The sequence below is a fragment of the Ammodytes marinus genome, assembly GCF_949987685.1.
Source record: "Ammodytes marinus genome assembly, chromosome: 13".
Classification (NCBI taxonomy): Eukaryota; Metazoa; Chordata; class Actinopteri; order Uranoscopiformes; family Ammodytidae; genus Ammodytes; species Ammodytes marinus.
The window spans coordinates 9,076,651-9,220,829 of record NC_137217.1 but is presented as its reverse complement, the minus strand read 5'-3'; the positions used below and the strand labels follow the sequence as shown (position 1 = coordinate 9,220,829).

Below are 144,179 nucleotides of genomic sequence, written 5' to 3'. Positions count from 1 at the left end.
TCCCTTTGTCTTCCCCTTTCTCTCTCTCTCTCTCTCTCTCTCTCTCTCTCTCTCTCACACACACACACAAAAACACTTTATCTCCTTATACATTTGATGAATGGCGTTGTCCTCTCTGTTGTCAATGGCTGACGTACGCCGGCAGGTTGCCATAGAAATCAATAGACAGCTTGCCTAGATTAGCCAGAGTAACAGGGCCAGCAACCAAAGCCTATGCATTACTTTGAAACTGCAGCCTGTCATAAAAAAGGAACTGATTCCAGTGATAGGAAATGGCTTTAGCTCTTAACAGGAATGAATGATATTAGGGGAATGCTACATTAAGTTATGATTTATTGCAGGTTTCAAATGTTCTTTCTTTCTTGAGTCCAGATGTTGACTCCTCAGTGAGCAGCCCTTTGTGCCTTTAGATTGTTATTACAAACCAACTCACAATTTTCATTGTACCAAACACCCCTTTTTGATGCCCCTGAAGGCTGCCGTTTTTATTTCAATTATAAGCACTCAATGTACAGTATTAGCTTCCTGTTATTGTTGCTGTGCACAACACCGGTGTCATGCACCCATCATCCATAGACTGTTGTTTTAATGTTGTGATGTCCTGTTGTCTTGGTGTCTTACTGTTGTGATGTTGTTGTTGTGGTGTCTTAATGTTGTGATTTTATTGTCGTATTGTGTTATGTTTTACTGTTGTGAAATTGTGTGTTACTGTTTTTATACTTAGGTTATCCTTTTTGACAGAGATGTATTACTCTGTTTCCTGTCCAGGGACTACAGATGAAAATTAGCTTATAGCTAACTCTGGCACTGCTTATGTGCTGTGCATTGTCCCTGTTAAATAAACAAATAAATAAATAAATAAATAAATGAGGCTACACCTTTAATTTTAAACAAAAGTCGATCCACTTTACATTACTACCCATGAAGATTATAACAAGGTACGGAAAACTAAGGCCTGTGTAGACATGAAAGGTGACTATAACATTTTTATGGTGTCAGCTCTGTTTCACAGCAGCTACAATGGATTGACCTACTTCCATGGTGACAAACAAGCATGATAACATGCGTCAAAGCTTCGTACACCTCTCTTTAAGCATACTACTCTTCTCCACTGTGTATACACATATGTTCAGTATGATCCAAGCCTTTTACTTAGTAAAGCTGAACTAGTGACAAAAATAAAGAAGAAGATGTAGATTGCAAATAGTGTTACAATTTGGGCACTTGTGCACAAAATGTGTGAATCTTGATTGTTGTTCAATAAAGTGCACTACATTCACTCCCATACGGTAAGGGCTAATAACTCTACACAGGTTTATACACACTTTATATATTGACATATTTATATCCAGAGTCACCGCCACCGCACTGTCATCCCGGTAGCCAAAGTATGCAGGAAATCTTTGATGCAACATTATTTGTTTCACTGTGCACGAACACATCATCTCCAGTAAGAGCCTAGTTAAAGAAAGGAACTGACTGGAAGAAAGCTGAAAGTGTTTCTCACCATCTGGCTTCCCCTCCCTCGCCATCATCTGCTCACCAGGTCGGATACTACCATGTTCAGTACATACTCAAACCCTCCTGATCTATTAACATTTATTCTTTAACGAAAGTGGTCGGAGATTGCTGGGATGAGACAAAACAACTAAGCTATAATTACTTGCCTAATAAACAAGACTTAAGATTGTAGGCTTGCGAAGCCACTTAATACTATTCAGACTTGTCAGCGGCTGATTCATCTGACACACCGGGAGAATGCCTCTTCCTGAGGTCTGTTGTTTGTTGGTCTTACCATATGGCTGATAATGGTGAGAGAAAAAACGCAACACTGTAATCGGCTGAAACATTGTATTTGTTGTGGCAAAAGAACATCCTCCAACGTCCAGAGCAGTTATTGGTGGAGACAGTTCAAAGTCCCTGTGCTCACTGACAAACTTGCCCTTGCTTTTTTTACAGTTTCCCCCAGAAAACATGGGAACCAGATGAGTGGCTATACGCTGATGCCATTTAATCCCAGAATTCATGGTTGTGGAATCCATGCCCACTGGTTCACCTTTGCTCACTGCTATTTATAAAAAAACACAGATATACAGTTTATGTTCAATGCATTCTTAAGGCATTAAGACATTCTTGTGAGGTTCCTTTAGTGTCCTCTAATCAGAACCACATCTCATTTACGTTCCCAATACCTTTCCTTTCAGCAAATGCAAGCCGTAGTTGAGCTGGATCATGGTCTCCACAGCTCATTGGGTGTTAATTTTATGTCCCGGGATTATTGATGAGACCTGGCAGCGTCCGACCCACCGAGACACAAACAGTTCGTTCCATTTGGATTCACCCAAATCAAACAGCTATAAACAAGACCCCGGCTCTCCTACCATTCCAGCATCCCAAAGCATAACAAGATGCTGAGTCTACAGAAACACTTCCCAGATGTGTTGTCATGAAGTGGCTACATGCTACGAACGCTATGCTGCCCTTACGCTGAGGAGCAAGGAGCAAAACAACCTGTATGTAATACTCATTGGCTTCTGATGTCCCTGTTTCGAATGTCTCATGTAGGAACCAAAAAATAATAACACACTCATCATGGCATTTGTTGGGTTCCACTGCTGTGAGTGTATGCATGCACGGACAGCCAGAATGCACCCCGAACACATGCTAAATGACTTACGCCTTCACAAATGCTTTCCATGTGATCACAGTTTTCACTTTGGCAACACTTTCTAATTTGCCAGTATTTGTGTTTGTACAAGTTGTGGGGGCAATAGTGCATGTATTCCTTCGAAGCCAACTTTGACTTCTCAGAGCTAGACGACAAACACTGGTGTCAAACACTAATGGATGGAAGGTCTTTTTTTCTCAGTCTTTACAAACAGAATCCAGGAACCTAGCAAGAGCACTTGGAGTCATACTGGTTTCAATGGGCAATCTCTGCAAACACCTTTCAACATACAGTATCTCTAAAGGCGCAGACAATGACAGAATGTACCGTACATCATGTAACACTGTCCCAGGTAGGGAATGTTCAGACCGCCCTTCCTCTCATGGCCACTTGCCCATGCTCAACAGGGGTCTTGGACGTCATGAGGTATCTTTCTAAACCTTGAGGGGCTTTTAATACATTGGTCTCACTGTTGTGCGCCGGTTGTGCTGGAAGGAACCAAATCCATTGAGACAAATGAATACTTCGACACACTGAGAAGTCAGGACAGCTGTTGAGACGCTGCTTTGAATGTCAGACCTGCCAAAAAAACAACACAATCCCTTCTACAAGAGGAATGAGAGAGTGAGTAGGCATGTTGCTATAAAGAGCTGTAATGAAACATGATTAGCTGACCACTACTCATTATCTACCAAAGCCCAGTGGTTGATGGAAACCACCATGTTAATTTCCCCTGCTGAAGCATTGGTTGAAGCTACATGACTCACTGTTTAGGACAGTGATTCTCAACCTTTTCTTTCTTAGTTTATTGCCACATCCCTGTTCTAAAAAACACAACCATTATGCATTTAAAATGCATTTTAAGTTAGACCACCAAAAGTGGATGTTGTTAGAAATGTTTTTCCCCACCCAATTGAACTGTTTAGGTTGTTTTTGTCAAGTTTGCAAGCTGCTACCACTCGGAGTGGCAGGAGCTGGACCTTTCAAATATTTATCCATTATTTATAGTCTATTGTTTTAACCATCCTTCCAGGAAGCCACAGCCACATGAGAGAATGAAAGCACATTAATGGAGAATAACTGTTTCCCCAGAACACACTTGATTTGTTGCTAAAAGTCAATAAATCTAACAAAATTTGTAACAAACTATTTAAAATGTTAACTTCCAGCTAACCATTTACATAAAAAAATCTAATTATTTTGGCTATCAACTACTTTGTTGGTATACTTAGTTCAAATGTTGATCCTCTCTTTGCTAAACTATTGTAAACTTTGTGTGTTTTGACCAAAGTACAACCTTAGTCAAGTTAACTTATCTAGAATAATAACGAAGGTGGATAATGGCAAGACTGGGAGTTGGTATGTTGGCAAGTGGCACTGGCAACATGTGTCTTTAAGGGGTTTACAACTGACTACAGTCTAATGTTGCAAGGAACTTGTTGGTCAGCATTCAATATTTAATATCCTATTTTTGTGCTGTGCTTGCAGAAGTAAGACGTGGGGTACAAGTACACCTGGTTGTGGATCACTGGAGGGAAATCTCTCACTATGTTTCAAATTATTTTAAAGGGCTCCACGACAAAAATGTGGCCATAACCGAAAGCATATTCTACTTAGCATTGACCCAGCACAGCATGTCATCCTTTGAAGCGCAGCTGTGAAATGAGTATTTTAAAAAGTGAGGAGGAGGGAAACTCGCCTTGAGCCAAAAGTTCCATTTTGGGGCTCCACCATTACCGTTCAGGAAACGTCTACTGCCATGGCCTACAGCAGTATGTTTACCCTATGGTCGCTTAAACACGCTGAGTGAAATATTGTCCTCCTCATGTGGACTAAGAGAAACAGTTGGGTCTCTGTATTTAGGTGTGGGGTAACAGATTGCTCCCTGTGTACCCGATCATCAAACATTCCCATAAAAGCAGAATCTGGGGAATGCTCAATGAAACACAGAAAGCACGTTTCCACGTTTTTGTTTGAGCTTGCCTGCCGTGGTTTACTGTATATGTGAGTGTGTGAGAGCATACATTTGTGTGTGTGTGTGTGTGTGTGTGTGAGTGTGTGTGTGTGTGTGTGTGTGTGTGTGTGTGTGTGTGTGTGTGTGTGTGTGTGTGTGTGTGTGTGTGTGTGTGTGTGTGTGTGTGTGTGGACACTAATACTTACCTTTGCTGAGTGTAAATGTTTCAGAGGCATCTTGTGAAGCAGGCTAAAAGCATCTTTGACATAATTACACAGTCTGTCAAAGCTGAAGAGGAGGTTTCCTATGAAATGGGGACTGGCAGGTCGGTGAGAAGAGTGGAAACCAGACTTCCAAAAATGGGAAATTGTTGACTAAACACCTGTGACTTTGTCTATGTGTGTGTGCGTGTGTGTGTGTGTGTGTGTGTGTGTGTGTGTGTGTGTGTGTGTGTGTGTGTGTGTGTGTGTGTGTGTGTGTGTGTGTGTGTGTGTGTCTGAGTGTGTGCTGGCACGTTTGCATGCATTGGGAAGCAGGTAGTGGTTCATCCCAATTTGGTAAGTTGATGACCTGATGTACTTTGTAACAAACTTAGAAGTCCATATAAAGGCAAATTTAAATTTGAATGTCCAGCTAAATGTTAGCTGTGACTGGCCTCTCTGTCTGTCTGTGCTGTGCTCTCTGTGTTATGAAATGTTTGCAATTAGGAACATATTTACTGTAGACAACTATTCACCTGCCACACAGTTCACAACTCAACACGTCTGCTTTTGAGCATGTACAATAATAATTTTTTCATAATGGTTTTTACCAACAGAAGTACTGTGAAAGATAATTGTACATAATATTTGAACACTTGGTTTAAGGTTTCCTTGACCATGAGATCCATTATTGATGAGAAAGAGAAATAAAGGAGAAAGCAAACAATCCATTCTCCAGTGTCGCACTATGGCTTAATGCTCCTTGAGAGGAAACTGACAATTGTGCGTTCTCTGTACCGGAACCAACCGGACATACCGCCTGTCATGAGGCCATCCAAATCCAGGGAGATACATTGCTCAGCATTTTGATTCAGTGACTACAGTGAGCTATGTGCCAAAAAAGGGAAGTGCTTCCACTGAGCACCAGGCAGGATGACAAAACAGTGGATGACAACAGTGTGAAGAAGAAACCTGAAGGGATCCAGCCCTATAATTAAACAAACGGAGGAGGTTGGACACAATGTATTAGATGCTTTGCACCTATACCCTTACAATATGAGAACACAGAGGTGGCACATGATGCTATTCATGAAGGAGCTGGGTAAAGAGTTTGTCATGTCAAATATCACCTCCAAAAAGCATATTACAGAGACAATGGGAAGAAGTGGGATACAAAAATTCAAGAGAATACATCAATAGGAAGACCAAGTGAAAACCAACAGGTGCATGATCTGCCTAGCTGCCAACGGCAAAAAGGTTGGCAGCTGGAGTTCCCAGTGCACCAGGCCTGTGTGCAGGGAGAACAAACATGAAATTGTGTCTTGTGACATTTGACAATTTGCGCAGGACCCAGGTGACTTTATTTCATCAGTTTTACAATTTTCACATTCAGTTTCCAGTTCACCACACTACACTAAAGCTCAATATCATTGAAATGCATATGGTATGTGTGAGAAAGTGACAAATAAACATATTTCAAATATTAAATGTCCAAATCACTGTTAAAATAAAGTTAAAAAAGTTATTAGAGTATGTCTTTCTTTTAAAAAAAAATCATACTCGCATACAGTACATAGGTCAATGACCAGTGTGTAATTTTTTTATACTCATACAAAAAAAATTCATTGATTTATGGTAATCAATTAACAAGATGGAAAATAAAATGACAAAATACATTATTTTCAAAGATATGGCAAATAACTCACATACATGCATGTCATAACATTGTGCTTTAGAAGGGGTTTGCATAGCTTTGCATCAAAGGGTTAAGTCCACATTGAAGTTACCTACACGATAAATACTAATAACATTTATTAATTTCCAGAATTTCCAGCTAATATTATATGTCCAATACTTAATAACTTATGAACAAATACCCAAAATGTGCAAATGACATTCCCGCCAGGCTCACCCATACTCTGTTATTAGTATTAATTTGGTGACGTTAGCATCAAGCCCCAACCTCAGCGATTTTTACCAGCATCCAATAAGGAAGTGACCACAACTGTAGTAACCAGGAAGTGCCACTGGGGGCTGGGAGCAGAAGACAGCCATCTCTCATTGACTCCAATGTTAAACATGCCGTTTTCACAGCATTATTAAATCTATTTACAGCCTGGGCCACAAAACCATTTTAGTCTGTATGTTTAGGTCATATCTCCATGACAACACTGAGGAGGGTGAATATTTTTGGCCCACGCTAGTTTTTATTCTTTTGGAGGTTAAAATGTATTGGCGCAATCTCTTGAGTGACAGCTCTCCGCCCGTTGTCCCTCACTTTGCCTCGGAGGTATGCGTCAGCTATCTCCCTCCCCCTCACAAAATGGCGATGCGCACAAACCAGGATTATTGGATGCCGTGTGAATAACTGAGGTCAGCCCGGATGCTACATCCATATTATTTACAATCTATGGTTAGCATGCTTAGAGCCTACACGCTAAGCTAAGATGGTTAGCATGGCTCCTTCTTAACATCACCATGTCACCATCATCACTGTCAGCATCTTGAAGTTAACATATAGCTAAAAGCATTGCTGTGTCTGAGGGCAATCAAGTGCAGTAGCTGTGTTCACACCTGCCCACATAACCTCACCAAGGGGGTTAACGCTCAGGAATTCCATCCAGCAAAACTAAAAGAAAGGCAGGTGTGAAAGCGCCCTTAGTCTTTGTAACATCTTGGAAAAAATATTTGAAGTAACTGTTCTAACTATAACACGCTATCCTTTGCATTCAATTTGATTCATTGAGCCATTAATATATCAAATACATTGTTTTATTATTTGTATTTTGCTGATGGATGCAGCTCCTGTTTTGCACTATTTATATTACTTTCCTTTTATTGTTTGTCAAACGTTGAAGTCATATCACCTTCGGCTATTATTAAATTCATTTCATAAATTCACACCTGCTGGTGGGCCGCCTTAGGGGACAGGCAAGCAAATACATTTTCATCCCAAATGCTACTCTATGTACCTTGGCAACAGTCCATGAGTTGTTGCCCTGCGTTCCTGGTTAATGAAATGTCTGTTAAGCGCAGACTCTGGCATGATCTTGTAGTTCAATGGGACATATCACTGAAACTGTCAGGGTTAAGAGGTATGGTATGTCAGAATCACTTTTGTAATGACGAAATGGGAAAATGTATGCATCATTTTCAAGACATTGACAAGTCTTGTATGCACTTGAAATGTTTTTCACAGTTCCTTTCCGAGACCTGACATGACCTGCTCTGTGAAGAAGTGACGACTTTCAAGAACGTTTGACCATCCTGTCAGCGAAACATGAGAATCTTTCAGAACCAGCTGGGATCTGCTGGCTCTCTGTTCAACTATGTCATAAATCTTCCTTCATCCAACGCCAAACTGAGGGGCAACTGAATGATCCTTTCTATTAGTGAAATCGCAACCACATTGTTGTGACGTTTAACAAATTTGCGGTTTTATGCTTTCATGCTGGCGTGTTCTTGCTTTGGGTTTGAGGATATTGGAAACAGCATCGATGTTCAATCTCAACCACAGCGTCATGAGCCATGCCTTGGCACCCGCCGCAACAGATTGATTCATTTAAGGTCATGGGACATGTCATATTAGAGTGATCACTCGATGTTCATAGACTCTTGGCTTTGTCTTGCTTTGTTTTCATCTAATTTCTTTCCTTTTCAATTGCCCGTCCTTGTGTCTTTGTGTTTCAGAGCCGATTAGTAATCTTAGATTAGTAGTTAACTAATGATGAGATTGGGGTAGGAGAGATTAGTTGACCCACTATTGCCTTTCAATTATACATTTAAACCTTGGGACTAGTCCTTAATCCTCCCTGTTCATATACGGTGGTAAACATGTTAATATGGATTGTGAAAGAAGATGTGTAGAGTTTCCGCTGTCCTTACAGGGAGCTCATTCTACCATTGTGGAGCTTGGACAGCAATGAGGATTTTGTCAAGTTGTAGGGGAGAACGGGGTAATTTGTCACACGGGTAGGTTGTCACAATCATTATATCTCGGAACCAGAAGGCGCTGTCTGTGAAATTTTGGTATGTAAATATCCAGAATTGGGATCAGAGGTCACCTACATAGTCTTCCTTGGAGTTAGACTGCTGAATTTGAGGAGAAACGACTGTTTGTTTTTCATGTCAAATTGTAAATATTTAGCTCCTCAGTATTTTTCTTCTAGGCTTTTACACAATGGGTTTATAACAAAACACTTGTTACCCATACAAAGTGTGAAGGGTAAACTATAGTTTAGATTGTGGTTAGCAAGCTAATTAGTTTTCAGATGGTTGTTGGCCTTGATGCTAGCAAGAAATTCAAGTTGGGGTTGGTCGTCACATTTTTTGGGGGGTTGGTTGTCACATGTTATCCAAAGGCTGCAGCCAGAAAAGGAACCCAATAACGAAATAAATTGTCAAGCTGTATCCTCACTGACACCCCAGAGAAGGAAAGAATAGAGCAGGAAAAGGCAGCTAGCATGCAAAAGAAAAAAGGGCAACCAAATCAAAACAAACCCAGTGCATCCCAAACTAGACCAGCTGCCAAGGCTACAGTAAGTTATGTAGGCCTATTTGTCAACTTGACAATGCAATTAAACTATCAAATGTAGTTTTACTTTCTTGCCTTCTTTTTAATATTATTCCCATTAAGATAACATTGTGACAAACAACCCCATAGTGTTTGACAACCGACCCCTTGATGGGGTTGGTTGTCACAGTGTGTGACAACCAACCCCATCAACAGCAGGACTTAGAAAAACTTGTCCATGCATTTATTTTTAGTAGACTTGACTACTGTAATAGTGTCTTTGCAGGCCTTCCTAAAAAATCAATCAGACAGCTTCAGCTAATTCAAAACGCTGCTGCTCGAGTCCTCACTAGGACCGAAAAAGTGGATCACATTACCCCAGTTCTGAGGTCTTTACACTGGCTTCCTCTCACTCTAAGAATTGATTTTAAAATATTGATGTTGGTCTATAAAGCCCTAAATGGTTTAGGCCCCAAATACATCGCTGACCTGCTGATCCCATACAAACCAGTCAGAGCTCTCAGATCGTCTGACACTGGGCTACTGACAGTCCCCAGAGTAAGGACTAGACAGGGAGAGTCAGCCTTCAGTTTTAGTGCACCCAAGCTCTGGAATAAACTTACAGGGGACTTGAGGTCCGCTTCAACACTCGGCTCTTTTAAATCAGGTCTGAAGACTTTACTGTTTCCGTTTTAACCTGTAATTTTAAATTTTTATTTGTTTTTATTATTTTTAAATGTTTTTATTATTTTTAAATGTTTTAATTATTTTATGTTTTATTTATATTCATGTTTCTCATTCGCTTTTTTAATGTGTGCTCTATTCTTGATGTATTTTGTTTTTGCATCTGTAAAGCACCTTGAATGGCCTTGAGTCCGAAATGTGCTTTAGAAATAAACTTGCCTTGCCTTGCCTTGCCTTGTAAGGGTGTCTTTGATGATTAATTTCTTCTTTATTACAATAAGATAGAAAAAGTGAGGGGTACACATTTCAAGCCAACACCTTAAGCTTCCATTTAATGTAGGAATGATTATTGAAAGATGTTTAGGTGATGAGCAATTCTCACTGGAGTAAAAAGTGTGCCTACTTACCCCGTTCTCCCCTAGCTGGTAGAGAGAGAGAGAGCCGTTCGATGTGGCTAACTGTTGCCAGTACAGGATTCGGATTGATGTGGGTATTTCACCATCTCAACCAATCATTATGTGTTTGCCACTCCACTGAGCAAAAGCAGTAATATTGATGGCAGTTCTAGCTCTTTAAACATTCCCTTTTTCTTTATTAACTATGGACTATTTCTGTTAACCTGAATGATTATTGCAATGGGAATGTGGAAGCTTTTTCATCAGGTGAGAGGAGGACGTAGTAAACAATGGAGCAACGTTTGGCATTTAGATGGAGAGGTGAGAAGACTGTAATTATCCAGATACAGCTGCCTGACATCTCACAGACGCACACACATACCATACCAACAGCTCAATCATCCGACATATTGCATATTCACAAGAATGTGTCACGGAATACAAATCTGGATGTAATTGCAGATTAATTCAACAAATATACGGCTGCAATGAGTAACACTGTCCTCGTAAAGACTCAAATGGTGAATGACAAACAAATATTTTTTTTAAATCTTTAATAGCTGTATGTCCGACAATTGAGCTGTCAGAATAAACGGCCGTCAGAATTATGGGCAGTCCCCCACATGCCAAGATAAAATAAGATGAATAACTTTTGTTATATACATCTAGATACAATGAATGCAGTCTTATACAACAGCATTGAAATAAATCTTACTCTCATACGTTATAATGTTGAGTTTTTATGGAAACAGTTATAGAGAGGTCAATGAGGTCAACTTCACTGAAGGGTTTCTAATATTTAGTTTTCCCTCATGGGCATACATTGGGCAATATATTTGAAGCACCTGTATTACCCTGTTTCTAAGTTGTGTATCTGGTTGACAGTTGCTTCCCATTATTTCTCAATAGGCCTTTTCATTTTGGCACGTCACCATAGGGACAGCACAGGTGTCAATAATAAAAATTGATTGTGATCCGTTTGGCTGCTTTGGTTTCAGGCTCCTGGTATCGCACACACTGGCTCGATGTCACACTGTCATAGTTTACTGGGACACTTGAATGGAACTGTGCGCTCGTTAAAGTTATTAGTAACACCTGTGCTTTTCCCACTGTGGCTGTTACAGGTTTCTGCAGTTTTCAACAAGTTAAATGAAAAAAAGTTTTTAATACCATTATGACTTATAATGGTATTAAGACTTATTTCAGAGATCATAAAAAAAAGATCATGAAAGAATTATTTGCTAAGTAAATGAATGTGTCCACATTTAGCATGAGTTTGATGGTTCTCTTCTGGTGTGTAGTTTTGCAACAGCATGATCAGTGCAATTTTCCCCAAAATACATTAAAAAGAGAGAGATTTGCATGCACCTTTTTAAATGCCTTGATGATAATCTCACTTGTCTCAACAGTATTAATTGCTCTTAAAGAAGCTCAAGCCCAATCCAAGATCGTAACAGCACATTTTTTCTTTTCAGAGGACAGATAGTCCTTTTGCCAAGAAATCATGAGCTCATCCCATAAAATAAGTAAGATTGATGGAGCGTTTGATTTGCCAAATGGAAGCCTGTGGACTTTCTGTCCTGATAAGAGTGGTCTTTTCAAGGATGATAATGCCTCCAGCAAAGGGCAGGAGGGTTCACTGACTGTTCTGGGGTGTACTGACACTTTGTCTATGGCACATTTTGGACTGGTGTGTTAGAGGGCATTCAATCAGATTGGAAACAGCCCTGTGTTTAAAACAATGTAAATTGCATTGGGGATGGTGTGCTGCTCCAGGTACCAGCGAGATAATGGAATACACACCTGGGGAGGAGAGTTTGAGTATATAAAGGTTCAAGACTTACCAGATGCCCAAACCCTGCATGGTCAATACTCTCTCTGAGACAGGATTTTATGAGTCTGGGTGATCAATCATTTTATCTTTCGCCGCAACAATCTGCAGGTTAAGTGTTATGCTGCATTCATGGAGCAACGCTATCTACCAGGAATGTGAATGTGCACGTGTTCGATCGGCCGATGCAATATGTTGTTGATGAATTCTTCCACCTGCCCTTATTTAAACTTATACCAGAGTGAATGGGATCATCTTCACCCCATACAGAAACCCTTTCTGCATTTTAAACGGCTGTCAGATGATGATATATGAGATACATTCCTCACCTCCTTAAGTTTGCTCACCAGATTTCAGTTTTCCAGTCCTCCTGCCCAACAGGTATCCACTAGAACCTGCAGGACTCTTCATCTGACTTGGATGATTCAGCGTCAGTATGATATTTCCGAAGGATGATTACAAATACAGGGTTTTACTTTTCTGACTGGTCACTGTGCAATTGTGAGAGATGGATCTCAATTGGGGGAATTTGAAAGAATTGTGCAAACCACTTGAAATGACAAAAAAATGATTCCCTGAATGTTTGGGATAAATACTATATGGCTTGTGAAATCTTATATGCCTTGAAACAATTAACAGGGTGCAGGGCTGGCTGACTAAGAACAAAGATCCGCATCTCGGATCAAAACAGCATCGGGTTGTGGTCTTAAGCCTTGAGTCAAACAATATGTGAGATCCATATGGTAAAAAAAAAATTCTGGTCTGCTTTTACTTTAATGGTGAGTGTGAAACATTTAACACGCAGGAAAAACCCATGCTGTGCGTATCTCTGTCGTGCCGTGACTTTATGCGGCCTGCTGTCGGTGAATGGTGGCAACGAACAGCCCTGTATACTGTTGGTAACAAAGTAATTCTGCTAGTCCTTTTTCATGGCGCCCTGCTATTTGTCTGTCTCCGTTGTTGTTGGGCTCTGTCCATGCTCTCTATTGTAAACTGCTGCTGCTTTTTACTGCCGCTCCTCTGAGCTTGATTATCTCTTTGGAGACTGGAGCGGATAGATGAGCTATTTTATTGTCATATTGTGAGCGGTGTGGCTGCTGTCGATTCCTCACGGCTCTGGCTTCAATGGAGGGGACACACACCGGTCAGCATCTAACCAGAACGAGCTGTTTTCCATCGCCTCTCTGCTCAGGTCCAGCACATCATTATTTTTTTGGGACGCAGGCCTTGTGTCACATGTGTATCACACTCTGAATGCTTCATGTCCACCAAAGCTGCTGGTTCGCTGGTGTACCTTTTTTCCACTGCTCTCATAACACAAAAGGTTAGGTGTGAATGATTAAATATTGGAAGAGTCTTTGATCACTGCCATCAAAAGAATATTAAAGCGGCAACGAGTAACTTTTAAATATCTTTTAAACAGCCTCATGTTTCCTCTCATAATCATAAATTACCTTTTACAGCAAACAAGTCCATCAGTGCAAAGAAAGACGTTTTTATATAGTTTTTATTACTGCATTTGATCTGGTCGTACACCCAGTCCGATTTTCGGTTCACGCGTGCATGCTCTATGGTCACATATCCGTATTGGTCGCAGATTTCAGTGTGGCGCAGGAACGTGATTTGAGAAGCCCACTCCAGGTGAGGGAAGGGGATAGGGAGACCAGATCCCAATTCACCAGATGTGGGACAAAGACTACGTTTGTGCGGGACAATGCGGGACAAAGTGCCGTTTTTTTAGCAAAATAAACTCGTGTCACCACCGGTAATGCCAGAGACACGGCTTTCTATATTAAAAAAAACACTATCTTTAGATCAGCGCGCAGCAGTTAAGTTAGCTACTGTTAAACAAATAGAGCATTAAGGCTGCGGCTTCACATTAAAAGCATTTCACTGGCTTCACATTAGCATTTCACTTGACAAACGTGAGTTGGCTTTTATTTTGAAGTAACAGAAAGACAAACGCTGAAGCACTGCAGGCAGCACCTTCACAGAGCCACTGAGCCCAGCAGCCCGATACACACACACAGACAACCACACACACAGACAAACGGAGACTGCTGTCTCCTCACAGCTATCGGATAAATGCCAGATTATAAAACACGCATTTAAAAAGGGGGGCTCACTTTCAATAACAATGCTTCTAACTTCTAGGGTGACCAGATCGCATTTCCATTACTTTTCACACGTCCCGCAAATTGAGACGTTGTCCCGCGGGAGCCTTGTTTGAGACAGTTATTTGTCGTCATAATGACTAACGGGGCTGAACCATCAAAGAAAAAAAAGAAAATGCAATGTAGAAAAGCTAAAAGGGAGAGTGATAGGCGCGCGGGAGGGCGTTGCCAAGCAACCTATACACAATTTCACGCAGCCAAACTGGACTGCAGTGTTTACTCCTAAATGAATGAGCGGTAGCCTACTAAAACAAAGTTTACTTTGCCTCACCAGCATCATCAGATGACCATTATTCATCTGAAATAGTCATTATTTACAACAACATAAACACATTACCTCATCGTGATCCATAACTAACTGCCGTCTCTCGTTCATTCGCTTTGTGTGGGGACACATACTCGTTCAGCTCCGTGAGAGGTGACAATGGATCAACTCATTGCAATCAGGTGTAGTTGATGCTGTGTCAACCACTCTCACCGAGCCGAAAAGAGTCCGGTGCCCTCACACTTTCAACACACGGACACGGCACGCACTATATTGCTTCCTGATTATTTGAATCTTGCACCCCCTGCACGAGCTTCACGACAGCTGGCGTCGTAAAAATACTACCGCTTTTGTTCAAAGGTGTCGCCAACGTGCCGACTTACTCGTTGTACCTTTAAGCTACAGTGCGTAACTTCTGCCGCCCTCGTGAAGAATTGTATGTAATTAAAACAACACTGTTGGCGCATCTACATGAGATAGGCCTTCGGTGATTGCGCATGGATTTTATACATAGTTTCTGCTGCACGTCCAGGTTTGTAAACGCTGCCATCCCAAGAAATACAGAAAGAGTTTTGTGGAGCTGATAGGTGTAATCCCCTTTCTGTCTACTCATTTGGCCATCGCTTGAATGTAACCGACGCCGTCATTCATTTATATGACAAAGTTAGGTCTGACAGGCCTGTGTCATCCGACATCAGACTGAGGTTGAATAGACAGAACTCAATATCATCACACTGTGGGAGCATCATTATTTGATCCACATGGAGGATCAACATCAAAGAGGAGGGGATAACCTATAAAAACACAGTTTTACCTTTTAAGGCACACGGACAGCACATTGGCTTGACGCTTTTCTCTCCAGAACAGGGTGAAGTGGTTACAACAACAGAGAGACATAAGGAATAGAGAACTGTTTGAGGCAGCTCTGGGTATGAGATCCATATGTGCAAAACAAAGATCTCATGTAAGCATATGGATCATGTGTAGACGATGCAATGGAACATTTAGTTTCCTCTGTCTTAAAATATGCTTACATAATGTGCTCATCAAAGCATAATTTCAGAATCATGCTGTTTTCATGGTAAATGGGGAAGAAATCACGATTAATTAATCATAGGAAATAGACACAAATAGCCAAGACACGACACTCCTAATTAAAATATGTTTTCCTCTTCAGTTTATGACTGAAATGAATGGATGACCAAAAGGTTAGAGGATCCATTTTGCCCAGGCACATGTTTTCAACATCAAAATCACTTCATCTTAGTCATTACATGAATAATGAATAATCCCCCATCCTGCCTTTCAACACGACATCATCTGATTATGTCTCAATCTAGAGATGTCACAGGGGGCTAAGTGTACCCGCTTCTCCTGGGACTCCCATTGTCACACAATGGATGACGTTGAAGTCTTCAGTCAACAAGCTGGGCCCTGGCGGAGACACAAGACGTCACTCGGAAAGCCCAGGGTCAGGGGACGGGCATTAATAAGTGCAGGCTTGTATCGGAGACATGTGAGCTGGGGCCCGACACCGTCAGCCAAAGATCAGCCCTCATGACGTCTGCTTATGGGTATGAATCACAGCACAGTGGCATATCGTACGCTAGAAAGGCAGGACTCCATAGGGTCTGAAATGCTCTTGAACCGTGAGAGCAGAGGAGAACAGATACGTCATCTGAATGTGTTCTTTTTAGGATTTGTGGGTAAATAAAGCTGCATTAAGCAACTGTGTTTGGACAGGAGATTGAAAAGATATAATGCTGGGGGAGTCTAGCTTTGTCCCATTGTGTTCAATATCTGCTGAGAGCCTATTTGGCCTGACTTAATTCCCTCAGACAGCATTTAACTCCAGGCTGTATACCAACCATTAAAAAACTGGTTTGATTTCCTTCAAACTATAATATAATAATAATATAATATATATATTTTTATCAATATACAATATACTTTATTGATTTACACTGACTGTATATCTTCACACATATACCCAAGTCCATTCATTTCAGTGAGGTCTGTTTTGACAGATATATTAAAGTGTAATGTGAGAATTATTGAATTGGCTTAAAAAACCGTTCATTCATAATTTGTTGGCCACTTGGGGGCTTTGGAAAAACCGTAAACACACCATTGACATGTGGTGAGACAAAGCAGTATTGGCACTTTATTTAGATTTGTGATTCTGAACCTCCCGATGACTATAAATCCAATATTCGCTCCCCTTTCAGCTGGGTTTTGGTCTCTGCCAACTCCTGAGAAATGTATCTGACTCTATATTTGATGCTTCACTGTGTTCATCATGAAGCTGCCAACATCGTCTGTTTGTTGTTTGGTCCTGACGGGGGCGTAGCAATGTTCCCACGGCTCAATGGGATAATATGGAACATAACTCAACCCAGTGGTATGAATCAATCAGGTAAAGTTAGCATGAATCAATTATGAATATCGAGTGTTTTTTATTTTTTCCACAAAACCGTATTCTACCTTCTGTTCCAATGGAATATGACATTTCTAAAAGTCCCATATGGTGTCATAAAAATCTGGATAACATTGGAATGTCCCCGTGCTGACCATGCAGGGGTTATTAGAGATTTCTTTGGAAACCAGTTTCATTAGGCCTGTAAAAGTAAGCCTAAACAAAGTTGTGGAACATTAAACCAAAACAATGAGCTGAAAGACAGTAGAAAGCTCTGCAGAGCTGCAGTGAACCACATACTGTTATTGTATAATACTCAATGGGTTGTAGTTTGAGAACGGTCTTGTAGTCCCTTTTTGAAGGTCTTAGTGAATAGAGAGATCTTAATCTGGGACTTGTGCTGGTCTGTTCCTGGTTTTGACTAAGTCTCGCCATGCCATGTTCTTAGACTTGGTCTCACCCCCTCAAAGTCTTTGTCTGTCTCAATATCCTATGGTCATGACTTGGTCTCAGTTAAGGCGGTCTTGCCTACAACACTGGTAAATGTAATAGATATCTTAACCCTTCTTTCCACTGGTTTGGAACAGAGCAGTAACCCTAGATCTGGCTTGCGTTTCTAGTGCCGACAGTACCCTTACTTAAATAAATTGATCAAATTAAAAGAGAAAATACATTTAGAATATCAAATTTTAAACTGATGACTTTGACCTTTCTAGCTATGTTTTTTGGTGCCTGGTTGAGGACAATATTACAGTTTACATTAAAATCAAGTCGGGTACAAAACCATGGACAATTATAAACATTTAGTTCATCATCTCATGGGACTGTATTTGTCTTGAAATCCCATTAGAAGTTTGGAATACATTTGCGGCAACACAAATTGTCGTTGCCTTACAATACTGTCCATTTGTAAAGTCTGCAGTGCAACATTTTGGTCAGAATCCATGGAAAAACATCGATTTTAATTAGGGGTTACATCAGCATGGAGTGGATGTCGTTTTCCTTCACATGGGAACCCAATTTATGGTTGAATCCTGAGGTTGAAATCACAGAGAAAGTGGAGGCGCAGCCGTCAGTCGGCTTTCAGACGGGACGGCGTGGATGGAACGAGGAACACACAGGGAGGTATACTGGATTTGGGGTTTTGCCATAGCGTTGTCTTGGGCTGCTGCCTGCATACTTTATCATACCACGAGGGCGAGCAGTCTAAGGTCCATTTTGAACACTGTGTGTGGGAAAAAGCAGTTGGCAGGTTCAGTTCGAGGCAGGTTATTACGGTGAAACGAGGGTTCGCCTTTTGCTTTGGACCTGCATGCATCGTAACACAAGTATAATATACAGAGGATGTAGCACATAGTTGTTGCGTATATAGCACTATGCAAAACAGGAAAAGGAGCAATATAAAGTTTAACATGATATAATCTTAGGGAACTTGGGAATGGGGTGAAATGATAGGGTGCCGGGAAGACGACACCAAGGCCTCTCGTGAGATAGTGCCTTGTATTTCCCACTCATCCAAACACCATGAAAAACTGATGAGCCAAAGAAAGACCCACAGATGTGTCTTTACTACATCTATGGAGGAAACGAATATGCCAAACTTCTTGGGGCGTGGTAAACTGTGCGTAGGTCAGTGTCCACACCAGTGAATCTGTATTTCTGACTGACCAGAGTAAATATTTCACTTGGCAAAAACGAAAATTAAGGATAAAAGGAGGATGAAAAAAGAAAACAACGGCTGTGTAATTACATCAGTACCATATCATCCCGGTACTGCTGAGGTTACATAAGGACATGTACCGTACTGTACAAGCACTAGTAAAGCATGGTGCTATTCAAGGTCTTCTTACGGGAAGCACACGATAATTTCATAGGGATGAGCGAATCTACAAGGCCCACAGGCAAAAACAGTGTGGTAGTAATGGCTGGTGTTTATCTCCGAACATCTGGTTATTAACAACCAGGGTGCACAGCGCAAGATCCAGTCAAATAAAAGCAAAAAGAAATACTGCCTTCATATCTTTCTTCCATTGATCTCGGGATGAACCGCTTCCAGTGGGACATGAGAGTAGGAGGCCATGTTTTTTCTAGTGAGAAATAGGAAGGTGTGACATGCTTCAACTTCAATCACCTCCTGTTATTCTGAGTCAGTCTCCTAACAAACATACGTTCGGGGTTTCGAAAAGTGGTTAAATTTGAAAAACATGGTCGTCACAATTCATTTTAGTCATACAAGACTGATTTAACCCCAGGGATTTTGGAACACGAATGCAGTGATGCTAATTTGATAATAATGAATCACGATGTAATCTGGGGCCATTTGGGGCCAGAGCGAGAGCGTTTATAAGTCAGGGATTTGGCATCTGTGCCTTTTAAATGTTCCTCTGTTGCTGTCTTTAATTTGTGACCTCACAGGTTAATCATCTCTCCAAGTTTTGATGCTGAATTGTTTTGTTTTTTCTGCAGGGGTTTATCTTCAGCTGATACTGTGCACTCCAGCTGGAAGGATTAGTGCACACATCCTGAGTTCTGACATTACTTGGAAGCTGAATTTTCCCCTCCCTTCTGTAATGAACAATGTATTTTAGAATATCGGGTTCCAATGTTACAACAAAATATAACAATCACACTGGACACGTTGTGAGTGCGTGTGGTCCCATGTATACAGCATGTGAATGTCAAAAGTGTGTCCGGACATAAATATAAGCAGGTAACATACTCTTACAACTTACAAGCAACTGAGAGATAAGCGTCAATCTGTAAAAAAAAAACTTGCATTCAGAGCATTAGGTGTATTCTCCTTTGACCAAAACAGCTTTTTCATTGACATGCCTTCAAAGGATAAGAAGAAGTTAGAGGATGTCTGAAGACAAGTGAAGGACAGAGGAGAGAGTGCTGGACAGACAAAGCACTGGGTTAGAAATGCAGTGTTGCTCAGCTGTATTTAGACTTCTGTCAAACAGGGTTCGAGGAGATGAGACACAGCCTTCGGTGCAAGTAACCCTGGTGAAAGGGTGGATAAACACACAGAGTTTATGCTCGGCAGGTCTGGTCATGTGGTCACAGTTCTTAGGTTGGTTAATTCTTCTTCCCTTGAAGGTCAGCCATGTTGCCAACTGGTTGGTCCCTTTTGTAGTCATCTTTCAGGCCTTGTGTCTTTAGCGTGTGGTAAGGTTGAGTCATGTATTTGCAGCCTACAAGATACACACTGCTGCTCACAAGAAAGAGCTAGAGCTGAGGAGAGTTTGGTGAAGTTGGCCCTGAGATGGATGCCCCAGCTCCCATCCCTCCAGGTGTTAAAAGGGAAGAGCACATAGCACATTGCAAACAGGGGAAGCAAACACAAGATGAGATGTCATGGATTGACCGCTGACTCCGACCAATGGCTGCAGAGAAGGAGGATACCTCAGCTGGGCACCCAACTGTGTTGAAAGGTGTGAGGGCATAAACATAGCCTGGGGGCTACCTTTGTTCCCCAGTGGGAAGAGACTATGGAGTTTGACAAACATGCTGTGTTTCTGAACGAGTCATGAATACATTTCTTAAGTACTAGTATAAATAAAACCTCCAAAAATGACTACACATCGTCTGTTTATGTCTGTCTATTTCTCATGTACAACCATCTTTAACGGCACTCATCTCAACACAGTTTTTTCTTCAATGCTCTGAACTAAAAATGTCAACTTCTAAAAAACTTACATCAACTAATCCTTCCATAACCTTTCTTAGAAGTAATGCTATTACAGAAAGATGTGTTCATATGTTCTTAATGATCTGTTTTTAAATACTTTTTGTTAAAAACATCCAGAAATTGTATCCCAAATCTGTTCTGTAAAAACCTTGGACACTAATAATGTGTTGTCAGAATTGGATAAATATGTTATCCAATATACAGCAGCTTCATCCAACATCTCATTTCATGGTTATTAAAGATTAGCAAATCCGTAATTAGTTCGATATTTCCAAATACGCATTTGTATTCAAACATTTCTGAAAAATATTGAAATAGAAAAAAATTATTGTTTTAATGTAAGTAACAGCTGGCAAAGTTCCATAGTGATACACCTGCAAAAGCAATACTACAGGTTAGAAAAAAAATGTAATCCACATTTTTATTTACAATAATTTACAGTCCTCCTAAAAGGATGATTGAATTGGCCCTCCAAATATGTGATTGATGTGTGTAGGTGACTATCTGTGAAAAACGCCTATTGACCAGCCTCACAACTAAAATTTTGCAGATGACAATAAAAAAAGGTCAGGGAGGTAGCTCTGCGAGACAATTCCAACTCAAACAGCCTAGTTATGATGTTCAATGTGAGCCAATCCTCGCGTTGCTGCCAAACTTTTCAAATTGTTCCTTTCCCTGAAGCAATCGATCACTATCATCAGAAACAGCTGTCCATCAGAGGGATATTGTTCTGTGTCTTAAGGCAGGACAATGTCACAATGGAGTCCAATGTCCAATGTCTCCCTTCCCGTTGGGCACACTATGTCAGATCTAATCATGTTATTACAGTCCTGCTTTCAATTAGCCTCTCCTGATAGAAATAACCTCATTAATGGCTGCATTGTATCGTGGTAATCACTGGAACAGGGCCTTTATTAATGATATAAGTTCCACCTTTGCTTTTCCTGCTTTGTGAGTATTGGATTGTTTTTTTGGAATGACAATTAATACCAGCTTGGTAGAGTAGTATACACTTAAACATATAATGTTAATATTAGTATAAGCTAGACAGACTTTTGACTCAGGAGAGAAGCAGGTGATGCTCATCAAGAGTGTCTTTTTTTTGCTTCCAAAAGAAAGTCTTTCAGAAAACCAGAGGAGTGATTAGTAACTAGTCCTGGAAGCTAATTCCTGAGAACCAGTTGATTATTGTGGTGGAAAAATACCAATGCTGAGTGTTTAGGAGAGCAAATTAACGGTCTGTGTTTATATTTATTGGTGATACGTGTACAGTTGATTATGCACCAGATAATGAAACACACATTCAAGTCTGCACCCTGAGGATTCAATGGAACATTTCAAACCTGCACGCATTTCCATGGGGTTCAAGGACAGAGGACCCAACAAAATGGATATTTATTTATTTGAAAATGTCACAAATCACTACTTCAAAGAAAATTCTTCCGACACATATGTGAAGGTAAACTGACTTGAATCAATACGTTTATATTTTCTCAGTTGTTCCTCTGAAGTAACTCTTGGACCATGGCTGAGGCCTTGTTTGTATTGTTGTCTTGAACAACGAAAAGTCCAAGCCACACTTCAACCCGAGCACAGAATTAAAATAATGTGATCCGGACGATCTCATCTCAGTCCAGCCAACCTTTGTCAACACGAGCGGATGCGGGAAAACTGATCACTTGAAATTGGTGATGTCATGACACAACGAATCTAAATGTTTGAGAGTTAATGATTACAAATGAGCTTCATTTGACTGTGGTGTGATTGTGTGCCCATTCCCCCATCTGATCAGGATTCTCTCTCGGCAGGGAATTGTTTGCCGATGTGGCGATGGGGCTTGGCTCTCTTGCTTCAACATTTTTGTTTGGTGGAAACGATAACAGCAGCGCACATGTGACATTGTGAAGGGTGTCATAGGCACATTACAACCATACTGCATTTCAAATTGTCAGGCTACAGTAAACCAAACAGGGACAAATAATTGCTTGAGTTTATTTGTGATTTTCTCATATTAATCTGATGCCATATTGCATTTGAAGGTTCCTGTTACAATGCATTTATATCATATGTATTTGTTAGGTTACAGGGATACTCCAGATAAAAAAGTAAATAATACAAAACAAATGGTAAGACTTTTTAAAATTTGCGTTCATAAATTATCATCTGCTTTTATTTTCATCCTTTCAGCACCATAGATCTTTGGACTGGGAAACTTTGCTTTTCCTGATTCAGCCAGTTCCTCATATCCCACGTAGGATCCCAAGCAAGCTGTTCTCATTCACATGGTATTAATACCAATCAGTTCAAATGGCATGCATTACCATAGACAGTGAATTTAACCTTCAGTGAAACATCCCAAGGCTTCACCGAAATACCACAAATAATTCCCACAGGAGCTAGTGGTACAGACATACCTGTGTGTAAAGTATGTGTTGTATTCCTGTCTTCACTTAGGGCCAGTGCTAAAGCATGTTAAGATGGTAAATATCAAAAATGCTATTTACCATCTTGAGAAATGAGGTTGAGGTTTTGCTAGTCTGGAAGGAAGGAAGCCCCGCAAAACCTGGGCTGCTGCTGGCTGTCGGTGAACACGGTCACACATCCTGCCCTGATCCTAAACGAAGTGACTAAGTTGAAACATAGCTTCTGCAGTGTTTTAAATCCATGAAGGCCATGCCTACGTTCTACATTAAATTACATACAATTTAAATTACATAAAATGTTATCAGAATCTGCATCACTCGACACTGTAGCCATTGTCCTTTGGTTGGTTTCTAAATGGACTAATCGCCAGTGGATGCTGGCGCAGCACTCTGTTTATTGTGTGGTGTTTTTCCTCTTCATTGAGGTAATCTTCGGGCTACACTGTGTCCCGCTGCTATGATGTCACCATAGTTTACTTAGCTGCATTGTGTGTACATTCTGCTCATACCAGTCATCTAAATGTCAGGTAATCTCCAAAGTCAGTATATGTCTGTACCAAATTTCATGATGATTTCTCATGGGTTAGTCCCATGCACAGAAGTACATAACACGCAATAAACTCCCTGAACATCAGGCAAACAGACCAACATTTCCATCCCTCGGGCCTGCTTAAAGTTTAGAATTATGCACAAAAACTTTCCAAGCCAGTTTTCTTCCATTTCCACTTCTAATTAGCAACAGACAGCTCCATTTACTGTATAATACAATAATGTCTTTTATACCTGATGATCTAGCAAAAATACAATTGAAGGAATCCCACTGCATAGGGTAATAATAACATTACAGTTTGGAATGAAGGAATTTCTGTCTGTTTGTCTGTGTGTGTGTGTGTGTGTGTGTATGTGTGTGTGTGTGTGTGTGTGTGTGTGTGTGTGTGTGTGTGTGTGTGTGTGTGTGTGTGTGTGTGTGTGTGTGTGTGTTTGCGTGTTTATAACACAGGGTTCATTGCCATTTCCCTAAATATTTGCCTTGGGTGTAGGGCTGGTCAGAGGCTGGGTGTTGGGGTCGTGGTGAGAGAGGGTGTGTCCGTAGCAAGTCAGTGCCTTTGAAAGGAGATCAGAGAAAAATTCTGGCCTAATTACCAGCATGTTTACACCACACATCTGGGCCCCTCAGACGTCTGCTGAGTGACTGGGATAATGCAGGAATATATGGGAGCGGGTCAACGCGGCCAAATTCATTCCGTCCGGGTTCAAAACACACGTTGACCAGGAGCTTAATTTTCACAATATAGCAACAGTTATATTTTGTAAAGATAAGTTACTCAAGTTAACTGTTTACTTTTTTTTAAAGATGTTTATCGAGGGAATGCAAAATATTTTGTCTTAAAAACTTTCCATTTTGGGGATGGAAGATGAATGGACCAAACAATGACAGACAACATTCCTTTTCAGATGCTGGTTTGGGAAGCTTGAACATTTTAACCTCTGATACAGCATAGTATCAGTGTTGAACCACCTAAAGGTCTTCAAAGTTTCACTTAGGGCCTGGAATCCGAGACCCAACCTGGGACTTGATTCTGGTCAGGTACAAATAATATTCAGTCACATTAAGTACGGTGGGTCCAACAGAGTCTATGTCTGTTACTTAAGTGGATCTGTATTTACCCATGATTTTGATGCCAGTTTTGGTGTTCTGCCATTACATTTTCCTATGCCCCATTTTTTTATTCATATTCTTAGAATAATGCTTTTTTCTTAATTGAGTCATGTGTCGTATGTTAAACCAAAGCTGCTGGAAACTCATGTGAATTGTGATGTTGTGCAGCTACAACACATTTGGATGCTATTCTGACACTTTTTTTTCAGGGTGAAATCTAAGCTCTTGCTTGGTGTACATGTATCATTTACTACACAGCTGCCATAGAGTTTTCTCAAAAATTTGAATTTATGTGAATTAATTCCACAAATTATAGTGCACTAGAAGTGAAGTCGCCCACTGCTTACTCATTTGTGAAACCGCAGACAAGTGAATGTGTGGAGGTTTTGATTCAAGTTTCACTTTTTAAAGTAGTCTCAGCAGGGAGCCAAGGGAAATGTTTGCTGGCCGCACCCACACTTCCTGCACAAAACTGCCCCCATTGAGAACACAAACCCAGAGCAGCTATCAGTATTAAGACTCAACTTCCTCGTATCAACACTGCCACAGGGAGATTAAAATAGTTTGTTCCCAAAATGTCTAATATTACGTCTTAAATCACCCATGGTTCCCGCGATTAGAGGGAACAAACACGTGTCTTAATTAAAAGTGGCCACAATATTCATCATTTAAGCTATGATTCATTATTATTTATGCAACAAATGTGCCAAAAACATTTTTTTTAACTAAATCCTTAGCAGACATAGTGCTACAGCTATTCATACTGTGTGGAGCCCAGCAGTACAATACTCAACTCCCTGTCACTGAAGAAAATAAAGTAGTTTTTAACCTCTGCAACGAGTGTGTTGTTATACAGTATCTCAATATGAACTGGACTGTCAGATTGAATAGACCTGCACTGAGGCAGGGCTGTGTAAAGAGCCTGCCGGCTGCAGGCCGCCATTGTTTCCTCCATTGTTCTCCCTGGTGACTTAAATTAAAGAGAGTCTCCAAAGCCACACAGCTCTAAATATGTATTTCTGCTGCGCTAATTAGAGACTGTCTGTCAAGAGGGCACCGAGCCCAGGACGAGGAATGGCTAAATATACCAAAACAAAAACAAAGCTTCCAAACGGAAAATTATAAACATTTAGACAGAAAGTCATGGAAGAAATGGCAAATATAAGTGTTTTGTTTTATTGACAGGGTTAGCATGGCAGTGACAGGAGTTGGGGGTTTTGGTCACAAGCTTTGAGAATGTGTCCAGGGAGCTGTTCTTCATTTAAAAAGTGGGAAAGGTCATTCCTCTTGTTTTACAATGGCTCAATATACTGTAGATGGCCAGTTTCAGATGTTAGCAAAACTGCAAAGATGTGACCTGGCTCCAGTTCACACGTAAACATTTAATGTCACTGCTTAAATATTTCACCCTTAATGAGTATAATCTTAAAGCAGAATTGATCAATTGACACTTGGGGGGACAGCAGGGACACAACATAACATACCATGACCTCACTATACCGTATGTTGTCTATTTACACAGCCAGCAGACACCAAGCAACATTAGCATTAGTTGCCATTTGATGAATGTACGTCCAAAATTGAATTTTTTATTAAAAACAGCTGCCTGCTAACAGCTGGAAATGATGGTTAATAGGAGCAGTGAGAGTGAACCATAACAGTTTGGTTGCGGGTTCTGAAACCAAAAAAATAAACGAGCTGAAAATGCTCTGTACTGGAAGGAACTGTAGGGTTGGATGACATTCATGTGAGTTCGTCACTATGAGCAACACCATTAACATTACACATAGTCATTTGATCCATTGTTAATACACAAGTATTGATTAGTGCAGCTTTAAAGGCTTACAAATCTAAATAGTCTAAATGAAATTAAAGTTTTCATGTGTCATGAGATATTGCACGAGTAAGTCGAAGTCGTAAAGTGCACCCCTGCAAAACCAGTGCCGGGTTTACATTCAGGTGACCTGCCTCTGAGGAAAGTTGGCTCTGCGTGATGGAGACATTCTTAGTTGTAAGCATGCCAAGGTGCGTCTGGAGTCGAGAATTTTGTCCAACAAAAAAAATCTGAAACTGAATTTTTATCAATTAACAAATGAGTCAAGTGAAACCGTGAGCCGTGGGATAGCTTCAAATGTACAACTAAAATATCTCTGCAAACATTTGGATGTCTTCTCACCCAGCCAACATAAAGGACATGCAGGTTTTGTGCCAACGGACACAGAACTCTGTCTGTGGGTAGCAGCAGAAGGCTAATAATATCATTTAGTCCTCCAGTCCCGAGCGGTGTCACAGGTCTTTCGATTCGCATCACTTCCGCTGTCATTCCACCGGTCCCCTCCCCCCCCCCCCCCACCCACTCACCCTGTGCCTCACTCTCAGCCCAGATAGAAGTTGCTCTGATTGGGCTTCCAGGAGGGTGAAATGTTTTACTGTTTGCACATTTCCCCCCTCGCTGACCTCGAGTGACTCCTCTCTCCCCCTCCCTGCAAAATAACGTTCCTTGAGATCCTTCAGCACCGGCGCTTAACGGCACGTCTGACACGTGTGGGAACCCAGGCTGGATTAAGGGCTCTGTGTCTACAAGTGTTTCTGAAAAAGGGAGAGCACGTCAAGAGGGGTTTTGAAGAATGGAAGCCTCGCCACAAGCCCTGACTGGCAGCATGTTCAAACTGGAAATATGTGACCAACAATACATTGGAAAGCACAACAGCTGATTTATGAGCTTGACTCGTCGTGGTGTGTTTTGACATGAAGCTGTGTTAATGTGTTGGTAGTGCAAACTACTGATTGACTGTAAAAGCAATGCATTGTAATCATGTTGAATACATACTCTGTAAAGTGATGAGTGCGGGCCATTGTTTAAATCTGTCAAAATGTTAATCACCAACACTGTGAGAGGACTGTGGAGCTACTGCAGCTGCACATGAATAATAGTAGATAATATAATTGCATGTTTGAATCCAGATGTGAACTGGACTTTCCCACTCCGCATTTTCCCGTCCTTGTAATGTCTGAACTGAGTAACTACACAATCCAAAATGAGTCAAGTTTCCCCAAGGAAGCTCATTATCTCCAGCAATACTCCAAGAAAAAAGAAGAAGATGGAAAATGTATATTTTTTCATCTGCAAAATAAATATTGGACAAGCATCTGAAATCAAAACAATATTTTGTGGAGATTGACACCGGCCGTATACACTTGTCCATCTCGAGTTGGCGTGATTCTTTCCACAGATGGATATCAAAGTGCTGGATGGAGATGAAGAGTGTGGGATCCAGTTGATCAAGCACATCATCCACGCTATTCTACCTATCTTGAACCTTGCTCCGACCAGCTGCTAAGCTAAACTGCAGAGTTGGCAGCGGCTGATCACACACACAGCAGATATGATACAGAATGGGACTGCATGCACCCAGAAGATACAATACTTAAAAACCTGGCCATGCTTCATTCACAGATTCTACTTAACCCCCGACAGAAACCGTAGACCTCAGCATAAACCAGCTCTAAGAGTCGTATCACTAGAACGGACCTCACATACCGACACTCCATCATTTCACTGAGTCCAGCTCATCAATCACCCAAAGCTGTGTGAATCGTCTGCACTGTATATTCTGGTGGAACCATCGGATGTCTAATAAAAACAGTGGGATTAGCCATAAATAAAGACAAGTAAGAGGAAAACCTATGGTTCCAGTATCGGATTTGAAGCAACTATGTGAACAATCTCTGGCTCCACCTACTGGTAGTGCCTTAAAGCAATAATACGTAACTTCTGTCGTCCCTTATGAGGAATTCTGAGGAAGTACAACAACACTGTCAGCGCATCTACATGAGGTAAGCCTTTGGTGATTGTGCACGGATTTGCTACCTTCTGCTGTACGTCCAGGTTTTCTCTTAGCAGTAGAATCAACAACTGAAACATTTCTTGGGCTCCTGCGCCAGTGTCGGGGGGGATGACACCAGTTTGTAAACACTGCCATAATGAAAAATACAGTGAGTTTTGTGGAGCTGATAGTCTCAAGCATAGGGGTTCAAGCCATTGCCAAACTCATTTAACAATGGCTTGAAACAAAGTTCATTTATATGAAAAGGTGAATCACATAGGCTCTGGAATGGATGTCTTGAAAGTAACAGACTGTACCAATGTGTCAAAAAGCTTTTGTGAGTAAAAAGCATTGTAAACAGTTTCAAACATACCGGTGATTTGATCAAATGAGTAGTAGGGTAAACAGCCAGATTCAAATTCCACATGCATCATTGTGGTAAAGATACTTTTTACTGGAAGCCTGTAAATCCAGTTTTATTACCCTGATCAGAATCCTTTCCAATCCCTTATCAGATCTATTAAGGTTAAGTTCTTTAACGTTTGTAAATAACCGTAACTCATCGATTCCGTTTGGATCTCTAATAACTTTAATGACCAAGGCTTTAGAATCCGTTTCGAATTTCATCAGACGAACAGATGGATAGCAGGGAACACTGTTGAGAAAGGAAATCAGATTAAGAAACTTTAAGGAGCATTGCATGAAATGGTGACTTTCAAAGAGCAAGCAGTCAAAGACGCTCTGCACGTGTTCCTTTTCTAAGTTCAGCACACAAAAAGTCTCCTGGCAAGTCATCCATCAGCATTTTGCAATGATCTGTCCCAAAGAACCCCATTCAAAAATAGAACCAAATGGGTTTTGTATTGCAACCAATGATGACATAATCTCACCAATAACTATGATGTTTCTTTTCACCAAAAGCCTTTTGGGATCTTCAAAAGTCAACTGTGAGCTGCTGTAGCTCTGCAAACATCATGTTGCCTTCACAGTCTGGCCTGGACAGATGGTACGCATTTGTGTCGTATCAGCTTTCACAGACAATAACGTACTGCCTAAACCCAGCCAGAGAACAAAGGTCCTGCCCTTGATTTTGTGGGGAGCAAAGTGTCATCCCTGACTTATAGAGAGAGACTCCCTGTTCACAGTGGATGGGTGGTCAGTGTGTGAGCACGACATGCAACGTTCCTTCAGTTACTAGCTGGAAATGATTTTCTTGCCAGTGCCACACAACCTTACGTCAGATGAGACTGAACTGCCCTCTTTGTCTAACAGGATGTCATTTGTGTACACAACACCCTGTCAGGCAAACAGCCAGGCAAAATTACCTCGCTTGGATCAAGAGCGTTTTTGTCTCTCTCCCCGCCCTCTCTTCGCCTTAGCAACCATTTGTCTGCCCCAACAGTCCGAAATTACAACCAACCATGGCCTGATTTCTTTTTCAAAAGAAACAAATGCTGATTTTGAAGAAAGCAAAATTCTAAACATCCATCTCATTGGGCGTGTGAGAGAAAGGTGTGACAGTCAGACAGGAAGCAGATGTACACGTGTTTTGTGTTTAAGTGCTGTTGTGAGTGCTCTGTTTGGGCTTGAAGAGGGGGGGAGGGGAGGAGGGGAGGGGGGGGGGAACCACAGCCTGGAAACCCAGACAGTATATGCTGTGCAGTGAACTCTAATGTACAGTGCATACTTTATGCGAGCACATGTGTGTGCACGAACTCAGGTAAATGTTTGATGGGGTAATGAAGCATCGGATAAAATAGAACAAAAACAGCCGCTGTTCTCCATCCGCCCCTTGTGATTCCAGTCGGCAAAACACTGGGAGTCTGGCTGTTTTTTTTAAAGGCAAAGACACATCATATAGGCCAAGGAGTTTATAGGCAGTGCATTGAAGGTATGCCAGAATATTCAGCATAACATTATCATTGGATGGTCGGAGAGGTTTCAAATCCGCCCTTGAGGGTAGGATTTGGATGGGTGACACGGCGTAACCCTCTGTTCAATTATACACAATGCGAATAATTTATAATCATAAGAAAGAAAGAATGAAATATGAGAAAGCTGAAATCATATGCCGTTTAAGTCCAACAAAGGCTCCGTATCAAATACCACATTACAATGTTTAACTCAGTAATCCTGTTTAGACCTGAACAGCCACAAATCTCTTTGGGAGCACTCTACTCTCCTTCAATATACTGCACTCCATGTTTCTATATGACCAACAACCTGCCAAAGTCCAACTATTAGTGAAACTAATACTAAGATGTTCAAACTATTCTACATAGCTTTAAACAAGTTAAGTACATTGAGTTAATTAAAAACATCTCAACAGGAAGTGGCATCACTAGGGTTGCAAAGGGGTGGACAGTTTCCGGTAAATTTCCGGAAAGTTTCCGGAAAGTTTCCACGGGAACTTTCGCTCTGGAATTTTGGGAATATTCAAAATTTTAAATTATAGGAATTAACTAAATGGCGGTAATTTAAATGATTATTTTTTCATATCCCAACATAAATCTAAACATTTAAACACTATGTTTGGTCATAGGCAGGCATCCATGCAAAATAATACAATTAAAGGTGCTGTAAGCGGAATGGTTCTTTTAGCTAACTTCCTGTCAGTTACTGCAGTTAGCAGTCCCCTCGCTCGTCCCTACGTCACCACATTAATGCACTGCGGTCTTCAAGCAGCAAGTTATCTAGCATCATCTCAGATCCATAAAACATGATAAAAACCATCAAAACAGACATTGGGAAGGATTTTTACCTGCTCCGCCATTGTAGGCGCATACACATTCACCCATCTGTTGCTCTGGCGTGCACCGGCAGTAAGACCATGGAGTGTATATACAATATATGAGTGAGACCAGTGTCGGTTTGTAGCGTTCTCTCTTCTGATTGGATACACATTTCGGGATACTACAATAAGTTTACATGTTTTACATGCAAAGCAGCTGACTGAGAGATCGACCTTATGAAACGCGCACATTATGTAAGTGATCACTGTATGAATAAAGTGCGATTTTACACTTATATTAACATAAATAAACCGCTTACTTCACCTTTAAAAAACATTACATTTGAACAGATTTATTTGTAAGAAGAACTTTATCAAGTTTTGATTATTTTATGAACAATCAATAATTTCACTGAACAACAAAAAGATGAATGTTGAGTAAAATATTACTCATCTGTCTGACCCCACCCATTCAATAAATAAAGTAAAATGCCCCCCATGTGATGGAGGAATGCACAGTGCATGTAGGGGGCGTGGCCTCAGCCTGTACCCATGCAGTAGGATGTGTGCTATGTGCAACTTGCCAAGTGTTCTTGCATAAAATCTGGTTGTTTTAGTCAAGATTATGCTAAAATAGACTAGACCAGGTTTACAGAGGCTTAAACTGTGATTTTAAATATAGTTGGGGAAAATATATTTAAAATCACAGTTTAAGCCTCTGTAAACCTGGTCTAGTAAAAAGTAATATATGATGTCAAGTTTGGTATCTCAATAAAAAATCAGATTTGAAATTAAATGTTCATAATATATAAAAACAGCTTTTTACTGGTTTACTGTTACAGAACGTTTGCCTGGACTGAAATAACATAGTTAGGAGAATTTAGTGCATTTGGGTTGCTTTGAATTGAGTAAATGCCTGTTTATTCCCGTTAATTCCCATGGAAAGTTTCCAACTTTGAAAATTCCCAGAATTTTGCAACCCTAGGCATCACAAAGTGTAGCTATATTGAGAAATTACTTTTCTAAAGAAAAAGCGATACATAACAATTTAGCTGTTAATCCATTGTAAATATTTGCATAGTGGAAACATATTTGTGTAATTTATGCACTTTAAAATGAGTTGGAAATATGCAATTATGCTAAGTTAAAAATGTTTAGCAAAACGTTATTGGCACATTTTGTAATTGGAGTAGAAGTTTATGTTGTGTTATTTCAATGAAACTGCATCAAAGCCATTGATCAGCGAGCATAGTCCCCATCGCTGTTTCACTTCTAACTAAAATGGGTTGTGTTATACATAATGTAACTTTTGTCAATTGGCTCATTGTGCACAGTTCATTGTTATAATACTAGGAAAACATTTACTCTATACTATATGTAAGAACTAGTTTGTATGTTGTTACACTTTCCCTGCAACTTATATGCCAACCAGGGGTGACTTTTGATTTGAAATGACCGACAGAGCCAATGGGAGCAGTCATTACCGGAGGTATGGTAAACACCACAAATATGTTCATTTTAATCTCAACTGTCTAAAGCTTTGGGTGTGACATGGTATACTGCTCATTTCCTATTAGCAATAAACCCAGTTGTGTTTTCCTTATCAGTGAAAATGAACACGTTTTTTTCCGGAATGAGTTCCTAATTCAATTACTGAAACATTGTAACAAGAGGGCAAAGACAGTAACTCTGAGCGATGCTGAACTGAAATGAACTGCCTCAGCATCATACTAGCATTTTTTTCTGTCCACCACACATCATTTGCTTTACCATCATCATCATTTTCCACTTAAGCCATAGACAAACTATCCCAGGCTGTACCTTTTATAATGAACTATGAAAAAGAACAAAATACTATCATATAATGTGTAATGGTGCTGTGAAAACATGCCCCAGCGACCATTGAAATGCAAAATCGGGCCACATGACAGGCTAAGCGGTTCTATAATCTTCAGTAATCTCTGGTTGTACGGTTCGACATGCACCAGAGCCCCCCCGTAGCTTCACGTCCTGACCTCCCACCCCTGTTTCTTTTTGGTGTTTCATGTAAATATAGTGTGTAATGACACACTGTCAGAGCACAGATGCTATTATGGCCATCCTACCAAGCAGAGGTCATCTTTGCCACCCCGCCCAAAAAGAGGGGCCGCCACACCACCGTGGTTTAAAGCCAGGCCCTGCTATTCACCCAGACCAAAATGACAGACGTGATTTTATCTTTACATTTTGGACCAGGGTTTGTGGAGGAGAGTGCTGAGAATCCTCACAAGGATTTAGGAGATACTCACTGATTAGTGGAATTATTTCAGGTTTTTCTTTTTACACCAGGGAAACTATGCCACTCTTGGCTTTCTTTCGCCTGCAGCCGCTGCCCAAACATAAGGGTATGTGTCACACTGGCCAGGTGAGAGGGAGTTCAACAGATATCTTTCCATGCGATCATGAGAAACGAGCAGGGAACATTCGCTGTTGAGGCACGTATCTGCTACATTCCAGCTTTGAGACGCACCAAGAAGACATTAACAAATGCCTCCCTTTCAAATATCAGACGGTGATAGGCCGTGTGTATGTGCTGGAGAGAAGGGTCTGGTCATCGTTACTTTGAAATACAACAGCATGGTTGTATCAGAACCATTCCGAATGTGTTCGTTTTCACAAGCAACAATTCAAAATACATGTCGCTGACTGGTTTAACTTTACTTTAGCTGCAGTGTTTTACTTTGATCTACGAAACATAAACCCACCAGTGATGCAGTTTTATTCTACTGCAAACAACATTTCCATTTCTTTCACATATTGTTTACCAATTGAAAGCAGTGGCTCCATCTACAAAAAAAGGGCAAGTTGCGTGGACTCATCCCGGGCACACATCCTGATCTCTACACAATATCAAAATAACACAAAGAATGTACAAACTGTGTAATGTTCGTGATTTTATATCAACATTTTCCAGATGGCTGTGTTACATGAAAAGCATGGGACTATCTGGTGTCCACATTTAAATTCAAGTCATGCTGTCAAAACATTTGCACTATAACCCTTACTTTTAAATAGCCCCGTTTTTACCACAGGGAAAAACATTGCTGCTTTAATTTATTAGCCCCACTTTGAAGTCGTTCTCAACTTTCCCTTAAAGTCCACTGATAGGTTAGGTTCAGCACCTGAGAAACACATAAAGAAGCCAAGACCTTATGGCATGGGGCCACCTGGTCTATAGCTGGTCCGTTTTCTGCCTCCACTGTAAACGTTTCATTAGCAGGCTGCTTATTTTCCCCCCCGTAAGGCTTAAAATTGCGTGAGGAGTATATTACCATTATGGCAGCATACTGTGTACAGTGAGGTTAAGGGAGCTGTCACAACAACATCAACAACAACAAGCATGCTTGTTTGTGGATTGTTAACTGAACACATGGGGACAACATGGCACATGGAGAAAGTATGCAATATACCACAGTAAGGGATAAAGAAGTGAATCTAGGTTTTTGGGTTTTGCCAAAGTAGCATTTTCCACATGTTTGTTTCCTCATATGCAGCCAGTGTGTGGTTTAGAGAGTGCTGCAGACCCCCAGAAGAAGACTGGTTTGAGTGCAGAGCCGTAACATGCTCTTCCATAACATCAACAGGCATAGAAGAAAGGATTCACATTGGAGTGCACTGAAGTGTCTGTAAGTACCTGAAGGTTTTTGTGTATGGATATCAAGAGCTAATTTTAAGCAATTTAAGGGGAAATCCACATGGAAACATTATATTTAAGTTGTTTTGAACATTGTACATCCCAATCCCGTTGGTCAGTTTGCGGTTTCAATAAGCACTAGTCAATATTTTATATAAAACAATTGTTTACATTTTGCAGTTCCCCCACATGGAGGGTTTTAGCATGTGGCCTGTAACTTTACTGTTTTTTCTTCACACTCATTGCCACCATTTACAGCATAAAAACAATCCCATAAACCCATTGCACGCTATACCTGCCCAGCAGCAAATGACAAGCAGACAAGCTGGTGAATGTAGCTAAACATTGAGAAGCTTAAAAGCCAAATATGTCTCCCAAGCATTGGTATAAAGTGAAACCAAACTAAAGGGAGGACAGGTATTGGAATAACTTTGCCAGGAAAAACCTTCTTAAGTGATCATACCGTTTAACTTTTGTGTCTACATCTTGTTTTGCTTTCCCAGGCGTAGTGCACATAGTACATTTGTTTTGCTTAAAGCAATATTTTTCTCATTAATGCTGAATAAAATTACTTCATGTGAAATGAATCCCAGCTCCACACAGCTGTTAGCCTCTTTCAGCTAATTGTTTTGAGCTTTTCTCAATAACCATCTGCATGGTTTTAAAGATGGTCAACTTTGTCCACAAAATTACCAGAAGCCTTAATTTCTTCTAACTTCTGTACATCACCGAAACTGTATTGGGCAAAATTATAAATTTTTCTGACCAAATTCTGGATTTTCCATACCAAGCGGTTCACTAATGTATGGCTGGTTTTAAATGGCTGTTCAAATTTGCCTGATGAATTTTGGCATTTCTGATCACCCTCAGACCTAAACATTAGTTTGGACACATAGTGTAATTCGACAAGATTTGCCAAGACATGTGCTGAGCAGTCATAGACTGCAGAAAAAGTTTTATTTTTCTTTCTTTTGGAGTCAAGGATCTAAAACTCTTATTCCATGTGAACATTTACATTTTACTAATTCTCTCACACAGTGACACACTCAGCAGTGCCTAGACGTTATCATGGCTTACACCTCTATACTCTTGATTTCCTCAACACACTTGGGTCTTTCTTTCACACACACCGAGCTGTCTGAATGGCAGAGCAGTCGAGGACACCTAATGGAGGCATGGGCAGAAGTCCAGCTTCTGACAGACAGTCTTCATTGTCGTTTAGGTAAGACTTCACCTATGATTCATTTCTCAGAAATGTGTAGTAGGGTTCCTACAGTGACCCAGATTGATTCCATGACTCTCCCCATCAAAATGTTAGCTGGTAAGAGATTAAAAGAAGTTTAACAAGGAGAGACCATTTTTTTCCTTCATGGAATCACAAATAAAATGGAAAGGTCTTAAAACTTTACAACAGGACAGAAGTTTGCACAGTGGCCATGATGTAACGTCCTATGTCTTTTCCACTTTAAAAAAAGTAGTTGCTATGCGTTACTGTGACTGAAAGATCCTTCATCTTCTTTTTGTGTGCCAATAAATGTGTTCAACAGGTTGTAAATGATATACCGCCATTGTTAAATCCCCAAACTTCATCACAGGATTTATCATAAGTGCAGACTTTGCCAGTCTGGTACACATTTCTCTCCTTCCCATGAGGGTAGTAGTAAGCCCATATGACAGGTACCTTGTTTTCGTTTTGCTGCAGTAATGACGATGTAAAAGCCCAACAAGTTCAAAGCAATGAATATAACCAAACCAAATGTTTCACAATGTTTTTGGATTACTTTATTTTCCTTAAAAACCAGAGATCTGTTATAGTAGTACAATACGACAGTTTATGTCAAACTAAATAAAGATTAGAGCACAGTGGAACACGATTAATTAAAGGTAACGGCACAAAAAAGGCAAACGATCACAAATTTATCAAACAAAATCCCAAAGAATGATGTGCTTTATGTTGATGCCAAAGCAGAGATTCAACCATTTTCTATTGGATCAAGTTATTTTCCCTGCTCCAGAGGTACTGTAACAGTCTTTTAGCTGGAATACACAGAGGGACACGGAGCCCATCTGGATGCTGCTTCTTGATTGGATGGTTCAACAAAGTGTCTTTTCCTGGCTGCTCTCCACTGATTGGATGAATTAATAGGAAAAAGGAGGTGGAGTGTGGAGTTTAGGGCGACCAGACGTTGGCTCTGAAAGAAGAGAAAAAAGGTTCAGTGAGTTACAGGGAATACCTTGGCAATCCACAGAGGATGGCAGATGAGCAGGAAAAGTAGATCTGGAGTGAGGATGACAGGTTTTATTGTATTATGTTTTATTTACTTATTAATCAAAGCCAACAGTTGAATGCCTGCCACCGTGAATTAAACCGTCGATTTAAAAAGATTACGAAAGAGTCTGTCAATGCCGACTGTCCCCTCTCAAACAATTATCCAACTCTTCTGCCACTGATGAGAGATAATAACAAACCTTCTGCATGAGACAGCAGTAGGATTACACCACTAAAGGGGTCATAGCCTTGACATGCCCGTCAACACTTGGCACTGAAATCAGTCTTGGGCGGTCTGATTACAAATAGGCACTAGGCAGCTTGAAGTACAGGTGAGAATAGACCCAAAAACAGATGCTTTGTGAATCCTATGAACACCCAAACTTCATATAGGAATGCTTTAGAATCAGCATGTCCACATATCTATCTATAAAGCAAAAAACGTCTGTCTGTGTGTGTGTCTGTGGCTCGCATATCTCTCTGAGTTTTAGTCAGATCGGCATGAGCTTCCGGATATTGCTTGCGCACAGCACAAAGGTGTGCATCCTTCATTGTGAAGTTTTAAAGGTGCCAACACAGTGCACAGCGCGGCGCGGCGGGTTGGCCGCGCGAATCGCAGGTTCCGCGTCACGTGAACATTTTGGCTCATTTGTGTCCGCCGCCGGCCGCCGCCCGATGACTCATTGAATGTGCACGCCCAGTTTCTTCCCGCTATTTACATCTCTCTCATCATCGTCGTCATCCTCACTGATTTGTTTTTGTTGGGAGCGTCTCTGAAGTATTCTGCCTTCATCATCTCTGCCATCGGCCCTTGTATTGGTCTCACTGCACCTCTCACACATTTCTCCCCGCCACCTGCCACCCAAGCTTCGTAAACACACCCACATGCGCCCACACACACATACACACACAACCCGCCCACACACACACGCACATATGTATCCATGGCCGTGCATATACACACTCACGCCGGCATATCAACATGTAGAGAAAACCCAAACAGATTTTCAGATGTTTAGGGAAATGTTTGCAAGTGTCAGTTGTCGTATTTAGTTTGCATTGTCTCTGCATATTCACTCATCTGCAGTACATCTTCCCTGGCTTTCTGTCCTTCTCTCTTCTATAATCTGAGTCTATTCCTTGCTCCTTTTACTAAAAGGTGTCTCATTAAACTGCTGTCATACATTTTATCGATGTGTTGGAACTTTCTCCCTCTCTCTCTCTCTCTCTCTCTCTCTGTCTTTTCCTTCTTTTTTCCCTTCATCCCTCCTTTCCCGACTGCACCGCCAGCCAGGTTTCACGTGTCTTGTAGCTCAGCAGACTCACCCGAGTGACGTCGGGAGGAGCTCAACGCTGATTGGCTATCGCGGCGCGGCCGGCGGCGAAAAGTTCAATATTTTCAACTTCTGCGGCGGCCGCGCCGCCCCATTCGCGCCGCCCCTGGCCGCGCGAACCGCTCGCCGCCGGCCGCCGATTCGCGCGCACACACACACACACACACACACACACACACACACACACACACACACACACACACACACACACACACACACACACACACACACACACACACACACACACACACACACACACACACACACACACACACACACACACACACACACACACACACACACACACACACACACACACACACACACACACACACACACACAGCTGACTGCTACCGACACGTTGACGTTAATTGACAGCACGGTCTCGGATGCTTCCACAAAATGTTTTATTGTTTTTATATTACACGCACCCCACCCCCCCTCTTCTTTAGGCTTCAACACTGAATTAATTAACACATTTTGTGTTTCATTTCACTTAACAAAACACATGGAATTAGTTTGTGGTTATCTTTACACAATACACTAAGGAATGTTGCCCTACTCTATAGCCAACTTCTACAAAGTAAGTTACTGATAATAACCTTCAACTGTGTACAATTAGCCATCAATGATAGCAGCCAAATGTACTGTCTAATATCTTTCTTTGTTTACCTGCTTCCTACGGGCACTGCACTAGTGTAGAGTAAACAATGACAAATCCTTAGGTACACTGATTGTTTTATATGGTTGAGTGATTGAATAATTTGGTCTATAGAATGTCAAACAACTTGTGCGATTTTTCCTAAACCCAAATTGAGATTTTACGGATTGCATGCATGTATTTTTAAAGGTGAAGTAAGCGATTTATTTATGTTAATATAAGTGTTAAATCGCTCTTTATTCATACAGTGATCACTTATATAGTGTGCGCGTATCATAAAGCCGATCTCTCAGTCACTTGCTCTGCATGTAATTGGCAAATAAACTTTTCGGGATCCCACTACTGATAACCAACCAGAAGAGAGAACTCTACAAACCGGCACCCGTCTCACTGCCGGTGCACGTGCAGAGCGACAGATGGGTGAATGTGTATGCACCTTCAATGGCGGAGCAGGTACAAATCCTTCCCAATGTCTGTTTTGATGGTTTTTATCATGTTTTATCGCACTTATGGATCTGAGATGATGCTAGATAACTCGCTGCTTGAAGACCGCAGTGCATTAATGTGGTGACGTAGGGACGAGCGAGGGGACTGCTAACTGCAGTCAGTGACAGGAAGTTAGCTAAACTGACCATTCCGCTCACTTCACCTTTAAACAACACAAGGGATTTCAGTGTTGTTTCAGTCTGCATACAAAGTATTACTGCAGTGAAGTCTTCCTTTTAGCCACATCTTTAGCTATACTGTCATGTGAAAATACGGCTGAATCATTCCTCAGATAAAATCCAACGTGAGCTGGGATATAAAGTACAATCCCACTTGGTTACTAGAGCTGGATTCCAGATGTACATGATACTATGCTAGTGTAATGCCTGTAATATGTATAGCCTGTGATGTCTGGTTTGAATAAACTATGTCTGGAGGAGGATTAAACACTAGAATGCAAAACCCAATTACACTTTGTCTCTAATGACGGTGTGTTACTGATGGCAGCTCATCGTCTTTATAACTACACAAGTACTGGAATGAAATATAGCAGATTGTAGGGCAATTGCTGACAGGCCTGTGCCTTAATATACACTAAGTGTTTGAAAATGACATAATGTCTCTTTGTAGATTTTCCTCAGATCTTTCTTACCTGAGTGGGGTTCAGTAGTTGATCATCTTCTTGATTGCATCAAAGCACTTCCATTTGTCTGGGATGTAGAAGGGTTCAAAGATGTGGGGGAAGGGGGTGTCGTAACCACAGACCCTAAAGATGGGAGCCTCCAGGTTAAGGAAGCACTCCTCCTGCAAGGGGAAAGAAAAAAGAAATACTCTTAACAGTCCTTAAGGGTTAACTGCTGTCAGCACTCAACCATAATTCATTCAGGCAGGAAAGCCAAGCTAGCGTGTTCAGACTGCCACCGCTCTAAAGTGTTTGATACATTAGTTAACATAGTGACGGGGTGAATAGGCTTCATATAGGCTTATGCATGTCGCAAGTATGTTCAGGCAAGACAAGGATCTTGTTTTACCCTTCTCAATGTTGGCCATATTGCCAACCTATCATAAAGGGTATATATATTATTGGGGAAAACAACAAAGATAAAATGTATCTAATCGAACAAGTTGACAACTTCATTACATTTTTATAGCCAAATTTGATCAAAGTGTCACAAGCTAAAAGGTTCACTCTGGCTCAACAGAACAGACCAGGGCTCAGGCAATTTGGCCAAAGTGGAAAAACAAGCCATGACTCGTGTCTCTATATTGGCTTTTGACCTCTTCCCGTGGAGACAAAGCTTAATGAAGTTGGCCAAAACACTGCAAATGGGACAAACCCCCTGATGAGTTAAATGAACACACTTGGACGTGTGCACACAGATTTGCAGAAACAGACCTAAAGTACCCTCTTTCTGAATCATCTGACCAGCAAACAACTCAAGCCACCAAAACAAAAGAATTCTAGTCGCCTCAGAGGAAGTTGCACAGCACCCTCTTATTGTCCCGCCTGTTTGTGCATGCACAGTTTGTCTCCGACAGGGACACCGAACGCATTTTGACCCGCTTCTCGTGACACTGACAGCATCCCGATCCATGTAATCCCTTATTACAAACCCACCACTTGGCTGCTAGGAGCAGTGTGGCGTTTGGCAGTGGAAGACGTGTATGTTTCACACTATGTTTTTCATTTCAGACATCTGGCAGAGTCCAGGGGATGTCAGACTTGATGAGGGGCCTTTTGTGCTTTGGTACTTTTACAGCCTGTAAAAATACAAAACAACCAGAGAAAGAGAGAGAGAGAGAGAGAGAGAGAGAGAGAGAGAGAGAGAGAGAGAGAGAGAGAGAGAGAGAAAATGGGGGGCGCTGCAATTGAGAGAGAGAGAATTGCAATTCTCTCTCTCTCAATTGCAGCAGAAGCTTGCTTTTTGTGTTCCTGTGGAGAGTTGACAGTGAAGCTTTCCTGCATGGTGGACAAGTCTTGGGTTTTATCACTGAATCCAAAGGATCGCCAAGTAGAAAGACAAATCCAGAATGATCAAGTTTGGATGCAAGAAACAATGAATGACACAGGAACAAGAATAAGAGTCTTCAGCCATGCCACTAGCTCTGTGAAGTTGCATTTAGGCGCAGCCATGCCTTGAGCTGAATACTAAAACATCTGCATGCTAGCAGAACCACAATGGCAACACTAAAATGCTCAGTAGGTACATCATATTTATGTATATCCAGGGATGCTAAAATTAACTAATACACAAACACAAATTAAAGGTATTGCTGATTGAAATGTCATTAACTTATTTCATTCACTGGATAAAATATTAATGAAACCAACCGATGATGATAGCACTAGATGAAAAGTTATGAGTCACTAAAGTTATTCAAATTCATACTTAGGGAAACTGAATGCCTTTAACACATTTCATGGTAATCCAGCAAACCATTTTGGACATTTCACTCAAAAATTTAAATGACAACCTCATGGCAAAGAACATTATATATCAGAGGATCACCAAAGTAAGTAGCATTTATCATTTGGAATCATGAATGTCTGAACAACAATTCATCAAGTAAATATTGTTATATTACACAATAATATTACTACACAGTTGGACCTCCTGGTAGAACTAAATGAAAAGTCAACAGATTGTCCAGTCTGGACCACAGGGGGGGGAGGGGGAGAGATCAACGTTCATTGCTATCCTATCCCTAGAGCCACATCTTCAGGATGGCTAAAATATTGAGTATATTTCTTTGATTGAGATTCTAGTAGAATTTGTGGCATGGTAGGATGATCTTTGCACCGATAGTAGATCCCCAAAAATATGTCATAAATAAGTCAAGTCATCTGTTAGATTTTCAAATATATTCAAGCAGGTAAGAGAAGGAGTTTCTCATTTTGATCCAAGTTAAACTCGAAAACAAGGGCGAGCTCTATCTAATGTAGTGGTCTACTGCACCTAGATAATCAACTATGATTAGCTTTAACAACTGTACCCTGAATACATAGTTCAACAAACCCTCCTGACTGCTCAGTTTCCTCCTTCCTTGTGGAGTTCAGAACAACCTTAAACACAGACTGTGGCAGATCTTGTCAACAGCCACTGTACTACTGGTGAAGTGAAAGGCTTATCTCGTCAAATTCAGATTTTTCTTTTCCTTTATCATTCTATAAATGTGATGACAAAAGCCCAAAAGCATGAAGTGCATTCAGCTGTGTGAGTCAGCTGTGGAAAAAAAAGTCTATGCAAGTTGAGTTAAAAAGCCGTCGATTTTGGAAATCCTCATTCTTTGAAAATGTGTGGCTTTCAGTGAATAGGGGTCCTACAGTACGCTGTAGACTACAGGCATATTTGTTTCTTCTCTCACATGGCATTATGCAGGGTAAACCATAAATATGTCATGGTTTCTATAAGCATTAGCTCATCGATAGGTTCAGTCAGAAACAGTTCCGTCTTGTTTTAAGATCATTTAAACATTGCTTCTGGTGTTTCCTTGGGTGAAGTTCGGTCTCATCCGCTGAAAACATACACACTTGGGAATGTTGAATTTGAACAGGACTGTACTTGAATAGACTGGGCCTGGGGCAGTGCTGGATGTGGATTTAAGTCTGTTTGAATATACAGGCAGTTGGAGGGCCAGCACAATATTACACCACTAACAGACCCTTTTCTTCTCAGGCCTGGATCAAATGCATACTCATAGCATTTCCATAAGTTTGCTTTAGTAAACGCTTGACTTAAGAGCTTCTTTTTTTATTTCCATAATAAGACTACAGGATATTTTTTTTTATTCTAATGTTTTGATGAAAGTGACGTGACTTTCCTTTGTCCATCGAGATCACAACCTCAAGATCTATTCTCTGCCCAACTACAGACAAGCAGTCAGACAGTACCAGGGAGTTTGCCCTTTTGTCCAGATCACATCTGTAATCTCCTCTAAATACATTTACTGGAAGTGGGAGAAAAGTACAGTAGTCTGAGTGCCTGCCACCACAGCTGGACGGAGAATGGCCACACAACTCAGATTTCATTCTAATCAGTGTTTGTCTTTTGGGAAGTGCATCATTATATGTAATAGACTTAAATGTCAGAATAAAAATATGCTTGAATCGTGCAGTGGCGCAGGATTTTAAAAATAATTCACAACGGGAATCTAGAGTTGCAACGATGATATTGTGTCTCCTGTTACACAAGGGTTTGTCAGAAACACCCAAAGATTGGGGGTTGCAGTTGAGACTAGCGGGTGCCAATATCACTTGCTATATCAGCAAAGAAAGCCAGGCCCTTGAACAAGCTTGAGTTACCTGAAAACAGGCTGAAACTAGTTGCATTGCATGTTTCTAAACCTCTCTACATGATTTAACTCTCTTTTTTTTGAAGATATTTTTTTTGGCATTTTTATGCTTTATTGACAGTGCAGAGAGACAGAGGTGAAATGTGGCAGAGGGGGGAGTGACATGCAGAAAACGACCGCGGGCGGGAATCGAATCCAGGTCCGCTGCTGGGCCCGGCCCGGGGGGGGACGCCCTACCAACTGAGTCAAGGGCGCCCCCCATTTTCAAATAACTCTAAATACAGGCATCTGACTACAATATAATACAATATATTAACAACAGTGAGGCTAATGTCAAGTATATACAACCACAAACGGTAGCATTAGATTAAATTATTGCATTGTTTCCTACAAATCTGTTTTAATCCAGTGTGGGAATGGCGGAACTTGGACCTACCACCATATAGAGGCAATCACTAAATCCAAAATACATTGAGTGGCTATTATTTAAAAATAAAATACACATATGTTGTATAAAAAAGAGGTTTCATTTCAGGGAAATGTTAAGGATTATTACTGAATGACAAATAAGGTGTCTCCATTTCTCATCCATTAAACACTGTTTTCTGTTGTGTGATACAGCGGGTGAAATAAGTATTGAACATGAAATAGCTCTGCACATCACCCTAAAAACACTATACCAACAGTGAAGTGTTGAGGTTCTGAACATCATGGTGTGGGGCGGCTTTTCAGCAAATGGTACAGGCAATCTATCGAGACATTCTTGACCAAAATCTGCTGCCATCTACCAGGGTGATGAAGATGAAACGAGTGTGGACATTTCAGCAAGACAATGATCCCGAACACACAGCCAAGGAAACTCTCAATTGGTTTCAAAAAAAGAAAATAAAGCTGCTAGAATGGCCCAGCCAATCACCTGACTTAAATCCCACTGAAAATCTATGGAAATAACTGAAGATCAATATTCATTAAAGAGGCCCACGGAACCTTCTAGATTTGAAGACTGTTTGTGTGGAAGAATGGGCCAAAATCACACCAGAGCAATGCATGCGACTAGTTTCTCCATACAGGGGGCGTCTTGAAGCTGTCATTACCAAAAAAGGCTTTTGTACAAAGTATTAAATGAATATCAGTGAGTGTGTTCAATACTTTTTCCCTGTGTCATTTCACATTATTACACATAACTTAATTTCTGGACGTATTAGTTTTGGTTTCTTTGTATGTATGGATTACTTGGGTTGTTGAACATATCATGTCAATAGCACCTTGGGAAATATATTAGGGGTGTAACGATACACGTATTTGTACCGTACCGTGTTCCGTTTGCATCCCTATTAGCAGTTGTAGTAGGCTACCCCTCTTTTCTTTTAGTCTATGAGTAGTGCAAATAAAACATTTATACAGTGCTATCGAACAGAGAGCGAACTGCATGGCGAAAGACAACAGGAAACCGGAGCTTGCAGGCGTCCCCCTGTCATTCAAATCCCGTTTGAGGGATAACTTCGGATTTCAGTAGAATTATGAAAACAGTGATAAACGTGTGGAACAATGTCGGCATATTGTTTCACCGCGATCGCCTATGTAGGAGCCAAGCATGGACATATAAAGGGAGCCAACACGTCGAACATGCATACGTATTTGAAAAGGCACCATCCAGGTCTTACTATCACCGTTACTGTGAAGAAAAATCGAGCTGTGCAAACACAGACAGTATTTTCTTTTTTATACTGAAAATAGCCTACATAAGCTGTAGGCTAATTTAATTAATGCTGCAGTTGCACTTTTATTTGATAATTGTTATATTTATAAGAGCACTTAAGGGCCCGTGTCCACCTAACGCCTTTTTCCAGCGTTAAACGCTGGCTGTGCGCTCGGGAGTGTCCACTGAGCGTTTTTTTCGACCGCTTTTTCAAGCGTTTTATGAGCTGGGAGAGAGTGCTGTGATACATCAGGTCGGCAATACGTCATCTGGACGGAACGGGAAAAAGGCGGTAGGTGGACACGGGCCCTTAGACAGTGGCGCAAAAAGTGGGTATGCACTAGGCTATATGCGGCGCATAGGGGCGCCGCACTAGAGGGGCACCAAAGCGATCGAGGGAAAATTATTTGCAGTCGGCATTTTTCTCTATTTAACAGCGTTTGTGTAAATGATATGATCAATAACAGAAGCACGTCAGTGATAAGGCGCCCCCCGCTCCTTCGCCTCCTCCTCCCCACACTATAGGCGCTCCAGTGTGCGCCCCCTCGAGCACGCGCTGGAGCGTGAGAGCTTTCATTTGAATCGTGTTGTCATCTGATGACAGGGACCTACAGTTGGAGAGGCAGAAAAGAAAGCTCTCGGGGGCACAAAACCGAAAACGGGAAGATTGATAAGGAGAAAGATTGCGTGTTTTATATGGCCGATTATTGATTAATGCACACTGATTATCGGCCGCGACTCGCGGATTGTCACTGCAGATCTACGTGTGTGTCACCTCAAGTTTTTGACTATATCTGTTTTCACAGTTTTTGAATGGTAGTGTAGTGATTAGCCTATAGCAGGTCAGCGCCAAAACAACACACTCACCTGTTTCCCACTATTATCATATTTTGCACCATTCCAGCGCACGACTGAGTTGTGTGTGTGTGTGTGTGTGTGAGAGAGAGAGAGAGAGAGAGAGAGAGAGGTCTCCTTACAGAGGCAATGTGCCAGACTAACAATTTCAGTTGATTAAAATGTATAAATAACTAAACATGAAAAGACTGAGGTTAAGTTTGTCACCAAATTCCCTTACAATAAACTATTATACTCTCTCTCTCTCCTGTAATACTGTATGTGTAACTTACACACTATTCAAACCGATCCTGAATTGTAATGCTTTGGGGGATTCTGAATTGTGATGCTTTGTGGTACCCCCCCCCCCCCCCTTCCTTAGCCTTGCACATCATACTTAGCATTGCACAACATACTTCAAACACCAAACACTATGTCATAAGCCCTGCAGCTCACCCGCAGAAAACATTTCCTCAGAAACATTTTTTTTGTCGTTACACTAGAAAAACCTATTGTTCTAGTTGGGCTTACCTGGGAATCTTATCTACTGTCTTATCAGGACCTTCAAATGTCTCTTTTTCATTCATCCAAGCGAATCCATCATCTTGTTCAGTGAATTGGAAACAGAAACTAAGACAAACTTAACCTCAACTTTTCATGTTTAGTTATTTATACATTGTAATCAACTGAAATTGTGAGTCTGGCACATTGCCTCTGTAAGGAGACCTTACTCCCTCTCTCTCTCACTCTCTCTCACTCTCTCTCTCTCACACACACACACACACACACACACACACACACACACACACACACACACACACACACACACACACACACACACACACACACACACACACACACACACACACACACACACACACACACACACACACACACACACACACACACACACACACACACACACACACACACACACACACACACACACACAGTTTGTCTTAGTTTCTGTTTCCAATTCACTGAACAAGATGATGGATTCACTTGGATGAATGATAAAGATATATGTTAAGGTCAGACAGTAGATAAGATTCCCAGGTAAGCCCAACTAGAACAGCAGGTTTTTCTTTGGAGCTATGAGTGTAACGACAAAAAAAAATTTCTGAGCAAATGTTTTCTGCGGGTGAGCTGCAGGGCTTATGTACATGTATAGTGTTTGAAGTATGTTGTGCAATGCTAAGTATGATGTGCAAGGCTAAGGAGGGGGGGGGGGGGGGGGGGTACCACAAAACATCACAATTCAGAATCCCCCAAAGCATTACAATTCAGGATCGGTTTGAATAGTGTGTAAGTTACACATACAGTATTACAGGAGAGAGAGAGAGAGTATATAATAGTTTATTGTAAGGGAATTTGGTGCGATAGATTGGTGGCACTAAGTTTTTTTGTCTTATTTATTGCCTTTTCTCTCTCATTCACTTGAAAAAATAGTGTTATCAACAAGCTGGTTTTTCCAATTTAACCGTTTGTCTGAGCAGTTTTTTTTTATGTTTTTCTTAGTGAATACCTTCACACGTTGTATGGGTAAAGTCAAGAAGGTTGGCTGACTGACTTGTTTGGCTCATTTTACTATTCATTTGAACTGAAATAAAAGTTTTATTTTTCTTTAATTCTCTTCACCAGAGTTCACCAAATTGCTTATTTTACATGTTCAAATCACAAAAAATTCTGGGTGGGTATGCCAGTGGGTATGAGTATGCATGCCTGACACTAGTGAGGCCACAAAAACCTAAATGCCCAGTATATAGTTTTATTTCTGATGACCAACCTGTTATTCACTGTGTCCTTTCCTTTTGGGTGAATCAGTGCAGGCAGACATGTCATGTTTGAGCCGATCACCTGCTCTAATATGCAACTTAAAATGGAAGACTGTAATTGGGGTGGGGGGGCGCCTGCTAAGTGCCTGCATACCCCCCAGAAAGTGGGTATTTGCGCCCCTGACTTCAGAGCTTCAGAGAGCTGCAGTAATATTTTATTTTTTTAAAGTAAAAAATACCCTTAAAGATGACATACCCTTTTTTTACATACCAGCTTACAGAGCCTGCTGAGCATTAACACTGGCTTTTTTTCACTGCAATTTTAGTTTATGCTGCACATTCACTAGTATTTAATAAGTATTTTATTTATTGGAGAATTGCAGCAGTATTCCTTTTAGATTTGTTATGCATTTTATGTGTATGTTAGCTAGTTACTGACAGCTAAAGCTGTTCATTCTCCCTTAACTATGAACCGTACCGTACTGTACCGTACCGTGACTTCAAAACCGAGGTACGTACCGAACCGTGACTTTAGTGTACCGTTACACCCCTAAAATATATGTACTGAGGAAAATGGTGACGTGTTCAATACTTATTTCACCCGCTGTAAGCCCCCATCAGGCTGCTATTGTGGTTAGATTTTCAATCGTGTTTCACATTATGATGTAGTACATGTACAAGTCTAGATACAATATTTGCATTTCATTATTGTAGACATTTAGGTATTTCAAAAGTCTTGGAATTAGATATGTAACACTATTTCTAAAATGTCATTGGCTTGTACTTGTTGTTGAGAAATTGAGGAAGACACAATGCCCTGAAGTTATATGAAGGTAAAACTTGCTAATGAGTAAATCCAGCTTAAGGCCTTCCAGCAACTGTTGGGAAGGAGCAGCAGCGGACCACCATTATATAAGCTCTATAACCCCATTAAACGGTGTGGTAGTTCCGGTGTGAAATTAACCCGCTTGTAAGAACACTGTCCTTTGAAGGCAGTTTAGTGTATCCCCTGATGGAGAAAGAAATAGGAAGGGAGTATTAAGACCTTTACTGTTGTACCTGATACCCCAGGCCTTGGGTCTACTCTGCTTCTCATTCGGATATGCCTGACAGGAAACCAATAGTCTGATTCAGAAGACATTTATAACATCAGCAGCCAACACCTACAGAGTCAAAGAGGAGTAGGCAGTTCTGAATCCCCAGAACACGACCACAATACAGTGGGACTTCTTGGGTTGGATGTTGGACTGCTGGTTTAAACACACAAATGGGGGGATAACAAAGCAAGGGCCCCACATACAACACATATACTGGTTTCAGTAAGTATTCAGACCCTTTCACTAGACGTGAAATTTTCCGTTTACAGATGCTTCCCATCCAATCTGAAGGAGGTTGGGAGGGTCTGCTAGGAAGAATCGGATAACCTTCCCCAATGCAAAGCGTGTATAGACTTACCCAGGAAGACCTGGAGCTGTAATTGCTGCAAAAAGGGTCCTCTAAAAAAAGGTTGAATTTCTTTGCTTAGCAAATCCTTCTAAAAACATCTTTGTCGTTGTGTCATTTTGGGTTATTGCGTGTACAGTATATTGGTAGGAAAAATTGGCAAATGTATTGATTGATAATGACACAGGGGCCCGAAAACGTGACGTACGTAATGTGCCGGCTTCTGACTACAACTGAAACTGGCACACAACCTCAACGTCATTGTTCTCAGCCACTCCCCCTGTTTGCTGATTGGACCAGTACAAATCTGCCTTAGAAATCCCGCAAATATACCGCAGACCCACACTGACTACTGAAGGGAAATTAAAATTGAGCGGAAGTACGTAGGTGGGCTGTGCCAGGCTAGTAAAGTCTGTGGTGGTTTCGAAGTTGAGGGATAGGCTTCAAAATGTCTCTCAGTGCATCCCTGAGGTCCCTGAAGGCAAGGCATGGTCTTCAGCCCCATCTCATTCTGCTCTACTCTGTTCTATCCAGTCATCAGCCAACCACCAGGAAAACGGCCAGCTCATGACACACTTTAAATTGTGAGGGCTAAAGACAAAGCATGATAAACAAAAGTTGCTAAGCCGAACCAAAATCCCCTTCTGTACAAAATAAATGATCAAACCCAGAAATGGATCTTTGTGCGGGGGCCTGAGGTGGATAGGCAATAGCAAGAACCACCTTCCAAAAATAAAAGACTAAAGTGTTCCCAGTGCCTAGACCACGCAGGCTACTGAGAGCCAGTTTTTCCTTTGGTCCCCTTTGAGCCTGTCAAGGGGACAAGGCTGCACTAGTAAACAAGGACATTTAACATCTACACTGTGCTTGAGCTGCATTAGTATGACTACAATATCCTGAATACCAGGATGTTTTTGTAGTTGATGAGGAACTGTGACTCAGAATCTCCCCGCTAAAAGCTTAATTTCTTATAGGGTCGAATCCCGTTCATCAAAGCACAGACAAATTAAAATTGCCAATTTGTTTTTGTTTGGATTCGGAGTTAGCAACATAAGCAGAATCAAACCAAGCACTGATGACTTATCCTCAAACTGTATCGCCAGATGGGAAAGCTGTGCTTTTAGGTTTTATCTATTTATCTATGTATTTATTTTCCAACATATAAAAAGAAGAAAATCAATAAATAGGCCAATCAAAATCACTATCTTTTAACATCCAGTTATGCTTCAGCTTATCACACGATAACACAACACGTCAGAGCAAGCAAAGTGTTTGAAACGAGAAACAGAGCTCAAGAAATGTTACAATGGGTTAATCTGAACCCACCTGCTTAATTAAAAACGGACTCAAGACGAAAGAGTTTTTGCAAGCTTGTGAAAGACAGTCATTCACACCTGCGGTTTGTGCTCTCATTCCCCACATCTGCAGCAGGTTAACATTAAAATGCCTGTGACCTTCTCTGTTTGGTCTTGTTTGTGTGTACTATTCACCTTAAATATCAGCTTATTTTCATTTAAAAGAAACACATTTAAATACATTTACTTGTAGTCATTGTTCAAGCTAAACATGCATCTGTTAACCAGTTGGCTTTTACTCAGTGATTGGGAAAGGATCTGTATTATTGAACTGACATCTAATTTTGAATATATTACAGCACATGAGAAACATAACGCTTGCAGAGGGGGCACAAGTGATTTAAAGTGTAGGAGAGACAGACGAGTAACACTGTACAATGTGATAGTGAGTCCTTCTTTACTCTCTCCCCTATCTAGCAAGATACATTAAAAAAGCAAACATCATATGAAAGCCATGGCTTATTGACGCTTATAGGGTACTCTTGGCTGTTGTATCTTTTCATTGTGAAAACAAATCATAAGTGCGTGTAGGCCATGTGAAAGCTGTGCAATCAATGAACACAGCAACAACTTACATCACCCGTACACAATGTGCAAACATGGAAATGAGCAGGATGACTCACCAACCGTCTAAGCCCTCACTAACAGAGGGAGAGTGAGCAACATCTAACAGTACAGACAGTAAACGAGAAGATCTATTGGATTCACTGCGTCAACTCTATAGTTCATGTACATTAACCAGGAAACAGCTCCAGCGTGTCCACACACACACACACACACACACACACACACACACACACAGACACAGACACACACACACACACACACACACACACACACGCATACAATTAGTCTGATGACTTTTGAGGAGGCGGGTACAAAAGAGGAGAGTTGTTGAGACACAAATTGCTCGTTGAGAGCCGAGTGGTGCTCACTGTTAAGAGCCCCACAGGGAGAAGAGAGGACACATACTGAAGATAATCACCCCGCAAAAATAGATGTAATTACGATGATGGGAAGGGGCAAGACTTTTCATTTAGTCACGCATTACACTTAGCTCAGAATTTGTCATCATCTCTCTCTCTCTCTTTCTCCTCGCTCTCTTTTGGCAGCTATTAGTTACAGAGTGCCAAGCCTTTTGTAATGCCAGCAACAAGTAATATTGTGTAAACCTTATATGGGTGGTAAAGAACACCTTCATCAACAAGCTCAGCTATAAGTAAGATAAGCTTACAGAACACAGACAGTTAGGAATGAAGCTGCTACAGAATGGAATTTTGTAAATACTTGTTCAAATTCCTTTAATTTAAAATTTGTTTAAGTTGACAAATTGGCCCCATTAAAAGTATACTTAGTTAGCTGATTAAGACATCAAGGTTTTGCAATATAAAAAGGACTGGAGTAAGGAATGCCTTTGATCTATACTTTCTCAGCATACTCTTTTTATGATGATAAACCCGGGGAATCGACAGTCCCACTGAAACTAAGAATAAGAATATAATGTCTAATTTGACAGTGTTAAGACTTCTAGAAGACGTACTTTATTTGACACAAATTGCGGAAATCGTGCACTAAAGGTTTTATAATTGCTTCCATGACCTGCCTATCACAGCCCCAGGTCCTACTGTTGAGCGGGTCAATTAACAGGAACCAACTTTATCAGTTCACCTCTCTTACATGTCTTCAACTCTCACATGGAGAAACGCGCCTCACGGTTATAAAAGCCCTTCTCTGGGACATTCAGTGAAAGGCTATTTTGGCTTTATTACAAAGTGGGGCTTTTATTGACAGAACCATTGCAACCTATTAACACCAATACCTTTGAAGATCGTCTCCCACCCCTGGGACCCACAGATCCCAATAAAAGCTCATCTAACACAGTTTGTGCGCACACACACACACACACACACACACACAGACACAGAGGGCACACACTCACCTGTACTGTAGAGCTGATTTCAGCAGCAAAGCCTCCAGTCACTGGGGCCTCATGACTGACGAGCAAACGTCCAGTTTTCACCACCGACTGTAAAAGAAAATCACATACAGATGATTACAGGAGGTTCAGCTTTCGCCGCTTTCATGGCCCCTCTACATGATTTAGCATTGGTGATAGCTGAAAGCCCCAGTAAACCCAAATCCACAGTCCTTCCAACTACATAATTTGGGGAGTTAGTTGCTTTATATTAAGCATCGGAGAAAAGGGATTTTTATCAATCCAAACTCAAGATATTGTCATTTAAGTTTGATAAACTTTACTGAAATTAGGTTTAGATGAGGCGGGATATGCTCTGATTCTTAATACGCGATGAGTCTTTATATACTAATCACAACCGTTCTCTGCCCGAACCTTCTATAGAAACAATGACTGTTGCCATGGAGACTCTTCGATGTGGACGTCAAACGGTCTAGACAGTATTAAAAAGAAAATAAGCTTTGAAATATTTATGAACATTTATTTTCAAATCTGATTTTTGTAAAAGCTTAATGAAACAGCATACTATCATATATAGACGAGGTTTCCAGAGGCTTTAACTACAGGAGCTGCCTTGTTTAGGTCGTATGTGAACCAGGAGAGGGCTGTTACCAACCAAGAGTGGTTCACATACTGCCTGCCTGCTGTGGTATGCTATATCGGCTAAATACCCTTGGGCTGCTTGTGTCTGGCTTTGTCGCTGTGTGTGTGTGTGTGTGCAAGTATAAAATGGATATGACACAACAGTATGAGCTGGAGGGCTGGTTTAGGCTGGTACACAGGGCCAACGGGACAATCATGGACATTAGAGGTCTCGGACTCCAAGGCATTTGCATTCGGGTTTGGCTTTTCTGCAACCTGACATTACTGCAGAAGGATGCCTCTGCTCCACCCGTTATCTACCGCAGCATAAAACCAATACTATACTATAATCTCATCCACTTGCAACTGGTCCAGACCAAAGCTATGTCTGTTCTCTGCAACTTCAACAAACCGTTCCAATCCGCTGCCCAGTTGTTGTGTTCATATAGAGCCATAAACTGGACAAACACCTATGAAACTCAAATAAGAATCAGCACCAGTAGGACATATTTTCATCTACATTATTTTGAGAATTTACAACATTCAATGTGTAGAGACTAACAGAGTGTTCATGTTTCACTCATTAAAGCAGGGGTTCTCAAACTTTTGATAGCTGAGGGCCAATTTAGGAACCCAACATTGGACCGAGGGCCGCCGAAGGAAAAAAAATTATAAAACTGAAATAATTTCAATGGCCAGCGTCTTTGCGTCTTTACAGTTTACATGTATTGGTCAGCATCCAATACTGTGTAATTAACACATTTAAAGTAATAAATGAAGGGCTAGGTCTCATTTCAACATTGGGGAACACACATTAAAAGCGGGGGTCTGGGGGTTGTCCCCCAGAAAAATTTGAGGTTCGAACACTTCATTTTGTGCATTTTGGTTAATTTTTATGCAGTAATTTGTGTCTTCTGTATTTATTTATGGTGGAAATGTTAAGGAAAAGACAACTCGCTCCCATTGACACACATCTAATGGAATATAAATCAAGGCACTGAGGCATTCTGTATTGCATTCAAATATTTATTCTACTTTATTGTTCAAAACTTTCTACACATTGAAAACGTATCACCTTTTGGAGTGTTTTTTGTAGGACTCACTACTCATGATGCAGCAGCAGTGTTAACTATTATGACACTATACATTGGAAATAAACAGGGTGGGCTATCAGCAGTCAACTAGGCAGATAGTTCCATGGCTATCAGCAGCTAGCTAACGTTAGTTTGTTAGCTAAACTTTAGGCAAAAGAGTTAGAAACCAGATAATGTTAGCATCCATCCTTAGACACTTGACCTAATCTAATTCACCTTGAATGTGAGAAAGTGCACCGTATTGGGCTTGACAAGCTCACTATCTAACAACTTACATTGGGACCACTACACTGCCTGCTGCACTGCGGGAGGCTGACCAGCCGTCTGCAACGAGAGGCAGAGGCCAGCCGAACTTCGCAAGTTTAATAAGTGGGGAATGAATACAAACAATTAGGAGGGATATTTAAGTGTTTCGACCCCTGTACTGTTTCTACTGTTACGGGGGATGCATCCCCTCCGTGCGTTTCAATTAAAAAAAAAAAAAAAAAAAAAAAAAAAAAATTGATATTTTTTTTTTTTTTTTTTTTTTTTAATAATTCATAGGCCCGCGGGCCGCACTTTGAGAACCAGTGCATTAAAGCTATAGTGCATAACTTTTTCATAGGGATACATGTCAGTTACATTCAAGCCATCGCCAAATGGGTTCACACAGAGTTGATTAAGCCTATGTGCCCCACAAAACTCTGTATTTCTCATTAGGGCGGCGTTTACAAACTGGTGTTGCCCGCCAACACTGGCGCAGGATCTCCGAAAAAACCCAAGAAACGTCAAGAAATATTTCAGTTGTTTATTCTACTGCTGAGAAAAAAAAACTTGAGGTACAGCACACGGAATACAATTTATGCACAATAACATAGGTTTACCTCATCCAGATGCGCCAACACTGTATTTGCTATTACTCAGCATTCCTCATGGGGGCAAGAAAAGTTACACACTATAGCTTTAACAGCACTACACAAAACTCTTATTTAAAAACACAAGGGGGGTATCAGATACCCCTCCCTTCCCTCAAAGCCACAGACCAAACCAAACAGTCACTGTAACTAAATAACCCGCTGGAAATAAGCAGCTCATGTCCATATGGCATTATAAATTAAGCCTGACATTCTTTCCCTCCGACAGGACCACATAGTATCAAACAGGGGCATTCTGGGGCTTCGTGCTGATGCTAAACAAGAGAATGTTTACATTGCTGAGGTCCTTGGTTTGCCTGTGAAGCACTACATAACAGCACCACGATCACACACTGGTATTGGGGGTTGAATTAATCAGCCCTCTTGTCACTCTAGGACACTGATGTGAAGGCAACATGCCTCTTCTCTGTGGGGCACACTGAAAGATCTTAAGCTACTTAGAAGCTGGAATGCAAGAATTGTCTCATTCTTTTTTTCATCGAACATCAGAGCCGAAAAGCTAAATTCAAAACACTTGTGTCGGTTTCCCCTGAGGCTACATATTTTGCTGTTTTAAACCAGTTGAATGAGTTCTGCGCGCAAAAATCACTGATTATGTGACACTATATTCAGGAATGTGGATGTAATAACAACACTGGATGACAATAACAACAGTTGGCAAGCGCCACAGGGAGGAGGAATCAAGCGAGGGGTTGAGAGTAGGGCGATGTCTTGATGTAACATGTTGCCGTTACCATTACTCATACAGGTGCAGTGCCGCCCAACATTCTAACTCGCCCGGGCCCTGAACCCATTCCTCATCACTCTCACACAGTTAACATAACTTTCAATGTGCCACCAGCATCACCCCGATATCCCTGTTGGTCATCTCCCAGAGGGGACATGCATTGTATTACGTGCAGCATCAAGAGTGCATTCTTCGGATGCTTTTGACACAAAAGGAGCTTGCCACTGTTTTCACAATATCGTGGGATAGAATTACAGACACTGGGGCCTGGGGGAAAACTTGTGACCCAGTTAATAGATTTGTCCCCAAAACCCTGCAGCGTAAACACAAGTTGACAGTCATTGCTAAAGTGTCCAGTAGTAGCTGGCATAAAGTAGCTCAGTTGACTGTTGGAGAAGGCGTGCTGCAGTGCCAATGCTTAATATGGCATAGAAAAAAAGGCTAAATGCGGTAATGGTAGGAATAGCAAAGCGGCACCGGATGCTCTGGTACATTAGGTTAGACCTTATGATGAATTGAAGTCGCTGAATTTAAGCGGCATAGGAAAATGAAAAATACAAATATTGTCTTCAATTCCCACAATATCTAAACTCATTGAAAACATGTAGTTAAAAGATTTGCCCTGTACATGAAGCTACTTTTTACAAGTTGCAAAAACTTCCCTTAAAGCAAACGTCAACCTCTGGGCTAGAGTTAATGTCAGGGGACCACCACAGTCTTCAGGATTCATCTTCTATGAAAGATAAAAGTCTGAATTAAGATTCTGTGCCAGTCCATCTTGTAGATGTTTGAATATGCACAATTTCATGGTAATCCTTCTGACAGCTGTTCATTTCAGTCTGGATCATAGTTGTTGCCATTTCTTGAATGGAATCAATTCACGTGAAATAAAATATCTCAGTTATACATTGAAGCGAGGACACCAATGTGTTCACAAAACTCACAGTAAAACAAGAAAGATGTCAGGTTACAACCTACTCATGATTGGCCTTACACCTCAAATGTCCAACTCATTCAACTCATACAACTGCCTGAGGTTCGTTCAGCTATACAACGTTTTCAGAGAGAAAAAACAAATGCACAGCGTCCTTTTTACATCACTGACTGGAGATGGTGACAGCACTCTTACTCCTACATAGTTATTATGGCTGTGGCCTTTAACCCGTTGCTTCTGCTTGCTGGATTGGCTTTCAGGACATAAAGCATATACTCTCACCGTGCGGTTTCACCCTTCCTTTTCTCAGAAGTCCACCAGTTACCTTATTTGCCCACGGCAGCCTCCTTTCATGTTGGTAAAATTGGAACTTGAGGGAACAAGGGCAAAGCAGCTACTTTTAACACACCACCGGAGCCACAGGAAGTGCATCGGACACTAGAAGATGATCAGTAAGATGCATTCAAGGGGAGAAATGATGTGCCTCGAGTAGAGATGGAAAATACATGTCTTGAATCATTCCATTCAACCACAGGACGATAGCGGCAGGTGGATCACTTTGTGATGTTTTTCCACCATGGACACGGGTCGTGAAAAGAGGTTGTTAGAGGAAATGGCACATTGTGGACCAATATTCAGGTCAACAGTAGCATTGGAAAATGGTGGACAAACTACAAGGGGAAACCAGTGGTGATAAACAGAGTATACGAGTTTGGGACAGAGGATGGAACCGAGTGTGAGGCTGAACAAGATCCAATGTGGGTTCTGAACCGGTCGTGCTAGTGAGGCAAAACTAACCTAATTAAAAAATGGATCTTGATGAAAATACCAGAATTTGGAAAATTATGAAAATGGTAGAGAGCAAATGAGAAAGTGGTGGATTTGATGTATTGTGTAATTCAACTGAAAAGGGTAAATAATGTGTTGTTACAATATAAATATGCTATGATGTGTTTGATTCTATTCATAATTTGTTCGATTCAAATTTAAATTTTCTCTGGGGTTCATCTGCTAGACTCAGCATTATTTTAGTGCTGATTCAAGCATTTATTTGGAACACTGTCTAGCTTCTGAGAAAAGCCAACAATCTCCAAGGAAGTCAGGCTATAAATTAGTCAACTTGTCATTTACTACTGACATTTTCCAAGAGAATAATTACACGACAAAACAGGGTTACACACCCAAAGCTGTGCTCCATCTAAGTGCTAGCTAGGATGCTGTGGCATCGCCTCAATGACACCAGTTATATTTCAGTAGAGGGGGAACACTTACCAACAACACCAACTAAAGACTGAGTAGATTAACTTTTAAGTGCTTTAAACACCACCTGACTAAAAAACTTGCTACTGAGGTCAGGGATTTAATCTAGTTAGAAAATATAGTATTTGGTGGCATTCTTAAGCAGTTTGCTAGCATTCACACAAACCTTAGATTGTACCCCTTTCCTAGTTGGTGGAATATTTGAGGTCAGTTACCGTTCTGCATTCACCAAGCCAGCATCTCACTTGTGTAGGTTGTAAGCTTGATACATCCTCTTCCCCGCCCCCGCCTTGGTTCAGAGTCAAAACTAAAGCTCCTGGTTGGTGGTAGTTGGGCTGGGCGACAGCTCTGGTGGCTGCAGCTTTACTACTCATTGTGCTGCAAGGCTGTCATTAGATGCCGTTCCGCTGGCTACAGAGGAAATGTCATGTTTACTGCCATTCCCATACACGCCCAAAGCTAACAAGCAGCATGGAGCTGGTCCTCACTGCTTCAGTGCCTCTTCCTCCATCAGGTATCCTCCCTCCATGCTGCTGTTTGTCTCATCTTCATCGCTCATTTTCCTCTTTGCTCCTCCCCCCATCCATCCATCCATCCTTCAAACCATCTATTTATCCTTCTCTGCTTTCATCAAGCCACTCCACTATGCGGCCTCACCACTCGGTGGCTGGCGGCCAATGACCTGGCATGGCCTCAGAGGAGAAGGTCAAAGCTTTCACTCTCCCATGGCATATATACTAGCACTCACATAAGCGGACGGGGGACCGACAAAGGCATGTGAACACACACACACACACACACCACACAGCCACTTTCAGCATGCACATTTCTTTAGTGCATGCAAGTACTACTCACATGTGCAGACTTACACGGCTTATCATACAATACCTATTTAAGTTATTGATTTAACATGCATGTTGCCTCCTGTTGCTTTTACTTTGGTGGTATTTTGGCATTAAAGCCTTGGCAAAAATGGAGATGCATGAAAAGAGTGGGGAAAGGACACTTATAGATCTACTGTAGATTACAGTATGGTTATCACAGAGTGCTCACTCTTTAAAAAGGACACACTGTGACGATGAGAAGTAAATGAAAACCGTTCATATTTGGAGCTAAACTGGGCTGCGGTTTGACTGGTTCAGAATCGCATAATTTTCTTTCAAAGTTGTCAAAACTCATGCCAGAGTCTTTTCCAGAAGATCTTGCCAACACTTATTTTTTAGATCTATATTTTTACGAAACTAAAATTGGTTGAGAGTCATTTAAAAATAGTGGTGATGACAAATTCAATATCTGCTGTGCTTGTAATGACACAAGACACAAGCACTCACACACACACGCTAAACTGTGAGTGACTCCCCCCGCCTTGCCATCTATTATGCCTCCTCTTCCCTCAGGCCATCCATCAAAACAGGAAGAGAAAGTTTAGTTCTGTGCCGCCACCGTGGAGTCGTCCTTGCCGCTGGCTTCGCTGCCTTTTCAACGACCTTGTAATTGCCGGGCCACCGCAGGGTCCTAACTCATCCACCACCATGTGATCTCTATGACAAATGAGAGTCGGGATGAGGCCTGGACTACTTGCTGGGGCCCTTTAAAGTGGCACTGTAAGATTAGCGGAGCGGGGGGAGAGCTGGGCGAACCGGGGGCCCCGTTAAATCACAGCACTCAAAGGGGAAGGGAGGGTAGGAGGAAACAGACACTGGCTCCTTCGGTGCCATATTATCACTCGCTCTCTCTCTCTCTCTCTCTCACGACAGAAAGTGAGAACTCATGGGAGAGGTAGCACAAGTATGAAAGAGCAAGGGAAGTGTAGAACAGCCTCAGCACTGGGCAGACAGCCAAATCATCCTCCAGAGGAGCCAGGATGCCGGAGGAGACCTCAGACTGAAATAACTCCAAACATCCTATAAAGACTCATTAAAACCAATTCATCTCAATTACTCCTTGACACATAAGCACACTAACTTTCTTCCATGCATCCACACTATACTGCCCTCTGTGCCCCAAGTAATACTGTACACACACCCATTACTACTGTTCACACTCTTACTTGGTGACAGCTCATTGTGTGCATCCTGCAGGCTGCCACATGTATGAGCAGACGGTAAGGTGGTTAAAATCAGTTCCACATGGGCCCAGGCCAGCAGTTTGTGTAAAAAAAAAGAGAAAAAAAGGCCCTTAATGGGTTATGGTTAGCATTAATGAACCTCAACGAAGGTTAAACAGAATTTAGACTAAATCAATTTAAAAAGGTAATCAGCCAATTAATAGATAATAAAACTAATAAATTATTCCCTCTTTGTTTTAATGAACTTATAAACATTAGGCTGGCTATTTCCTTTCTGTGTTTAGATCTTGTGTTTCAGTGTGAACTAAGTCATTCTTAAACTAAGGAAAATCGCAACAATTACATTGTATTACATACATACAATAATACATCAAAAGTTCTATCATGAGAACATTAGTTTGATGTCAATGCATTATTGATAAATGTATATGAACATTAAATATTAAACAAATCAAACCTTCCAAGCAACTAGGATGAAGAAAGAAAAGTCTCCTGGGGCCTCATTTATCAACCGTACTTACGCACAAATCTGTGCGTAAGTAGGGCGTAAGAACATTGCCACGCAAAGTATGGAATTTACCAAAATGTACTTAGACTTATGAATGTGTGTAAATGTAAGCACAACTCTGACCATGCTTACGAACAGAATCTAGTGGTAGAATAGCGATATTACAAGCGCAAAGCATTTCAGAGTTTCAACGTCTGCATTAACACTAGAACCGCCAGCGTTCTCATTTATATCTATAATCGCCACGCGTCAAATCCACTCGTGCATTTCTAGGGTAATATAAAGTCATACATTTGTTTGTTTAATCATCATCTGTGTTTTGGACCTCTTGTTTTATAATCTAAGTTTCTCCAAGAACACTGATCACGACTCAGTAATGAAACTGAAGTAGATATAAAATCGCCAATACATCAATGAAAACAGACGGTCAAAACAGCGTCCAAATGAGCTAACATCCTAAATGCAATAAATAGTTATATGGCTCACTTATTTTTAGGTAAGCTCTAATTGATTATTCATTAAATGTGTCACACGTTTACATATTTTGAAGCGGAGGATCCCTCCGATGCTCTCTGTGCGTCTCATCTGACAGCACTCAGCTGGACGAGCCGCGGTGACTCGCCAGACTCGCCAATCACTCATTTCACTTAGTACCTCTAATGTTGTCAGGAACTTATCTTCATCTCTTATTTATTGAAAGAGTTTATGAATGACTGCACGTAAAGTTGTCAGATCGCGGACCCCAAACAATGCCGTTGCCTTACAACTTGCTCGAAAATATCAAATTTTCCCATGCAGCAAGCTTTCTTTTGTTTTAATGCCTGCACTAAGTGAGCCAACAAAATATGTTTTGCTTTGATTGAACCTCGTTTACAAGGGTTTCCATTTATGTGTTGGAGAAGTTTCTTTTCGTTGCCCTCTTTGCCATTGTAGCGGAGAGGGATAAAACACATTCACATGGTTGATAAAGGGATGTGTTGTGACCATATATGGTTAATTGGAGGCGTTTCTGCATGCAAATGGTCTGAGCGTGAACGAGCATGGTACTTAAGAACATGTGGGATTTATCAAGATTGATGACTTACTGGTGTGCGTACGATAGGCCAGCGCACGTTTGATAAATACCGATTTTTTTGTACTTAAGCGCATACTAAATTTCATTCGTAAGAGTGAATTTAGAACCTTTTCTACGCACTGTTGATAAATGAGGCCTCTGGACATAGAATCATAGTGTTGGATAATGGAAAAGTGGCTCATTCCATTTAGTTGATGTTTTACGGTAATAAAGACAACAATAACGATAAAAGATACTATACAATATGATTAGGCATTGAAGTGAAAAACATTTAACACCACTTCCCAAACCACTTCCCAAACCTTCACAACAGGAAACTTCTTTAATGCGTCCCAGTACCCGTGACATTCCTACAGGAGCAGAGGTGCCTGCATCTGGCTCCTATCAATACTGTGCAAAGTGAAGTTTGCAAATCATGAATGTCCCAAAGCCATTGTCTCTTGTAAAAAAGCACTTTGAGTGGCCTTGTGTCTGAATTGTGCTATATAAATAAACTTGCCTTGCCTTGTACGAACAGTGACTAGCCCAGTTTGTTGTTGTTTAGAGGTCAATGTGACAGTCACACATCAGTCAACATAATCTACCGTTACACTTTTGTGAACTTTGATAAAACTCTTATTTGCAGAATTGTCACGATAAAAAAGACAGCAGAGTGATGGCCAATCTGTGAACTCTGTAAAGTCAGAAAGTCTTGTCAAAACTTCAAACGTCAACACAGCCAATGAAAGCTCAGAAGATAATAAATGGAAAGACTTAGAGAAATATGAAATCAATTAGGAGTTTAAATTTCTATTACCAATGCTCGATCATGTTTGAAAGGGTGTTTCAAAAAAATATTTCAAGGAGGGAAAAAAACCCATTAATCAATGTGTTTCCTTTTAAATTGAAGAATCGATGTGAAAGGACTAACGGATAATAAACTGACGATTTACGAGCACATTTGAATAGGACCTGGAGAATCCTTGGGCTGCAGACTATCTGCTGTGTGTGTTGTATCTGAGCACCTTGGCTGTCTCTGCGCCCATGTGACTTCAGACCCTAGGCCTTTTTCCACTGGGCCGTGCTATCGGCCTGCGGGCTGACCTCAATGATCTCAATCTGCCCACGCCTCTGGCCAAGGATTTCCAACTGAACCGTCATATCCAGTGGAAAACTGTCGAACCGGGCCAAAAATAAAAGCAATCTAAGTGTCTTTCGGAGGGCTCGCTGTATAGGCAAAAATTGGCACTGCCGTCATCAGCATGGTCACAATCATGTGGCACCATAACAGTGATTAGCCAGCAATCACCACATGAGAGAGTATCTGATGATTCATCTCATCTGTTTGATCTGAATGGGTGACAGCATTGCGTGGGTAATCAGTCACTGGCTAGTCTCTCTTTTCTATAAACAACAGCAATGGCTAATATTCACAGTGCAACGTATTTGTCATTGTCTATTAGAGCTTTGAGCCGTTATGATTTTTCAATGTGTCCTGAGTGCAGATTTGGCCACACTTCCTGGTGAGTGACACCGGGAGGAATTTGAGAAATCTCAAGTGCCTAGCTGTGGAATCTGAGCAGAGGCTACTGCCAGGAGGAAGAATGGAAAATAAGTCAGTAGCAGACAGTCGCGCAGAGGGGGGTGGAGACACAGAGGGGAGATTACTATACCTGGTACTTTACCTACATTAACCACAAATTGGCTTCATCAACCACAGATTGTTAGAGGAACACACGCAATCTCAATAGTCAATACATTACACAAGTGTTGTAATTGTAAGTGCTGCTAATGGATTTTTATTTTTTATTTTTTTTGCATTGATGAATTACGCCGTTCTTTTCACCAGCGAAACCAGGAGAGAGAAAGAGGAGCTGGAGCTATCAGCGAAAAACAATCATGAGTAATGTTCCATTGATATATCCAAGGAGACGTTGCTCCACAAAGTCCCTGCTAGTTTGGTCCACAAAGTGCAGTGTTAACATTGTAATTACAGACGTGGGCTACAATAATAAGAACGTAGGGGGAGTGGGGCCCGAAACCTCTGGCCACTTTCTTCCCGTGCCATTTTCATCCGCTTTGATTGTTTCCAGCGTGTGGAAGACAGCAGGCCAAAGATATTAGGAGTGTTGTGGTGGGCCGTGTGAGCCGATACTGGCCGAGACCCCTCCAACAGAAAGAGAAACACAGGCATGCGCCCGGTCTGTCTGCGTGCAAATCACTCACAGGCTGCCTGCCCCATCCCTGGCCCGGCTCCAGACCACAGATGCAGATAAAGGAAAGAGTGTGCTCCACACCGCGCTGGCTGTCAATGCTGGCAAGTCTCCCTAATTCTACAACCTGGATTTAGATTATATGCAGGCTCACAATAATAATCCATGACATTTTGGTTTCAATTAAAATCCATTTTGGAATATCCCATTGTTTCTTATGGCAAATAGGGGTTCATCAAAGGTTTTACATCAGCTGTTCTGAACACTCAGTGTTTTTTCTGGGAATAATTCCCCTTTTAAAAAAGTCCCTTCCCTGCACATTTCCAATTTCTCACAGACCAATAATGTTCTATTTGGAGTTCTCATTTGTCAAAGTACACACTGGGCATGTTAATATCTAACTCTGAGAACATTTTCTGGATGCTCAGACATAATGGCGGTTCTGAGATCCTTGACATACACATGAGTTTCAGGATGGTTAGTGCTTAACTTTAACACTTGTTCTTTTTTTATACTTTCTTCGCTGCTTCTTATTAGCTTTAAATAATTGTTCTAGTGTGCAAAACATTTATTATATTCAATGTTTCCACTGGTAAAAAATGTCTGCGGTCACATGCCACAACAAACGAATCAAAATAAATAAATAATTATTGTTTTCAAAGAAAACAATGCTCCGATCACGGTCCCAGCAACCGCTGTGACGCTTGGTCTGGCTGGGTGATCTGGCTGCAATTCTTCATGCAAACTCACGCTTCATTTTCCATTTTATTTCTGAAATATGTTATACACGTTTCAGCAATCAACCCTTGTTCTTCAGAATGAATTTTAACCTTAATGGTTAACACCATGACTAACATAAAAGGGAATATTGTTAAATAGACTCTTAGTCTCAATCACAGCACGTGCTGACTCAGGTTGTCGAGGTGTGTTCTATGCAGTCGGCCTGTGGTTTATAAAAACTCATACAATATATTCACATTTTGTTTTTACAAATTTTACAACATATTCTGTCTACATGTACCCTGGCAAGTGCAGAAGTGCACTTGTAATAGAAGTGCCTCTGGTTGCAAATTGATGCTATACAGATCCATCATCCTAACAATCATTTCTGTCAGGCTTAAAAAACAAATGCAAAATCTACATGTCTAACATTACTTTCGGAGCCCTCACAAGGGGGGAAACAATCAAAAGCAAAAGAAAAAAGTGCTCGATTACGACTTAAATATATTTGGTATTTTTTCAGATTTGTGGATTCAAATGTATCATTAAAAATAAAAAGACAAATACCCTTACCTGCACTGTTATCCATACAATCTAATCATAAAACATGTTATGAATAAACATTAAAGCAATGATTTTTTTTGTATAATTTTATTGCTTTAAAAATATTATTTTTTTGTAGTTCTTGGTAAGGATTGCTCATTATATTTTATTATACGCACTTTGTTTACTGTTTTTCTTATCAGAAACCCATATGGTTACACTTTCACTGGGGCTCGTTTCCCCCAGCCTTCTTACAGTACAGCCCCCTCCAATAGTATTGGAACATTGAGGCCAATTCCTTTATTTTTGCTGCAGACTGGAAACATTTGGGTTTGACACCAAAATATGAATATGAGACAATAGATCAACATTTCAGCTTTAATTTCCAGGTATTTACATCTGGATCTGATACACAACTGAGAAGATAGCATTATTTGTAAAGGAGCACCACATTTTTAGGTGAGCAAAAGTATTGGAACAGATGGACTTAAAATAAATTAAGTGAATAAGACTTAATGTTTTGTTGCAATCCTTCGCTTGCAATAACTGCATCAAGCCTGTGACCCATTGACATCACAAAACTTTTGCATTCTTCTTTTGTGATGCTTTTCCAGGCTTTCACCGCAGCCTCATTCAGTTGCTGTTTGTTTTGGGGGGTTACTTTCTTCACTCTCCTCTTTAGCAGGTAAAATACATGCTCTAAAGGGTTTAAGTCTGGAAATTGACTTGGGCAGTCTAAAACCTTCTATTTATTGCCCCTGATGAACTCCTTTGTTGTTTTGCAGTTTTTTCGGATCATTATCTTGCTGCATGATGAAGGATCTTCCAATCAGTTTTGTTGCACCTTTCTTTAAATTGGCAGACACAATGTTTCTGTAGACTTCTGAGTTCATTTTGCTGTTACCATCTTGTTGTCAAGATGAACCTTTACCAAAGTGATGGAAAGGGTAAAGTTTGGCGAAAGAAAGGATCTGCTTATTGTGAGGGAATTTGGGGTCTTTAGTTGTAATATTAATGGTAAAGATTAATAGGTCATATATGCCTATCTTCTGTGTCTGTCTCACAGACTCTAGGTCAGCCTTGGAGCCTGTTAGGAGACACTTAGGTCAGTTGTATAGATAAAGTCTCATCTCCTTCTACTCCAGAATGTTATGGTTCACTGTGTTCAGCTCTGAACCAAAACATTGGTACGCTTGGTGCCCGAGCCGGGGAGGTGGTAGAGATAGCGCAAGGTTAAAACACAGCTCTAAGCATGAGTTTGTCAGAATTGAAGTCAAAGTCACGAGAGTTGCAGTCCGGTTCTCCTTGACCAAGTTTGTAATAAATATTGCTTCATAATTCATCCAAGTCTCCTGAAATATTCTTCCACCTGAGTTGACCTCCAACCTTAACAGAACTTCCATCACAAATTGGCGTCACAAACAGGATCTCAAGATAACATCGACCTGGTAAGTGCACTAAATTTGATTTATGCCTTACCATGTCTTTGTTTGACGAGATCAGAAAAGAATAAATGTGATAGTTCTAAAACTCGGCAATATATATATATGAAAATATATGGTCAGCTTATGGTAGAAAGATAGTCCTCTTTACAGCAAAGTAGGTATACAGTCCTGTTTGGTTTAAAAGTTAACGCAAAGTAGGTATAAAGTCCTGATTGGCAGATAGGTATAAAGTCCTGTTTGGTTTACACAAAGATATACAACAAAATAGAATACAACAAAATAAGATAAAGCCTTCTATACAATGAAATGGATTAACATTTAGAGAATGGAGATCTTGGATATTTAAAAAATGGAGATCTTGGATGTTGTTGCAATATTGTGCAGTGTATATGTAATGTATAAGTGAAATACATATGTCAAATGTTAAATTTGTGTTTGTATAAAACATCCTATCTGTGGGCCTCAACATGGGTTCCAGCCAGTCCAAAGCAGAGGATAAGTCTAAAACAAAACACATCAAAACACCGAAGAAAAGCAATAAAAATGCGCAGACACATAATATGACAGAAGACGAAGAAACACACATTGAGAAGGTTTTTCCTGAACGCACACCAGCAGGAATTGTTGGAAGAAAACATGGCTGGGAATATGTGGTTCCTTACATATCCCTTATGTCTAAGCAGACAGGTGGAAAGTGGCCCATGGAGGGGTCCTTTGCCACAGATAAGATGACGCTTGCTAGTTCAACTGTATATGGCCCACATGGAGATCCAGCTTGGGATTTTGGTAAAATGAGAAGATGTGTGGCAATATGGTTTAACACCGCATAACTGTATGGAAGTGGGAATGAATGTACTGAATGTGCAAATGTGTGCAAAGAAAAGGATGATCGAGTTTCTGAAGAACTTAAAGAATTGATTGATAGATGTGTTGCATATGTAAGTGCACGTCATGTGCCACTGCTTGAAACTGCATTGAAAACTAGAGCTGAGGAAATGGTTAAGATAAAACAGTGTCATGGATCAAACCCCACACAAAATGCTAAAGCCATGATATTCAAATGGGTGAAACGGCAAAGTACCCCCCCCCCCCCCACCACAAAGTATTGTGGCCACTCTGATAGAGGCCGGCCTACCACTCCCGTCTTCCATGATTGATGTGCCAATTGTTGCCTCATACCCAAAAGTAACTCAGAAGATAGAAGAAGCTAAAATACAACATTATAGTAGAAATAAAGAGGATGAATTACTTTACATAGAAGCTGCAGTTCAAGCACTAAGGGAGATAGACTTGCATGCAGCAGGAGGGTCAGGGATCAAAAAGGGAGGGGTGAATGAGATAGAACCAAAGTACATCAGCCAGCAGAGCAAAGCACACACTTCCCCAGACTACTCACAAAACAATAACTTCAGAAACAAATGGAGAAAAGGACAGTGTAACTTCTGCGGCAAGTATGGACACTGGCAGAGAGAATGTAGAAGCCGTGCATATGAGTATAGCCGTGCACAAAAAGCCCTACCTCCACCACTACCTTCACCTCCCCCAGAGGCGAGACCTAACTATTACAATAACGCATATGGAGGCCATTGTGAAACAGAATCAGACTATACAAAGTTAATGCAAGCAGCTACAATTAAACTTCTCCCCCTATTGAAGACCCACTAATGCCAGTAGAAATAAATGGGTCCACAGTGTCTATTTTGGTCGATAGCGGAGCTACGATTTTTACTGTAAAATATAGTGAAAATGTTTGCCTACCGACAAACAGTCATATCACGACTGTAGGAGTTTCAGGTGTTCCTATGAGGGAGCCAGTGTCACGCAAAACAAACGTTTCCTTTAAAGGGTCAGAAGTACAATATTCTTTTCTAATATCAGAGAACAGTCCTGTAAATTAGATGGGCAGAGATTTGCTTTGTAAGCTTAACGCCACTATCCATTGCACTCTTGAGGGATTGTTCCTTACATTACCGGATCATAAAGCTATACGAGCTGCCCAGTTTTTTGGAATCAGTTAATGACGGTTTGAATTGCTGGGTTTTACCAAATTTTTATGTGTCATATGTTTTTGATGTGCGAAGCATTCAGAAAGTAGCTAAAGAATCCCCACCATGTGCAATTGTTATTGTACAGCTATGTTTAATCCTTCAAAGAGTACCAAGTGCTACTTTAGGACTAAGTCCTCATGAAGTTCTTATGGGGAGGCCCTTGTCCACAGGGATAAGCCAACACTTTACACCTCATAACACTCCTCTGCTCTGGACTGATGGGTTTAGGATGTGATTTGTTAAAATGCCTAACAAAGTTTTATTTGCAGGTGTCTCAAGTAATTTTTCTGTATAATGAAATCTCTGTGGAGGTCTCTTTGTCTTTGTGTTTTTTCCTTATTCTAGCTGGAGTGGAGGTGCAAAACCTCTGAGAGGATGAAACTGACAAGCACAATCATGCTTTGCATCGGTGTAAGATCAACAAGCACACACATACAGGTTGAAGGGGCACCCGTCTAAACTGTTCTTAAAGGAACCAACAGGAGGCCTACTATGGTGATATGCATTATCCACATGAGAGAGTCTGCAAAGGTTACTTTTCCTACATATGTTAACCTACTGATAATTCTCAATTACTTTTGATTTTAGGTTGATTCCTACAATTTGTTCAAATTATGGTTTCATGGGTTTGCAATGGTACAATCATTTTATTAACAGGGACAATCGTATATGGGTTATTTTAATTGTGTCCTATTTTTCTCACTGAGGTGGATTAATCATTTAATTTTCAGTTTATGGTGTGTTTCTTTTGGTCATGGAGTGTGGTATTCTCATTACGGTTCTATGTTTTCATGATGAAATTAGTCTCAATGAAGGTAGCGTGGTCAAACAGTGTCAAAATCTTTCTCTTGTATGGGCAGAGATTTGTGTCAGTAGAACTTGAATTTGAATTGATCGACTTGAATATGAATTGATCAACCTGCATTTGAATTATTGATACTTGAATTCGAATTTATACACTTGAATATGAATTATCCATTTGAATTTGAATTAATTGTACTTGAATCTGAATTTTCTCTACTTGAATCTGAATCAGTTAATACAAGTTCAAAATTCAAGTTTTCAAATTCAAGTAGAAAAAATTCAAATTCAAGTAGAAAAAATTCAGATTCAAGTAGAGAAAATTCAGATTCGAGTAGAGATGTGCACATCCGGGTTCTTTGAGGAAGAGCAATCGAGTGCAGATCTCTGATCCTAGGCTACAGCGTCCGGGCGGTGACCGTTATTTAACGTTCAGGAAATATAAAGTCATTAATTAGTTTGTTTAATCATCGTCTGTGTTTTTGACCTCTTGTTTTATAATCGAAGTATCTTTTAGAACACTAATCACGTTTCAGTAATTAAAGTTAAGTTATTAATTAAGTTATAATATCGCCAATAGGCTATATCAATGAAAACAGACGGTCAAACGGCGTCCAAATGAGCTAAAATCCTAAATACAATAAACAGTAACATGGCAAACTTATTTTTAGGTAAGCTAATTGATTATTTATTCATTTCTTCACACGTTTACATGTTTAGAGGCGAAGGATTCCTCCGACGCTCTCTGTCCGGCTTATCAGACAGCACTCAGCTGTCTGTCAGTTGAGCTGGACAAGCAAACGTAAAATCATCAGGAAATGATAAAAACATCCCGATGGAGATTTCTATGGAGTGATTTTGCTTTAACTGTCCTACTGGGTCGCGTTGTGACAGTGACACTCTTTCTTCAGTCGGAGCTACAGCGTAAAGTGAAAACAAACTCAGAGTAGGTCAAATCACCTATCCAGTAGCCTAGACCCACGGCGTAGGCTAAGTTGCTGCAGAAACTGTTCGTTTCCACTAACTCAGAGCGAACAAACTCTGGGTTGCCTCAAAACCACCTGAAACAGGCCCCAGTTCTTCAGACAAAGTAGCCTATGAATACTGGCATTGTGAGTTTAAAAAAAAAAAAAATAAAACCGATGCCCTTTGAAACACATAGGCCTAGGCCTAATTTATTTTAACTGTTCGCGATCTGACAACTGTAGGCCTACGTGCAGTCATTCATAAAGGCTACAATAAATAAGAGATGAATATAAATGGGACGTTGGAAGTAATAGGGGTGCGGCCGCACCCCCCCTCACCACCGCCTGCACCCCCTCTCCGCCCCCCTACACTTTGCCCTGTGCTCCCGCGATTGCTCTGTAAACAGTCTTATAGCCTATGTCCTCTTTCCCATCTCCTGCTCCCTCACATCAACTTGACAGAGCATAAATATGTATACACTATAATATATATATAGCGTATAGGCTATATTCTGTATAGGCTACAGTATATGCCCGTCACATTTCTTCTCCGTGCCCAGGACAAGATTACGTTTGTGCCCCGCCTTCCCATGCGCACTTCGGTAGAGTCAGAGTGCTGAGGGGTGCGCACTAATGAGCATCAGGTTATCATTAAAAATCCAGGTTAATGGCACAAAGCAGTAGCCTAGATAACTTCAACATAGTCACTATACGTTCCCTCTGTCTGCTAAGCGCAGGGGGGAGAGAGAAAGAGAGGATGCAATGTTCACCTGCGCACCTGCTCCTCCAAGGAGAGATGACAGCGAGAGCGAGCGGGGCACAATAATAAAGTCACACATCAGAGTTCGGTCTATTCGCACTAGGTCTACTGTTCATTTGCACTGAAGAAAGGTGTTTGGTGAATACAAATTCACCAGAATGCAGGAAATTAAGCATAATGCTCCAAAAAAAAAACAGCTGAGTGCTGTCTGATAAGCCGGACAGAGAGCGTCGGAGGAATCCTTCGCCTCTAAACATGTAAACGTGTGAAGAAATGAATAAATAATCAATTAGCTTACCTAAAAATAAGTTTGCCATGTTACTGTTTATTGTATTTAGGATTTTAGCTCATTTGGACGCTGTTTGACCGTCTGTTTTCATTGATATAGCCTATTGGCGATATTATAACTTAATTAATAACTTAACTTTAATTACTGAAACGTGATTAGTGTTCTAAAAGATACTTCGATTATAAAACAAGAGGTCAAAAACACAGACGATGATTAAACAAACTAATTAATGACTTTATATTTCCTGAACGTTAAATAACGGTCACCGCCCGGACGCTGTAGCCTAGGATCAGAGATCTGCACTCGATTGCTCTTCCTCAAAGAACCCGGATGTGCACATCTCTACTCGAATCTGAATTTTCTCTACTTGAATCTGAATTGTTTCTACTTGAATTTGAATTTTTTCTACTTGAATTTGAAAACTTGAATTTTGAACTTGTATTAACTGATTCAGATTCAAGTAGAGAAAATTCAGATTCAAGTACAATTAATTCAAATTCAAATGGATAATTCATATTCAAGTGTATAAATTCGAATTCAAGTATCAATAATTCAAATGCAGGTTGATCAATTCATATTCAAGTCGATCAATTCAAATTCAAGTTCTACTGACACAAATCTCTGCCCATACTCTTGTCCCTGGTATGAATTTTAACATGTGAAGGTCCATACTTATCTGATGCATTTTTGAAGGTTTGATTTTCGTGTTTTTGGAAGGTGATTATGTGGAGGTTATGATGTTTTGACTGCACCCTGTACGGATTGTAGAATAACATTTATTTGTTTTGTTTAACATGTGCTATGTGTATTAAAACATTGATTTGATATGACTGTGGCTCAGAGGGTTAAATTGTTGCAAGGCAATATAGCCTCAAATACTGTATGCTCATGGTCATGTCAAGCCTGACGCTGGATGGTTTACAACAAAAACAACTCGCGGCCAGGGTCAGTCGTTTTTATACTGGCTCCTAGTGAAGACTTGCGTTTTTGGATCACAAAGACAATAACGGCATCGGCCTATAGAATACATAACTTTAATTCTTTAATGTGTTACTCTGTTGTATTTGTTTTATTGTTTACCTGTCAATGATTGATTATTGATTGGTTGCTATCTCTTTTCTGACAGATGTCCTGGAGCTTCTAAATTGGGGTAATCACTAAGGGTGGGTAATTTGTGTTGGTCTCTTGATCAAAAAGGAGGGATCTGTGAGGGAATGTTGTGTCTTTAGTTGTAATATTAATAGTAAAGATTAATAGGTCATATATGCCTATCTTCTGTGTCTGTCTCAGAGACTCTAGGTCAGCCTTGGAGCCTGTTAGGAGACACTTAGGTCAGTTGTATAGATAAAGTCTCATCTCCTTCTACTCCAGAATTTTATGGTTCACTGTGTTCAGCTCTGAACCAAAACATTGGTACGCTTGGTGCCCGAGCCGGGGAGGTGGTAGAGATAGCGCAAGGTTAAAACACAGCTCTAAGAATGAGTCAGAATTGAAGTGCAAGTCACGAGAGTTGCAGTCCGGTTCTCCTTGGCCAAGTCTGTAATAAATATTGCTTCATAATTCATCCAAGTCTCCTGAAATATTCTTCCACCTGAGTTGACCTCCAACCTTAACAGAACTTCCATCACACTTATGATCCCAAACATACAAGCTCATCTGTGAAACACGGTGGAGGCAATGTCATGGCTTGGGCTTGCATGGCTTCTTCTCGGATGGGCTCATTAATCTTCATTGATGATGTAACACATGATGGCAACAGCAAAATGAACTCAGAAGTTTACAGAAAATGTTTGTCTGCCAATTTAAAGATCTCCCATTATACTACTTTTCTGGTCTTAATTTCTTGTTAAAAACTGCTATAGAGCAACCTGACACGAAACACATCACAAAAAACCATGTAGATTTTTGGGACACTCTTCCTCTCACCCTAGCGCGCACTGCAGTCACTCAGCTTTGTGCTTCTCCGCTCCCTCCACCCCCTCCTGCAAACCCCACTCCGTTGTGATTGGTTACCTTCCTTCCGGAACACTTTCAGAGGCGCGAGGCAGACTTGAGCAGGAAGGTGGCAGCATTACCATACATGGAAACATCCGCTTGTGTGACGAAAATAATGTCCGTGTGACGAAAAGAATGTCCGGAAATTCTGAACCGCTTTGAACACGTGACTTCTCGACCGGCAGCCCTAGTGTTTAGTGCTCTGCACAGACACCCCAGACGGTCAGCAGGGAATACGTCTTAATGCATGTACTTAATTATTTGATACGCTAGTATGGTTAAACATGACTATAAATCATTATAACAACGTTTATAGGTCATAAAAGTCAAAAAGTATAATAGATCCACTTTAAAGAAAGATGCAACCAAACTGATCGGAAGATCCTTCATCGTGCAGTAAGATAATGACCCAAAACACACTGCAAAAACTAAAAAAGGAGTTAATCAGGGGCAAGAAATGGAAGGTTTCAGACTGGCCAAGTCTATCTCCAGAGTTAAACCCTATAGAGAATGCATTTTACCTGCTAAAGGGGAGACTGAAGAGAGTAAATAAACAACAACTGAAAGAGGCTGCAGTGAAAGCCTGGAAAAGCATCCCAAAAGAAGAATGCAAAAGTGTTGTGATGTCAATGGGTCACAGGCTTGATGCAGTTATTGAGAGGAAAGGATTTGCAACAAAATAGTAAGTGTTATTTACTTTAATGTATTTTACGTGTATCTGTTCCAATACTTTTGCTCACCTAAAAATGTGGTGTTCCTTTACAAATAATGCTATCTTCTCAGTTGTTTATCAGATCCAGATGTAAATACCTGGAAATTAAAGCTGAAATGTTGATCTATTGTCTCATATTCATATTTTGGTGTCAAACCCAAATGTTTCCAGTCTACAGCAAAAATAAAGGAATTGGCCTCAATGTTCCAATACTTTTGGAGGGGACTGTATGTGCCATTAGCACTGTGCAGATGGTTTCACAGCTAATTTGTCGTGTAGCCTTGCTCTTGTTTAAATAACACTACTCCAGCCCTTCTTGATAATAACAACAGTCCTCCTGAACACAGCAGAAACAGGCTGCTCCTGGGCCATCTTCTGGAGGCCACCTGTTAGCCATTGTGATGATCTGCTGTTCTACATCATTATCACAATGTCAAGCTCAAGGCTCATCTTTTAAGTCGGGAAATTAGGTAAAAGAAGAATGGCCCATCATTGTCTAGTGCATGTTCTTTAATGGAAATACAGAGGCTCATGGGAATCTGCGGCTGGAACACGGATGAGAAGTGCTGTCGCCATGTCTCCTGCCTTTCTTCTGGTGGGGAACAATCAGTGCACATGTTTCAAGGTTGGGCTTTTTCGGCGTCATTGGTGTGGTGACAACTTAAACAAAACCTGCTGTGCCATGTTCACATGCAACAGGATCAAGTAGGCGTGCTCCCAAAAACAGCAAGCTATAGAATCAGCCGAATTTACATGTGGCAGAAACCTGGCTTCACAGGACTCCAGACATTTTTACAAATAACACTAAATGATTGTAGATGAAGCACAAGGATAACGAGGCTGCTGTGAGTGGTAGATGTCAAAACAGACATCTTAAGTGGTTGGAAAGGGAATGCATCCAGTCCTTATAACTTTTCTCTGGCTTTTTCTAAAATTTAAATATACAGTAAAAAAATAAAAATAATCCACTAACCACCTGACAAAAAAATAAATGCTTCGAGTAGTGGAATTGTTAATAAGCTGACATCATAATTTACTTTCAAAATGGAGGCCAGGGTGTCTTTGAACAGCAACTTGATGTTTATAATGGAGTTATAAGAAATGAGAAATGCTACTGCCAGATGTGGTAGAACAATTCAGTCAAAATGAGGGAAATGTAGAAAGCCCCTGGCAGGTTCTTGCTATGAGGAAAACTGATCATCAAATTGAAAGCATACAGAACCACGATAATTCACACTAGAACATTTTGATATAGGAACACATTTTCCAAAACATTGTTCAGCAGGGGTGAAAAGGGAGACGTCTGAGGTTAGAAGTTAGTGCATCGATATTTCTTGTTTGGCTATCCCCACTGAAAGCAACAGCCAGACTACTTTATCAGTCATAAATATTAAAGTGACAGTTAAAAAATTAAACTGCTTCAGAGTCTGTTTTCAGTCATTATCAAAAGCTGTTTCCATGTGAGGAAGCCAGGATCAGGCTTGCATAAATACAGAAAATTAAATGTTTTTCTAAGCATCGTTACTTTAACGGTTATGTTTAAGCCATTTATGAATATTTTCCTTCAGCCCATGGTGCACTGCCCGGCTTAAGTCTCTGCATGGCAAGTTCAAATTACGGATAAATCCCCCCTTTATAATTTTGGTAGTTGGTATTATAAACAATAACAACCGCAGTCGTCAAGACGAGAACAACATGTTGAACTTGACATTGTGTAAAAACCCACTGGCGGCTCACTGAGTCCATTTGCTTTCATGGCTTTTTCCACCTCAGAGCATGACAAACAAACGTATCAGAGCGCACTGACTCCGCGCTGTATTTACCTGCTGTCTTCGGCTGGGGACACACATTACAGCTTGAAAGCATTAAGAGAGAGTGAGGGGCTAAAGCATAGCCTTGATAAGGAGGTCTTATCTGAGCAGTGAGTCAACACACTCCGGGGCACTTAGAACACACCGCATCACTTCCAGGAATCACAACAGATGTTGCTGCACATTGTCCCTACAGCAAACCGCTTCATCTCTTCTTCTACTACACAAATAAGTATCTCTCAACTCTGCTTTTGTTCGCCACTCGGACATATATGCATTTATATGCTGCAAAACTCAAGATATTGGTGCACTGCATGTCCCTAAGTGACTCCTCCTGCATGTGTTTTTTAAGGGTTGAGCAGGTTCAGCCAAATTGGTTGCATCACTGCGCCGGCTGAGAGCCAGGCAGCGCTGCAGTCACACAGACTACAGCTGGAGCGCAGGCCAAGAGACACATCTTTTGAGGGAGGAAGTTTACACACATTTAAGTGAAGACACTGAGCTGAAGGAAAACCGTTACAAGGCACACCAGGGAATCTTTATCATTTGGTTTGGTTTAGCAGATCAAGATGGTCCTCATATCAAAAATATAATGAAAAAATATAATGACAAGAACTTTGGCAGCATTTCACACGGCTCGTCTGGTGAGATCAGAAAAACTGCCTCGGCGTGACAAAATCGCACAGGTTTGAACTTGAACTATTGCTGCTACTCAAAGGCAAAGTGGGTATTGTTACAAACATGAGACGTGGTTATGGCTTAAATTCAGTTTTGGTCATTGCGACTTTGGCTACATGCATTATATTACAGTATTGGGGATCCAGTGAGAATCATTTGATCTGTAGGAGAAAATTCAAAGTTAATGTTCTAATAGGCATTAGGTTTCTCTTTGTCTTTACAGGCCACATGCGTAGGGATATTTGTTGGGAATTAAATAGCAACACAGTGTTTCTAACATGGAGCTGCATTGCTCACTGCCACTGCCTACTGGACACTCATTGATAGGCATACATTCCCATTTTTCAACCCATCTTCTTAGTATGAAAAATCTAGATACCTCATACTAATTAACACAGTGAGTCTTTCTGGCTGCCTCCACTCTGCCAGACAGATGCATGCTGGGTAAATAAGGCCACACACGCATTAAGCATTACACTGTAGGTGGGCAACAGAAATTCAAATTATGGTGGACAAACAAATTAATTCCAGCTGACTACAGCCACTGTTCATGAAGGAGTAAACACAGTTGCAATGTTTCGACATCCAAGTCTCGAAGCCTACAGGGGTACTTACCCCAAAGACAGATTTTGGACGGAGAACGACTTTAGCTCTTTTTATGGGAGCAGATGGATCTTTCAAACCCGCAAGCACGGACTTGCGAAGCGGACATGCCCCGACTAAGCTACTCCCTGTGCTTGAAATAAACAAAAATCTGTGGGACGAGTCCAATCATCCACAGAGTGAGAAAGGTAGAAATAACAGTCAGACCATTTAGACTGAGCTTTGTAACTGTGAGATACCAACACAACAGACGCTATAATGGCAGCCACCCCCCCTCAAGACATAACTACTCCCTACAGCGACAGCGTCTTGGCCCATTGTATCCGATGCCGTTGTAAAACTGTCTCTTTGAAAAAAATCAAAAATAAATCAAAAATATATAAGCACAACAGACAGGTTGAAGTAGAGTTGCGTTGGGGTCCGGCAGACGCTCATAAAACTGAAAAATATTCTTGGCCTATTGTATTCCCTGCTGGATGATAAGTAAACAAAGCTAAGAAATAAAAATGCAGGCCAAATCTAGCCAGCAAATACTCTGTTGATCAGTCATGACACCGCAGCGCCTGAGATGAATTACATGGAAGAATTTTAGGTTCTACTTTGTTGTGGACAAAATTACCAACACAGCTAAGGCTGTTAGCATGTCTTTGTGAAAAGCAGCTACCTTACTCTACAACCACAACACATCTGCCAACTCAATATCAAAGGAAGGTTGAGGAGGCGGAAACAAATGAAGAAATATCAACTGTACACCCTCGTTTGATTGCCTGCCTTTCATCACACTCTTCTTCAGGACCCTGGCCAGAGGCAAGTGAAAGATTTATGCTTTGTGGGATGCATAGCAATCAATTCCAACTAATTATTGGTGGTTTAAAATGGTTCAAACCTGTCTTTTTGAAAAAAATGGGGATAAAGATGGGGAAACAATCCAATGGGTTCAATACTTCAGAACAAATGCAATAGAAAATTCATAATTTCACATGACATGATTTATGCCTGGGGAGTGCCGACTGTGGAGAACTTCTGAGGGGGATTTAGTCAGTACTGCAACTTCATCTTCTCACCTCAGCCAGTTAAATATCAGCAGGTTTGTCTTGGTCAGGTCTGTTTAGGAGGGCAGAGCAGTCAGCTGAGAAGTTACAGTAAATGGGGAACTAAAGGGGAAATCAAAAGAGGCCCTTTGTCAAGGTCCATGAAGAACCCCGGGTGGTGTGTGGTGCTGCGGCCACAAGCCGTGTCCAATCATGGTTAAAGAACCGATGACTGTATTATGGACGGGTCCTGGCCAGCCACTCTGGGTCTTTACTGGCCGGATTTGGAATCTGGAAAAAACCTGAGAATGAGGTTGAATCAGCAACGATGGGCTAATAGAATAATGAAAGCGGAGACTCTCTTTATACTGACGGCTGGCCCTCTCCAAGCCAAGGCAAACAAATGTAGATCCATGGAAGAACAGAGGGAAATGTTAGCTAACCGGCCACATGAGCTACAATATAAGCCGTCAAACAATAGGGAGCGAAGCAGACCACTTGGTGGGGAATCAAAATGCTCCTATGCAGCATGTGCTCCTTAAACGATGATGAACTTCATATCCACACGTACTCTGACCGAGCCCGACAGGGAGACTTTCCACAGCATATCATCTGAGCAATTGGTCTGGCAGAGGTAAACCAGCCATTTTGTTTATCCCTTAAAGAACAACTATTACATTTACTTGACCGCTCTAGACAGCGACACAAAATAAAATACACTCACTGTGTGTCTCTATATTTACAGCAATCTCTGACCATGACTCCCTTTTGTCAACGAGAGGGTTGAATAAATTTAGATCCAAGTATAGCTGGTGGCTGCCAGAATGGATCCCTCAGGAAACACAAAGATGGCATGTTCCTCCAGAGTGCTGCCTTAATGATCTCTCATGCTGAAAGACAAATCATTTTTCATGTATTTTATACATCCACGCTCAAACAACAACATGCAGGCTACATATAAATCAGCTCACCGCACAAAACACACACACACACACACACACACACACACACACACACACACACACACACACACACACACACACACACACACACACACACACACACACACACACACACACACACACACACACACACACACACACACACACACACACACACACACACACACACACACACACTTGACTGAAAGATACAAGAGGTAAATGTGACTCACAGGAAATTTTAATTGGCTGCCAGCGGCCGGACGTGCGTCTGCGGCCTATCTCACTGTCTGCACGCTCACCGCATCTGACGGCCAGTTAATAAGCGGCACAAAAGGCCAGCTTTACAGAGATGTGTGCACGCCGGAAAGGCTGGACGCCAGGTGCACACTCTTTTGAATTAAGAAGTTGACACAATGTCTTGGCCACTCCCTCTCTAAACCTAAAGAGTAGCACTGGTCCCAAATATCTATTCATCAGGTGACAACAACCTTTACCAAAGACTCGAGCAACTGTTAGCATTTAGAAGAAAATGTCCACTGTCAGCCATTGTTAGGTTTTTACAACACATGCCACACAATGAACCAGTCATATGCACACACTCCACAATATCATAGCGGAGTGATGAAAATATAGTTTAGGCGTCTGCCAATACTTTGTTATGATCAAGCCCATGTTGAACTATTCCCTGCTCAAGAACAAAAAAAAATTAAATTAATCCATTATTACAACTGAACTAGGGCTGAAACGATCAGTCGATTCTGAGAGCAGTCTGAATTCCTTCTTCTTCTTTTTTCATTGCCTGGCCCGCAGTTGAAAAACCCAAAGAATTTCAGTTTACAAAACAAGCAGTCAATAGACATCACCTTGGACACATTAATCTGTAGGAAAATGATTAACTAGAGCTCTAAAAAGGGAGCTGTATAAAGATATTCCACTTAGACGAGTTCTGCATGGGTGGGCCTCTGTGCACAGCAGCAGCCACAGAAGCAGCTAGATGTCATGCCAACCCCGAGCAGCTGTGCAGCACACAGCACTTAGGGCACTGCTGTGAGGGGTTACCGAGGACACCAAGGGCCAGAGTTTCTCCCTTTTATGCTTTTGAGTCCAATCTCTGCAATGATGTCAGCATTAACCTCCAGGGCATATTGAAGGATGTGGCAGCAACACAGGCTATATTCAATTCAATAAACACTTGCAGGTATGTCTACCTATGGCCAGCAGAGGTTTCCACAGTGTTACACCTTCAGCACCTTCTACGCACCAAAGGAAAAGGATAAGACACTTTGTGCATCAGACCGGTGCCACCTTTTATATGCTTCAACAAGTCTTAAGCCTAGTTCAGACTACTACATGATACCCATGATTTTCCACATGGCAACAGTTTTTGGAGATCCCCGACAAAAGACCCAGATCAGAGGCAAACTGGTGCCTGCTCCTGTGAGTGTGAATTGCTATGTGTAAACTGTTCAAACGCAGAATCCAAGCAAGACACATGGCGATGCGTCGCATACACCCGAAAAATATCTAGCACGCTAAATATCTGGAGCTGTCCGCAAGACCAAATCATGCGTTATGAAAAGGGTTGTGGCAATAAGAGCTGCGACGAGCTGCAGCCAATCAGAGCGCAGGACAAGGGATGAGGGGACACCCGGGTGACACAACAATACATAATAATAGTTTCTATAATAATACATTGGCATACACACAAACCTTTCAGTATTTGTAACAAAGAGAAAGCACACATTTGTTATGTATTTATATCCAACCCTCTCTGCAGAACAAATCATTTCTGCCTGTGTCTCCCAATCCATTCTTTGCTTCAACTCCTAATCTTTTTCTTCATCGCTGCAAATCAGTGCACAGACTTCCATTGCTAGTTTCTTGCAGACATCCATGCTTAGAAGAAAAAGCCGTCAGCAACAGTCTCGCGCATAGTATCGAGTGATTTCCCATGACACCTGTCGTGTGTTTTTGTGACTTAACATAGTTTTTAGACCTGACAGACTTGGGATTCATCCTGTTAAAATAACTCATAATATGTGACCCCCTGTCTCTGATCAGTCATGTAGTGTGCAAACCACAGCGACGCATGACGCCCTATTACAAGTAAGAAAGTTGTAGCCTCATGTGTATTCCTATGCAGAAGTTTGGGTGATAAGAATCATGATTGGGCCAGGAATTAATTCTGTGCCTTTACTGAGACTTGATAATAGCTTTTTTTCAAAAAGGCTATTTTTGTGCTCAGACAGCAGAATGCATCAGAAAAAGGGTGTCAATGGAGAGAAAAAAATAACCTGTGTATCAGTGTCATGCAACAGTGGCTTAACTGTCAAATATGAGAGAAAGAACAAGATCCGTGTGTGGGGGTAATTGGTCTATGGATTTAAACTAATAATTGACAGACATTCAGGAGGACATTGTGTCGGCAGAAATGACAAGGAGAGATGTTGTTGTCAAGCCCGAGGTGGCAGGCCTGGCATTAGGCTCACTGAGTAGCACATAAACACGGCATTCAATTTCATGGCACTTGTTTTAATGGGGCGCTATTTTGGAGAAAAAAGAATTACTACATTTCACTTGAGAAGTCCCGTCTTTGAACAAACAATCTGTAACTGACTACAGCTCACTTCAGTGCCAGCATAATACTAAAGGCTCTGCCATCAGTTCCAATTGACTCCATATTAAATTACTACTCTCTCCTACCGCAGTTCCATCCAGAGTCTTAGCTGTTTGTCAAGTGAGCTCTATGTCGCTCCGGCTGCCTGAGTAAAGGTGTACGTTTCACCATGTGAGAGTAAAAATTGGACAATCAATATGCAAAATTAAAATCTCTCTCCCCATTTACATCTTATCTTTAAAAAAAGACAGCATGTGACATATTGAGGGGGCCATTGAAAAAGCAGAATGGATGAATATACTGTACACACAAAGAGCTTTTCAAAATATCAAGACATTATGCCTGCCTGTTTCCTTAGTTTTCCCCTAGTTTAGTACATCAACACTTATTAACGGTGACCAGGAAAGAATTATTCAATGCCACCACTCCTCAAACCTTTTTTTTCCCCTATGTCAAGATGGAATACTAACTGAAAGGCCACAAACTTAGCAGTAAAATAAATGATTTGTCAACTCTGTGTGTGTGTGTATCTGCGCATGCACCTACACAGCTTGCATGCAGGGTGCAGACAGCAGAGTAACATCGATACCCGCGCGCATCAGCATTACGGATAAGCCGACGCTGAACTGTGGCGGAAAACAAAAGCAGCGTCTGCTCAAAGGTGATATTAAGGATTCAGGTACGGGGACGTTGAAAAGATAGAAAGACCCAGAAAGTTAAAGTTGCTACGTCACACGTGGCAATCGATGGCAACACGCCCAGACCATCAACACCTCAGACAGCACAGAGAAAAGTCAGATGAATGCATGCGAGTGAAGGCCCACACACGCAAGTTTCCGTAAGTTAACAGAAGTGCCAAACTGCTTGCACTTTGGAGGAATGCATTCATTTTCCAGTGAGAATTTTTTTTTTTTTTTAACTAGGCTTTAATTTCTTAATTTTGAAAACATTAGGCTACAAGCTTTATTTAATTTTTTTATATTTTCAATGATTCTTAATATTGTTAAAATTAAGATAAGTTTTTAAAAACTATCAATTTTCTCTTATTTCCCTTGAAATCGCAATATTGGACACTATAATCGCAATAGCACAATTTCTCCAAATTCTGCAGCACTACTGTACATCGAACAACAACACAATCAACAAACCTACATTTTCTAATATTGGTTATGAGGCACCAGGAAGAAGTGCCATAAAAATAAATTAAATTGTTTTTTCATACGGCAGTGATTGTCACATAAAAATGTGTATGTCTCCATTGATTACCTTGCAAACAGTTTCAACATCCCAGGGCAGGATGGTCTGCAGATCGATGAGCTCGCAGGACACTCCCAGTTTCTCTTGAGCCATAGTGGCCACTTCCCTCATGACTTGGATCTGAATGGAAAAGAAAGAAAGAAGAATGCATTTCAATGTAATGAGCTGATGCGATTTGCAGTTGAGCTATGTCTGCAAAAACAAATCCTTGTCTTATATTTGCTGAGCCATTATGCACTTCAAATTCAATAGACTTGCACTAAAGAAAATACAACATCATCTATGGTAACAATTAACACGTGTTATTTTCCAACACTTTGAGATTCTCCAGAGCTGCAATATTTATCAGAACAAAAGCAGAATGGTCTTAATTTCTGTTACAATTATAAAATCATGTAAATGCTGTAGAATTGCTTTAAATATCCAAGGCACAGTGGCCCTCATTTATCAATCTTGCGTAGACCAGAAAAATGGGTGTACGTACATTTCCACGCAAATCTCGGCATTTATCAATATGGACGTGAGCGTAGGGTACGCTCAAATCCCACGCCAGCTCTCAGCTCGTGTACGCAAATTTGAAAACTGCTTGGACTCGCAGTGCAGGCTGTGCCGGGTAGCCGATGACTTTGTTGGACAATTATTAGAAGATAATACAAATGCAGTGCAAATAAGACCGAAATAAAGATATTAATCACTTAAAAATGTGCAGCTTATGGTGTGCAACTGAGTAGGAGAGCTGATTCAATAGTGCGCACACCGGCCACTTAGGAGGGCTGCATGGGACTGCGTAAGGGCAGTTGTCTCCGTCTTGGAGCAGCTGGGGGGACACTGAGGCACGGGGGCTGCATTCATTCAAAATGTTAGCCTAAGTATTAAATATGTAGTAGGCCTACACTGCTCTTTATGATACAAAAAAATACACGGCACAACATTCAGCTTAACATTTTATTTATTTGACGCACTTTGTAGATGTTAGTTCCTCTTTTAATGTGTCATTGATGCTAAAGCGAGCGATTTATTTCCACCGTTAACCGGCACGTTGTTCCGATCTGCTGGTGGAGCAGGACGGTGGGCGCTCTAACAGCTGATCGCTGCCGGGTCGGCTTGTGCAGCTGGTGGCCGGGCTGACCACTCGTGCTGTCATACAGTAAAACGCAAAATGTGTAATTTTTAGTTTTTAAAACCATTTTGAGTAGTGCTATCTAAAAGGGCCAATACATTCTAATCATTAAAATCTCTGCTGACTATTTATTTTATGGGGACCATTATCGGACAGTTGGTGCGTCTTTTTCTCCACTTATAATATGCCCGCAGCCCCGCACCCACAGTTGGTTGCATTTCAGAACAGCAACACCCTTTTTTTAGTGGCGATTTTGAGTCAACACCAACGCTGTTGACCGCAGCAGTTATTTCCTTCCTAACTGCTGCCTTCTGTCGTTCTTTGATGCTGCTTGTAGGCTAATGCTCCGAAATGAAACTCTTTTTTTTTCTACTTTCGCTGTTATTCTGTCAATTTCTACTTCAGGGAAGTGCCGTATTGCGCATATCCATGTCGTAAAACCTCTGGGCGAGGCCTCTAAACTGAGAAAATATAGGGGCGTGATACGCTCGTTTTCATCCGCCGCATTTATCAATAATGGCCTGGCGTACGCTGAGATTGGCGAGATACGACTGTTTGATAAATCCCATGCGATACCTGGCGTAGGGAGGTATTTGCACCAGTTTCCACGCAAAATTGATAAATGAGGGCCAGTGAGAGCACTGCATTTCACCTAACCATTCTGAGATATAGGTTTTTCAACTGCAACATAAACTGCAATACAATAAGAAGAACATATTTTTATGTTTTTAATAACAAAACTGACATTTGCATTGGTGTGTCAAAAGAAAAAACGTATTCCTTCCCTCCCCCCACAAAGTCTAATTTATAAGAACTGGGTGATAGCCCTACATTGTATTTCAAATATCAAATATGTACTTTTATATGTTGAAAATGAAAAATGACTGTACAAACTGGCATTTTGCAGCTTAATAATTGTATGCATGAGGTAAAAAATAGTAATTGAATAATATAGTAATATAATAAAGTATAGAAAAGCATTTTGTTGAACTGTTTGGGACTCGGAGCCTTTCACAGATCAGCACCTAATAAACAGAAAGCTGAAACAGCCATAATACCTCAAAATATGACGTGCAAGTTACTCCTATTAAATTATCATTTGTGTATTAAAGGATTGAAGTTCAGCGAGTCCATGTTTACTGGCACGCAGCGTTTGCTGCTTCCTTTGAATTGCTGTGATAAATCTCAATCTTCATAACTCAAACACAAAGCCATTTTAAAAGATACAGGCGTTGGCCACGAGCTGACAAATAAGCTCAATAACTACGAGCATGATAATGGAAAGACATTCAATGATTTCAGCAGATGAGGTGGAGCGTTCTGAGGGAGAACACATTAATAGAGGGACAGTTAAGACTAGGGGAAGAACTTCTCTGTTTAGGCGATCAGAAACTGAAGATTGGGCACTCATCCTTTCGCTCCCCTCTAAGAGTTGTTTTCTCAATTCATCTGCACAGGCCTGACAGACCAGCGGAGTAATTAAGTGGGAAAGACGAGTGGCATTTCTAATAGGAGAGCCATGCTTTCCATTGCTTTACCGGATCCCCCTTTTTCTCTGTCCACCCTTCAACAATAATACTGGCTTTGATGGAGACATTTTCCTTCAATGGCCCGAGACTCCCCTCCCATGCTTCCGGGTACATTACGGCCTGGATAAGCCTGGTTAAGTGGCTGAGCACAATCAGAGTCTGAGACCACTCCTGGTGAGTTACAGGCACTTCCATACCGAGCTGTGGAAAATAAAATCTCTGGGATGAAAAGAAAGGCAACAATGGAACGTGTGCAACAGACTTGTAGTGTTAACACAAGGAGAGGCTACAGCCTTGATGTTGTGGAGATGTCTAGGCAGACTGATCCCAGCTAAGAGACCCTGCTGGGAAACAAGGGGCTTGTGTTCAATTTAGAGTTAATCCACAGCTTGTGCTGGTGGCAATTAGCTGATATGGGTATGGGCGACATGGGCAGCCAAAACAAGATATTGGAAATAGTGACATGTGTTGTGTTGAGTGGGGAAAGGTCTCCCACTCAGAAGTAGATGGTAACAGTGCAAGGTGGCGTCAGCCGTCAGGTCTCCTCACTGGAAGCCAGAGGTAGAGGGAGCAAGGAAATCCTTCAACAAGCGCACCTTTGTACAGTACTAATGCAATTACTAAAATCAGTCATAAGACTAAATGCTACTAAATACACCACAGACCACAATAAATCATAAATCATTCTTCTGGTTTGTTTGAAATCCTTAAAGGTATACTCAGTAGGATAAATGCAAGATTTGGACTTGGCCCAACCAACCCATATCCCCCCCCCCTCCTCTGCCCAAAGGTTGACAGACAGACATGCGGTTCAGTTTGTTTCTTGTTTGAAATGCTTAAGTGTAATAACCAGGTTTTCTTGGTGTTGGATTCTATTTGTATATGTATATAGTATTAACACAGGTGCAATAGTTTGATAATCTTGCATTTGTATTTCTATATTACAATGTTTCAATAAATGTGTAGTTGTTACCCCTTTATTTTTAATATATATATATATATATATATATATATATATATATATATATATATATATATATATTTTATTTTATTTTGATATGTTTTAATTACTTATTTGTGTTTAAAATGGGGGGCACCAAACACGCTACTGTCTGTGTCTGTTAAGGTCATGCAGTGGAGAAGATGACAGATGGCGCCTGCTTTCCTGTCGCCCACTTAGAGTCTGTGAATGACGGACAAAGTCGACTACCTGTGTCCCCCAGGCAACCAGAGTGACATCACTGCCTTCCTGTAGCACCTCGGCCTGCGAGAGTGGAACGGTGAAGCCCTCCACGGGAACCTGCTCCACTGAGGACACACACACACACACACACACACACACACACACACACACACACACACACACACACACACACACACACACACACACACACACACACACACACACACACACACACACACACACACACACACACACACACACACACACACACACACACACACACACACACACACACACACACACACACACACACACACACACACACACACACCAAAAGATTAATATTCCATAAGCGGTTACGTACGAACCCATTACATGCAAGCTCACACGAAACAAACCCGAGGGTATTTTCTGAACACGGCCATTCATCATTTTCCTGTGCACCCTGAGGTTTTCATGTAAAATACTCTCATACTGAACGGACCTCTAAATAATACACTAGAGGACAAAGTGGTGAAATGACAGACGGTCCAAGAACATACATTCCTAATAAAGAACATATTGTCCGTCCCAATTCAAATAATTTTTTTCCAAAACCTCATCTCCCACCAGAGACAGTGTTGTATTATCAGCCCAATCTGATGCATGACATAACGATAGCTAATGCCAGCTAAAAAGCCCATATCCCTGATATATCTTGACAACTAAACATTGGTGGGGTTGGTTATCAATCACAAAAATGGAACATTAGTTCTAAAAACTCTCTCTCTCTGAACCAAAGTCCAAAACAGTTTGTGTAAGTATATGGTTTGAATAATAGTCACTCATGTCTTGGAACGTAGAAGCATGGTTAAGGAAATCATTACAACGCAAAAATCTTTCACTTTTTTAACAAATCGCTTTTAAAACACGCTTCTTATCTGCAATATTAATACTGCCCAGACAACATACAACCACTAAACGTAGTATTACATTTATCTTAGAATCTCACTCCCCATTATGACTTTGGGTGGAAAAACATGCAGCGCACAGGATCCGAAAGTGTGAGTGGATCCTTGGGCAAACACACTGCCACAAGCGTCCGTGCATGGCAACGCATGAAGTCAAAAGTACAATTAGGCGGAGTAATTATACTCCGGGGAGACGCTGAGAGTTTGAAACCGTTCTGGAAACCATGACTGACTTCCATGATCCCTTCAAAGCCGTAAAGGAAAGAATAATTGCCCACCCTGTCGACTCACTGTGTTGAAACAGCATGAAGGACTTGGGCTGAATCATATGAAACTTCCAGACCAGACAGAAAAAATAGGCCGCTTGAGTGGAATAATAGCATTTTACCCAATGTTAAAATTGAATTATGAAAACTAGGTTATGGCTTAATAAGTGGAATCTCAGGCCCTTGCGAAAACAGTATGGCCTTGATGAGACAAATGTGTGGTGACTATCCCCAAGAGAGGCCCAGCTGCAAATTAAAACATGACTTCATCACCCAGGCAGGCATAGATCATAAGTGGCATGTTGACCTGGCATGACAGTTGGCTTCCTCCTGAAACGCTACCTAAACGACACCCTGTGTGAAATGGATGATTTGTCATACAGCTAGAAGGATTTGAAGAATGCTATAAAATGGAAAAGGGGACCATGTGTTAATGTGGATGGAACTGTAAAGTGATATCTTCATTTCAGTTCAACTAAAGCAGCTGGTCACATAGCACATCCTCAAAACAAACATGTCTCAACATTAAAAAGGTGGAATCAGCGATTCTGGAGAATGCTTGTTGTCAAAATCACTTTGTCAAATTCAGTGAATATCACCTCACGATCCCTACCTGTCCGTACTGTGTGCAAAGAAAAAAACGTATCTCAAAACATGCCCATTTATAGAGCCTAGGCTTTGTATTTACACTGATATCTTTCCCCGCGTTTACACAGTACGGACAGGTAGCTGATGTTGAGGAGATGATCACTGATTTTGACGAAGAGTGCTTTTCAAAACCAGAATTCTCCAGAATCACTGACTACACCTTTAATGCTGACATGACTGACTGAGCGATATTACAAACAGTACAGAGCATTACTGATGAAACATTGTTCCTGTATTGTATTATCATATCCAAGTGTTTGTCTGACATAACCCAACAGACATTATCACAATTGGACCAAACAAATGACACTAAATTATTTCACAGCCACTGAATCCTGCACTGCTTAGAATGCACATATTATTAGGCTACCACCACTGTGAGCCGATGAAGACATGGATAACAGAAATAATATTACTGTATATACTTCCACATTTATCATCAACAGCAGTCTATTAGTCGAAAGGCTTGGTCCAATAAGCATTTCAAATGATAACATTTCACAGCAAAATCAATTCATTCCAATGGACTCATAGCTAAGAGGGGATTATTTTTGCAGCAAATGTAACATTGGGGAACTACTAGTTTTGATGAATATTTTCAGCTGGGAGTATAAACTGCTCGTCAAAAAATGGATTGGTTTGCAGAAAGGAGTTGAGGCTACGATTAAATCTTAAGAAAAAATGAGTGCTATCTAAATGAAAGTTAGCAAGCAGTTAACAAGCTCTGAGACCTTTTTCCCCTCTTCATTGACTGATGTACATCCTGAAAACAGCACAGTACAGAAACAATGGATGTTTGGGAAGCTATTCAATAGCTCACGTGTCCAACCCTGCTAGTGTGTTAGCAGTTAGCTACAGTAGTAAAGTAGGAGTTTTTTTTGGTTTGTTTTTTTGCAAGCGGTTACATCGTTACCAAACATCTAAAAACAAATCTGGTTTTGACCGAGACAAATTAATTTCACTGCTACTTGGCCTCAGAAGTTATATATATTTATTGCTCTTTAATCAAAAAAATATCAATAAACAATGTGCTGATAGAGTCCATTTGTGCTGATGAGTGGTTTTAATTTTGGACCGCACTGTAACATTATAAATGATTTGGACAATGACCACTAACCTCGTGCCATAATTGAAACAATCACAGCAGTTCTCTATAATATTTCACAATCTCATCTGGCTCTTATCAAAGCAGGAAACTAACAAAACTGGTGAAAATCAAGAGGCTTTTGCTTTGAGGCGGGTTGCACCAATCTGTTCTCTCAGGGTCTGTCTTTCATTTACTATTATGATCTCAAACATCAACTTCAAGCCTCCAACTGTTTATTTAATCACGTAGATCCAATCATGTAGTCATGGCAGCACTGTTTGGCAACATTTGCCAAAAACTGTTATAAAGAGCTGATTAGGACTTTGTGACACCTTATGTTCAACCATGCCTCCTTGTAACACTGGTGTTGCCTCCACACGGAGAGAGGAATGATTTGTTGTCAACACTTCACGGCCTATTGAGATGCTCTGCTGCACACTTGTGGCCCTGCTGATATCTCATTGTTTGTTTGTCTTGCTTCGCACCTCGCAAAAAGGAAGAACATTTGCTTTCAATAAAAAAAAGGAACCGGGCAAGGAGATCAAGGGGTCTGGCGAGGCACCATGCCAGAGGAAAAGTGAACACTGGGTGAAAACAAACATGTTGACTTGAAGTTCCTATTTATTTGTGCAGTGCAGCTCACCTGCTGCTCTGTACAGGATCTTGGGCTCAAAGAATATGCAGGGGTTCTGGTCAGCGATGCAGGCCATCAGCAGACCCTTGGCTTGAACTGGACCACGAGGGATCACAACCTGAAGGGACACATGACACACACTTTATTAACATCCAGTTATGTTGAATCACTGGAATGCTCTCTCCTTTGTCAATACTGGGAAGGAAATATTACATTGAATATGTTTAATAATATGTGTGAATATTAATTGTGAGTAAAGTATAATGGCTCCACATGCAGACAGTGACAGACTCAAACAGGTCAGCATGCCTCGAACTGGATCCCAGTCCACCTTAACGGTTTGTTGGCCCAAGACACGGAACTATTTAATCTACAAAGTAAACCCACTAGAGTGTTAAGCACTTCATATTGACTTGAGTAGCTGCGAGGAACTTTTATTTACATGTTTATTTGACTATATAAAATAAATAATGGTAATATGACGAGGGTGAAGCAAAGTAAACTTTGATTTAGTACCGTTCGGAAACACAGGGTGATCTGGTGTGCCTGCCGTAAATCGTTTCCCGGGAAATCATACCCATGCAAAGTTATTAATAAAAATAACTAAATAAAAATGGTGTTCTTTTCACTGATGGTGTCGTTTTCATGTTACGGGTCATTTACGACCATCAGAGGAAAAATAAGACCGTTTCCATAAACATTTAAAAGGTTCCTTGTAGGATGTTTATCTGTCCTGTAATCCTCTCTTCTTCTCTGAGCCATTCTATCATGTCAGATATTTTATCTTGTCAGATATCTCATCTCTTAATAGCTTTTACTGTGAGTCAGAATTGGGGTATCACGAAAAACAACGGCCAAAGCTAAATCGAGCCTGTCAGACAGTGTGCTGGGACTCAGACCCCTTAGATGGAGCTCAAAGTGCTGAAGGTTTACACAAAGATGAACATTTATCAGCCTGACCTTTACGGGGAGATAACACGTTTGTTGCTCTCAGTTACACACAGTGGATGAACTGTAGCTGTAGCCAATACCATACAGTCATTCCCAGGCTGTGACGTATAAGACAACTTTAATTATGATTTAATGTACGCTAAGTGAAAAAGAAAAAAACAAGGCATGAGGGATGTTGTATTTTGACATTTTGTCAGACTTGTTTACTGTGAGCATATGGTGTTAAAGGGGCATTTCAAAATTGTATATATAGAAAATATATAAATATTTATATAGATAAATAACACACTGGCTTAGTTGGAAATGAGCCCCTTTGTCCAAAATCCTGAACTACCCCTTTAATTCCACCTCAATGAAACCATTAATGTCTGAGTGAATCATTTTCCTCCCCAGGCCCTGCTGCTCACACATCCTAACATAAAAGTAGCACGCTCTCTTGCCTTCTTTTTTTTTTTTTTTTTACAAGCCTGAAGCGTGCAGGTGTGGTAAGCATTGAGCCTCAAGTTTATATTCTACTAAAATTCTATGACTGGACAGTTATTTTCTCCGAGTTGCCACTTCATTTTTCCAAGTGACACACACACTGTTTTTCTTGCTCAAGTGTCAGTATAGCTTGTTAAAAGTTGAACCACTCAGAACGGGGGAAGCCGCCGACTGCAAAACAAGCAGTGATTCCTCCGGTTTGTATTATGATGTGCTCTCGCTGAGTAGAAAAAAACAGCACTGCTTCCGTTTGGGATGAAGGAATGAAAGCAAAGCGTGATAAATCCGTCTCCCGTGTGTCAGAAGGATATTTGCATTATGTTGAACCTAGAGCGACCTCGGACACTTTTAAGTCTTGAACCGTGTGGAGTACATTGCCAAGATGTTTCTTTTAGAAAGGTTAAGTTAATACCAATTGGCAACAGCGTGTCACGCCTCGAGCATTTGAGTCTAGAGGAGTTTAGGGTCGAGTGAGTTTAAAGCGCTAACAAGAAAAAGTAGTGAAAGGTGCTTCTCTCACTGCCTCAGAAATTGGTTCTCTGTTCATTCTGGGTAAGAGTGCGTTCATCTAAGGAAAGATTAGATTAGTAGTTCAATGAGTCAGTGCGTTTCCATGGCACAAATAGATTGGATTAAGACATAAATCGAACTAGACACTCGAAAGGACCGTGTGACTTGTCTGAGTATACATGGCCTTTCAGAAATCGGATAAATGTCCGATGCATGGCTGTCTCCACTATGCTAGGTGGCGTTGTAGCCCTTTCAACAAGTGGTTATACTGTAGAGCCACGTCCGGTTGCCTTCCGGCAATAACCCTACTATTTTTTTATGTCGTCTCCTTCCACTTCCACGTGAAATCCCCGGCAGGGATTCTCGAGCAAGCGCAGAACGCAAACTCCGATATGCGATGTTCGATCCCCGTCTACATGCAGAGAGAATGCCGACTATGAACGAGTTATCTAGGTGTTCTTATCCGACTTCCCTTGTCCGTTAATGTGCCGATTTGTGTGCGAAGTAGATCGGATAAAGGTGTTTACATGCATTTTACAAGTCCTGTTGAAGTAGTCTTATTTGTTTATTTACCTGATTATGAGTCTGCATGTAAACGCCCTGACTGTTTCATATTATCATGTGGCCCTCCAATCTTCACTGACTAAAATAAATATATATTTCTCGAACTTAAAAGTATTACTCTACAGTACGGTTGCTGCAGGTGATATCCAAGACATGTCCCTAGCTTTACTGTTGCAGAGTCCTCTCTTGAAACTAAAACACATGTAAAACGTTTTGTAGCTGCATTGTTTTGTGCGTAATGTCGCAGGAGATCAGATAAATAATAATACATCTGGTGCCTTTTAACAATCATCAAAAGAGCCAAACCATAACAATCCAGTTGAATCAGTCTTTCTGCTTTCTCGTTCACCAACTTCCCTCTGTGTGTGCCGACAATATTCAATTGATGATAGACAAAGATATGAGAACACCGGGCTGTCTGTTGTTTCAGCTTGAAGATATACTTTATGTTTACTTGTTGGAACACTGAACTTCAAAGTCAATTGAATTTATTGGGACTTATTTTCTCCAATTCTGTATTTTCTTGCCAGATTGACTTTCTGTATTATGGTTGTATTAGCATGACTGTAACCGAAGACTAACAACTTGGACTGGCGTTTCACTACCTTGATGTTTCTGCCGGAATACTTGAATATGTTTTGGGGACAAGGCATGAGAAAAACATATAAAAAAAGTAAACAAATAGGAGCATATATTAGTATCTGTAATAAACGACATGTCTAACCTTGACTCCAGGGCAGTGGGCGAAGAAGGCCTCGGGGCTTTGTGAGTGGTACAGTGAACCGTGGCCCACACAACCCCACGGAGCGCGGATGGTGAGTCTGCCGCAGTCAAACAGGTTTCCGGAACGGTAGCGGTACTTGGCTGCTTCGTTGACGATCTGGAAAAGAGGCCAACATAATTCAGGTAAGTCGACATTAAGACTGATACTTACGAGAGACCTGGGTTGTTGCAAAAACAGCTAGTGATGTAAACATTATGAGGTATTCATTAATGAACAAATACTTGATTGTATTAATTAGGCCGGCACCGTTGGACACCGTATTGACACTTCATTGTGCTGAGCCATTCTCCCTGTAACTCCTCTTAAAGCTTTTAACAAACCTACTTTACCAACTCATCTCAAGTGCTTTGTTTCTTTTACCGACTGCTACGGTTTCTGATGCTGGGCTTCCCCCAAAAAGGTGTCCTGAGTTTTCCTCCCTGCGACTCAGGCGGGCTGTTAACTCTGCTTTAAAAAGGGTCTCTCAGGTCAGTTTGGGTTGCACCATTTTAAGTGAGAGCACAGACGGAGAAAGGGAAGCAGCCCCACTCAAGGTCCGACACTTTCAGTAGATTTTTACCAACTGCCAAACGTTTCAGAAACTGGTTCCAATGAACACATTGCGTTTTACGTTGTCTTAACGTAGCAGTGATTCCTATTCATCTTGTGGAGGGTCGAGAGTACATAGAATGACACTGGTGATGACATGTATGTATGGTATAACTGAAGCACTTCCACTGTCCGGCTCAGCCTGTTTAGTGACACATTAATCTGCCACAGGAAAGACTTTACTTCTTTGGTTTATAAGACTGTTTTGAGCTAGGTTGTAAAATATCAAACTACAGTTGCAGGTAATAAATACAATCACTAACATTCATGGCTGCCAAGCTAGCGACTGGAATTCATTTTCTCTCTCTCTCTTTGCTAAGTGTTTCTGAAAATACTGAATTATGTCTCTTCTTGTAGGAGGCCTCATCACTTCTATGGTAATAAAACCGAATATGCATAGCTGGTGATCTCGTTAAAAATATTGGAAATTCACATGGATGCCAAACCAAAGATATATCACATAACCGTGTTCTCCACTTTTAAAGACCAATTCATCATGTTGCTGACTTGGATGGGGATGTTGTTTGTCCGCAAAACAAAGGCAGTGTGCACTTTTAGCTGTACTCAGTTTCTCAGTCAGTGGCATAGTCATTTCCAGATAGAGTTACCGAGTTCACATGAGTTCACACACAAATTGAACCTTCTGATTAGAGACATCTGCCACAGTATAATTTAGCCCTTTTGACCTTTAAAAAAAAGGGCTGAATTTATGCAGTGAGTCACTTGTTGTCCTGGCTTGCCGTACACTGTTACTTTCAGGAAAAGGTAAGCCCCTCATATAAGTCATCATTTAGCATGTGAGCGGTTATATATCTAAAATAAAATGTACATTACATTAATCTAAAATGTAGTCGGTTTCATGTTTTTTTTTCTAGTCACACGTGCTGTTTTGCTTTTACTTCTACTTCCATCTCTGATTATTATGTTGTGATTTTTTGCCAATACAGTTCTAATCGTGCTTTGGGCCACGCAAACAGGATGGAGAATGTTGCCATGGAGTCAGCAAGGGGGTTCCTCTCACCCTCAGTGTATTTACAGAAGAAGAAGAAATAAAAAGTTTGCCTGTGACAATTGTGAAGCATAATCTGAATTTGTTAAGGGCTCCTTTAAATAGAGTGGGTTCCTTGAGCTGTCAGAGAAATGTGCGAAAAGCAGCCGTCACTGGAAAGAGTAAGCTGCGCCGATTCCAACAATAACTGTATAAGACCTCTGCAACCTGAGTTATGACACTGAGAAGGAGTTTCTAATGCAAAAGGCAGGTTGTCTTTTTCTTTTTTCTTTTTTTTGGAGTTCCATTAGCATTCTTTCCCTCATTCCAAACCCTGTCTCTTTAACCAAGCACCTACACAGTGCCAGAGAATGTCATCCACACAAGAGAGAGGTTCCTCCCGGACCACATCTATATTAAACAACAAAGGGGTCCCTAGCACTGCCTACAAATGACATTTTGATTTTCCAAGTGTGAATATATTAAAGCACTTCTATCTACAACAACATGAGACGTTCTTGACTTGTGCTGACACTGTACCAGTCAAATTACCATTTGAGCTATTGCTTAGTCAATTGATATATATATATTTTTTCTTTACTGTTTTGAGAGTCAAATATTGGGTCAATTATTAAAGCAAAAATGCCAAATATTTTCTGTTTCCAGCTTCCCACAAGTAAGACTTTTATTGTCATGATGTATACCTATGTTGATCAGACGAGGCAAGATATTTGAGGACATCACCTTGGGCTTAAAGAAATGAGAAAGGGCCCCTTTGACTGTTTTCTGACATTTTATAGACAAAATGATTTAATAAGGAAGAATCAGCAAGGGAATCGACAATGACATTAGTGGCAGCCATGCTTACCTGGTCAAAGGCTGGATAGATATAGTCAGCAAACTGGATCTCAGCAATGGCTGTGGCACCAGCAACAGCGGCACCAATACCAAAACCCACAATCCCCTGCTCACATAGGGGAGTGTTGAAGATTCTGTCCTTGCCTGGGGGAGATATCAGAACAGAGGAGGAGAGAAAGACTAAGCATATGATGTACTAGTACAAAAAGGCAAACATATGCTAATGCTACTGTTTGAGGTAGCTAACTGTTGTATCATAAAGGTTTGAGGCTAAAAGTGTGGCAGCCACTTATCCGGGGTGAGATCACTGAGCAGCACATTGGATTGCAATTTTTATTTGGGACCTCTTGACCACAGAGCAAAAGCACCACACCGCAACACTTGAGCGTTGCGATCGCAAGGAAGGCTCTCTCTTAAAATGCCATGCAGTCCGAAAATAAATGAAGTGACATGCTGATGACTCCTCCACACACACACACACACCCCGCAGAGTAAACACAGGAGACAAGAACAAATCTAAAAACTATTTTCCATTCCCCACCCTATAATCTGAAAAAGTGCCACAAGAGTGGGGACAACCTTAGCAAGTGAGTGATATTTTCGATGTCATTTTTTTTTTGTGTATTTGCCAGAGCAGTCTTTTTCTGTCTTGCTTCCCCTCGTGTGCCCTGCTTGGTTCTTCTCGCAAAGTTCAATTAGCAACCGCGGCACCACAAACCCCCCCAGAGGACTGAGCACTTAAGTGATCACAATGTGGTGCCCGGCCGCGCAGCCTGCAGAGAAGCCCACCGCAAATATGCAGCTTCACGTGAAAGTGACATGCCTGACAAATAATACATGTGGACCCCAGTTTCCCTCGGTGTGTGTATGCATTTTTGAATATGTGTGCTTGCATTTATGTAATTATACATTTATTTATATGTTAGGAATGCATCATTTTGTTGTTTGTTGCTTGTAACAAATTTCCCTAGCTGTCCTCATATTCTATTTATTTAAAAAAAATATATATATTATTTTATTTTATTTTTTTAAACATGTCTGTATTTGCAATATTTTGCTTTCCCAACTATGTATAGTATATTTTCCTCTATATTATTATCTAACAAATTGTGTTGAACTTTTTGCCTGTTCATTTGTATTTCGGAAAATAAAATAAAAACACGTGCCTGGAGTCTAGAATGCATTTTAATAAGTAAATAATGTGTTAGGGTAAGCTTTATATTCAGTGATGTCTGACACCAAAGCTGCTTCCACACACTAGGGAAAGCTAATCAGAGCCTGGAGTCAACGTGAGCTGTTGTGTTCAAACAGAGCTGGATCACCGAGGTGAATGCATCTGCCTAGAGAAAAAAATAATAATGATAATAATAAAAAAATCCATTCATATAGTGTCAGCTGTGCATTAACCTCTGTTCTGTGTAATGGCTGCGGGTGGCGGAGGTGTGCGCCATCCCTTTCAGTAGTGAGAGGGATAAAAACAGCTTAGCGCTCGTCACTGTACACACGGATGAGATGGAAAAATAATGATCCCTCTCCAAAAGGTCAACACGTCTGACGTCAATGAAAACAAAAGACAAAGCCGGGCTACCGTGGTGTGGGTTTCAGTCTCCTAGCTATTATAAAGAGGAGGGAAAAATAAAAATAACTTCAAAACCAGGAAGGCAATCATTCGACTGACATCGAACACATCGAATTATTTTATACCATAATAAACAAACAAAAACAAAACTAAAACGATTAAATAGTGTCGAGCACATTTTCTCTGTTTTATTGACCTGTTGAGTTTAGCTGAGGACACATTTGGCTGCTTATTGCTATTATGGAGAAAAAAATATATAGATGTTGCATTATGTATAAGGTTGAGTAATGTTTTATCTTATCTTTTTACAACCATTAACGTTTCTTAGATGAATGCCTTCTCCAATCATTTGCCTTTATTATACAGAAAACAAATTGATTATATAGCAATTGACATTTGTTAACTGTAAGTCGGTCAGCTATGGAAACAAGCAGGAGGCGCCAGCTTCTTTTGAAAGGGGAGACGGAGAGTCAATACATTCTTGTTTGTCAGCAAGTAAAAGGCTAGGACCAATCAGCCTCTACTTATATTGTTAAATACACCAGCTGTGACGTGTCAAAAATGTCTTGTCTGTTACTGTCCTACTAAACTGTAGACTTTATCATTTCACATTTAAACAATATTTGAGGGCCCAGAATAAAGACAGTGGATTCCAAACCAAACTCACAATGGTGAGCGTTGACGTGCTACATCATCTTACTGTATCAGGTTTGGCAGGCCACCCTGCTACGGCAAACAAATGAGTGCAAACAGATCCGTCAGGCCCTTAAGGTGAACACAGTAATATGACCTAATGTGAGAGGACGTGGTGACATCATTTCACAGTCCTCTGCTGCCATCTAGTGGCAAAAATATGTGAAGCAGACAGAAGGACAGCTTGATGACCTCTCTCTCTTTAAACAAAGCAAACTCAGCAGGTTTTTACAGTGGGGGGAATCAAATGTGAATGATTCATCTTACCGTATTTGTCTCTGAGGCCCACTGTGCATCGGAATACTCCACCAAAGGCAACATCTTCCCCGAAGATGACTGCAGGGCAAAAACACAATGCAGTCAGCGAGAAAATGGCAATTCTTTACATTCTGCGCTGGATGTGTGTTAGTATATGTATGATACTATATACTAACACACCACGTGTCTCGCCTAATAGCTCTTTAATTGGGGCTTAATTGTGTTTGGTTCAGAGAACTGATCAAGCAACATTTGTACCCTTTAGTAGATTGTCTTGTTTAACTTGATGTATAGGTCTTAAATATCTGACACAATATAGCGTGCGTAGCTAAACAGTTTTCTATGTCTTTGTCATACACAGACACTGCAAGAAAATGTTCATCTCTTAAATAAAAGCTGAAATGTTTTGTAAAAAATCTCTAACGTGGAAAACAAAGATGTTTTGCCTGACTAGTATTACAAGGCTGTAAACAATGATTTAAAAGCCAGCGCGTTCTTTCAAAAGCCTCAACACGTCCATTGAAAATAATGGTTTTTCACAGACTTTCATCGAAAATCAGTGATAAAATACCATGTCCTGTTTTGGCATCCTACCTGCTGTTGGATCACTGGCCAGAGTGTTGTCCAAGGCACTTGTAACAGCCTGGAAAAGGTTCATCTTCGTGGTGGGTCCTAAAAAGGTTTAAAGATAAATATACAGTATAACGTTCAAGAAACCTCAATCAAAACATGCAAATGCATTTATTGTTACAAAACGGATCATGACACCACCAGTTGTTTTTCATGACTCGCTTGTCTTTGAGGAAATAAAATGTTAGCAATGAGGACTGTCTCAAACAGGTGATGAGGCCTGCATTTCAATGCTGTACCGACAAGATGCACCAAGCGAGCAGTGCTTTAAATTACATTTTAAAAATTAATAAAAATCACCCATCTTCCCCAACATTCCCATTTTTGTTCAGCAAACATGTATTGTCAATGCATTGCAAAGTATTAACCCATCTACTGCCTAGCTATTCTAATGGAAACGTGCTGCTTGATAGGTCAGTTACAGACTTGACCTATCAAAGTCTGTGTCACCTTTAACCAGGCAGTGGAGCTTATAAGCTAACTGACATTTTATAAAAGGGACTTAGCTGTTGAAATAGTTCATCAGCATCACTCCTTCATCCACTAAAACACAGCAGGTATCATGGATAGATATCTGCCAGCTCAATCAAAAATGTGTTTTGCTTATTGCAGCTCGACTTGGCTGTTTTGGAGTAGGCCTATCACTGTGCAGATGTTCATGCAGGCTGAGGCTATGATAGTTAGTGCATTTGAACGATTCCTCATACAAATTAAATTAATCTGCTATACTATAGAATTTGACTGTTTAAAGTTCATCTGCATGATATAAATAATGTAACTTTATTTGAACAGGGACCTTTAACCTGAGGTTAACACATTATTTTGGATTATTTTATTGTGTTACTTGTTATGACATCACTTCTAGTTTGAAGCCCATCCTGGTCCAATATGGAACTTAACACATGTGTGATGTGGTAAGTTGAAACATCAAGTGCACACGCACAGAGTTGGCTTTTCAGTAAGGAAGCTAACAGCACTGTGAACAGTGTCTGGTTGGATACACGAAGGGTTGTAGGCTACCTGTGCTCTCTATTCTAGTGGTCCTATGTAAGTCATTTTGACACACAAACAGACAGAAGGCTACAGGTTTAACGCTACATAATTAAAATATATGTCAATTCTGCTTTGAATAATAATGTGTCTCCAACATGGTCACCTCCCACTAAAAACTTCATATTTATAGTTGAAAATGTACTTATTTGAGTCTACTACTACATGTCCCCTTCCCCCTTATTGAACCCAGAATTCCTAACTTTGCTAAATGTTGCTAATTTCTACAACGTCACAGTTAACAGCTGGTTCATTCAAACTTCCAGTGCCCCTCTCCTCTATTGCTCGCGCAGCTAGCGTTAGCCGGCTCACCATATTGTGTAGGTACAGGGTCAGGCTGGTAGGTAAAGTGCGCTGCATGTCTTCGCTGTGTTTTCGTGCGGGAGTTGCAGCCCGGCGACAATTTCAGCAGAGCGGCACCAAAAGAGCTCTGTGCCCCGGTACCGACACCGGAGACAGACAGTTTCGAGTGTGAACCTCGGACGAAGAACCGCGCAGCAGCCGCCATCACTGTTGTTATGGCTGAACAGGAAGGGCAAAGGATGAAACAATGCGCAAAGATCGTCTAGGAGCGCGAGGGCATCACCACTATGTATTATATCCTCCTGTCATTGAGCTGAAATCCCACCCTATTCCTTGGTTACTTTTTTGATATTATCGGGATGCTTTAGTCTTAATTATTTATGTATAATTTATTTTGTATTATTTTGTATCCTAAGTTCATTTCTCTAATATACCACCACACCAGGTCAAGATACAAATAATGAATTCGTTATTCTTGCGATAGAAATGAGAGATTGTGGGGTTTGAAACGATATATCTTTATTTAAATTACATTTGATGTGTATTCGTGTAAAAATTTTAATAACTATTACAAAGAGAGAGACACGTCGAAAAAGTAAAACGAAGGTTAGTTAGAGAGGGGAAAAGAAAGGAGCAGCTGTGTGGAAAAGAGCTGCGGCTCTTTGTAGTGCCCGGGAATAGTGTCAGAGTGAGACCTCTTGTTGCCTCCGCTCCCTGTCAGCCTCCACGAGCAGACAAAGGCTGCGATTGGTCAGGAAGGTGGGCGGTGAGCATGGTCAGAGATTGTGAAGACCGACCCCGTTTGTGGTCCGAACACATGCAGGTGCCCTGAATGTCACCCTCATGTTTCAGTTTTTGTCCTGGACAACTTTTTTTTCCTTCCATCGTAAAGAGTTAAAACTACATTTAATGACGTAATTATTATTAATGATGTAATTTGGACGACAGGCTTATTACAGCTGTGCAGGTTGAATTCACTCATCTTTCAGGAAACAGTGACCCACTGTTCTTTACCTTGGTGTATAGGCAACTAGGCATATGTTTTTTTGACACTAAAACCTTTTCCAGTGTATATGCTCAAATGTACCATACCACAACTGTAAAGTCCCATTTGTAAATGGGACTTTACCCTACCCTTCCAAAAAAGAAACACGTTTGACAGGGCATACTTGGTCAAATAACCTATCCTTTATTTTAGAAAAACCAACTAACAATACAGTTTTTTTTGACAGTGCTATATACATTTATTATCAGAGGACGTAAGTAAAAAAAAAAAAAACATATATATATATATATATGATGATTAAATGGAAGGAGAAAAAAAACAATACAAATTTGTTAGCTCTACATCTTACAAATTAAAAATATTGTTACTCTACTCAAGTGTTTAAGAGGCCTAACCTGCAAAAAAGAAAATAAACTAGTTTGAGGACTTTGCACACTCTGCGACATCCAACCTTCTGCCGCTGCTGCACATCCTTGCCAGATTCTGTAAAAAGCAGATAAAGCACAGATGGTAAGAAACAAGTGGAGTAGAGTCTAGCTGCAGCCCCGGAGGACAATACTGAGGCGGGGCGGGAGTACTGAGGCTGGGCGGAAGTGATGTGACAGACGTGATTTTTGACTATTTAGCTTCCATAACATGTCTGCTGCTACGTCACTCACTTGCCCCAACCACCCAGCTGTGATGCCTGAATCTAATCCTCAAAACAATATAAATAACACAAATTTAGTAGCCTATCGGTCTGCGGTCTTTTTTATTGTTAGACGTGACCTTCTCAAGATGGCTGCCGCAGTGTTCCGTTAGCCGAGTGGAGCTAGCGCCGTGGCTAATCTAATGTTCTATCTATATTCTAGCCTCTCCCTGTCCCCTTGCCCTAACCACCCAGCTGTGACGCCTGAACATAATCAACAAAACAATATAATTTGTCTAAATAACGTTCAAAATTTATTTTTATTCTCTTCCGCCCAGCCTCTGTACTCCCGCACCAGTACTCCCACACCGCCTCAGTATTGTTCTCCGGGGATGCAGCTGGATACTAATGCACAAGTGGATGGAGAGAATGTATAAAGTTCTTCCTGCATGGGTTCTGGTGAATCTTACATTAGCTGCGCGGATGATGCTGTTTGGAGACTGGAGGGCTGCAAGGTCCGTTAAGATCCTCTGGAGATCGCTGTTAAATGGACGCTCTGAAACCAATGATAGGCAGATATAACATCTGATAACCAATGAAACGGCTGAATACATTTTATCCCCCCCCCCCCAAAAAAAAAATACATTGGAAAAAATTAACGTACTTTTTTGTCAAAAAAAAAATAAAGTGTTACAAATATGTCTAAAGTGACATTTTCAAATTCAAACATTAAGCATTTTATCTTACTGCAAGTCATTAACAGTCAATAGATCTGTGCCTCTGCTATTGGTTGCAGGGGGAACTGTCAATGTTGTGTTGTGTCACTTATCCAATGTATTACAACACAACTGCTGCTGCTGTAAGTAGGATCAAGCCATAATGTCATTCATTTGGGCTACCTCCAGGGCATCAATGACATTTCACTAAACGAGATTGCTTGATAAAAAATAAATTGTAAAAAATTGTCTTTTTTATGGTAAGGGTAAAGGGCTAGAGAATGCATTACGTCAATGAACCACACAAGTATAGCTGTGTGTGTGTGTGTGTCTGTGTACCTGGTTCTGCTGATGCCTCTGTTTTCAGCTGTAGGTATGGATGCGCCAGCAGCTCTGCAATGGAGATTCTCTCTCTGGGGTTTCGCACTAAACACCTCTGTAACAACCAACCAGATAATAATAATTAATATTTTTACGTTACTTCAAAATAGAAAGAAAAAGTCAAATCTGTATACTGCATGAAACATAACATTTATTAGTATCTTTTGTGACCCCATTACACTAAGGGCGCACTCACACTAGGCAAGTTTGCCTGTTCCGTGCTCCAGTACGATTGCCCCCTGAAGTGATAATGGAACATGATGTAACTTTTTACTTGTGCATATATTGTGACATTTGTATTTCTTTTTGTCATACGTAAAAGTAGGAAATGTTTAATGAAACAGAATAGAATGTAAATACTCCTCTGACCAGAGGATGGGGGAGGACCATAGGGTCACAGGAAGTAATAGGGGGAAGGACCTTATATGGCCATACAGTAGCAAGGAGTAGAGGGAGGGTCTACCGGGGTTCCCCCAAACAGCTGTGCCTTTTTCACTCCTCCTTCTTCCAAGTCTCATTGGTTTTCAGTTCACTATATAAGAGCCTGTTTTGAAGCAGGACAGGGCTTTTTGGGAGATGATAGGGCTTTTTGATGCTTTTTTGAGGCTTTTTGGGGCCGCTTTTTGTGTGTTACTCTCTGTTCCAGCAGACTCTATCTGTCTCTTTAACCATGGAGGCAGAAGAAAAACTTAGAAAAACTTTGTGAGTCCAAAATACTCCAAAGTACTTAGAGGCAAAGTCTTTTAAAAACACATCTGTGAACCTCTTGACACTAAGAATGACTTGATCAAGAATTTTTTAGAACTAGAAAAACGGACTGAGATGCAGGGGGTTAGATGGACACTAATGGTTATATGGGGCCCGTAGCACTGGGACTTGTACGCGCTAGTGCGTACCGCCATGTGTATAGTGTCTGTTTAACTCACTGTAACATTTCTGCAAAGGGATAGACTGATATTGATGGTCATATGGAGCCCGTAGCACTGGGACTTGTACGCGCTAGTGCGTACCGCCATGTTGTACAATGTCTGTCTAACTCCTTGTAATTCATTAAGTTTTGTAGCGCGGTGAACGATATGTACAGGCACGTAAGTGTTTGGATATTGTTTCAAGAGTTACAACAAATTTAGAAACGAGAACCAAGTCAAACTAACTCTATTAAATGAGTTATAGGCATACACCCTCTTTTCTTTTCCTTTCTGGTCCATTTTATGTATTATCTATACTCTCTTGTATTTTGTAAATAAAATCCCTTAAATGTTGAAAGCCTCAGTTGTGAATTAGTTTATAACTGGAACAGCAGGACCTTAGGTATAGTGTTTTTTCTTCAAAGAGATGGTTTGTCCCCGGAGAGGTAAGTTCAGTATGATTCTACACGACGGCACATTACTGATTTAAAACACACACAACTTCATACAACTAACTTCTCTGTAAAGAGAGAATATGTTGATACACCTAATCTTTAAACTAAAAGAATAGGTCATAAATACCTTCCCAGATTAAACTAGATGTTTATATTCTGAAAATAGTATATTTGTTCTATTTTATTAGGAGGGTGGGTTACAAAATAAGTTTCTAATAACTTATACACAATATTGAAACCTTCCGTGAACACGGGAGAAGGATTTTCTGATAACAATATTAGAAAAGGTTTATAGTTTAGCGGAGGTCGACCTTATTATAAGCAGAGGTGACTCTGTTAAAATAGGGATTTTTAAACACAGTGTTATATATTGGACATTGTACTTTATTTAGACGTAAAACTCAGGTTAGTCTAGAGGGTAAATGCCGCACTTTTAAACAAGGAGGCCGGGGTTCGCGTCTCTTACAGGGGACTAAGGTGAGGGGAGAGTTTTCTTTATAGAGGAATGATAGACAATTAAAGCATTGTGCCACAAGTTGGTTACCAGGAGTTTGAGAGGACATAACTCATAGACTTTTGATAATAGCTTTTCATTTAGATTAGACCTGTATAGTCGAAATCGTAATATGGCGCCCAATTTCGCGGGGCTCGAGTTAGATTGTTAGTTTCATATAACTGTGTATTATAGTACAAGGGATAGAGAAATAACTTTCTTCCGAGCTTAAAATACAAGGACCTGAAACTCCCGTGAGGGAGAGAGTCTTTTTCAACCGGCGAAAACAAGCCGAGGAAATAATTGAAGTCTGCCAGAAGGAATAAGAATACGACGTGTCTCCAATTTGCGTTCAATTTCCTTTAATAAAAATATAACGCACGAACCAGCACCATTGGAGATTACGTTTTTTGTTTCTTCTGCTTTACTTAAATCTAGTAACTAATACACTGGACAGGAGGCTATTTGGTCTTCCTCTAAAAACTCGGCCGGCTTTCTTATGTAAAGTAGGAATCGTCTGTTTAAAATGGGGAGATTGGAACTGTTTAGGTAAGATGTTATAGACTAGGTTCAGTAAAAAAGCGCTTTCTGATTGAGATAAAACTCAAAGTAGACAGAAAGGGATTTAGTAGATAGTTCAATTAGTTCTGCGTACTAAGTTTAGGTGTTACAAGTACTTGTGGTTATTAGTTTGTAATAATCGAAGCCAGGCGTTAGGATATTTTTAAAAAGATAAGTATATAATAACTCCCTTTTCTCACTGGAATTGAGATAGGCAATATCCAGAACGCGGTGACGGTCCAGCTAATCTGATCAGTTAGTGCACGACCAAGAAATCCAAGAAAGGAAATAAAAGGCTTGTTACCACCATATATAGTAAAAGTGTTTCACTTTTACTCACCTGTCATTTGTTTTTGTTGGTTTAGTGGCTAGATTGTAGCTTACTTTACAATTAAGGATGGATGCGGTTTAACTCTGTTGTATACAGGAACAGATAGAGAGAGCCTATACGGCTTCCACAAGAGGAGAGAGCAACCTCTTTAAGAATTTTTTCTTACACAAAACAATAGTAGATTTTAAAGTTTCTGACTATTTTAATGGTACACATAGATTTACATGTTAAACTATTAGGATCAATGCCCGATGAAAACCATTGTGGTATAGTAGCCTAATTTATTTTCTAAATAGGGACTTTTGAGAGGGTAATTCTTCCTTTTCTCCTCCATTTCGCGTCCATTTCACGTCTTGGTGTGAAAAAAGGCTGTGAGTGCAGCACTTTGGGAAACCAAAATGGAGTCTGCATCCAGGGAGTCATAAAATGGGGGAGCAGAGGTGACAGCCATTTCACCAGGGTTTTCTAAATTGTCAGGAAAAAAAGCAATTCTAGACTACAGTGAGAAAGCTTTGAGTGCTCAAAATCAACTTTCGACAAATATGGGGTAAAATAGTCTTATACGAGTAAGTTATTGAGTCCATCCGTTGATAAGATGGGGAAACAGGTGCTCGCTGTGTTTTAACATTTAACAAACTCTTACATTTTGTAAACGGGACAGCCACGGCTCTCACTTTAAATAGTGCGCTCTACGTTACCACAGTAAAGTTCGCGTTTGTGCAAACGGGGTATTTCCTTTGCGCCTTCACATTAAAAAGCATGATTAATAGCAGACGTCAGTAGGTTTTTATTTTGAAGCAGATAAAAACAGGAATATAATTTTTCACTTGAAGCACACTAGGCATGTCTTCTGTTTTAGTGGATTTAAAAATGGTAAAAATAGACAAAGCTTTCCATTTACACTATTACTTGCTGCGCTCACACTAAAAACCTCATGAACGTTAGTGGGAGTCTTTCAGGCATTTATTTTCATTAAACATTCGTAGAGAAAGGAAAATGGTATTTCAGAGCAAAGAGAAGAGACGCAACAAGTCAGCAGTAGGCTATAGAAACAGTTTGAAATTAGCGCAGTAGAACTACTCGCAAAATATTCACAGACAATCTTTGTCATTTAGCCTACAAAGGTGAAGTAATCTATTTAATATAGGTTTAAGGTTTTATGGTTTGGGTTTTCAATGAGAGAAATAGATGTTCTAAAAATGATTGTTAAAGCAGTCAGACAGGATAGTCTATTGGTAACCGAGAAATGGCTAGAAAACTTTTGATTTTACATCAAGAGTAAGAAAATGCACACACCTGAGTGACCATTGAAATGGCCTCGATAAGTTACTCTGGTGCACAAACTTTGTAGAACTTACTGGACACATATAACATGTGGTTCATTTTAAAAGAGAACTTTGTTCTCATTCCGAAATGCACATACAACACCAGAGTTAAAAGAGTCAACACTGTGTTTGGTTGATGAGTTAAAGATACAACTGAGAATACTCCTTTGAGAAATTAAATAAAGTGGAGACACCTTATCTCATTCTTCCTTGATTCAGTGTTGAACCCTTTTTAGCTCAATATACATTACACAATGCCGTGTGGAATATTGTCTGCCCCGGGGACCGATTTCTTATTTTTATTTTATTTAGATGTTTAATACATTTGTACATTTGTTCTGGTCTCGGAGTGTAAAGAGGAGAAGTAGACCGTGGGTATAAAAACTGTTACAGGTTCCCACAGACCGTGCCTGGGAAATCACACCTTAGAGGAAAAACAGGAAGACCATATTGGCATTAACGGTAGTGGCCCTATTTTATGGCATCTATCCTTCCTTCCTTCTACACACTCTGAGCTTACCTTTGAAGACACAGCTGGTGCGTGTGCTCTTTGAGTTTAAAACTTTAACAAGTTGCCTTTACTTTAGTATAGTATAGTGTGTTCTTTCTTTTTATCTTAGTCTGTTTATATAATCACAGTCTTTTCTATCGTAGAAAGTTTTTTTACTCAGCTATTTTTTGTTTCTTAGAAAGGATGGGACTGGTTAACTTGTTTTCGCGGCTTTGGTTTGAGTTTAGAAAACGTATAGGCAGTTTGTCTCCGGTCCGACAGCCCATTGTGAGGTTGGCTGGAGCACCTGTTAATCTTTATTTTTGTCAGTCCAACCTTTCTCTTTTGTTTAATTCAAGATACGACAGGAAAAAACGTAGGGGGTTATTGTTTAGCACGGGTCAATTTTGAGATTTGTGTCTATTCTGGCTTCCACGGCATGTATTCTTTCATATTAATGTGAAAGAAGGGACCAAAAATAAGCGTTTTAAATGTTTATTTCTTACTATATGTTTTAATTTTATTTTTTATTTTTTCCTGGCGTCTGAGTTTTGCTCCAAGGTTTTGCCAAAAGTGAGCATTTTAACGTAACATACAGCAGCGCGACCGCTGTCTGACTCTTAATAACCATGGTACTGTTAGAAAGCTCTGTATCTCAAGTATAATCTTATCGAATCATAATATGGACATTTGCTTTTGATTAGCAACCAATAGTGAAAGTGTGAGGAGTGATTTGGTACAGTGAGCGCAACCTGTTTGACTGGTGCGCGTATTGATTTGATTCGCCAGAAGGCATCACGTGACCTGCTTTGGTTGCCGCGGGTAGTTTCAAAATCACAAAATAAAATGGTAAAAAACGCCGAAAATATTCCAAACTAACACAAAATAAAGACTGATTTATGTGGATACGGACATTAGATGATTGCCTTTTGAAGGGGAGAAGTGTTAAAGACATGTAAATTATTCTGATCGATCACGGCGGAGAGATACAGTCTAATAGAGCATGAGAGGGGGAGAGAGAGGGGAGAGTGCTGCGGCTACAGCCACAGTGGCTCATAAGGAATGTATCATGTTTTAATTAGCGTGTGGATGAAAATGTTTGTTATGCCATAGCATAGTTTATATGTTAAGCAGCGGTGTTGAGGGGTATGGTCCTAATTCACTAAATTATTGTAGATAAAATCGGTGATTACCAGTAGAATTCACGTTTTTATTTTTATTTTTTATTTTTTTTCACGACAGTTTTCTCTGATCAAGTTTTCTCAATATTCCGAGTCTGAATAAAATGTCTCGGCTTCCAAACCACTGGCATCTACTAGACTTCCCAGTGTCATTCATTGCCCTATTTTAAGAGGTTTTTACACAAACATTTGTTTATATATTGTTGTTAGTTTGATTTATGAGACATTTTCCTCCTAAAAACATGCCAACGGTGCATTTCTAAAACGTAGGCTTTTACATAGTATTTTTTGATTTATTAAATACAAAGAAATTGTGTCCGAAATCTATGGTGTAAAATCTTTAAAGACTAATATGTGGTAAACATAAATTAAAGTTCTAAACTCTGGCTTCATCCAACATCTGGATTCTTTGGTTTAAAAGACAGGGGAAAATCCCTATTCACTGGGGGTGATTCGCCTTAATTAAAGATGTGTGCCTTTGGGAGAATAAGTTATTATGATTGTTTTACCTTAGTGGCTAAGAACATGAGTATGGAGTATCAGCTTTTAGTTTTTATTTCATTGCATGTCATATAGATACCCAGAAACCTAAAATCTACTGCAAATCTCAGCTTTTGAAATAAAATCTGGGGGCTTGTTTGTCTAAGTGCCTTTTACCTAGATGTTTTTATTTATATTTTGAATTAGATGAAGAAATAAATGATAAAAGGGTTATACCAGTGATATTAGTTTCACTGTTACTTTTATTTTCATCTTCATTTTATTTACTACTGAAATTGTGAGTGATTTGCTCATTTCTATTGTTCTCTATTATAGAAGATTTTAGTTTTGCTACTTGATATTATGTGAGTACCCTATGAATATAGCATACGAGCATAACACCAGTTTCTATCTTTATTTTTATCATTATTTTTTGATGGATTACTTAAGTTTGATTTGCTACTTTCCTTTTAGTTTTCAATGGTGAGACATTCTCACTCTCCTTATGACAGATGGCTGTAGTGCCTCTTCACTAAGCATTAGGCTCTCTATATTCCAATACGAATCAATAGGATCCTTTCTAAAAGCCCTAAATACAACTTTATCAGCAGCCTTAGTTGGTGAATTGCATTTTCCTCTTACATTGAGTAGTCTATTATATCACAACCATAGACTCTTAGTCTGCAGAAGAAGTTGGGAGACTTCTGGGCCTACTAGACCTCTGACACATAGGCCTGACTTGATAGCTACGTCTCAGGCTGTGACACCTCCAAACCTGACCATCTCCTGTTCCATCTGGGTGAACTACACCATGTCTCCTGGAGGGGAAGAATCGTTCGTTTGCTGAGTGCTGTGTTCCATGGCACTCCTAACAGTCGGTGGGGGCCATCAACTCTATCCTGCTGTGGCGTCATTCTTGTCATGCAGTGGGCCTTTCTGCATCTGCCTGTCTTCCTGCGCTCTCAAACTGGGAGCAACAAGTCTTCTATGATGTGGGCCAGGGGCAGGTGTACTATTCTAAGATCAGAAGTTCTGGGGACTGTTGGGAAGATGTCCTGTATGCTAAGCCTGGAGAAGATATCAAAGTGTGTAAACCTGGAGACAAGGGTTGCCATCTTGCATATTGAGCAGACACTCAAAAACTGACTAATCTACATACTCTGTGATTGAAGAAAGGGCTCAAAAGGCCTAAAAGACTCCTTCTAAAGTTAAGATCGTCGTGGGACTGTGTTTTTTAAATTTTTTGGACATTACAAACTTATGAACTTTTGATTCTACTGTCTGATGAACGCTTTACTCTGAATGGTGTCAGGATGTCATGGTTTTCTTACAGGTATACTCTAATGTGTTCTGCTAAATGTTTCTTCATCTGTACGGTTGTGTCATGGTTGTATTAGCCTATGTAACTGAGGGGAGTCTTTTAGTATTGTGTAGGCCTATATCCTTTGAGGTTGCTTATATTATCTTTAGTTTTTTTTTTATATGAACAGGTTTTTGGTAATCCGTCACTTACTTATTTTAACTTTTTGATCTGGTGTTGTGTTTATGCTCTCTGAATTGGGTTTTACCGTTATGAATATTATAATTACTATATTATTACGTTTATGCTTTTCTTTTTTGTAGATCCTTTTTCTGGATAGTGTATTCTATTTTATGCTTGTGATTTAATGCAATTTTCTATGGATCAGTTTAGAAAAAGAAAAACGTTTTTTTTGTTATTTCTATTTTGATTTGTATTATGAGGGTGTTTGATGTCCCGATAATGGTTGAATATTTACAAGTAATAAGTTTCATGAGAGGGTGAAGTGATAATGGAACATGATGTAACTTTTTACTTGTGCATATATTGTGACATTTGTATTTCTTTTTGTCATACGTAAAAGTAGGAAATGTTTAATGAAACAGAATAGAATGTAAATACTCCTCTGACCAGAGGATGGGGGAGGACCATAGGGTCACAGGAAGTAATAGGGGGAAGGACCTTATATGGCCATACAGTAGCAAGGAGTAGAGGGAGGGTCTACCGGGGTTCCCCCAAACAGCTGTGCCTTTTTCACTCCTCCTTCTTCCAAGTCTCATTGGTTTTCAGTTCACTATATAAGAGCCTGTTTTGAAGCAGGACAGGGCTTTTTGGGAGATGATAGGGCTTTTTGATGCTTTTTTGAGGCTTTTTGGGGCCGCTTTTTGTGTGTTACTCTCTGTTCCAGCAGACTCTATCTGTCTCTTTAACCATGGAGGCAGAAGAAAAACTTAGAAAAACTTTGTGAGTCCAAAATACTCCAAAGTACTTAGAGGCAAAGTCTTTTAAAAACACATCTGTGAACCTCTTGACACTAAGAATGACTTGATCAAGAATTTTTTAGAACTAGAAAAACGGACTGAGATGCAGGGGGTTAGATGGACACTAATGGTTATATGGGGCCCGTAGCACTGGGACTTGTACGCGCTAGTGCGTACCGCCATGTTGTACAATGTCTGTCTAACTCCTTGTAATTCATTAAGTTTTGTAGCGCGGTGAACGATATGTACAGGCACGTAAGTGTTTGGATATTGTTTCAAGAGTTACAACAAATTTAGAAACGAGAACCAAGTCAAACTAACTCTATTAAATGAGTTATAGGCATACACCCTCTTTTCTTTTCCTTTCTGGTCCATTTTATGTATTATCTATACTCTCTTGTATTTTGTAAATAAAATCCCTTAAATGTTGAAAGCCTCAGTTGTGAATTAGTTTATAACTGGAACAGCAGGACCTTAGGTATAGTGTTTTTTCTTCAAAGAGATGGTTTGTCCCCGGAGAGGTAAGTTCAGTATGATTCTACACGACGGCACATTACTGATTTAAAACACACACAACTTCATACAACTAACTTCTCTGTAAAGAGAGAATATGTTGATACACCTAATCTTTAAACTAAAAGAATAGGTCATAAATACCTTCCCAGATTAAACTAGATGTTTATATTCTGAAAATAGTATATTTGTTCTATTTTATTAGGAGGGTGGGTTACAAAATAAGTTTCTAATAACTTATACACAATATTGAAACCTTCCGTGAACACGGGAGAAGGATTTTCTGATAACAATATTAGAAAAGGTTTATAGTTTAGCGGAGGTCGACCTTATTATAAGCAGAGGTGACTCTGTTAAAATAGGGATTTTTAAACACAGTGTTATATATTGGACATTGTACTTTATTTAGACGTAAAACTCAGGTTAGTCTAGAGGGTAAATGCCGCACTTTTAAACAAGGAGGCCGGGGTTCGCGTCTCTTACAGGGGACTAAGGTGAGGGGAGAGTTTTCTTTATAGAGGAATGATAGACAATTAAAGCATTGTGCCACAAGTTGGTTACCAGGAGTTTGAGAGGACATAACTCATAGACTTTTGATAATAGCTTTTCATTTAGATTAGACCTGTATAGTCGAAATCGTAATACCCCCCTCCCCACTCCCCCGCTGGCCCGTGGTCGCACTGCTCCCAAAGGCCGCGGCCCGGGCACGATTGCTCTATCATACATACGCCATCACGTCGTAATACGATACATACGTCATCACCAAACGTACTCGCTACCGGAATTAGTAGAACAACAATGGAGAACAACAGTAGTCGCGGATTGCCCCAAACACCTCCGAATTTGTGTGGGTCTTATCCAGCTGCGATCATGGCTTCGACTGAATACTGTCGCCGGCCCAATTTTCCAGCAAACTCTCCACTTCGCGATCGCACCGGAACCCACTTGTGAAACTCTTGCCGCCATTGTTTACAATTGTTGTGGGGAAGAAGGGTCATGCATGGACTACGTCATCCAGCTCAGGTTGCATATCCGTGCGTGTCATCTCATTAGCATCTGTGCCGTTCTCTCTGGCACACCTCTCCCAAGTGTGCCGTGGCCAAGGGGTGTTCCGTGCTGGAATACGGATGGCGTGGTCACACTAGCCAAACGTTCTAGACTTTAGTATGCAAATTAGCTCGGGCACGGAACAGCGGCCCTAGTGTGAGTGCGCCCTAACAGGGTTGATCCGTGGCCTCTCACCTTCAATACATCCAGCAGGTCCTTCTCGGAGATGTCAGGAAATTCAATCTTATGGGTAGTGTCGATGATGGCATGCAGCTTGGCGATCTGATTGGTGATGCTTTGGAAAGGGGTTTTCCCATAGGTCATGTAGTATAAGATACACCCAAGGGACCATATGTCACCTTTGGTGCTGATCTTTGGGATGAAAAGAAGATAAAATAAAGTTTTCCACAATGGTGCTGCAATGAGAAACTATTGAAGTGAGTGTTGAATTAACTTAGTACAGTACCTTTGAGCGTGCCTTTCCTGGCTTTGATGAAGTGTCTTTGATGGCTTCAGGGGGCATGTAGTTTAAGGTCCCAACCTGTTTGACAAACAATCATGTCTTACATAGCAAGGGCTGCTATTTCCACCTGGACTGTAGATCTGGCAGCTTATTTCTATTCATTTCTCTTTCCAGTTTCATATATTTATAAAAACAGCTGTCAGTTGTTGAACATGTATTAGGCTGACTGGAATGCTTAAAATATTAAAAGGGATATTCCACAATGAAGCTCCGAAGCCCAAAAATGGTTTTCAGGACATCCCTAAACATGAATATCTTGGTTGTCTGCTCAGTTTTTAAGCAACGAATCGCAAGTGCATTTACACCAAGATTTCCTTGTTTTCCAGTTAAGTACTTTCTATCCAGTCACCAGGGCTACATGTTTACATGACTACGTGCTAAAGGTCTCAAGGTATTTATTCACTTACTTGGGAATCCTTCATGATGCTCGTTACGTCTGGTTGGATGCTGTTTGCGATGCCAAAGTCGATCAACTTCAGCGTAGCATTCACTATGACAAAATTGGCGGGCTTCAGGTCACTGTGGACGATTCCTGCACAGAAAACATACGTATGTAATGGGAATGGTTAGAAATTCAGATCATTTCAGTGTGTCGTAACGCAGAGAATCAATTAGGTTAACAGTAGCGAAGAAGAAATACAAACACACCATGTTTGTGGATGGTTTGGACGGCCTCCAGCATGTTCTTCCAGTAGAACTTCCTCTCCAGCGGATTCACAGTTTTGCGGTTTCGCAACCAAGTGTTCAGATCCAAGTTTCCACACTCCATCAGCATGTAGATGTAGCTGTTGGTTATTTCACTAAAAACAAATATATGACCGTCAGGGCTTTTTACAAGCAGACATAAAGAGGAAACATTTTTTCACTTCCATTTCTGTTTATACAGTCATTCCTAAAATGTTCCAAATTATTAAGTGGTTCATAAAATCTTACTATTAGTCTTGCAAATGTTTCAAATAATCTTGTCTTCATCTTATGTTTAATAACTGCTCTAAAATAATAAGGGAATAATTGTTGTAATGGTTCACCACATTGGTATTTTATTTATTTCCCTCTACACTGCAGACTCGTTATACTGAACTCCTGCACAAACTTTACACCTATTATTTTATTAACAGATATTTTGCCCATACATTTTATAACTTTATTGTAAATCTTTCTTTGTTCTATTTATATTCTTGACTTTGCAGTAAATGCTTTTTATTTCTTTGTTTATTGAATGCTTCAACACACTCAGGCAAAATTCTTATATGTGGAAAAATGACATGGCAACTATTCTGATTCTGTATACAAATGTAACTGAACAATACGCAACTAGAATGCAATTTTTTCCACCTTAAGAAAAGGCCAAAAAAGTGTCCTTTGCCAGGCGTGTATGTATGGGTCATGTACTCACTAGTCATACAGCTTGATAATTTGTTCGCTGTACTGCTGCAAGCGGTTGAGATGCTCAATCTCGTTTTTGTAACTTTCTACGGTCTGAGCATCAGCCTCCTCCAGGTCCACGTACTTGACAGCAAACAGCTGCTTTTTGTGATCCAGGACCTGGTATACCTGGGGCAGAAAAAAAATATGTGAAACAGTCAACACTTATAGCAGCAGACAACAAAGTGTACAACACACTGGAACACAATATGAATTCCCCATTAGTGTTTTACCTTGCTGGAGCCACCACGTCCAATCATCTTCAGTATGAAGAACTGCTTACCCTTGATGGTTATGGACTCATTTGACAACGCAGAAAAGGAAGACTGAAATCAGAAGAAAGTCAACCAAGTCAATTTAAGATGAGAACTTGTGTAGGTTATTGGCTTTTTCTGCATCTTATACTACAGGACAAGCTATATTCATTTTTACAAGGCCGGATTTATAATGCATTTCATCTCTGCTTATTCAAACACTTTGTAACTTTGTTTTTGAAAAGGCTCTCTATAAATAAAGTTATTATTGTATACATCCATGCTTATTACACTGAAGGCCCTGTTATCTTATTGTCATTAACATAAGATTCTGGATATTGTTGAAGCTCTGATGGAAACAGAAGTACGTCTGCAGAAAAAGACTGATATTTTTAACTTTCATATCACTAACAGACACATACACAGTTAAGAAAAAAATACAACTTATTACAGGTCACTATGCCTGTTCAGGCATGCAAACTCATAAGCCATGAAAAAGGTGAGAAGTCCGAAAACAAACACCGGTAGGGGGGTCTGGATGTTAATCTGCAGTGACAATCCGCCAACCGCGGCCGTTAACCAGCATGCGCATAAATCAATGCAAATGGCTGTAAAACAACGGTTGGCAAACTCTGTGAATGTATTTAAAAAGTGATTCACATAAACCGAGTAGGCACTAGGGTTGCCACCTTGGATTTAGGAAAAAAAGGGACACTTGATGTTTGGGGCGGAGGGCTCGGCCATTATTAGGCTACCAGTTCAGACTGACCAGTGTAATGACCTATAATAACCATAAACACCTACAGTGCTTTTTACAGTAGGATATATAAGGAGACTGAGGTGGGAACCCTGTACCTTGTAGGGGGGTCCGGGGGAATGCTCCCCCGGAAGAAAAAAATGCAACCTTTTAAAGTAAAATTCATCAATCTGGTGTACTTTGAGAAGAAAATTGCTGGGCCCATTATCTCATAATCCGTATATGAACCAAATGGTTTCCACAATCTTTTTTTCTATTTTCGCAGGGAGCATGCACAAGCATTATTTATTAAAAAAAAAAAAAAAAAAAAAAAAAAAAAAAAGTGGGGGCCCCACACTGGGTCTTGAAACGGGCCCCGAGATCGTTGAGACCGCCCCTGCCCGCTGCACTTTCTCTCTGCCCGGCCCCGCTCGCCCCTCCATTGAGAATGCATTAGTTGGCGCAACAAACGCCTCGGCCCGTGTGAAACGGCCTTAACTACTGAACGAAGGAAACAGCTGGTGAAAAAAAGAGAACAATTCTGGGAAAAACGGGACGGGTGGCAACACTAGTAGGCACATTAACACGGTAAAATAATAATACTGCGGCTGCTTGAACGCTCCGATGACTCGGAGAGAATTTTTTTTTAACTTCCCTACAGACGCTCTGACTGACTGATGTCACCGCCCCTCAATGACAAACACTGTTCCTGATTGGCCAAATGACCGTCAAAGCTCATATGATAGGAGTTAACATCCGTCAATCATAGTTTGTCACTATGGTCACTCCATGTCCATGCTCCGCTCCACACACACACAGTGCTGGCCATCAGACCCCCCCCCCCCTCCCCTCCAAAAAATATTTTCTCAACGGATCTCCACGAATCACATAGATGGCCAATTTCGATTCCAAAACGGCGAATTTCGCCGAAAGGTGACGAGTTTGCATGCCTGCTGTTTCTGAGAAGGTGATTGTTGCCTAATGAGTTACAAAAGGTGTTTGGTTTCAGCATTAAAAAAAATTAATGTAGTATAAAACATAAGGGCAAAGATAGAGCATGAGCACGTTGGACCTGTGGAGTTTGGAAAGGTGGTGCTTGGTTGAGGGGTGTACACGGCTGCTGAACAGGGCCAGCTCTGTGTGCGGCCACTGCAGAGGAAGACACTTCAGGGCCTCTCTTTACAACCGGAGTAATAAAGCTGGGGGGGGAGAGAGAGATGGAGTGGATGACGTTATAGTGGTAAACACAGAAGCTAGGGTGAAGAAACAAGAGAATTCCTTAGTTCAAGATAATACCTGTTAGCAGAGGGGTTCCTGTAGCTGTTTGGTGTCTGGAAGACTGGTTGTGGGTTCAGTCTGGAGGGCAGATGGTGGGATGGAGTGGGGAGGGACTCCAGCACACGGGAAACAGCCCTGGGGTCAGGAGGTGTTGTGCGTTTATCCTGGGAAGTCAATTATTTGGAATAAATGATTTTCGAATAATTTCAGCAATACGATGAAGCATTTTGTGCTGTAAACGCCTAGTGTGAAACCCATTAAAAAAAACTGAGTGTGGTCAGACCTCTGGGGAAACATGGCGGCTAGCCAGAGTTGGTCTCTTCCACTCTGATGCGGTCTCCTTGCCGACAGGTTTAGGCTGTTCCACTGGTCGGCTGACAGGGACCCGAACAGGTAGCTGAAGATCCTGGTTTCCCACACAAGTAGACACACTTACCGGAACACCTTTTTTTGGCAAATAAACAAGAAAAACAGTAAAATACAAAATCAAAACATATTTCAAGTTAATTTAATGATGAAAGCCTCTTGAATAAAATCTCTACCCGTGGGGGGTTCTTCATGATTGGGGGGCACCAGCTGTTTCACTCCTGCTTTCAGGTTACGTATGGCCAACTCCAGGAGCTCTGCTGGCCGGGCATGTAATGCCTGGGCTTTGTGCAGAATGGAAGTCGCTTTGCTTACATTACCTAAAAAGAAAAAAAGGAAGAATTATTATAATTTGAATATATTTTACAGACAGAGACTAAACAAAGTTAGAGGCTGTAGAACACTGGCACCTATGGAACAAAAACTCAGTTGATATTTGTGCTCTTAATATTAATGTAGCCAAAAAACACCGCACATTCCATGAAAGATATCTTTGTAAGTGTGTAAATGTGTGCATTGTGTACAAATGTTCTGAGTAAATCTATAACATACTAACTAAAATAAACACAAAGCCATTCTACCTTGAGAAACCTCAAACTGGGCATGTGCTATGTGCACCAAGGCAAAGCCTTTACAGTTGTATGTCGCAAATGTAAATTGGTCCTGGGCTTCATCAGGGTCATCAATCCTTCAAAAGAGAAAATAAATAAATTGAATTAATACACTAAAAAGCACCTGACAAAACTTTGATGTAAAACTGAACAATGTGCGGGCCAACACTTCAATTTTATTCTTTGTTTTTTTTTCTCCCAATCGTAGTGGGATTGAGTTTCCATCAACATATTAGGGTTGACTTCACAGTGTCACGTCTGAATGATTCAAATAAAAGGTTTCCCAAAATGGTTCAGTGTGACATTATCAATATACATTTAAAATGATAGGCTGAGCTTTCGGTATTTATAATAATAATAATAATTGAAGATAATGCTTTTAAAATTATGACAATCTCAATTTATACCTGCCTCAGCCAACGTTAACAACGCTTGCCTTTAAATATCCCCCAACACACACCCCACCCCAGACTTTGATGCAGATAAAGTATTTTCATCCACACTCACCCCTTGAGTTCTGCATATTTGACCAGTATTCTGGCGTAGCTGATGTTCTTGCTGAACTGTCTTATTTGCAGCTTGGAGAAGATTTTAGAATAACAGTCCTTGAGCTTTATGAGGAGGCCAATGTTAGTATGAGGGTTGCCCATTTTCTCCAGGTTCATCAAGTATGTCAAACACGACTCAGGGGAGTTTGTGTTGATGACCTGCTCAAAGTTGTACGTTATATCTGCCAGGGGAAAAACAAACAAAAGTCGTTAAAACAGTCAAAAAGCTAAAAGGGCACACAGTGCTCCCGCAGTTTTACGTTGTATTAATTGAAGGACTTTAGGTTTAACATGATATCGTGGTCATATAGTACCTTCCATTCTGGAGGAGTCCCTTGTATCACGTGTGTGAAGGAGTGTGGTGGTTGAGTCCACAGGGAGTTGATCTGGGCTGACAGCTGGACGCTAAGAACACGTCATAGATATAACAGAAAGTTACTACACTTCTTTTTATTCAGACCGTGTTAAACATTCTTGCTTAGTAGAGTGAACGACGAAAACTCCTGAAAACCCTTGAGTGTTAATTCTGACATTGTTAGACCCAAACTGCTTTAGCTTGTTTACACTCACTTGAAAATGTCGATCGACAGCATTTCTCTTCGAAGATGATGGCCTTAATACCGAGTTCACATTTGAACCAGAATTTTGCCTAAGAGAAAACAAAACAATGTATGTATAAACACCAATTTTAATGAATCATTTCACATTAATTAAAATATTCAGGAATTTGCAAAGCAAATTGAACGGCATGTAACAAATGGTATGAGGATTCAATACATTTTCAAAGGTTGTCCTGTCCTGTGGTTTCTCAGATAAGAAACACAGATTAGATATTTTCTCAGCTACATAGACACAGCACTCCTCTTTGTTGGATTGAACTCAACCATGTGTTCTTTATAACCATTTTCTATCGTGGCATTTGGGGCACTACTGCCATCCCTGCAAGGGACATTGGGTGTCCCAAGCAGGATGACAGTGTATGCATTATTAACCTGTCAATACTATAAGCAAACTTTATTTACTACATTGTAAAACATGTTTATTTGGTAACAATAATGTCTTTATATAGCATTCCTCAAGAGATAATCAAATTAAAGACATTTAGAAACCAACATTGTTATAATAGAGAACTACCTGGACAGTATCAAAGCATCACTTCTCTGTGGGGGCTTTACACTGAAGTGGTCACCATCATCATCCTCCTTTTCTGGGATAGAGAAAGGTACGATGGGAACTCTCATTGGCTGGAATACAAACAGTCAGAACATCAAGAGTCATGTGGTCGTTCATTTCAGGTCATTTTTATTTGGGGAGAAAAAGCATGGTCAAGTGATTTGTAAAGTAACTCTCACCATGCCAACTGCTCTTTTGCGTTGCGATCTAGATCTCCAGCCTGGTAGCTGGTCATCTGATGACCCACCGAGGGGCTCTGTCCTGCAGGCCAAACATTAACACAAGATGTCACACTCAAGAAATCAAACCGAGGCCTTATGAAACGTGGGAAGCTGTTGTGTGATTCTTACCCTAAACCAAAAATACTGGAGAGCTGAAGCTCGCCTGTCCCATCCGATATCCTGCTTACTTTTGGCAGTGCTGAGCCTTTTTTGACCGAATCTTCCACATGACTGTTCGAAAATACTGGCAGACACAAAAAAGATATTAATATATAATGTGATAATATTGCAATGTATCAGTCTGAATTGCTGTACAACAATCAAGTATTCAATGGTATGAAACATGAATAAATACTCACGTGGTAAATTTTCCTTGTCCTCTGAACAGGAGAATTGTGTTTTTCCCGGCTGCATGTTTTGCAAGGCAGCCTCAAGCAGTTCCTTTGGTTTGGCACCCAGTTCAATAGCATTCTTCAATATGTTAATGGCTCCCCTTGTGTTGCCTGGTAAGATCATAAAACAGACACTGAAAATTCCAGGGAAAACATATTTTTTCCCCATATTTTTTGTACAACTGCAATGCTGTACAACTTTTTTTTTTTTTTTTTTTTTACAGAAGTTTGTCCATGTTTGGGTTTTGCATCGAGCTATTTGTTCTTTCGCCAATAATGAATCGATATATTTGTACGTATTGTGACACCCTTAGAGTTATCATGTTGTATAAAAATCACCAAAAAGCACATCTGCCTACCTTTAGACTGTTCAAACTGTGCATGCGCAATGTGAACAAATGCAAAGTTCTGGCTGTGAGATGTTGCCACGTTGAAGTTGGCCTCCGCCTCACTGACATCTTGAATTCTGACGAAAGAAAAAGAGGAAAGAAAAATATCGTAAATGCACACCCTGCTGTTGTTTGAAAAGCATATATCACAAGAATATATTCAATCTGACCAACCCAATCTACTGATGAACACAGTATTAAAACCAGAAAGACGACAAAGATCTCTTATAGACAAGTAATAACTCCGGTAACTTACGCTTTGAGCTCTGCAAATCTGACCAACATCCTGGCGTAGCTCTCATTCTGACAGTGTCTCCCTAGTGGCATACTGGAGAATACTCGTGTATAGAAGTCAATGAGTCTGGTGAGGTGGTTGCCATTCAGGTGAGGGTCCCCTTTCTTCTCCAGGTCCGTCAAATATGAGCGACACGACTCAGGTGAGTTTGAGTCAATAATCTGGTTAATATTGTCGGTGTCATCTGTAACAAGTGCAAGATGTTATGATGACTTTATGATGCATACATACGAATGTATGTGGATCATACAGTGACTACTGCTCCTGGGCATAGTGGCATATCATTACCTTCCCTGAGATGCTCTTTAATTTTGTTGAGCTTTTTACAGAGCATGGCAAACTGCAGCTTTCGGTCCGTATGCTCCTCTTCCTCCATCTGAAATTGAGGGGGAGATGCAGATTCCATCAACCCAGCCCAGATAAGGGGTGTGACTTCTCTTGGATATGAACTAAGGGCACCAAACCCATTTAAAATAATAAAGATTGAATGATTCCTAACTTGATATGACAACTGGTAACTGATGATTTTGTACCAGGAAGGCTGTAATGTAAATGCACATAGTAACGTTTAGACTAATCCAAAAACGCTGTTGTCACGTCGACTAACCACAATGAGTTGCTTTGTGGATATTATTCCTTCCACAATGTTGACTTGCAGTATGACTTTCATTTAGACACAAGCTATACATACTAACTACTAAACAAGTTTCACTGGCATATTTAATACAAATTCGTGTACAGCGTTTTCTATTTAGGCTACTCTCTTTTGTTTACAAATCTAAGTTAGCTCAATTAGCTAGTTAGCTGACATGTTTTTAGCTTACGGCGTCGCTAACGATGGCATGTCAAGTTAGCGAATAGGTTACCCTGCGGGTCGCGCAAACTCAGTATAAATGCATCTGTAAAAGCATACGAATGGGATATTGCTAAAATGGCATCTTACCGTAATTCTGTTCATTTATCCCTTTTCACTGAGGACGCAGGAAAAGGGCTCCACTCGGCTCCACTTCAACGGCCAGCTTTCAAATGTGCCACTTCCGTGCAAGCCGTGTGCTGATTGGACAGATGTGGTGACGACATGGTTAGGTTCGCAAACGAGCCCTCAATCGCGAGAACTACCCATGGAACTACCATGCAGACGAGACATGTACCTAAATATGTAACACATATGGTAACAAATCGTTCACACACCAAGTCACCACAGTGCATTATGTACGTATTTAAGATTTCATATGTTTTTTTTTCATTTTCCAGGATTTATATTTCTAAAAACTTTTTTCTATAGAAATTATATAGCCTAGCCTACTAAAAGCTGTGACCTTGCTATGTGTCTGGTAAACCCTGCATGTAGGAAAGCCAAGCCAAGCCAAGCCGTGTCCATGAATGCAAAACAATTGTACTTAGGGGAAGTAGATATTATTTTTCTTCTCATCAGCCTTTCATTAAGTTTCATACAGCCAGACCATACATAACAGCCATTCCACCAATGTATGTGTGATGTTAGGAAGTCAACAGTTTGCCAGGTTACTAGTAACAAATGATATTTTAGGGGAAATGGATTCCACCGGTTGGCTAGAATAATAAAATTAGCTATAAAATAGAACAAACTGGGACAAACATCATATTTTGAGGTCACAATAAAATGTAATAAGTCTCGTTTGTATTGTAGTTTGGATGCACTTTCGCATTTGAGTTAAACATTATCTGTATATAAATAAACATTTCATATGTTGTTAAAGAAACACAAAACTAGTCCCACAGATTAAATTATGTTTGTACACCCATTGTCGTTCCCTCAATTTCCCAACAGCACCTGAACGCAGCGTTACCACGCCGTAGCTTTACTTCCCTGTTCCTGCTCCTCCCCGTTAAAGATGGCAGCCGAGAAACCGAGATGAGAGACGACACAAATTAAGGAGTTTTATCATGAAACCGCTTCGGGGTTGCACAACATTTAAACGCGTGCTTTCGACATGACAACGGTATCATTCGTTGCTGCCAATGTGTCGTCCCACGTAGACATTTAAATGATTCAGAAGTATCATGTTTTTTTTCTGTGGGCTAAGCTAGCAAAGCAACGGTTAGCAAATAAATGAACTCGTCTCCTCTGCCGCACGAGAAGAAAGCAGCTGCTGTGCATTCGCCGTGTTGACATCTCGCAAGGTGAGTGTCTTTTGTTCTGTGATGATAATTGCTGATTAAATAAACTGTCCGTGTTATTGCATTTATTATTGCAACTGCATATTCTATTAAAATGACATACGATCCATTAGCTGAGTGTATGCGTTAAATCACAAGCAGGACAGTATTTTTGAAATAAGCGGTCGGTGTGACGGCTGTCCATTAACTAATACAATGAATGCCTTTCATGTCCTGTTCATACACGTCAACACGTTTGTGTTTTAAGGACTGACTCGTTGCAAACTTGTCTAGATTTCATGCTACCCTGCATCAACACTGGTCCAGTATAGACTTGCTTTGCTACTCACATCCGGGTGAGCTGGGAAAACTCACTAAGACACGTGTGTGTGCATCATTGGAAATCCAAATGCTAATGTTTTTTTCTTCTTCTCTTCCCTTTCACACCAGCTCAGTTTCATCATGGCCATCACTCAGTTCCGCCTCTTCAAGATCTGCACATGCCTAGCCAGCCTTCTCTCTTTCTTTAAAAAGTTGATATGCAGGTGAGAATGATTTTATGCTTCACATAAAATGCAATGCACAGCAACGATTATGCATGTAGCCCATTATGAGTCTCTTTTCGATTCAACACGACTTTACTTATTTGCTAACCTAAACACACGGAAAAACGTAAAGTTAATGCTGGTAAAGCTTTTGCATCTATCCCCAACTAAATAGCTGTTTGTTTGTTTGTTTGTTTGTTTGTTTATGCTAAGGTATATTGTACAAACTAGATCATTGCTTGGTGGATTAAACACAGGCTGATTTATCACTGAAATCTAGCGACTCAAAGGGTCCCCTATAGTCATCATATTCTGAGGCTTGTGCATCTGTTATGCTACCAAAAAAAAAGACGTAATTCATTTTGGTGGATCAGTCTCGTGGTATACAACATAACATGAGTTCCTTTTTGGCTTTTAATTTTTATTGTTTAACTCTGCAGGAGTGGAAGGGGCCGCAAGCTCAGTGGTGATCAAATAACTCTCCCGACCACAGTGGATTTTTCATCATCTGTACCAAAACAGGTCAGTATTGCGTAATCAATAATATTTATTTAGCCCCAAATCACGATTCATGCATAGACCAACAAAAATATCAATATACAAATTGCCATGACAAAAGTACTCAATCGATAGCACCCGAGCCGCCCTGAGAAGTTCAGATCCTGGCATTCGGAAGTTGGAGAAGCAGACTACAGATAGAACAATTGGACAAAACTTGCATGAATTTGTTCAAATGAACCACCCAACCACTTGCTGTTGAATTCCACCAATGCATTTTCCTTTTATTGTCTTGTCTTCACAGCCAGAGATAGAGGAATGGAGCTCTTGGGATGAAGATGCACCTACTAGTATTAAGATTGATGGGGGCAATGGAAACGTTTCCCCTTCACCCAACGATGAGGACGAAGAGCCAGACTACTTCAAAGACATGACCCCCACCATCAGGAAAACACAGAAGGTACTGTATGTTAATACACGGTAGACTGATTGTCCTGAAAACATTGTTTGAGGTTGTGTTCACATTTAATAGTCCGCTTCATTGCTGCGCACCAGATGTGAGATGGATACATTGTTTCATTCTTCAGCTGGTTCTAAACACCATGTTCATCCCCTGCAATTTCTACCATGGCCTGCATCATGGAAGTGGCGGTTTGTGTGTATTTAATGGATAAAGTGCTGTGGGGGCCTGGTGTTTGGTTGATTGTTAATTATTGAAAATTACAATAAAGTCACAGTCACTTGAATGCCAACTGTGTAAACTAGCCGGAGCTACTGCTAACTACAGTCGACTCGCCGCTGCATTCCTCCCAAAACACCAGCCAATGTATGTTACATTATCAAAAGACTCTAGTGGACGAAGCATATGAGCGAACAGCATGTTTAATGAAAGGCATTTTTGGTCAGTTTTTATGGAGAATTAAAAAGTGTTTTTAACCAAGGACTGAACTCACAAGATTCTGTGTGCAGCCACTCCTTAAACGGCTGTGTTGTGCTTTGTTTTTGTGGACATGCTTCAGTGAATACACACCTATATTAAGTGGGTTTAAATAGTATATTTTGTGAGTTGTTAGAAGGCGTCCCTAAAAAACCTTTGCTATTGTTAGACCTTGTCTAACCTTGATTGAAATATAAGGTTAGAACAATAAATAAAAGGCCAGTCAACACATTATCAGAATATCAGCTGATTGATTGGAATACTGCTGTCCACCTTTTGCTTCTTTTTCCTGGTAGTAATTAACTTGACATCATGCTTATGGGCCTCACATAAATGTAATGTAATGTATATGCATGGGAGCATGATATATTGCTAAAAATGGTGCATATGAATAGTTAATAAGACATAATAACATTGTATTGAATTTTTCAAATAGAAGAACTCCTAAATCCATGCCCTCGACGGGATTGGAATGTGATTGAGTTTAAGTTTTTGCCTGGCTGTTTCCATGTTACAGATAGTGCTGAAGAAAAGGGAACCTCTGAACTACGCGGTGCCGGACGGATCAGCAGGATTCTCCAGCAGACTGGCAGCCTCTCAGGATATGATGTCATTCACTACACCCTCAGTAGGTCCCAGTTTAATACCATCTGAAACCTCAGACAGGTTCACCCCTGACAAATCCACGACAGGATTTACTACTGTAAGGTCGTGTCAAATAAAATGCTAAGCCCACATTCATGGACTAAGCTGCAAAGTTGCTTTTATATAAAAGGACTAACGTTGCAAATGATAGGGAAAGTGAGCCTTCAGCAAAGAGCATCAAATCACTTTTTCTTTACCCTTTTGTCCATGTCAAATACAATTCTGTTGTCAGGCTTTGATAAATGACAAATGAAATGCAATTTTAAATTCAACAAACACTGTACTACAGATGTAAAATATATATATATATATATATATATATATATATATATATATATATATATATATATATATATATATATATATATATATTAGTGCTGTCAGTTTAACGCGTTATTAACGGCGTTAACGCAAACCCATTTTAACAGCGTTAATTTTTTTATCGCACGTTTAATGCTCCTTATGGCCTAGGAAACGTTGTGGTTTTTTCACATGCTGTTGCACCTAATGTTAGAACAACTGAAACACCACAAACTATACATATGGCTCTCAGTTAAGTTACTGTTAATTCAAACGGAACATGTCATACAGCGTAATTTCACATTAAAATCATTTTACTGGCAAAACGGCTAAACCTCAAGTAAATTTTGACTTTTATTTTGAAGCAGAAACTGGATCCTAGCACTCTCTAGCTCAGCTGCGCAACCTTCACTAGTAGCGTCTTCCGTGTTGTAACTCCGGGACTACGCGGAAAAAGAACAGAAAAGAAAGCTTGTCATTTGCAAAAGTCCTACCCATAACACCTGCGCCACCACCAAAACCTCTATGAACGTTAGTGGCAGCCGCCAGTCATTCATTTTCACTTTAAGTTTCGCTACGAAGGGCGACTGAAGCCTCGGCTGCAGCAGCGCCATGGCAACCAACTGCACACAGTCTGAAATAAGCCGTGAATGAATGACTCCCAAAACATTTAGGCCTACAACAACCAGTTTAATTTAGCCTTAATACTAATTTGTTTTATATAGCCCATGTTGTTTTATGGTTTGGTTTTAAAAAGGAAGTTCGAATTATGTTTGTGTATGCTTTTCTAGGGGTGGGTGGGGGGATGTACATTGTGGGCTATTTGCACTGAATTGGAAATTATGATATTTTATTTAGAAGAAATACACTGAATTACAAGGGTGTAGAGAATGGGTGTGATAGGAGCATTACAATGAGAAAAAATAATGGGACAAAAAGAAATCAAGGGACATTAAGGATAGAATAGATAAGAGTTAACTATGACATTAATGCGATTATTAATTTGATTAAATATTTTAATCGTCTGATAGCATATATATATATATTAATTAATTCAAATTTTGAACAAGAAGCAAGCTTGAGGGATCGGTTAAAAAATCCTTGTATATTAGCGTGAAGTATCTGCATCCATCTATTGGGTTATACAAGGTCAATGACATTGAATTGGAAACAAGTAGAACTGCAACAGTTTGATTTGTAGTTTCCTCTAGACAGCCTATCTGTGGTAACGCTAAAGGAAAAATCCAAAATAATGATCCAGTAAAGAAAATACAAGATGTCTGGGCTTAAACTGAAATTCTACCTTTTGCAAAACAATACAAGATGTATGTACTCATAGCGGCATCCTTTTAAGATATCATTCTGTCTTTTTTTTTGTACAGGCTGAACTGGGAGAAATGGACCACTGGCAGGGGGACACCAATGCCTGGGAGGACGAGTCTGATGCTGCCTGGGAGGCAGAGGAAGTGCTAAGGTAATGTTTCAAATACCAGTTTGGCAGGATTACCAGTTTGGCAGGATTTTTGAAATGCTAGGTGAAATTAAACCTCTTTTAGATTTAGGTTGTCTTTTAACAGGGGAGGTGTTTCCCATAACTCAGTATTAGCATCAGTAGCCCCTTTTACAAAGCCTGTGAAAGCTGCGAGTGAACACTGATAATTTTTTCTGTTTGAGGGGTTGTACATCCGCACAATGACCAGCAGGTGACAGTGTTTGCCATATTTCAACACATACAGTGGGAGCAAAGACCAAGGTTTTGTCCACTCCCCCACTGACTAAGCTTCCACTGATGTGTGCAGTAATGACATGTCTTACATTTGTCTGTTTGTCTTTCTATTATTTCCCAGACAACAGAAGATGGTTGAGAGAGAGAAGCGCTCCATGGAGCAGCAGAGGAAGAAGATGGAGAAAGACGTTCAGAGGATGAATAAGAAGGAGCAGAAGATCGCCGTCAAGCTCTCGTAACATTTTAGAAATGCTCAATGTTGAGCCACGGGAACGGGGAGGGCCAAAGACACTAAATCATTCGTCACTCTGTCTTTAAAGTCATCAAAACCATCCAGGATTACCACCATGCACTACTCTCTCCATTAGGAAACTGTCCCCCTCCCTTTTTCCACCAGCAGCCATTTTAGTGTGTTTCCAGCTGCAGCAGTGTAAGTTGCATTATTCTTGAGGGCAGATAATGCACGTGGTGTATTCTCTCTTCATGTGGCAATGTCATTGTGGTATTCAAGGGACGACTGTATTTATATGATCCAGTTCATCTTAGGCTAAAGGTTAGACGCAGCATTAGAAGAAGACATTTAGATTCTGATTAAATAGTACGTGGAAAAAATATTCTGTTTTGGTTTTTCCCAGGAAGATTTGTAAATAAACGGGTACCTGTGCTACCTTTTGAAACAAATAGAGAATACAATTCCTTTTTCTTTGTCTTATTTATAACCTCAAAGGACAAAAGGAGTGTAATTAACATTCAAACATCACTGTATACCAGTGGCATCCCTTGGTTTGCTTAATTATTGTGATTTTATATTTATGTCTTTCATTGTCTGACTGTTCTGATTTATTTTTTTTTTCTAATGAATGTTGCTGAGTGTTTCTCATGGTGTCCTTGTGCGGTGCAGCCCCCTAGTACACTGGAAATCTGCTTTAAAATGAAAGTGGATGGTTTTCAAAATGAGTAGGAATAAATGACCATAGATGATAATCTAGCCCAACTGTAAATGTTAGCTGTGGGTTCCTATGGTAATCTCATGGCTACTGATCTGCCGTTCATTCTCCCCCTGTCAGCTTTTGACATCGCAGAATAATAGCCAGTGATCACGGCATTGTTTCTATGTTATCTTTTCAGGGCGAGGGAATGTTCAACATTCTCTGAATTGTTATTGCTTCTTTTCTCATCTGAATATGTAAGGCTAACAGTTGAAGGTAGTGGTTTTGATTGAGCTTGTTTCATTATGAAATTATTAAAAGCCAGTGTGGATACCTATGCCAATAGAAAAGCCCTCTTTCTTTTAAAATAAATTGAAATGTGCAGACATGATACAAAATGTCTCCGGTCTTTGACGTCTGGTGAATGGCTTGGGTGAAGGTGAGGAAGGCAGTTTATTTGGGAAAAGCTTTGCACGCCATTTGAGGCTTCTAAAGAAATACCGGATTAATGTTACCTAGCAATTATTTATCGACACTGCTGATACTTTTAAAACTTAAAATGATGCAATCACTTAATAGTGCATGATCGGGTTCAAGAGTTTCATGTAAAAGCAGCTTTTTATTTTAAGGGAATATGGCAACTGTGGATTTGTGTTGGAAATGCTCTTTTCCCACCTTTGGTCAGTGAGATGTCATTTTGCACATTTAAGTTTTCCAAAAACGATTAACAAAGAACCCTTTGTTTCTCACCCATTTTCTCTCATGATGTGTGAGGCTCTGGAACTGTCCTGGTTGAGCACAAATGAGTTCACAAGATCAATCTGTCTAGGCGGTTTGGCAGATTGTATGCCTGCTGTACTAGTCTCACACTAGTTTTTAATAAAATGATTTGATTCATACCTCACTGATGAGTCTACTGCCTGATATGAAACTTGGGGTATTGTGGTAGGGCTATCAATACAGATGCATACACTTTACACATTGACTTAGCTTTGCTATAGGTTATTCTACCAATTTGTTCCAGACTGAAATATCTCAATAACTACACTATATGGATGGAGTTCAATGAAATGTGATACATTCTTGGTCCACTTCAGACTTTGGTGATCCTGACTTTTCCAGTAGCGCCACCATCTGTTCAAAATGTGTTTTGTGACCAATCACTTTCAAACCTATGCCATTCCCATTATGCTATGCCCATTAAGCATGCTAACATGCTCAATTGAAATGGTTAACATACATAACATGCTAATACCTCAGTACAGCATCGGCAAGCTGCTCCTGTTAATATCACAACATTAATGTATGACCTGGATTGGCGGACGGTTGACATCGCTCATCTGACCCCCATCACAATGATGTGACTCCCATCTGTCTGGGGACACTGCCTGCCAAAGCCTCTCAGAGAATGACCCACTTTCTAAAAGGGAAATGTCATCAGTCTTCAGAAAGGGAACAAGCTATGTGAGGGAACAATTGTCCTGGTCCTAAAAGAACAGCCTCTCAGCTAGATCGACTTTAAAACACACTACCGCCCACACATTTCAATCTAGCATCCACGGACTGGTGTGGAGGATTAGAGCCTCCGATGGTGCTTTATGAAGTGATGAGGTCATGGTTATGCAATTTAAGATGCATCATCACCATATGGCAGAGCGGAAGATGGAAATAGAGTCACCGTGGGCAATATGTCAAGTGTACAAGTTCATGTAGAGTTAATCAGCTTTTTTCATTGAATATGGGTGGATGTTATGTAATGACTAAAACACCATTGGTATTCTTTGTGGGTATAGACAATCTGTTCTGGCACAGTTGCTACTGTTAAAGGGTACAGACAGCATGTACAGCTTCTGAGAGATCCCAGTAAAGTGGATCTAATGCACTTTACATTGTCAGACCCACACAACCCAAGGGATGTCTGAAAATACAGGCCGGGAGAGCTTTTACGTAAGACTCTGTTAGGTTGATCAAACTTGCGTGTAAGACAAGAAACCCAGGCGTTAGTTCAAACAGACCAATGAGACAGACACAAAGATACACGGAGACAAAGAGCTCATTTTACTTGCCTATAGGACAAGGAGAGCGGTGGAGCAACAGATTGTCACGTCACCTCCGAACCGCTTCTGAACTCCCTCTCTTGTCCTCGTGCCTTTATTCAATCAACTGTTGCATACAGAACATAGATTTGTGTGTGCGTTACAACTAATGATTGACTAATGTCTCTGGGAACTTGTTTGTTTATTCCAGCTGGGGCAAGTCAGTGTGTTCTTGACCAGGTCACTCTTGGTCGTGGCGGTCCCAGAGTACATAGTTGAAACGACACGTATCAACTCACTTTAAAATACGTATGCTTACATAATGAAGAAAACTTTAACTCTTACATTTCCCTCCTGTTCTTCCATTCTCAAGCATATCACAACATTTTAGCAGTTTTCAAGGGCGTTGGGCATGATTATCTTGTTTTCACATTTTCTAATCAGTCTTTATTCATTTCAGTGATTGTTCCATTCTCTAGGGGGCGGGTCCTCATGACACCGTCTGACTGTCGGTTAGTGTGAATCAGCTGATGTTGGTGTTTGGTGCACACGTAATAATCCTTTTATCTTGTGGCATTGGCTTTGTATTGAGGCATATTTGTGCCAGGCATTTGTGCCACCAAAACATGTTGTGGTTCTTTGGTTTCCTTCTGGCGATACGAATCATAGTAGAGCCACCATAGATGTCCCTCCAGTTGAGCCGTCGAGACGTAGCTTCGATGGGATGCTATGTTTGTTCGCTGTTGTCAGAAATGTTCATGACTTCATGTCGAAGCGTCAGCTGTTGTTTAGGAATGTTCATGACTTCCTGTAGTGGGTGACTTGGATCTTGTAGTTCTTTTGACTTTTGCTGTAGTTGGAAGTTGTCAGTAGGAATTGGCAGGGCCTTTCCCAGTGTGCAGCTCCAACTTTGCACTTCACCCCCTTGAGCAACAGCTCGTCTGATGCAGCTCCTGTGGGGACATAGGGAAATCCGGCAATTATTTGCTCTCGTAACTTTGTTAGATTTATAAAGAGTTGTGTCATTCATTCGTGCAGTTCTCTGTTCTCTGATTCTGCATCATCATGCTTTGACAAGTTGTATGTCTGTATGCAATATATTCGTTATTATATCAATCTTCCCTGCTCTTGAGCAATGGCATGCCCATCGCTCAATATAACCACTATTTCATTTATATAAGATTGCGTGGTAGCACTATTTTTTAATTACTTCTATAATTTTTTATCTTCTTCTATCCAATTTCCGTTTGGTTCTCTGTCAGGTGCTCTGTCTGCATATGCACAAACAATTGCCTCACACATGCTTTTCTGATCACAAGGGGAGTTTTAAAATAAAATCTCTTTTCTTTTCTTTATTAAATAGTTTGGAGAGACAAAGTTGAAATGGGGTAAACACTTTGCTCTTTGAAGACCAATTTCAAAAAATAAAAACCTAATAATAATGTCTTTCGTTTATCATTATAATTTTATCTAGACGTTTTTAAATATTCAACATAATTCCTATAAGAGTAAAACAATTCACTATTGTTCATGCTTAATTGTTATTATCTTACTACTCCTTTATCTGCTTTATATACCTTCAAGCCATCAATGTTAATTTAACTCCAAGTCTATTCAATTACTATCTCACAGTTTTAAGTTATTAAAATTATTATAGGCTATATATATATATATATTTTTTTTTTTCCCAACCCTCTATATATATTCAACTTTTCAACTACTTTTCTATCAGAGAAACATTTTTAAATTTTTCCACTTCCTCACTCAGCTATCCAATTTAGCCTAAGCTGTTTCCAGCATTCACACGTATTTTCAGCAGGCAATGCATTCTCTAGTTCACATTCTTTTGCTGCTTTTTGTCAACTATTTTTATCAGTTGCTTCTCAATTTATTTGCCTTTTGGCTGTTTAAACGAATCTCAATTCGGTCGTCTTGGGATCTCTGATTATAACTGATGTGTCAGCTCCACTGACCCATAGGATTTTGGTTGTTACTCAGCATTGACTTTTGTGGGGCAATTTTTCTTTGCAATTCCTTGCCATGTGGCCTTCCCTGTTGCATCTGTAACAAATAAATGTTCCTTCAGCATTTAGCCCTCTATTCCTGTCTGGGCTCGTGCTGTGTCTTGCCATATTGGCTTGCTCTCTCTTCATCTTCCTCTGTCTCTTTCGAGCTTCCTTTGCTTCTTCTTCCCATTCCAACCTTCCTTGTTCCTCTCGTTCTAACCTTTCTTTCTCTTTCTGCGCTGCCACACTCATACTTTCCTCATCCATTTTGATTTTAACCCTTTTTGCAATTAACTCTGCCTTTTCCAGTCTTTTTTCAGCCGTATATATGCATAACATGGCGGCCTCAATTTCTAACGCACACTTCTGTCTTTGCCTTTCCATCCGTTCTGCAGCCTTTGTCTCTACCTTCTCTTTCAGTTCCTTACATTGTTTTAATACCAACTTGTTCTCAAACCCATATTCTCTCTGCCATTTCCTACAGTAATTGGTGCTCCCGGGCCATCGCTTTGTCATATATATGACATCCCATAGCTCGGGAGTCTTACTCTTTCCGTTTTCCATTTTACAAGTATTTAAATTTTTAAAATACAAAATCAAAAAAATGTTCTTACTCAACTAAGTATTTTTTCAGAACCTAAAATCCCCATTCACCACTCCGTGTAGTTCACTGGCCACAGATGTTATGTTTACCGTTAGGTTCCTGGCTGCTTCCACTGGTGACATTTATTTCTCAACACTCATTCTTTCCAGCATTCATTCACACAGATCTGAATTTGTATAGCGCTTGTTCAACTTCTTAGGGTGTACATACCAGTGCTGGGAAGGTGTACAATTAAAGGATGACGTTCCCTGTACCCTGGTAGACACACACCTGCTCCTTGGAGAATACTCGTCTCATTCCTTAACAGTGGAATAGACCGCTAGCTTTTGCTACCTCCTTCGTGGCGGAGAGACCCTTGTTTTTATTTTTGTTTTCTATTTTTCTCTCTTTTTTTTTATTTTTTTGTCAGATCTGAATTTGTATCTCACCGTATATTGGTGTGTCTGGCTCGGTCTGGATCCCGTCAATCGTCGCCGAGGAGAGGGGGGTGAGGACTGCTTAAAACACCGGCTGGAGATGAATTCACGGCCCCAGTCTTTTCTCAGAGCTTTTCGGTGCGTCCTCTCCTTCCTCTCTTCGGTTGGCGATATATTGGGATCCGGCTCGAAGGACCAAATGTTAGGTTGATCAAACTTGCGTGTAAGACAAGAAACCCAGGCGTTAGTTCAAACAGACCAATGAGACAGACACAAAGATACACGGAGACAAAGAGCTCATTTTACTTGCCTATAGGACAAGGAGAGCGGTGGAGCAACAGATTGTCACGTCACCTCCGAACCGCTTCTGAACTCCCTCTCTTGTCCTCGTGCCTTTATTCAATCAACTGTTGCATACAGAACATAGATTTGTGTGTGCGTTACAACTAATGATTGACTAATGTCTCTGGGAACTTGTTTGTTTATTCCAGCTGGGGCAAGTCAGTGTGTTCTTGACCAGGTCACTCTTGGTCGTGGCGGTCCCAGAGTACATAGTTGAAACGACACGTATCAACTCACTTTAAAATACGTATGCTTACATAATGAAGAAAACTTTAACTCTTACAGACTCGCTGCAACGAGAACACCGCTTGGTTGCACTTTGGGTTTGATATACTTTCCCCATTTATTAATTTATGTGAACATCTTGTGCAAATGTGGAAAAACTAAAAGCTCTCCCAGTCCTCCTCGCTAGCATTTTTAAAAACAGAGGTCTTACATAAGCCAAACTTTTAACAACCATCCCCAGTCGACCATAACAAACTTGTCTGGTCAAACACATCACGAGTCATGACACATTGGCAGAATTTTATCATGCTTTAATATTAAAGATACAAGGACATTTTGATGTAAACCACCAGTATTGCACATAGCTCAGGCACGTAACAAGTGTCAGTTGCTGTGAAGCGTCTACTTACTTCTATGAACAATACAAAGGCTGTACCGAATAAAGCTCTACTTCAAGGGAGAAAAAAATATATACATACAAAGACACCGTCCTCACAAAACATTAACAGTGCACTTACATCAAAGCTTTGGCTGAAGGTTTTTTTTTAACAATAACTCAAAAACAATTTTCAAATGTTACCCAACTCGTCAAACGGACACCAACATTAAATCGTTCACCTATACCAAAAATCTCAACCCACACATAAAGAACTCTTTTAAACACAAGGACAACTAGGGACATCATAGTACAATGATAACACAACCATCTACCCAGATGATCAGCTGATACATATAAGAGATAAATAAATATATAAATTAATAAATAAATAACCCCTGTTAGAAAATAATCTCTCTCATGTCCCCATTTAGCTTCCACCTCATGGTGACTGTACAGTGCAAATAAATAGTGTCGGACACCACAAAATTAACTGCAGTGAATTCATATAATGTGTTGAACAAAAATGCAACTAATCTCACAAATACTTGAAAAGAGTGCATTTTAGTCCAAGGTTAGGCGTGGACTGTGCATGCGGGCCGGAGGGGGGTGGGGGGTGGGGGTGGAGGCCGTTTACGCATCTGGCCTGCGAGCGACGTGGCGAAGAGAGTGCAATCCCATAATGCAACAGCCCCTGATGAGAGCGCCGATGTTGTAGACCGGTGCGATCCCATCCACGCCGTGCCTCGAGTACAACCAGGCCACCGTGGGTAGCACAGGGGCTGCCACTGCCACCAGATCCACCAGGAAGCTGCTGCTCCAGTAGCGCTTGCCGACCACATCTAGTCCCTGCGACAGAAGAGGTTCCTCTTGAACAACACCAAAGTCCAGCTCCTCCATGAAGTGGCTGCTCTCTGCGGGGTCCGAGCAATCTGCCGAGATGTCTGGGCTGTTTGGGGGAGCAGGACTGGGCGTGCTGGGTGGGGAAGAAGGTGCCAATTCTGGGAGATTGGGAGTGTCGAATGCGGGGGTGGGCAAGGTTGGGACTTCCAGAAGACTGCTGGACTCCGACAAGCCCGAATCCCCCGCCATTGTCGACCTGTGGAAACTCAACAGCTGGAGGAGCAGAGGCTGTAGGTCTGGAGACGTGGGCATGTCGTCTGTCTGGATTCCTTTGTCGTGGGTGCCGTGCTGGGGAGATGTGCTTATTAAGGGGATGGTGACGTTGGTGGAAAGTGTATTTGGTAGAGGAGCGGGTGGGGGTGCAACAGTGGATTCGTCAATCAACTGTCCATCTACTGACAGCGCAGACACCCCAGGCCCAGACTCTGATGCCATCAGCCTACCACTAGTGTCGTGGCTGAAATCCAGTGCGGTGGACATGAGGACCTGTTTCAAAATGTCCGCACTGTTGGCCATTTCATCATTCACCAGCAGCCCACTGTCCGCCATGGCCTCTGCCCCTTGCTCTCCCAGCTCCAGCCCACCCTCCTCCTCCTCTTCCTCCTCCTCCTCCTCCTCCTCCTCTTCATCCATCTTCTTACCACCGTGACCCCCAAGGCTGTCGCAGAGAAAGTCCATGGTGTTTTCGTCTTGGCTGCCGCTCTGGGAAAGCTCCATGCTGTGCAGCAGGGACTCCAGCTTCCTGTTCTGGATGTTGATGTCCACAAAGTACTTCTGGATTCCCTTGTCCTTCTCCATCAGGCTGCTCTTCATGGTCTCCACCACCTGACGCAGCTGCTTGATCTCCTTGCGAGCCTCTTTGAGGGACAGCTGAGCCTCCACCCGGTGACACTCCTCTTCGATCCAGTCCTCCCGCATTCTGCCGAGCTGGGCCTTCAGATCCTCGATATCCGACTCTCTTTGATGAAGAAGGACAGATGTTCAGTTACTTAAGGAATAGACACTTTGAAAAAGATGTTTACTCCCTACAATTAAAAAGACAAGATCAATACCACTCTCATCTATATGCCAAACATGAAGCTACAGCCAGCTGCCAATTAGCTTAGCATAATATTATACGCAGTATTATGAAGCTAGTGTTCTGCAGTGAGCTTGCCCTTTCTTCCTGTATCCAGGTTCAATGCTAAGTTAAGTGGCTGCAGCAAAGATATGCACTTGGTATCAATCTTCTCATCCAACTCTTCAAAAAAAAAGCAAATCATTATATAAAATAACAGTGCATAGATATTGATACAATTATTTAAACATACAAAAAAAGAGCAGATTAAAAGGTGGAGTCAGACATTTTGGAGAATGCTTGTTGACAAAATCACTTTGTCCTCCCACTTTGAATATCTCCTCACAATCAGCTCTGTTAATGGGTTGGTAGCTAGCTACGGTGGGCACCTTTGTTTACATACCAAATGTACAGAGCCTAGACTTTCCATTAATTCTGGATTTTCTCAAGTGCACACACAGTACGGAGAGGTAGCGAATCGTGAGGAAATAGTCACTGATTTTGACAAAACGTGATTTTGTCAACAAGCATTCTCCGGAAATCGCAGACTCCTCGTTTAATCATAAGGCGTTGCCTTGTTTATCTGATGTACGGTTGCATACTTAATGCAAGGTATAGTAGCTTCATCCTGGGTTTTTCTTTGCTTTATGTAATAGTCATTTTCCAGCGGGGTTCACACTTCAGAGGAGGATTTCAATGCTTGAGCAGACCTGCGTTACATCACAACCGTGCTTCCTCTTTTCCCCCCTGACACGACCACCATCATCCTGGCTTACAGATACAGTCACGGGAGCTGCTAAATATTAACTAACCTGTCATGGACTGTGTTCTCAGACTCCAGCAGCTTGGTCTTCAGGTGTCTGATGGCCACTTCCTTCTGCTGCAGAGGGGTGAGGTACTGCTCCGGGTTGGGGGGTCTGATGCCATGGTTGTCTGCACACAACAAGTGGTAGCGGCCCTGGCTCGCTCTTCTGTTGGCCAGATAGACAGTTGTGTTGGTTAAAGTTTCAAGGTTACAACGCCTCCTCCCTCTCCCCTTTAGAGCCAATGTTAGGTATCCATCAGTTCCCAGCTAGACATTTAGAAGCCCCAGCAGAAAACAAACTTGAAAATGTCAAATAGCTCCCTGCGGAGAGTAATTTGTCTAACTAGAGAGTGCTGTCAGGGCAGATGCTCTCTGAAGCCTGGAATGACTGTCTGACACAGGATTACTGGCATGTAGACTAGAGGCAAACACACAAAAAAAATGCTGCTTTTTGTAAATGCAAGCAGATTCAGCAGGAAAAAAAATCCCCAGACTAGAAAAAGAAAAACTTAATCCAGATGCTAATTGCATTAGCATCCAAATGCCCTTTGCATGTCCTATGATCAGTGTTTTATCTTGCTCAAAGAGAAACCAATGAAAGGATCTGTTTTTTTAATGCAAAAGGATGAGTGGGTGGATTTGGACAATATGCAAAGCAGCATGTAAGCCCCTCTGTGTTCCACTAGCACAATATCCTAGCAACCTGGCATGCTTGATGCGAGTACTGCATCCCTGACAGAAATAGAACCAGCCGAGGAGAAGATGCCACATGACACTTTTAGCCAGGCAGAGGAGATATCTTCTATGTGGCAAGAGTGGAGGGTTAACATGCAATTATGGAAGCTGTTAACTGTAGATAAAAAGAGCAGATTATGCTCCTGCATTTTAAGTTTCCTTAGCTGCTTGCAGCAGAGATAATGTTTTTTTGAAAGGTTACACATGCAGTGTTCAGCTGCCAACAAGCATTAAGCCTAAGAAGTAAACCTTCTAAGTAACACGCAGCCCGGAGCACCATGTCTTCTGAGATTGTGGCTGTTCAGTTCCCGCAAACACTGACACTCTGAAATATTAATGACCCCGTTCGTTTCTCCCAGCTGAGGTGCATGCATTCAATAATCCAGTTACAAGGTAGTCTGCAGTAAGTAGGGTCAGTAAATATGGGTAGCATAGTCAGACATTTGCTCTTTTAAATCCTCATTAATCCTAGCCCCAGCCCAAATCATGGCCCACATAATCCTAGCCGGCTGCAAGAGGGGAAATGAAAAAAAAGATAGTCTGAGCTTGATCCAGCAACCCCACTCTCTCATTGTTATGCTGCACATTGCCCGAGTCTCACACACCAAATCTCTCAGGTCTCCAAAACTTGCTTTAATGTGGAAACGTTAGACATGACCAGACAAGGTCAAACACACACAACCAACTACCTTTTCTTCCTCAACTTCTAAAACCACACCCGTTGCTCTGCGATTATGAATAATGCGTGTTGTGCACCTGTATGTGGGGCTGGAGTTGCAGCTGCTGCTGTTGGTTGAGGAGGCGGGTCTGGGCGGAGTGCAGGGAGCATAGAGCGGTGCATCGCGGTTGGCTGAAGGGTTCCCTGGTGGTTTGAACACTGGCAGCGGCCTGATGTGGCTGCCGCGACTTGATACAAGAAAGCATTGATTAAAAATCGAAAATCATTGACTTGTTCATTCCAAATGAATAGAAATGGTCTTGCAGTCTGGACAGTGGCACCTCATACCTGCGTGAAGGAACCTTCTTCCCGGTTGAACCAAAGACGTGGCTCTCCCTGTTCCTTAGGCTGCCTGTGCTGCTGGAAGAGCTGAAGTCTGCCTCGCTGCCTGCAGGGAGAAGCAGCAGTGTGTAAGGATGCTGTCAGATTTCAAGCCAAGCTTTGAGAAGATTACCATCTCCCCTTTTAAAATAGAATTTATAAGAAATAAAAACACTTGCATAGATCAATACAGTTTGCTGACTTTAGATTATCTCTCCAATTGTGCTTCTATTAAACACCACAGTTAAGCAGGTCACAGGCATTTATTGAACTGTTTTTAACCCAAAAAGGTAAGGCATATTGGACCTCACAAAAGAAACACATTTCCCGCTTGTGGTCCAATTCCACTCACGGTCAGTGGCTGCTAAAAAGCTACGCAGCCACTCGTTATGACCGAAACCTCCCCATTAAGGTGAACAAAAAACACACTATACCCCAAGTTATAATGGAAACACATCGGTCATTCCGTTCATCTTAACATCGTCTTCAAAAAGCACTTTCTAGTGACCCCATCCTGTCCTGTTTACATCAAGTGCAGAATCCAGCAGGACAATGACTAATGCGTTTGAAAAGCAGGACACAGATAAACCGCTTGCTATGATTGCAAATTGCATTAACACAGCATAATAACATCAAGTCATTAAGTGTACCACTATCCACTCAGTGTACTGAAGCACAATGCTGAAGCCTAGAACGTCACCAACTTAATTGTTCAAGCAAAGGAAAACTTTTAAAGTTCAAACCCCTTATATATATTACCTGAGAAGCATCTCTTTCCCTCGAATAAAACCATTGTACAGTGTGTCCAGTGACGGCTGTGATAGATAAAATACTTCAAAACTAACGTGATCTTCCACCTCTTGGTGAGTCAAGTGAGGGGTTTGTGCACATCACAGGCACTACTAACCTCCTGCTAATCAGCGTAATTGGCTAAGCTGCCCCAACCTTTTCCCTCAACCAATCAGATAGCTTCCTCATTGTGTCTCATCCTAAAGCAGTTCCTCCTCCTCTTTCCCCAGAATGAAAACAGATTGAGAAATTCATTTTAGTATGAAGAATTGATTGCAGCGTTTCTAAAAAAAAAACATGTCACAGATACACAGATGACATTTCATTCCAGTTAATTATTCTCTTTTCATGCAAGCAGCTGCTCCCCAGACCGTGTTTGTTCCAGTCATTATACCAGGGAACATGCTAGCTGCTGACATGGGACAAATACACACTTATTGCACTTTGGTCTTTTGGGAACAACTGGCATTCAGAATACATTTGCAGTGAGCTCTATATCTGTGCATGTAAAATAAAAAGTAGAATTAAAGGAGAAGTCAGTGATTCTAGGGAAAGCTTTTTGTCAAAATCAGTGAATATCTCCTCTTGATCCACAACCAAAATCAAGTGTTAATACACAGCATATAGGCTCTGTAAAGGGGCATGTTGTTAGCTACGGTGAGCCCCCTTTGTTTACCAGGGCCTACCCTTTTGTTTACATGAGTAGATATTCACTGATTTTGACAAGAAAAGTGATTTTGACAACAAAGCATTCTCATTTTAACCCACAGAAATTCCCTCTTTTAGTTTTACCTCTGGCTTTCATGGCGGACCTCAGCTCTCTCTTGTGCCTGGGCGTGCTGCGTGGTTCTCCGCTACACTCGGTCATCACTCTCACCCTCTTGACTTTGGCCTTGCTGCGCTCCGGGAGTGTGGGCGAGCCGCGGGCACTCTGCTCTGAGCCTGACGGGGTTTTGGAGGGGGACACAGACTGACTAGTGGGGCAGCCGGTGTCATCTATTGTGAACAGGCACACAGACAGTAATACATATAGCCAAGGACATGCAGCGCGGGGGCCAGGCAGCGAAAAAAAAACAAAGCAGGAGGCAATCACGGCTCAAGGTTCAGTCCGAGTGTTATCTAATAGATAGCATAGCTCTCACTTTAATAAAGGAGTTTACACACACACACACACACACAGGCATTCTTTGGAGTGTAGCCTTTAATTTGCTCTGTTTGAGTTTAGTCCAACAGAAAATAAACCCTAACATTAACTAAAGAACTGTAAATAAGAACAATTTTGAGGTACTTTACTTGAGTATTTCCATATTCTGCAAAAGTTATTCTACTTTATTATGTTTAAGATGTTAAACACGTTAATGTATCTGATTGCTAAGGTTACTTAGTTGATTAACGTGTTGCATAACGCAAACACTGCAAGATTCTTCATGTTAGCAAGTTGTTCATTTACTTTTTTATATGCATCCTATTTTTCTTTAAAAAAAAGAGTTTCTGAAGAGTTTCTGGAATAACTTAACGTATTTCTTTATTTCAAAGCAGTGATCCCTTATCCTCTCCAAGATGATCACACTTATTTCAAAAAACTAGAACTTGAATGAAGTTACCTAAACAAGGAACCCTGACACTAGACACTTGGCTTTCCACAACCAGGAGCATGGCCACACAATGTCACACAGGTACTCCTAACTACTCTATCCTCAGATTGGAGCAGAAGTTCTTACCTGAGCTAAAGGTGTTGGTGCTGATGGTCCTTTTGGAATGGTCTGAGCTGACATCTCCCTCCTTCCCCTCCTCCTCTGATAAGGGCGAGTCAGACAGAGGGGAACTCTTGTCCTTTAGTGGGGAGGGATGGAGGACAAGGCGAGGGATGCGGCTGCGGGGGCTTCCTTTCTCCGGAGACTTCTTTTCCTGTTGCATACAAATTCTGCTGTCAGTGCTGGCTGCAGGCACGGATGTAGCAGCTCGGCTTAAAGAGGGAAGTCAGCGATTCTGGAGAATGTTTGTTGTTTAAATCACTTTTAGTCTCATCAGGATAAGCTACCTGTACGTACTGTGTGTGGGCTGAAGTGTCAATACACAGCCATAGGCTCTGTAAATGGGTATATAAACAAAGGGTATGTAAACAAATGGGGCCCGCTGTAGCTAGCAAAATACCTGTTTAGAGAGCATAGTTCATAAACAATGGATTTATTTTCCTCACACACACAGTATGGACAGGTAGCGGATCGCGACCAATATTCACTCATTTTGAAAGAAAGTGATTTTGACAACAAGCCTTTCTCCAGAATAGCTGACTCAACCTTTAACTCAGTTAACCTTCTTTTTTAGAATTATTTTTTGAAGATTTGTTAAAATATAGAATTGTGTTTGTTGTTTGCCATTCAACTGTAAAGGCACAGTTTACCCATATTTTTCTTCGCGACACTGATTTAAGAAAGTATCCACTTCTCTCTTCAAGAGACTCATTCAACTTGCAGAACTCTATCACTGATAGTAACAATCCGACTCACCTCATATTCTTGGAACGGTCCCATTGTGCTTCACGTTGCGTTTTCCTCTGATGAGTGAAAAAGAGGGAGAAAAGTCAGGTAAGTCATGTTTCTGTGGACCATGTATGTGGCAGTGTTTAGACGTGGCAATCGAACCCATTCACAGACAAGGGC

At 40.8% G+C, this 144,179-nt stretch overlaps 4 protein-coding genes across 5 annotated transcripts; 1 reads left to right on the top strand and 3 right to left on the bottom strand.

Annotated features, from left to right (window-relative positions):
• Positions 1-36,864: 36,864 nt before the first annotated feature.
• Positions 36,865-101,671, bottom strand: bckdhb (branched chain keto acid dehydrogenase E1 subunit beta). Its single transcript, XM_080039223.1, has 11 exons — positions 101,468-101,671; positions 100,070-100,147; positions 99,485-99,553; positions 96,956-97,089; positions 94,452-94,607; positions 91,229-91,337; positions 87,662-87,759; positions 83,812-83,922; positions 53,194-53,280; positions 40,508-40,659; positions 36,865-37,297 (listed from the first exon to the last, which is right to left on the bottom strand). The coding sequence occupies exons 1-10, from the start codon at positions 101,661-101,663 to the stop codon at positions 40,519-40,521; spliced, it is 1,179 nt and encodes a 392-aa protein (XP_079895349.1). The 5' UTR covers positions 101,664-101,671; the 3' UTR covers positions 36,865-37,297; positions 40,508-40,518.
• A 1,024-nt stretch (positions 101,672-102,695) lies between these two features.
• ttk (ttk protein kinase) lies at positions 102,696-123,482 on the bottom strand. The gene is made up of 25 exons (XM_080038888.1): positions 123,408-123,482; positions 122,753-122,840; positions 122,426-122,648; positions 122,140-122,246; positions 121,748-121,891; positions 121,518-121,632; positions 121,347-121,428; positions 121,129-121,238; positions 120,565-120,643; positions 120,309-120,399; positions 119,954-120,176; positions 119,417-119,523; positions 119,012-119,155; positions 118,753-118,913; positions 118,488-118,633; positions 118,264-118,390; positions 116,435-116,527; positions 116,173-116,330; positions 115,425-115,576; positions 115,184-115,308; positions 114,720-114,794; positions 114,449-114,625; positions 104,148-104,244; positions 103,563-103,648; positions 102,696-102,947 (listed from the first exon to the last, which is right to left on the bottom strand). Exons 1-25 carry the CDS (start codon positions 123,420-123,422, stop codon positions 102,879-102,881), a joined length of 2,994 nt encoding a protein of 997 aa, XP_079895014.1. The 5' UTR covers positions 123,423-123,482; the 3' UTR covers positions 102,696-102,878.
• An 845-nt stretch (positions 123,483-124,327) lies between these two features.
• On the top strand, positions 124,328-131,077 carry ebag9 (estrogen receptor binding site associated antigen 9). Of its 2 annotated transcripts, none has more exons than XM_080039497.1 (7): positions 124,328-124,627; positions 125,059-125,148; positions 125,589-125,670; positions 125,951-126,106; positions 127,101-127,211; positions 128,911-129,002; positions 129,376-131,077. In XM_080039497.1, the coding sequence occupies exons 2-7, from the start codon at positions 125,066-125,068 to the stop codon at positions 129,491-129,493; spliced, it is 642 nt and encodes a 213-aa protein (XP_079895623.1). In that variant the 5' UTR covers positions 124,328-124,627; positions 125,059-125,065; the 3' UTR covers positions 129,494-131,077. The 2 variants fall into 2 exon arrangements, with proteins under 2 accessions (XP_079895623.1, XP_079895622.1); XM_080039496.1 differs by having other exon boundaries at positions 125,054-125,148.
• Positions 131,078-136,821: 5,744 nt separating this feature from the next.
• On the bottom strand, positions 136,822-144,050 carry sybu (syntabulin (syntaxin-interacting); the record flags this gene model as incomplete). Its single annotated transcript, XM_080039006.1, has 7 exons — positions 136,822-138,049; positions 138,961-139,119; positions 140,445-140,594; positions 140,695-140,794; positions 142,309-142,512; positions 143,238-143,424; positions 144,027-144,050. 7 exons carry the CDS (start codon positions 144,048-144,050, stop codon positions 136,822-136,824), a joined length of 2,052 nt encoding a protein of 683 aa, XP_079895132.1.
• Between the last annotated feature and the right edge of the window lie 129 nt (positions 144,051-144,179).

Bases quoted from the DNA above. Each gene is read 5' to 3' on its own strand.
- bckdhb (XM_080039223.1), bottom strand. From the start codon at position 101,663: ATGGCGGCTGCTGCGCGGTTCTTCGTCCGAGGTTCACACTCGAAACTG. The intron at 87,760-91,228 runs GTGAGCTGCACT...GTGTGTCCTCAG, and splicing joins GATCCTGTACAGAGCAGCAG to TGGAGCAGGTTCCCGTGGAG. The intron at 40,660-53,193 runs GTGAGTGTGTGC...TTCCCCTTGCAG, and splicing joins AAATCAGCTCTACAGTACAG to GAGGAGTGCTTCCTTAACCT.
- ttk (XM_080038888.1), bottom strand. The intron at 119,156-119,416 runs GTAGAATGGCTT...TTTTCTTTTTAG, and splicing joins CCAGTTTGAGGTTTCTCAAG to GTAATGTAAGCAAAGCGACT. The intron at 118,914-119,011 runs GTAGAGATTTTA...TGCCAAAAAAAG, and splicing joins TCATGAAGAACCCCCCACGG to GTGTTCCGGTAAGTGTGTCT.
- ebag9 (XM_080039497.1), top strand. From the start codon at position 125,066: ATGGCCATCACTCAGTTCCGCCTCTTCAAGATCTGCACATGCCTAGCC. The intron at 125,149-125,588 runs GTGAGAATGATT...TTAACTCTGCAG, and splicing joins TTTAAAAAGTTGATATGCAG to GAGTGGAAGGGGCCGCAAGC. The intron at 127,212-128,910 runs GTAGGTCCCAGT...TTTTTTGTACAG, and splicing joins TGTCATTCACTACACCCTCA to GCTGAACTGGGAGAAATGGA.